Source organism: Schistocerca americana, chromosome 2, assembly GCF_021461395.2.
Source record: "Schistocerca americana isolate TAMUIC-IGC-003095 chromosome 2, iqSchAmer2.1, whole genome shotgun sequence".
NCBI lineage: Eukaryota > Metazoa > Arthropoda > Insecta > Orthoptera > Acrididae > Schistocerca > Schistocerca americana.
The window spans coordinates 537,952,958-538,097,136 of NC_060120.1; the positions used below are offsets into that span (position 1 = coordinate 537,952,958).

Sequence of the window (144,179 nt, forward strand, 5' to 3'; positions counted from 1 at the left end):
CAACTGGAGAGGTCACCGCTCGGCCTCCAGTCCACCGTAGGCGACCAGGACCACCGGGGCACCTACAGATTTGGTATCAGAAGTGTTTGAACCGCCCACTATAGCACTGGCCTACAGATCAGGTATCTGGAGTCGTCGACTCCGCCACTGCAGTACTGACACCACAGAGTTGCGGTCAGAACTGTCGACTCTACGCAGCGTTGTGGTAAGTGCACGAGGCGATTTTTGTTAATAACTATGGATGCACGTTCGTTGTTGGGAGTGCACTTTGTGAGACCTGCGGAAACAGCAGATAGGAGTTTAAGGGAAACAGTTGGGAAACGTACTTGGTACCAGTCAGATGTACTATGTGTAATTTAACGGGGCATGGGGAGCCATGCACGAAGTTTGTACCAGTAGAATGTTCAATTTGTAGACGGTGTGGTCACGCAGCGCACTGTTGTAGAGAGTGTCGCTGTGCAATAACAAGGCGGAAGGATTAATTTTGTTTAGTTGTGCATTGTGAGTCTGGTTTGTCTTCTTGTGTGTAGTGCTCAACTGTGACAACGGAGTTGAGTAGCTAGTGTAGTTATTGTTCTGAGGAGTAAATTCAGTATAGAGTAAGTTGTTAGTAATTTGCACAAATCATGCCGGAAACAAGATCCGTTAGTACTGAAATGAGTATAGCTGCTCTGACGGAGCAAGTCTCAAAATTGTTAGAAGAGAATGTGCAGCATAAGTTACGTCATGTAGAATTAATGACGCAAACGAAGGCCTTGTGTTCGACGCAAGAGTCGCAAACAGGTTCAAGTGAGTGCAAGTCAGTAGCAATGTCCAACCTTGCAATATATCCTTCAGTATCTAACCTGATCATGCCTTTCTCGGGTAAAACAACAGAGGATGTCACAGCGTTCATTAACGATGTTTTGGCAACAGCTGCAATGAGCAATTGGTCCGACATAACTACGTTACGTATGGCAAATTTGAGACTTGCAGGGGAAGCCAAGACGTTCGTGATGTACCTTGAGATGCTTAGTAAGGCGAGCACGTTTGAAGAATTGGCAGATGGGTTCCGACAAAGATATCGTAATCAGAATAGTGCAAGATTTTTTAGGGAGAAATGAGCTAATTTGACACAGAAAGTCAATGAGACAGTGGAGTCTTTTTCAGATAGGATACGGAAAATTAATTCGCAGACCTATGAATTATCGGGTAATCCTGATGCGAATCGTGTATTACTACGAGAGGCAGAAAACAGAGCCCTCGGTGTATTCCTCAGGGGAATTCCTGCAGAATTTTCTCGTAGGGTTAGGATGGAGAATCCTGGGGATTTAGCTGTAGCACTGCGTATTGCAACGTATCTGCAGGAGATAGACATTGCAACAAGGGTTCGCAATGATAAACGCATCTTTGCGTCGGAGAGGAATTGTTACCGTTGTGGGAGGAAAGGTCACGTGAAGGCTCAGTGCAAACAGCCGCAGCGCTATACTTGTAAACGCTACGGTCACAAGGCAGATGAGTGTCGTAGTAAGCAGAATGGAACAGGAATAAACAGGAAAAAGCGTTAAACGGGAACGGGAGTGTTTCGTCCATCAGAAGACATTCCCGGTAAGCAGAAGTATGGTGAAAACTAGCACAGAGACGGATTGTTGCTTGATGGGTGTTGTAAGGAATAACAGATGTAAGTTTTTGATTGATACAGGGGCACATGTATCTGTTGCTAGTCTAGACCTCGTGGGTAGGAGAAGACTAGGTACTCCTAGGTATAGGTTACGTGAAGTAGGAAATAATGAGTTGCAATCATTGGGTACAACACAGCTCGTTTTTAAGATTGGAACTGTAGAGTTCGGAGAGCAATTGGAAGTGTTGCCAACTGTGGGACAAGGGTATTCTGTGATTCTCGGACTGGGCTTCCTCGATAAACACCATGCCAAAATTAGTCTTTGGCAGTGTACAGTTGAACTTAGTGTAAACTTGCTTTCAGTGCGTACAACAGCATTAAATGTTTCTACGTCGTGAGGTGCATCCGTTGCTAAGATGTCACCAATCGAACCGCGTACAAGGGCATTAAAGATGATTACGCATGTCAAAGTGCCTTCGGGTACAGGAAAGTTAGTTTGGTTGTCAGTAGGTACCGATGTACCACAGCAGAGACTATGTGTGGTGGAGCCACTGCACAGCAATGAAGCATTGGATGAAATGCATTGTTTTATTAGGAGGAGCGTTGCGCGCGTAACGGATATAAATGGGGAACTGATGATTCCGGTCAGTGTAGATAATTTTGGGGCAGATGAAGTGGATCTCCCAAAGGGTTTAGTGGTAGCAAGTTTGGAAATAGTCGGCGATGAGGATATAAGTGAATCCCAAGGTGATTATAACATCAAGCAAAACGTCAAGGCATCTGTACTACGTGATAAGATTTGTCATTTGGAGAATGGTGATCGCAAAGCTATGGAAGCTTTGTTATTACAGTATTTAGATTTGTTTAATTCAGAAGGTCCATTACCAGCAACTCCTATTACACAGCACCATATACCGACTGGCGATAGTCTGCTGTCTATAGAAAACCATACAGGAGAGCGAAACACCTTCAACCACTAGTGGAAGAATTTATTAATCAACAGCTAAGGGACGGTATTATAGAGAACAATGAAAGCCCGTGGTCTGCCAACGTAGTGGTAGTTCCTAAGAAGTCACTGGACGGTACTAAAAAGTATAGGTTTTGTTGTGACTATCGTTTTTTGAACGCACGAACTGTAACAGATGCGTATCCAATACCGAACATCACGGAAACATTGGACAATCTAGGTCGGTGTAAATATTTTTCGACACTAGATCTAAAGAGTGGGTACCATCAGATAGAAGTAAGTCCTGAGGATAGATCGAAGACGGCCTTTACAACAAGCCTTGGTCACTTTCAGTACCGCAGAATGCCATTTGGGTTGAAAAACGCTCCTGCTGCTTTCCAGCGTGTGTTAGATGGTGTGCTTCGGGGACTGAAACCGAAGATTGCTATGGTATACCTCGATGATGTTGTTACTTTTTCGCTTAATATAGAAGAGCATGTGGAACGACTGAACGAAGTATTTAGTAGGCTAAGAGCGGCAAATCTTACGCTTAATGTCGAGAAATGTCAGTTTGCTCAGACGCAAGTGACTTATCTTGGGCATATTATCAGTCAGGATGGGGTAAGAACGGATCCTCGTGTAACGTCGGCTGTGCGTGGTTTTCCAGTACCACAGACCACTAAACAAGTTCAGCAATATGTCGGTTTATGTAATTACTACAGACGATATGTAAAGGGGTTCGCGGAAATTGCACATCCATTAACGAGATTGTTAAAGAAAGGTGTAAAGTTTGAATGGACAGCACAGTGTCAGGAGGCAATCGAGAAGCTCAAACAGATACTAACATCAGACCCAGTGTTGATACTTCCTGATTTCGAACAAGAGTTCATACTATCTTGTGATGCTAGTAATATTTCTGTAGGTTGTATGCTTTCTCAGAGAGTTAATGGACAGGAACATCCAGTGGCTTATGCTTCAAGGCAACTGAATAAGGCAGAGAAGAATTATTCAACTACAGAGAAAGAAATGTTAGCAGTGATTTACGGTATCTCGTATTTTCGCTGTTATTTATATGGGCGTAAGTTCAAGGTGATTACAGATCACACAGCATTGAAGTGGTTGTTGGGGTTGAAAGATCCTTCGAGTCGTTTAACGATATGGGCACTGAAACTAAGTGAATTTGACTACGAGGTAATTCACAAACCAGGGGTCAAACATACGAATGCAGATGCGCTTAGTAGAAAAATTGCAGCAGTACAAGTTGTGGGCATAAGTGAGAAGGAGTGGATAAAGGCGCAAGCCACTGACAGAGAGTGTCAATTGTTCCAAACGCAACCGCAGTTTCAAATGCAGGATGAGTTGCTTTGCAAGAAGACGAAGTGCGGACTACGCGTCGTAGGACCGGAGTCGCTGAGGGAAGAAATCTTGAAACAAGCGCGCAACCATGTACTGTCGGGTGATGGTGGTAAAAGAACGACTGATAGACGGGCAGCTGAAAAGTTTTGGTGGAAGACACGTCGCAATGATGTAGAGCAGTATGTGCCAAATTGTATACCGTGTGCGCAGAGAGCAGATTTAAGTCATCAGAAAATTCAGTTACAGAGACTACCTGAAGCGGATCGTCCATTCGCATTCATCGGATTAGACTTAATCGGAGCATTTAACAAGACCCAAGCGGGTAATCGATACGTATTAACAATATTAGATCATTTTTCCTGATACCTAGTAATGGTAGGTATTCCAGATCAGAAGGCAAGCACTGTTGCGCAAGCCTTAGTAAATAACCGGTTTCTGAAGTGTGGTGTGCCTGATACTATAATTACAGATCAGGGTAGGAACTTTATGTCGTAGCTGATGAAGCAGTAATGCCGTTTATTGAAAGTTAAGAAATTGCGGACAAGCCCATTTCATCCTCAGTCGAATGGATGAACAGAACGGGTTCATAGGACGTTAGTTAAGATGATTAGTCATTACGTAAATTCAGAACACACCGATTGGGACGTGTATTTAAATCTGTTGACAAGCAGATATAACGCGAAAGTTCATACAGGAACGGGGCTCTCTCCGTATGAGGTAATTTATGGTCGGAAAATGCCATCACCATTTGATGTGCTCAAATCTCAGGTAGGTTCACAGGATGAGTCAGTGAAGAATTTCGCCAAGAAATTGAGAGAGATTTGGCAGAGTACGGCGTGCTAATACTAAAGCTTTGGAGAAACAGGAGAGTATTGGGCAAAGAACAGGTAAACTGCCGCAATACAGAATTGGTCAATGGGTATTGTTGGCTAATCCTTATGTTCTGAAGTGTAAAAGGAAGAAATTTTTGACGAAATATTCTGGACCGTACCAGGTAAATGAAATAGTGTCTCCAGTGAACGTAAAGTTGCAGTTGCCAACCGAGTCGTCAGTAGTTCATGTGAGTTGGATTTAGCCGTTTAAGGGCGCAGTGGATGCGTTATCGCAGATTCCTCCAGCAGTAACAAACGGTGTGAGGGTACTGAAGCTAAAAGCACAGCAGAGGAACGTTCCTTACGCACTTAGGTCTAGGGATAAGTAGATTAAGTGTCCTCGGGGAGGAACATGTCGTATTTATTGTTGTTAGGTAATAGGGTATGTGTAGTTTTTACTTGTCATTTGTGTGTTTTAGATATGGTAAGGAAGGGAGCGATTGACATGGCTTCCTTCTCCTTCAGGTGCCTTGCCAGGATGTGGGCCGGGAAACTTTTCGTCAGGCTGGTACTGCTACACTGTTGCAGAGGAGAGGTGGTGCAGGTGCAATCACTAGATAAGGGAATTTTGTTTGCAAGACAATTAGATGTGTTATTTTCAAGCCGCAGGTGGACAATTGTGTTCACATATAATATATGGGGAGTGAGGAATGATGTACGGACACTACAGGATAGGTTTACGGCGCTACAGGTGGCCACGGAGAAGGAGGGGTTCTTTCAAGACATACAGAACGAGTATCAGGAATTGAAGCTCTCATACGAAAAGCTGAGAAGGCAGCTGCAACAAGTAACGGAAGTGGTCCCGCAAACGCTCGTTCGCAGGAAATGAGGGTGGTTGGATGCAAGAGGAAAATTGGTGAAAACAGTGTTTGGAACCGCGGATGAGGAAGATATAAGGAGCTTAAATAGTACGGTGGGGGAGGTGCAGGAGTTGGCGGAGGAGACAAAGTCGAAAGTGGATTGGCACACGACACGTATAGGTAACATGGAGCAGGGGATATTGAATGTCACTAGAACAGTGTGGGAGTTGACGTCAGACCTGGAACGGTATGCAGCAAATACCAGAAAAGTGTTGAATGGGGATATAGAGGCTATACAGGCGAGATTGAACCGAATAGACGGGAAAATACAAGTAGCAGCTTTATTGAGGGCATTAGCAGACAGGGTGGATGATGCGCATGTCGAATTGGAAGCGTTATATGAAGCTATGCATCACGCAGTGCATGGACAATTGAGTGCCACTTTGTTAGGTCCAGATCAGATGCTGAAGGCGTTGCTGAAAGCGCAGAAAGAATTTTCGGAAGGAGTGCGTCATGTCATGCCTCTGGCGAAGCGGAATTTACCGTTATTCTATCGCATGTCTAAAGTGAGAGTAATTACGGATCAGGCGAGTATACACGTAGAAGTGCAAACACCAGTGATGGGTATCAATTCGCGGTACCAGTGTTATACAGTACACCTGTATCCAATTAGATGGGGGTGCACTTGGGAAGTGGGTGCAAGTGCAAACTCGGGAAGTGTTGTTAGTGTCAAGACAGAGGAGTACTCATGTGGTAATGTCTACGGAAGATTTGACAGACTGTTTCAGGGGAAGTGTTTTTATTTGTCCAGCAAAGGAGGTGGTAACCCACAATCATTCGTGTGAGATACAGTTGTTCTTGGGGAATATGGGAACCTTAGAATGCGAAAAGAAGGTGTTATTTCTGGGACCGAAATTTCAGAAGTTGGGGAACATTGGATTTACTCTGTGTTCGAACTAGAGACCGTAGTTGCCACTTGTTACAGAAATGGTAGATTGACAGATATATCGAATCTTTAATTCCTGGGCAGTGGGTTATTGATTAATGGCACTGGATGTGAAATAGTGGGGAAGCATTTTCACATACCAGCTACTTTCACGGGTACAACAATGATTAACGTGACACAGCCTATCTTGTGTTATCCAGAGGAACCACCATACATATTGCCTCGCCAGATTCCAACGTTTATTAACGAGTCCTTGGATCCCACATTGCTACAATCCTCAGATAGCCTGATTATCTCAGAAAAAGAGCAGATCTCAGTTAATCAACTACTGCAGCATGTGCAGCAACATCGGGAGTGCACAACGGACGAATTTTCTTAAAGGAGGGGGATGTGTAGTGTTGTGGAATAGTAAAGAGTTGGAAACGTGGAATATTGTCAAAGTTTCGTTGCAGTAGGTTAGCCAAGAGGTAAGAGAATTGCACATGTAACGGAATGTGTCGTCACGCAGGGGCAAACTCGTGCTTCCTTTAAATGCGCCAGCTTTGATAGCAACAAGGCACTCGGAGTTAGACTTGCAGTTAGATGTGTTCTGGGTCGTTGTGTAGTGCTCAGCTTGGTGATCGACATGTTAATATTTATTAAGGAGACGTTGCAGTAAGGGCGGCCCATCCAACAGCAGACCTGAGGGGACAGTACCAGCTCTGTCCCTCTGTGCTGCCACTGTCAATCATCAACCCAGGATTAGCAGACATCACAGCAGACTCGCTCGCCGCCAATGCTGACCACATCAGTGAGCCGTCATCGAGATCGTGTGGGGCCTAGGCCCTGTGCATCCGCCGTCACAACCAGGTGAGCCAACGACGCTGGGGGATTGCAGCCCATTCCACCCGTCCACCGCAGACGAGCCACTAGGAGGAGCAGGGAAGAATACGGGGTGGGATAGAGTACACTCTGCACTACGAGAACGTTTCTCGTGTCGACTGCGCCAAGACTCCAACCCGGAGCCTCCTACGCGCAGCGGCTTGCTGTCTGCCGCCGAGCCGGCCGACCAGCCGGTCGCCGCCAGCCAGGCACGGCCAAAGTAAGGGCATTCCTCCGCTATGTCACAGCACGTGGTGCTGCACTAGCAAGACTGGTGCGTCACGGAGCTGGTGTCATCGCTCTGAGTCGGGGAAGGTCATTGATATCACCAAGCTCAGCCAGCCTGTGTTACGCGGGCCACATTGTACTCGGCAGGAATAAAGGTGTCATGAATTAATAATGTTTCTTTGGCGTTTCTGACGCGTCCACAGTCATTTCCTAGCATCCTGACAACTGGAGAGGTCACCGCTCGGCCTCCAGTCCACCGTAGGCGACCAGGACCACCGGGGCACCTACAGATTTGGTATCAGAAGTGTTTGAACCGCCCACTATAGCACTGGCCTACAGATCAGGTATCTGGAGTCGTCGACTCCGCCACTGCAGTACTGACACCACAGAGTTGCGGTCAGAACTGTCGACTCTACGCAGCGTTGTGGTAAGTGCACGAGGCGATTTTTGTTAATAACTATGGATGCACGTTCGTTGTTGGGAGTGCACTTTGTGAGACCTGCGGAAACAGCAGATAGGAGTTTAAGGGAAACAGTTGGGAAACGTACTTGGTACCAGTCAGATGTACTATGTGTAATTTAACGGGGCATGGGGAGCCATGCACGAAGTTTGTACCAGTAGAATGTTCAATTTGTAGACGGTGTGGTCACGCAGCGCACTGTTGTAGAGAGTGTCGCTGTGCAATAACAAGGCGGAAGGATTAATTTTGTTTAGTTGTGCATTGTGAGTCTGGTTTGTCTTCTTGTGTGTAGTGCTCAACTGTGACAACGGAGTTGAGTAGCTAGTGTAGTTATTGTTCTGAGGAGTAAATTCAGTATAGAGTAAGTTGTTAGTAATTTGCACAAATCATGCCGGAAACAAGATCCGTTAGTACTGAAATGAGTATAGCTGCTCTGACGGAGCAAGTCTCAAAATTGTTAGAAGAGAATGTGCAGCATAAGTTACGTCATGTAGAATTAATGACGCAAACGAAGGCCTTGTGTTCGACGCAAGAGTCGCAAACAGGTTCAAGTGAGTGCAAGTCAGTAGCAATGTCCAACCTTGCAATATATCCTTCAGTATCTAACCTGATCATGCCTTTCTCGGGTAAAACAACAGAGGATGTCACAGCGTTCATTAACGATGTTTTGGCAACAGCTGCAATGAGCAATTGGTCCGACATAACTACGTTACGTATGGCAAATTTGAGACTTGCAGGGGAAGCCAAGACGTTCGTGATGTACCTTGAGATGCTTAGTAAGGCGAGCACGTTTGAAGAATTGGCAGATGGGTTCCGACAAAGATATCGTAATCAGAATAGTGCAAGATTTTTTAGGGAGAAATGAGCTAATTTGACACAGAAAGTCAATGAGACAGTGGAGTCTTTTTCAGATAGGATACGGAAAATTAATTCGCAGACCTATGAATTATCGGGTAATCCTGATGCGAATCGTGTATTACTACGAGAGGCAGAAAACAGAGCCCTCGGTGTATTCCTCAGGGGAATTCCTGCAGAATTTTCTCGTAGGGTTAGGATGGAGAATCCTGGGGATTTAGCTGTAGCACTGCGTATTGCAACGTATCTGCAGGAGATAGACATTGCAACAAGGGTTCGCAATGATAAACGCATCTTTGCGTCGGAGAGGAATTGTTACCGTTGTGGGAGGAAAGGTCACGTGAAGGCTCAGTGCAAACAGCCGCAGCGCTATACTTGTAAACGCTACGGTCACAAGGCAGATGAGTGTCGTAGTAAGCAGAATGGAACAGGAATAAACAGGAAAAAGCGTTAAACGGGAACGGGAGTGTTTCGTCCATCAGAAGACATTCCCGGTAAGCAGAAGTATGGTGAAAACTAGCACAGAGACGGATTGTTGCTTGATGGGTGTTGTAAGGAATAACAGATGTAAGTTTTTGATTGATACAGGGGCACATGTATCTGTTGCTAGTCTAGACCTCGTGGGTAGGAGAAGACTAGGTACTCCTAGGTATAGGTTACGTGAAGTAGGAAATAATGAGTTGCAATCATTGGGTACAACACAGCTCGTTTTTAAGATTGGAACTGTAGAGTTCGGAGAGCAATTGGAAGTGTTGCCAACTGTGGGACAAGGGTATTCTGTGATTCTCGGACTGGGCTTCCTCGATAAACACCATGCCAAAATTAGTCTTTGGCAGTGTACAGTTGAACTTAGTGTAAACTTGCTTTCAGTGCGTACAACAGCATTAAATGTTTCTACGTCGTGAGGTGCATCCGTTGCTAAGATGTCACCAATCGAACCGCGTACAAGGGCATTAAAGATGATTACGCATGTCAAAGTGCCTTCGGGTACAGGAAAGTTAGTTTGGTTGTCAGTAGGTACCGATGTACCACAGCAGAGACTATGTGTGGTGGAGCCACTGCACAGCAATGAAGCATTGGATGAAATGCATTGTTTTATTAGGAGGAGCGTTGCGCGCGTAACGGATATAAATGGGGAACTGATGATTCCGGTCAGTGTAGATAATTTTGGGGCAGATGAAGTGGATCTCCCAAAGGGTTTAGTGGTAGCAAGTTTGGAAATAGTCGGCGATGAGGATATAAGTGAATCCCAAGGTGATTATAACATCAAGCAAAACGTCAAGGCATCTGTACTACGTGATAAGATTTGTCATTTGGAGAATGGTGATCGCAAAGCTATGGAAGCTTTGTTATTACAGTATTTAGATTTGTTTAATTCAGAAGGTCCATTACCAGCAACTCCTATTACACAGCACCATATACCGACTGGCGATAGTCTGCTGTCTATAGAAAACCATACAGGAGAGCGAAACACCTTCAACCACTAGTGGAAGAATTTATTAATCAACAGCTAAGGGACGGTATTATAGAGAACAATGAAAGCCCGTGGTCTGCCAACGTAGTGGTAGTTCCTAAGAAGTCACTGGACGGTACTAAAAAGTATAGGTTTTGTTGTGACTATCGTTTTTTGAACGCACGAACTGTAACAGATGCGTATCCAATACCGAACATCACGGAAACATTGGACAATCTAGGTCGGTGTAAATATTTTTCGACACTAGATCTAAAGAGTGGGTACCATCAGATAGAAGTAAGTCCTGAGGATAGATCGAAGACGGCCTTTACAACAAGCCTTGGTCACTTTCAGTACCGCAGAATGCCATTTGGGTTGAAAAACGCTCCTGCTGCTTTCCAGCGTGTGTTAGATGGTGTGCTTCGGGGACTGAAACCGAAGATTGCTATGGTATACCTCGATGATGTTGTTACTTTTTCGCTTAATATAGAAGAGCATGTGGAACGACTGAACGAAGTATTTAGTAGGCTAAGAGCGGCAAATCTTACGCTTAATGTCGAGAAATGTCAGTTTGCTCAGACGCAAGTGACTTATCTTGGGCATATTATCAGTCAGGATGGGGTAAGAACGGATCCTCGTGTAACGTCGGCTGTGCGTGGTTTTCCAGTACCACAGACCACTAAACAAGTTCAGCAATATGTCGGTTTATGTAATTACTACAGACGATATGTAAAGGGGTTCGCGGAAATTGCACATCCATTAACGAGATTGTTAAAGAAAGGTGTAAAGTTTGAATGGACAGCACAGTGTCAGGAGGCAATCGAGAAGCTCAAACAGATACTAACATCAGACCCAGTGTTGATACTTCCTGATTTCGAACAAGAGTTCATACTATCTTGTGATGCTAGTAATATTTCTGTAGGTTGTATGCTTTCTCAGAGAGTTAATGGACAGGAACATCCAGTGGCTTATGCTTCAAGGCAACTGAATAAGGCAGAGAAGAATTATTCAACTACAGAGAAAGAAATGTTAGCAGTGATTTACGGTATCTCGTATTTTCGCTGTTATTTATATGGGCGTAAGTTCAAGGTGATTACAGATCACACAGCATTGAAGTGGTTGTTGGGGTTGAAAGATCCTTCGAGTCGTTTAACGATATGGGCACTGAAACTAAGTGAATTTGACTACGAGGTAATTCACAAACCAGGGGTCAAACATACGAATGCAGATGCGCTTAGTAGAAAAATTGCAGCAGTACAAGTTGTGGGCATAAGTGAGAAGGAGTGGATAAAGGCGCAAGCCACTGACAGAGAGTGTCAATTGTTCCAAACGCAACCGCAGTTTCAAATGCAGGATGAGTTGCTTTGCAAGAAGACGAAGTGCGGACTACGCGTCGTAGGACCGGAGTCGCTGAGGGAAGAAATCTTGAAACAAGCGCGCAACCATGTACTGTCGGGTGATGGTGGTAAAAGAACGACTGATAGACGGGCAGCTGAAAAGTTTTGGTGGAAGACACGTCGCAATGATGTAGAGCAGTATGTGCCAAATTGTATACCGTGTGCGCAGAGAGCAGATTTAAGTCATCAGAAAATTCAGTTACAGAGACTACCTGAAGCGGATCGTCCATTCGCATTCATCGGATTAGACTTAATCGGAGCATTTAACAAGACCCAAGCGGGTAATCGATACGTATTAACAATATTAGATCATTTTTCCTGATACCTAGTAATGGTAGGTATTCCAGATCAGAAGGCAAGCACTGTTGCGCAAGCCTTAGTAAATAACCGGTTTCTGAAGTGTGGTGTGCCTGATACTATAATTACAGATCAGGGTAGGAACTTTATGTCGTAGCTGATGAAGCAGTAATGCCGTTTATTGAAAGTTAAGAAATTGCGGACAAGCCCATTTCATCCTCAGTCGAATGGATGAACAGAACGGGTTCATAGGACGTTAGTTAAGATGATTAGTCATTACGTAAATTCAGAACACACCGATTGGGACGTGTATTTAAATCTGTTGACAAGCAGATATAACGCGAAAGTTCATACAGGAACGGGGCTCTCTCCGTATGAGGTAATTTATGGTCGGAAAATGCCATCACCATTTGATGTGCTCAAATCTCAGGTAGGTTCACAGGATGAGTCAGTGAAGAATTTCGCCAAGAAATTGAGAGAGATTTGGCAGAGTACGGCGTGCTAATACTAAAGCTTTGGAGAAACAGGAGAGTATTGGGCAAAGAACAGGTAAACTGCCGCAATACAGAATTGGTCAATGGGTATTGTTGGCTAATCCTTATGTTCTGAAGTGTAAAAGGAAGAAATTTTTGACGAAATATTCTGGACCGTACCAGGTAAATGAAATAGTGTCTCCAGTGAACGTAAAGTTGCAGTTGCCAACCGAGTCGTCAGTAGTTCATGTGAGTTGGATTTAGCCGTTTAAGGGCGCAGTGGATGCGTTATCGCAGATTCCTCCAGCAGTAACAAACGGTGTGAGGGTACTGAAGCTAAAAGCACAGCAGAGGAACGTTCCTTACGCACTTAGGTCTAGGGATAAGTAGATTAAGTGTCCTCGGGGAGGAACATGTCGTATTTATTGTTGTTAGGTAATAGGGTATGTGTAGTTTTTACTTGTCATTTGTGTGTTTTAGATATGGTAAGGAAGGGAGCGATTGACATGGCTTCCTTCTCCTTCAGGTGCCTTGCCAGGATGTGGGCCGGGAAACTTTTCGTCAGGCTGGTACTGCTACACTGTTGCAGAGGAGAGGTGGTGCAGGTGCAATCACTAGATAAGGGAATTTTGTTTGCAAGACAATTAGATGTGTTATTTTCAAGCCGCAGGTGGACAATTGTGTTCACATATAATATATGGGGAGTGAGGAATGATGTACGGACACTACAGGATAGGTTTACGGCGCTACAGGTGGCCACGGAGAAGGAGGGGTTCTTTCAAGACATACAGAACGAGTATCAGGAATTGAAGCTCTCATACGAAAAGCTGAGAAGGCAGCTGCAACAAGTAACGGAAGTGGTCCCGCAAACGCTCGTTCGCAGGAAATGAGGGTGGTTGGATGCAAGAGGAAAATTGGTGAAAACAGTGTTTGGAACCGCGGATGAGGAAGATATAAGGAGCTTAAATAGTACGGTGGGGGAGGTGCAGGAGTTGGCGGAGGAGACAAAGTCGAAAGTGGATTGGCACACGACACGTATAGGTAACATGGAGCAGGGGATATTGAATGTCACTAGAACAGTGTGGGAGTTGACGTCAGACCTGGAACGGTATGCAGCAAATACCAGAAAAGTGTTGAATGGGGATATAGAGGCTATACAGGCGAGATTGAACCGAATAGACGGGAAAATACAAGTAGCAGCTTTATTGAGGGCATTAGCAGACAGGGTGGATGATGCGCATGTCGAATTGGAAGCGTTATATGAAGCTATGCATCACGCAGTGCATGGACAATTGAGTGCCACTTTGTTAGGTCCAGATCAGATGCTGAAGGCGTTGCTGAAAGCGCAGAAAGAATTTTCGGAAGGAGTGCGTCATGTCATGCCTCTGGCGAAGCGGAATTTACCGTTATTCTATCGCATGTCTAAAGTGAGAGTAATTACGGATCAGGCAGGTATACACGTAGAAGTGCAAACACCAGTGATGGGTATCAATTCGCGGTACCAGTGTTATACAGTACACCTGTATCCAATTAGATGGGGGTGCACTTGGGAAGTGGGTGCAAGTGCAAACTCGGGAAGTGTTGTTAGTGTCAAGACAGAGGAGTACTCATGTGGTAATGTCTACGGAAGATTTGACAGACTGTTTCAGGGGAAGTGTTTTTATTTGTCCAGCAAAGGAGGTGGTAACCCACAATCATTCGTGTGAGATACAGTTGTTCTTGGGGAATATGGGAACCTTAGAATGCGAAAAGAAGGTGTTATTTCTGGGACCGAAATTTCAGAAGTTGGGGAACATTGGATTTACTCTGTGTTCGAACTAGAGACCGTAGTTGCCACTTGTTACAGAAATGGTAGATTGACAGATATATCGAATCTTTAATTCCTGGGCAGTGGGTTATTGATTAATGGCACTGGATGTGAAATAGTGGGGAAGCATTTTCACATACCAGCTACTTTCACGGGTACAACAATGATTAACGTGACACAGCCTATCTTGTGTTATCCAGAGGAACCACCATACATATTGCCTCGCCAGATTCCAACGTTTATTAACGAGTCCTTGGATCCCACATTGCTACAATCCTCAGATAGCCTGATTATCTCAGAAAAAGAGCAGATCTCAGTTAATCAACTACTGCAGCATGTGCAGCAACATCGGGAGTGCACAACGGACGAATTTTCTTAAAGGAGGGGGATGTGTAGTGTTGTGGAATAGTAAAGAGTTGGAAACGTGGAATATTGTCAAAGTTTCGTTGCAGTAGGTTAGCCAAGAGGTAAGAGAATTGCACATGTAACGGAATGTGTCGTCACGCAGGGGCAAACTCGTGCTTCCTTTAAATGCGCCAGCTTTGATAGCAACAAGGCACTCGGAGTTAGACTTGCAGTTAGATGTGTTCTGGGTCGTTGTGTAGTGCTCAGCTTGGTGATCGACATGTTAATATTTATTAAGGAGACGTTGCAGTAAGGGCGGCCCATCCAACAGCAGACCTGAGGGGACAGTACCAGCTCTGTCCCTCTGTGCTGCCACTGTCAATCATCAACCCAGGATTAGCAGACATCACAGCAGACTCGCTCGCCGCCAATGCTGACCACATCAGTGAGCCGTCATCGAGATCGTGTGGGGCCTAGGCCCTGTGCATCCGCCGTCACAACCAGGTGAGCCAACGACGCTGGGGGATTGCAGCCCATTCCACCCGTCCATCGCAGACGAGCCACCAGGAGGAGCAGGGAAGAAGACGGGGTGGGATAGAGTACACTCTGCACTACGAGAACGTTTCTCGTGTCGACTGCGCCAAGACTCCAACCTGGAGCCTCCTACGCGCAGCGGCTTGCTGTCTGCCGCCGAGCCGGCCGACCAGCCGGTCGCCGCCAGCCAGGCACGGCCAAAGTAAGGGCATTCCTCCGCTATGTCACAGCACGTGGTGCTGCACTAGCAAGACTGGTGCGTCACGGAGCTGGTGTCATCGCTCTGAGTCGGGGAAGGTCATTGATATCACCAAGCTCAGCCAGCCTGTGTTACGCGGGCCACATTGTACTCGGCAGGAATAAAGGTGTCATGAATTAATAATGTTTCTTTGGCGTTTCTGACGCGTCCACAGTCATTTCCTAGCATCCTGACAACTGGAGAGGTCACCACTCGGCCTCCTGTCCACCACAGGCGGCCGGGACCACCGGAGCACCTACAGATTTGGTGTCAGAAGTCGTCGCACCCACCGCCTACGTGTGAAAGAATTAAGGAAGAAATTACGATCATGGCCATATGAGTAGATGATTTTTTATTTTATTTTGACCAATACTGAAAATAAAATAGACCTTTTTAAAAAAGTTATGGTCAGACTTTAATATGCATCACTTAGAGGAAGTTAATCAATACTTAGGCATGAAGATTCGAAGAAGTACCAACAGAGAAGAATTATGGATTGATCAATCTCTGTACATAAGAAAAATCTTAGAAAAGTTCAGTATGGAAAATTGAAGGCCTATTTCTACCCCAATGGAAAATAACTCAAAACTGTTAATAATGAATGGGGACAAAAATGTAAGGAAAGTATGGCCTGCTTGGAAACTGCAGGATGTCTGCTATACTTAGTACAGACTTCCAGACCAGACATTACACTTGCTCAAAAGCTGAAGCAAGTTTTGAAGTGATCTAAGAGAAAAATATTGGATGACATCCAAGAGAATATTCAGATATATAAAGGAAACTACTGGTTATAAGCTCAAGTATTCTAAAACGTGAAATGTAAATTTAGAAAAGTACAGTGATGCAGCCTGGGAAAGGGAGCTGGAAAGCAGACATTCCATCATTGGAAGTCGCTTTAAACTAATGGGCAGAATGATATCATGGTCAGGTAAGTGACAGAGGACAGTTGCTTTGAGCACCATGGAAGCTAAATATATGACCTTATCCTCCACTATCCAAGAAGCTCGGTGGATCAGGACACTGATGGGCGAAATACAATCTTTTACAAAAACTAACTGTGATATTTCATGATAATACCAGAGCTATGAAACTTGTCACAAAAAATGTCACCAGTGTGAAATCTGAGCCTCTCAACAAGAACAAGTCTCAAAAGGTGGCGAAACGTTATGGTCTAACCTGTTATGTGTTCAGTATCTGAAAAACATATGTTCACGTGGGAGTGTTCGAGATACATGAACGAAGTATTTTTCCATTTTAACATAAGGTCCACTGAGTTTCAAAGAAAGGATGTAGCTCGCTGTGTTGTGAAAAATGCATTTGGAATTATGGTTTCCTAATTTTGCTTGCACGATAAGCCAACACTACTAGGACTAGAAATAGTTGACAATGTTGTCAGTGCTACCTGGGCGAGTTCGTTAGAGAAAAATAGCTCCCCAACAGTATGTACAACCACAGCTAAAAACCAGGAGAATGCCTATGGTGGGGTTTACCAGTCAGGAACGAGGAGGAGCATAAATACAAAGCTGCAATATTATTCGAAGCAGGCCACATCAAGGAGAGAATGGTTTGCAAACTACTTTCTTGAAGATGAATCTGTGCTGCAGTAACATGTCGAAGTTCAGTCACATCAGTTTCTGAATAAGAAAGCACTATTGTGACTTTTAAATAAATAAATATTGAATAAAGAATTCAAATTTCCAGATTCAATAGCTTTTCCTCCTGTTAAAAATTTTCGTTAAAAGAGAATTGGTCAACTCAAACCAAGGGGTTTTAGTTTTGTAGAAGCAAACTATTCCATAGCCTAGTATTTTGCATGCCGGTATTTTCCTTAATTCATTTTTATATGTACTCCTAATTGAAAGAATTTTGCGCTACAGCTCAGACAATTTCAACCCATCATGCTCAAATCATGTATGACGGTCTCATGGACAGCAACGCAGCTGCTTGTTATTATAGTCAACAGCATTTAAATCCCGCAAATACCTATACCTAGCACAGATATCCAATAAGCAAACAATTTTCTCCATTTCCCACTTCATACTTCAGTTTGTTTACAACTGTCGACAAACCTAATCTCCAGACTCCTGAAACAAGTGTCACCGAAGTTGGAATAAGCTTAGAATGTTCAGTTTTACCAACGAGTCGCGTAAACGCGCGCCGCACATGCCCAGTGGCTGGTAGTGGAGTTGTGTGCAGACCAGTGGCGCCATGTAAACTAGGCTTTAGGCTACGGTGTCATCGAGATCACGTGCCCCACGGAAGATCGCTCGTGGAAAAACTATTCAAGTGCCGGTAGTCATGAAATATTTGCAGAAAACAACTCAAACGATAAAGTAACGACTAAGAAGACGTACAATCACGATGATAGATGTTCACTTCCCACGTTAGTATACTGTGCCACAGTCCCGCCACCAGCGTCAAAACTCTGTTCCCAAGAAACGTTAACGTCCCGTTACCGTTAACGGCCTTTGTGAATACTGCCAGTTAGTGCATTTTTATGGAATATTTGGACGTTTCGTTCCGTCAGGTATGAATCGACGTTATATTGTCAACATTTACCGATCTTTTTTATTACTTCAGTCGATATTTTATGCCGATTCACGTCGCGTATAATCCGTAATTGAACACTAACTTGAAGAATGAAAATATCAGTATTATAAATATAGTAATGACCAACTTGTTTCGCTGATTATATATAAAAAACGTTTCCTTCATTCTCTCACAAGGTAGTAACTTTGAATTTTGATGCACCAGTAAGGAAATACGTCCCGGTTAAAAACCGAGTACTATCAGCGCCACCTAAATGCTTCCAGCTGGTGTTGGTACTACAGATATAATAAAAAAATATAATGTGCTATAAGACGCAGGTGTAGACACTCTGTTGCTCATATGGTCCAATCTATAATTTACAAGTTCAAACTGAATTAGAATAAGGAGAAAAAGTGTTTCTAGCACAGAAACGCGTAATTAAGATAATAGGTGCTGTCGTTACACCTTAATCCTTAAACGGATGGACTTAACTGACAACAGCCTCACAGAACATTTACATGAAGTTCCTGATCAACAATCACTAACAGTTTGAAAAGAACAATAAAGTTCATAAATATAAAACTATTAGAAAAAAATAATTTAGCTACACTACTTATCACTCAGCCTTAGTGTTGCACAGAGAGGAATGAAGTATTCAGCTACAAAAGTTTTGATCGCCTACCAGACGCTGTAAAGAATTTAATGGATAACAAATTTAAACACAGTCTGAAATTATGTCTGCTTGACAACTCATACTCCACAGAATTTCTGTGTGTGTGTGAGAGAGAGAGAGAAATAGTTAAGTACAAAAGACTGAATGTCTATGCATGAAAAAAATAAACTTACGGAAGCATGTAAATGGTCATCATGTTGCCTTATTTTTCACTGAGAAGATTGGTTAATTGCAAAATTGACTCCTTCCGTATCATAACGCTATGTCGCATTTATGATCCACAGAAGATGGAAACAATTATGGTAACTCATAAGCTCGCTTCACAGGACAAGGATACTTTCGACGCTGTTTCTGCAAAACGAAACTATGTTATTGACCTTTAGAACTTTGTTTCATTGTTCACTCGTCAGGAATCGGTTCAGAGACCTTCGTTATCTAAGGTCTATGGATTGGTCTCACATCTAATGCGTTATCTCTCTGACCATTGGCCGATTATATTTTCTTGCTCGACCTTTGGCTGAAAGGTGACTATCGGGCTACGGGCTTTATTATAGTGGGAGATGGCGACTATGTTACGACAGGGTTGTGCTGTCTTCGAAGCAATTTCTCGTAAAACTGCCCCTAAGGTTCGTTATGCATCGTAAACACTACAGTACGGGATACAGAGTATTTCGCTCTCACCTAGTATGAAAACGAAAAGGAAGTCGATGGTTTTAATTAATGAGTGTTATTTTTTCCTGTGACTGTCCCAGAAAGTGATTTCTTAATTTTCGTTGATTATTAATATGTCATTCGTTATGAATGTTTAATATGCCTCTACGAGCAACTTCATAGTTGTATTATGATTATATATTTATATTTTACAGTTCTTGGGTGGCGCTACACCAGTTCTTCAGAAGCAGCAAAAAAGGAATTTGAATGTACATGAACATATCAGCTACACTCTCCTCAAAGATGCAGGGATACCTGTCCCAAATTTCGGGTTGGCAAAGAATAAGAAAGAAGCGGCTGAGATAGCGAAACGGCTAAACGTGAAGGATATTGTTTTGAAAGCCCAAGTTCTGGCAGGTGGCAGAGGTAAAGGGTCATTCAAAGGCGGCCTTAAAGGAGGTGTCAGAATGGTGTACACGTGAGGACTGAAATTTTAAGTTTCACATTCTTTTGCATCTAAAATCGCCTTACAACTATCACAGGTCGTTAACGTGTGTCCAAAATTGTTACAGACCGGAGGAAGCAGAAGATATTGCTGGGAAGATGATAGGCGATTACCTGGTAACGAAACAGACTGGAGAAAAGGGACGAATATGTAATTCAGTAATGGTTACCGAACGTAAATTTCCAAGAAAAGAATATTATTTTGCCATTATGATGGAGCGAGCATTTTCTGTGAGTGTAACTTTTACCTAAAGTGAATTGTGATACATTTCTAGAGATGATATGGGTACTTTTAAATTATTGCAGGGCCCAGTTTTAATAGCTTCATCCCAGGGTGGAGTCAATATTGAAGAGGTAGCAGCAGAAAATCCCGAAGCTATTTTATATGAGCCAATAAGCATTGTGAAAGGTAAAATGCTTTATTCAAAGACTTTGTTGTATAGGCCTAATGTCTGTGGAAAGTAAGATTGTTCTGAAAAGTAATCTACATTTGTATCTTTGTAATGCAGTATGAATGACAGTACATTGAAATTTGATGTTCTATACTTTGTAAAGTACTTGTATGTGTCAGCACTACCAGAAAATTTTTATCAAAAATTATACATAAATTACCATAATTCTTTCTTCAGTCCACTTTATAAATGATAATATTGATTTGTGGGAATGTTTCCTTGCTAATGGTAGGTTGGTTTCTGTTTGAAAAGCACAGTTCATTGTCCTTTATTTTAAGAGACAAGAGTTGAGTGTGTTTAGTAGTTAAGTTTGCTTCAGTAACACTGATACTAGTAAATAACCTTGATATTTGTTCTTACTCAAGCACCACGTGCTTGCTGTGCTGTCTGTATTGGCAATGCATGCAGAGCCTTGTTTGTGTGGCTGGCTGTACGCCAGAAACACTGTCTCCCCCCTCCTCCTCCAACAACAACAACAACAACAACAACAACAACAACCACCATAGTTATGATACACTACACAATTTCTTTGCCTGTCCTTGTCAGATCTGAACTTCTGCTTCATTTAATTGCTTCAAGATTGGGATAGATTGTCTGTCTTTTCTTTAAGTAAAGTTCACACATGTACTCCTCTCCATAGTGTGATACCCAAGGCTCCTGCTGCACTGTGGTTATAGGTGCTATCCATCCAGCCAACTAGCCATTCATTTGTCATGTAGCTTTTGATCATCATTCAGCATACATAGCACATGCTGTTTACCCAGCATTTTCGCATTTAATTTGTTGTTTTCGCTGCTGCACTTGTCTCCAGCTGCTTTCCACACTTCCATTTGGGACTCATTTAATACTACATTGAATGCATTCTCAATAGCTAAAGTTGTGATTATATTCTTGGGACATTCTTCACATATAAAATTTTTGTCATTAGTACAGCAACATTTAGTTAGACATCGCTTGTTAACAATTTTAACTGGTATTCCTTATAAACCTCTACGATCATTGAGTTTCAATTAGCAACAAATTGAAGAAGAAGGAAAAAAAAGAGGCTGCAGGTTACTCCTGTTTATTCAGTTGAATGAATATGCACACAAACTATAATCATTTGCTGCAAGTCAGACATGTCAAGTGTGCTACTTCATGAACTTGATGCTTCCAGTGTACTTATCACATAGAGTAGATATCTTATTACAGGTTTTCCAGTTACTTGGACTAGAACTGATCCTTCATTCATTTGTGATGCACTTTTATTGGATTACAGTGCACTTATGAAGTTAGCACGTCGTTTGCTGTGTGCTAACTTTGGCAATTCACTTCTGTTGGTCATAGCCAGTCGAGTGATATTCAGCATCCAATAAGAATTGCTAAATCTAATAACTTGCTGTACAGCTGAACACGTGAATCAGTTGCTTTTGTGTTCTACATGGGAAGTGCGATATTGATCACAGACCTGGATATTATGTATTATAAAGTTGGTTACTGGTTTTAGTATGTATTTGTTGTATTCTATGTTTCTCAGAGTATAACAGGATTTCTTCAGACATTTTTTCCGTGTTCCAATGTTATAATTTGGTTTTGAGTTGGCAAAGCCAACAGATGTGCTGGAGGGAAACTGGCTCTGGTGGCAGATGTTTGTGTAGCGTAGCTCAGTTACAGTTTTGAAAACTTTGTGGTATATTTTTGAAATGTTCAGATTTCAAAGGTTGTGATTATGCAGCAACCTAAGAGTACGGAATATGGAATATTCTGTTTTATGACAACACTATCCCTGCCCCCGTGCCATGGTGGGAAGGCTTTCGTGCCTCAATAATAAAGACAGCCAAATCGTAGGTGCAACCACAGAAGTGTGTTTCTGTTGAGAGGCTAGACAAATGTGGTTCTTGATTAGGGGCTGCAGCTTTTTTAGTAGTTGCAGTAGTCTGGATGGTTGATTTGGCTCTGTAACGTAACAAACATGGCCTAACTGTGCTGGTACTGTGGACAGCTGAAAGTGGGGGGAAACCAGAGCTGTTAGTTTTTCTGAGGGCATGCAACTCTATGAAGGGACTAACACAAGAAAGAGCAGTGTGGAGAGCTGCATCAAACCAGTCCTCAGACTGACTGCCGCAACAGCAACAACATTCTGCACAGTATATTCGATTTAGCTGCCATATAATTTCACACACTCCACGTCGTAATTACGTTTATTGAACACAGTTTTCTCATTGTGTCTGCCATCTTGTATAATCAGTCATCTTTCGTCATCTTCACTTCCCATCTTTCATGACACAAATAGCGATCATCTGCCGCATGCTATGCAGAATCTGCACACACTGTAAGTGCACATTTACCATTTTATTGAGTGCACTTATGAAGACTTTTACAGCTATGGTATAAGTCTTTGGAATACTAGCTTAAACGAGATTTTTATTTTTTGTGCATTTGATGCTTGGGATAACAATGAGCAATTATCTGCCTTCACGCCTCCCCCCCCCCCCCCCCCCCCTCAGGGCTCATGGTTTTTTTTGTATGTGTGTGGCACCCACTGTGGGGCCCCCAGCTAATGCAGCCCATTCTTCCTTCTGAGCTGCGTTTCCTTGCCCGTGCCCCTCCCTCCCCATTCTTGCTCCTTCCTGCCTGCTCACTCCTTCCTGCCGCCCCCCCCCTCCCTCCCCTGTTGGTATTCTTACTATGTCAACCTGGCTATCCACCTCCTAGTTTCCTGTATTCCATGTGGTTTTGTTTCCCATGGCTCTTCTCTTGCATCATTTTTGGCACTTTTGGTTCCCCACTTCTAAATTTTCTATCATGTGAACCATTTGGGGGTGATCTCGCTCCCTATTGTCTACGGTGTGGATTCATCTCCTCCCTTCCTTCTGCTCTTCCTTCCCTGCCACTAGACCCCCTCTGCCCCACAAGGTCACCAGCACATGTAGCCAGTCTGTGTAGGAAGACTGTTATGCACATATGTGGCTGAGCCCCTTGACAACACAGGGATCACACTTCTGATACCTGAACTGTTGCCTCACTGTGTATGCCTAGGAGTGGTTGCTTCTCATTCTGGAGCATTGGAACTCCCAGCAACAGCTGCCATGCCAGGCGGCCCTTGCTGTAACTGGGTGGAACCCATGGGGAAAGTCACTGATCAGAGTGGGTGGTATCAGGGTGGATGCTCCGGGCATGAAGCGTATCGTGCTCCAATTCTCTGGCCTTTGCCAGGCTTGCTGGCTGGAAGTGAAACACTTTCCAAGTTACCTGGTCTGTCCTAAGGGTGCCCCCCCCCCCCCCCCCTGCAGGTCCATGGGTTAGAATAGGCCCAAGGTATTCCTGCCTGTTGTAACAGGTGACTAAAAGGAGTCTTAAACTTTTTTGCCCTATGAGCTCAGGTCCGATACTATGGTTTGACCTGCCACTTTCAAAATTCTACAGAAGTGCGGGCCACACAGGGAAGGACGCCTTACGTGTTGAGCGAGTTATCCGTAATGCCCTTACATTCGATCTCCTAAATCTCTTGTCATGGCTTTGCATCTCCACCTGCGATTCAATTATTTGGGTGAAGACACTTTCCGGGGTATGTTATCTTCTTCCGTTGTCTCCTGTCCTCTTTTTGCCCACATGACAATATTGGATTTCTCTGCACCCAATATCCATCATGGTAGCCAGTCCATTGTGGTGGTAGCCCCCAGACAACACAGGGATCGCACTGCTGATGCCTGAGCTATAAATTCTCCAGGTATGCCAAGGAGTAGATGCCTGTCTTCCTGGGGTATCAGGACTCCCGGCAACAGCCATCATGCCAGTTGGCCTTTGCTGTGGCTGGCTGGCACCTGTGGAGAGAGCCCCTGATCAGAGTGGGTGGCATCAGGCTGGATGACCCGCATTGAAGCGGACTAAGTCATCTCTTGCTTGTGACCATATGGCACCAGCGGTCTCTAAGAAGGGCAAGATTGAATACAATGCTGACAGGTATGATCCTAAATAGTTTCCCTCCCTCGCTGCACCATGGGAGGGATGTAGGACTACAGAATGGAGAGAGCCATATTCACCTTGGTTTTTAGTCTGTAGCAGAAGTGATTGGGACTCCTTTCTACCTACGAAGCCTAAGTTTTTTGTTGAACACCTTGAGAAGAAGTTTGGGGAAGTGACAGTGCTGTCCAAGATATGAAACGGCACAGTCTTGATTGAGACAACATCCCCAGCTCAATCCTGAGCATTACTCGCCTGTGACAAGCTGGGTGATATTCCTGTTTCCGTCACTCCCCATAAGTCTCAACATGGTCCAGGGGATCATTTTGCATTGCGATCTCCTCTTGCAGTCTGACGACCAGCTGCACACCAATTTAGAATGGCGGGGTGTTCGTTTCATATGGCGCATTTACAGGAGACCCAAAGACAACAGTGTTGCTGCCGGTGCCTGCATCTTCCATTGCCTGAAAAGTTCAAGGTGATGGTTTACCACTGTGACGTTAAACCATACGTCCCTCCCCCTGTGCGATGCTTTAAGTGCTGGAAGTTCCAGCACATGTCTTCCCGCTGCACTTCCAGCATCATATGTCAAGATGGCAGACGTCCAGATACTCCATGTACACCTCCTTCCACTTGAATCAACTGTGGAGAGCACCACTCCCCTTCTCTCCAGACTGCCCAGTACTCCAAAACAGGCAGAAAATCATGAAGTACAAGACCCTAGACCAGTTGACTTGCACAGGGGCTACACGTAAATGTGAAAGATTACACCCCATTCGGTTGACATTGACATATGCTGCAGCTTCTTCACCATCGCCGTCCCAAGTACCAGTGGTTCCTCACTCTGTGCCACGAACAGTGGGTGCTCAGGGCCACCAGAATAAATCTGCCCTCTTTGTGGTAAGGGGCAATCTTCCTCCACTGCTCCCAAAGCACCTACTTTGGGAGCAAGGCGCCCCCCCCCCCCCCCCCCCCCAAACGTAGGGGACATCGGTCCCCTCCCCCCTGCCGGAGAAGCAACAGCTTCCTCCAGCTCCTCTCATGCAGAAGGGGTCCCTTGGGGCCCTCTCTCCCAAGGTCTCCACTAATGCCACGGCGGAGCTAAAAGCTGCTGGATGAAGAGCTTCACAGTCTTCCCCACTGCTTGAAGCTGCTTTAGAGAAATCTTTCCAGCAAGCCCCTAAAGAGAAGCGAGAGAGCAAGCAAACTAAGTAGTAGTCTGCTAAGAAACAGGACCCTCTGGTGGCCCCAACACCATCATTCCCTATCAATTCTGCATCTGGGGATGTGGTGAAGATCTTGACGTCCCATGCGGACCTGGATCTCTTTGATGCCTCATTCACTGTAGAAACGGCTACAAATACACAATCGGTGGCGCCAGGTGACCCCGAGGCATAACCTGCCTCCTTGTGTGCTTCATGCCCTCCCAGCCTCACGATAACGACATCCTCCAGTGGAATTGTGGCAGTTTTTTCCACCATCTGAGTGAGCTACGGCAACTCTTAAGCTTTACACCTGCTTTCTGCATTGCCCTTCAGGAAACATGGTTCCCGGAAATATGGACCCCTGCCCTCCGTGGCTATAGGGAATATTACAAGAACCGCAGTGACTATAATAATGTGTCAGATGAAGTTTGTCTCTGTCTTGAACTCAATATGCAGTGAACCAGTGCCCCTTCAAACCGCTCTTAAAGCTGTGGCTGTCAGGATAAGGACGACGCAGAAAATAACTGTCTGCAACATGTATCTTCCTCCAGATGGTGCAGTATGCTCTGATCGCATTGGATGCACTGATTGGTCAACTCCCTAAACCTTTCCTACTTGTGGGAGATTTTAACACTCATAACCCCTTGTGGGGTGGCATCGTGAGGCAGAGGCTGAGGCAGATATGTCGAAAATTTACTGTCCAAACTTGACCTCTGTCTCTTAAATAGGTGCCCCCACACATTTCAGTGTGGCCAGTTTCTCTGCCATTGATCTTTCACTCTCTTCCCCTCCCCTTTTTCCTTCCTTACACTGGTTGCCACATGATCACCTCTGTGATAGTGACCACTTCTTATTGATTTTCTTTCCCTTCCCACCTCCCAATGGCCAGATTTCCCCACTGGGCTTTCCATCATTCTGATTGGCCACTATATACCTCCCACGTTATTTTTCCACCTTCTTTGTCAGGTTGTAATGGTGAAATCATGTGTGATCAGTCCTATAAGATAATCTGCACTGTTGTCATTTCTGTTACCTTGACTGGCCCCATTCACAGTTGGTCAGATCTGTGGTGGAGCACCTCGCAGCATCTTAAGCGGCACACATCCTCTGACAGTCTTATTACCTTTAAACATATTTATGCGAAAGCCTGTTACTTAATCGAATGGAGCAAATGGGTGTGATGTGAACTCTTTCTCCACTCTAGGTTGTTCTGTCCCTTTATGACGGGCGAGAGCTACACTCCACACTCTACAAGGTTGTCAGCAGCAGTCTTCCCTTTCGAGTAGTGCCCTTTCAGGTGGCCTTTGTACAGAATCATCAGTTCTTGCGGAATACCACGCGACCCTTTTTGTGTCTGAATCAGTATCAGCCTCCTATTGGGCTGCCTTCACCCTCCAGAAACAGCAGGCGTATGTTTTACCCCTTGTTGGGTGGAATCCTACAATGGGTGACTGCTTATGCGCTATTCAGTTGTTCAGGACAGTTTTTGAACACGAAGTAAAAAGAAAGAAGAAAAAAACTTTTGTTAAGCACATTATTAACATTATTACAGAACGATGTAAGAAGCCAGTAACATTAGTGGAAACAGTCAAGGTCTGACTGGATACAAAGCGAAAGCTCTAAACCAGAAAAAATAATTTAGTATGTTACTTGTGTAAATGCAACCGTCAGTGAAGTGCAGCTTGCAAGCACAAGACACACAATTTCTACCATAGGCTCATCAATAAACAAGTTATTACTCTCTTCCCGGTTATTATTTATGTGTAAGTCAGATTTTAAGAAAACAGCAGTTAATTTGTTCGAGAAAAGCCAGTGCAGTTCTTTTCTCGTCCTGAGAGTCTGACATTCAGATACACTTACAGAAAGACACAGTCATTTTTATATGTGGATATGATGAACTGCACTCACTTTTTACTCCTTTTAGATATCTTGAAAGAGAAGTACAAAACCTAATTTGTGAATACGTGATTGATTATTCACAGGCAATAATAGTAGAACAAAAAACAAACAGAATGACTCAGTAAAACTAACGCTTCACGTATGATCTACAGAGACAAAAACGTAAAGAGGTACTGAGGGAGGTATTGTATAAAATCGCAACATCATCACAAGCCAGTGCACATGCTCTGCTCCAGCACTCGACAGAGATGAATCAAGGTCATGTTTGTTTCTGTTTCTTACTCATAATGGCTGTTTTAGTTTTGAGGTAGGTAGAGGCAATATATTTACTTTCTGCAGATTAAGTAAAGACTTATTAAGTAACTGTTCTGTATACTTTTGAAAACAATTTGATGTTTTAATTGTTCCTATATTTCATTTTTTCTCCTCATTTGCTCAGATTTTTGCTGTTTGTTGAAATTAATTTTTGCAGCCCATAAAATTTTGCTGCCTTGCGCAGCTGCCTGTCTTGTCTAATAGTAGAAATGCCCCTAATCCCTTCTTTTCCCTGCTACAGGTAGGTGTGCTGCTCATATGAAACAAATTATATAGGTCAGTAGAGATTTGGCAGTTTATTGACATAGTACGACACTATTATGTACTTTTGACACACACAGGCTAGCCTAAACAACAAATTAGTATGCATAATGTAAGATTAACATACAATTGTTTGCTTTACATTTTTCTGCGTACTTCACTCAGTAGTTGCAATTCTTCAAAAACACCTGGCTTACAGAAACTTCCTGGCAGATTAAAACTGTGTGCCCGACCGAGACTCGAACTCGGGACCTTTGCAAAGGTCCCGAGTTCGAGTCTCGGTCGGGCACACAGTTTTAATCTGCCAGGAAGTTTCATATCAGCGCACACTCCGCTGCAGAGTGAAAATCTCAACCTGGCTCACAGTTTGTATTTTAAGAGTAAAAATGTTTTTAGAAAAAATTTACGGAGTTTGCAGTATTTCCAGTTTTACATAATTTTTGACAATCATTTTAAGTTCTTTTCAGGCTTGTTAATACCCTTTCTAGCTCATTCTTTTGTCACTGTAGTACCACTTTAGACATATTTGTGTACGTATGATCTGCCCATTGTGCAGAGATAGCGCATCATAAAGTTCTATTGGTGAAAAAATGCTGACTGTAAACATAGTTTGGTAACCTCAGAAACACTACGATTGCCCTAGAACCCTTGCCATGCGTTCACTATATCAATTAGAACTACGTTTACTTCTCGGATTGGGTATTACATGCATAAGTCCGGGAACTCTGAACCACTGGATCTCAGTAACGTGTAATGATATTGAAAAAAGTCTGAAGTTGCCTGAAATTATCATCTTAAGAACATACGGTAAAAATTTCAATGATCTGCTATGATTAGAAACTGGCAATCCCCACACTGGGTACTTTTTGTACCCAAATATCGTGGTTTTTCAGTTTTCTCAGGAACCTTGTTGAACAAATGCAGCTTTTATAAGCTGCTTAAGGTGCACCCCAGACCACACCTAATGTGAAAGAACCAACCTGTGTAATGTTTAAATTTTGATCTTGTGCTGTGAGATAACTACAATATGCCTGTTCTTCAGGTAGGTATACAAATGGTAATTAGATGAAAGGCTATCCAAAATACATGATCCTCTTAACTCTGTGATGAATAGTACCCAAGATACAACCCCCTGAAAAATCGCATTTTTGTATGTGACTCTTTGGAATATAATCAGCCTATGCGCAACAGTGCACAGTACCATTAACAGTGGTGTCCTTCGCAAAAAATTCGTGTCTTCTGGTAAAACAGTAAATTATGTGAATCTGTTGGAAAGTACTGACAACCCCCCCCCCCCCCCCCCCCCCCACACACACACACACACACACACACACACACACACACACACACACACACACACAGGGGGGGGGGGGATTTGGGGCAGCAATCAGTTGTTAGTTCCTTAATATCTCTTGTGTTGCAGCATGAAACTTGTTCACCAGATAACTTCGCCTGTTATAGAAACTTAGAATGGGCCTATAGGATTTGATATTTATCTTGGTTGAGAATATCCAGAAGGCTGTGATCAAGAAATGCAAGATAATTCAAAAAGATAATTTCTCTATGCCATGAAGAATTTGAAAACTCGTTCCATTCAATGTATCAAGTGGTGAATCCTATTCTTGGTAAATGAATTAAAAAATTTTTATACCTTGGATTTTGAGTTGTATTGCGTTAGTCTGACATGGCTCGTACTGTGCAAATTATTATGCAACATGTACTAACATAAAAGTAACATGATTTATTTTAATATAATCCCATTGCTGTATTGTGCCCAGAGAGCAGATGAGGTTACTGGCCCTTCTGCTACACTGTCTCTACATAAAACATGTTAACAGATGGCTGGATAGTATGAAAGCTACAGTGTCACCTCCCAACATCTGATGAAAATGGTACATATTACCTTCTTGAAACACTGTTTTACATGGTTGTGTTTGATGGCACTCAACCAACCTTGCGTAATTGTACCAGGAACGGACCTTAGCTGACAGTGAGTTGTGGTTCTGTTCTTTTGAGTGTTTGTAGGCAGATCACTGTTCACTGAACACTAACGTTTAGGAGGATCTGAGTTCAAATTCCCTATTTGGGGATTCCGTAGTTTATCTAAATTACATAAAGAAAATACTGGAAAATTCCTTTAACAAGGATGCAAGTATTTCTTAATCCAAGCTTATGCTCTGTTATTGCTCTGTTGAAAGAACATTACATCCTAATTTTCCTTTATCGTCCTTCTGTTGTGTGTTACTGTAAATTGGTGACACAAATTCTGTAAGTTGTTAGCTAATGTAAAGCTGTATACACACTGCCACTTAAAGATGTTTTTGTTGTGAACATGTTTCCAGTTTTGTTTCTTGTTTAGGTGTTTATGCTTACTGGCAATAAGCTTTCTCATAGTGTATTCACATTGTCTGCCACATTATGTCTAGTGGCAATGACAGTGTGTTCATATGTGATACAAAACTATTAATGCTCAAAGGTTCAAGCAGCTGAAGAGAACAGTGACAGCTTTGGTGGATGGAAACATACTGTAGAAGTAGCAGAATAACCTGTTACAAGAAGTAAATATGAAAGGCGGCATTGATTTTTGTAACTTTGCAAAAAGTCGTCCTTAAATTGTGAAATTCTGACAAAATGGAGCATAATTTGTTTAAAAGAAAATAAACAAATTTTAGGAAAGAAGTTCGTCATTCCGAGACTTGCTGTCTGTCTCCTTTGTTTTGGGCAATGGGAAATTCATTACACAGCCTTAGATATTTTTCGCATTTTGAAGAAAGCAGTGTCTTGTATAGTACCTGAAGTTTATGGATTAGTTATGGGAGTCCTGAAGGATGATGTAACAGTAACTGAATGTCAAAAAATTTATTTAATGTGAGATGTGAATACTGCCGAATCTCAGTGTAATAAGTAATGGTTGCAGAATATTGACAAGGTTTTTTTGTGCTGAAGAATGGAAAAACTGATAGGTGACCTCAGGGGAAATCAGTTTGGGTTCCAGGTGAGTTTAGGAACATTTGAGCCAATACAAACTCTCAGACAACATTAGTTGATGACAGCAAAACATAGCTTTTGTAAATTTACAGAGAGATTTTGATGGTGTTCCCAGGACTTCAGTCTTCAAAATCTTGAAGGTAGCAGGGAGCAAAAGGTTGTTTACAAACTGTGTAGAAACCATACAGCAGTTAAGAGCGAAGGATATCAAAGTGAAAGCTGTAGTTGAGGAGGGAGTGACGTGGGCTTGTAGCGTATCCCGGAAATTACTCAGTCAGTACATTAAGCAAGCTGTGATGGAACCAAGGAGAAATGTTGAAAGGGAACTGAAGTTCAGAAGAAGATATAAAAACTTAAAGGTTTGCCAGTAACATTGTAATTCCGTCAAACAATTTGGAAGAGCGAATGATTGGAATGGATGTTGTCTTGGAAAGAGATAAGAAGAGGAACAGTGACAAAATTAAAACAAGTATAATGGAATATAATAGAATTGTAGCAAGTAATGCTAAGTGAATTAGGATAGGAAATTACATTAGAGGTAGTAGACTAGTTTTGCTATTTGAGCAGCAAAATAATTGTGATGGCTGAATTAGAGAATATGGAATGCAGACTGACAATAACAAGAAAAGTGTTTCTGGAAAAAGAGGAATTTGTTAATATTGTGTATCAGTTTAAGTATTAGGAAGTTTTTTGTGAAGGTGTCAGGAGTGCAGTGTTACACGAAATTGAAATACGAATGGTGAGCAAATCAGACAAGAAAAGAATAAAAGCTTTTGAGAGGGGATGTTGCACAGAGATTTGCTGATTGGTAGATCGAATAAGTAGTGAGGAGCTATTGACACTAATTTGGTATAAGTCATTTTTGGCTCAGCTTGACTAAAAGAAGGAATTGGTTGATAGGGCACATCCTGAAACATGAAGAAATCAATTTGATAATTGAGGAAAGTCTCTGTCTGTGTGTGTGTGTGTGTGTGTGTGTGTGTGTGTGTGGGGGGGGGGGGGGGGGGGAGACAGAAGGCTTGAATACAGTAAGAAGGTTCAGTTCCACTTGATAGATAAGCATGGAGAGCTGCATCAACGTAGTTTTTGGATGAAGACAACAACAAAACCATAATTGTCTAGGGCTCGAATGGGTGCAGGAAATACATTTAGTGTTATGGCTTTGGTTTTCGGTGTCTTCCAAAAAGCCGTTATTTAAACGTGAGTTGGCAAGAACAATTGCCTGTACAATGGTCTCTTCCTAATTTCTTAGAAGTGCAGAAGCAAGCAGCCAATGTACACCAGAAGGAAGCTTTGATTTATATGAGCTGCTTAAATGTGAGATGATCTGAGGCACATGGAGACAAGATGACAAGGCATCTGTTTTTTACTGTGCCCCAGAAGATGCATGAAAGACAAATTCCAGAATAGTTTGCAAATTACTTTTTGAGCTTGCAAGGAAGTGCACTATAGCAAAATAATTGTGGATGAATGTTTCTGTGAAGTATAAAATAAAAATAAATGCAAACAAATATGAGTTTGTGTACTACTTTGACCAGTGTCTTTTGCTTCATTAGGTTACCCAGAAACCAGGAGCACTGAAAACCAAACCTTGTAAGCTTGTATAGCGACCATGCCATTGCCTGTGCTCTTGCTCCTCCGCAACTTCCTCTTCTCCGTTAGCATTGCACTAAGTGACTGAATCTTCTTTATTCTTTTGCTGTTGGTGCTGGACTCGACAACAGTTTTCTACAAAGTGTCATGTTTTTTGTTATTCTTAGTCCTTTCTTCATACTATCCATTGGCAATTCTCTGCTTTATATAACACAGTCAACTTTACAATCTCCCACATTGTCCACTCCATTATCAGACTGTTTATGAAACAAGCATAATATTTGCAGACAGTATCACAATTCGAAGTATAAACATAAAACAGTGCCATGCAGCAGTGATGTGCAGTATCTAGCCAGGAACATTCAATTTTTTCCCTTGATCTGTACTGCCTGTGCCACAGATAGCACAACTGAAATTTTTAGATACATGTTTGCAACATTTTGTGAGACAGTGACAAATAAGTAGGTGCTGAAACTGTATTGGAGGTGCATTGCAAGTTTAGTGTGTACTGGGCTTAAGAATAAATGATTGTGATAAGCATTCTTCATGGTTTCATTCTTTTTCAGGATTATCGAAGGAACAAGCTGAAAGAATAGCAGAGAGTGTTGGTTTGGGGGATAAGAAAGAAGAAACAGCTGAGATTTTGCTGCGCCTCTACAAGCTATTTATAAGCAAAGATGCCGTACTGATTGAAGTAAATCCTTATGCTGAGGATGCCAGTGGTAATTGTAAGTATTTTAGTTATTACACTCAATGGCAAGTGTCTCCAGCCTATTCCACCAACTGAAATCGTTCATTGATCTTGTAAGTTTGGATAGGTGTTCTTCCAGTTCTTACTTTACTATAATCAGATGCTGCAGTTGCTTCAGAGTATTTTATGTTGTTACATTTCTTTCACTATTAATCCTTTAATTGTGAAAGTAGCAAATTTGCATCATACCAATGCTGTGCTGATGAGAAAGTTAACTGTTTGTTAATGCCAGTGCTGATAGATGCTGCTTCTTCATGAAACTGCAAACATTTCAGACAGGTGCTGCATTTTTCTGAGTGTTTAAAGTACCTCTGAAGCACCACAATTTTTTATTTTTATCTTTCATCTAGAAAGTTATTCAGGCATTAAGGAGTTAATGTGGAAATTACAATAAATGGACAGTTGAGAATGAAGTCATTAGACTATTGAATTAACTATTATTAACAACTGATTAAATACCTTCACAGATCTCCATTGTCAGTTTCATCCCACTGGAAAATGAGGCATGTTCAGAGAATCACTAAACATCTTGGTGAAATTACCCAACTGCATTGTTCTGTAGGTTACTTGCTTTTATCACAAGCTTTGTGTGCAAGAAAATCAACTCTGTGAATAATAGTTTTATATCATTTGTATTGTTTTCCAAATATTGAGCAGTTCTGGTATGCCACCTCTATATTATATTTGTGTTGATTAAAATTAGCAATACAAACAAGGCATTGCCATCTTTTCATCAGTAAAAGTGAGGAGTTGAAATTTGAAAATAAAATAAACTGAATTAAATGAAGCAATAAGTACTATTAACCCTAACACACTTAATGAGGAGAATGTTACATGTTACTAAAACCTCATTTTATTCAAAGAAAGTCATAATTTATAGTTTATGCACTCGTTAATCAAAATTAAAAGGTCGACGATGGTATGTCAAATACAAAACAAGTACAAAATGCCACGTTTCACACCATATACTGATAATATGAGATTGGCAGGAACCACGAGTTGTTACCAGCTGCAAATATAAATTTTATGAGGGTTTAGTAACTGAGGATTAAGTAAACCTGTCACCAGAGCAAGAAACTTCGCATCCATAACAGTGAAAAATAATACATATTTGGGTGACTCAAGAAGCATAGACCAACTGGTGTGCTGTAGTGGTAAGTCACTGGACTTGTAAGCTATGGGGTAGCTGTTCAGTTCCTTGTCTGCTATTCAGATTTAGATTTTTTGCATTATTGTGACTGCCTATAGCAGATGCCAGGATGGTTGCATTGAAAAAGCACAGATGATGTCCTTCCCAAACTAGAGCTTGTGTTCAATCTTTAATGATTTCATCATTAATGCAATGTTGAATCCTAATCTTCCTTCCTTCCTTCCACCCTTTCTTTGATCAGTCAAGGAGCATTGTGACCTGCCTGTGACATTCTGTGATTCGAGATGGGTCTTAGAAGCCGCCATCCTGATTTAATACTCCTGTGTGCAATCTTATTTCCGTAGTGTCCTTGATGATAGTCCCAGAATCCTTTGGTGTGATATCTCCATTTTGTCTTGAAAGGCAGATGTATGGCCATTGATACTGTGATCTGCCACCTCAACTTGTCGATATATTGCAAACACACGCTTGCATTGAGTACTCCATGCGTTGTTGTGCAGAGTTCTGTTGGGTCTATGCTATTTTGTTCAAATTCACAATGATGTACGAGAGTGGTGTGAAAAGTTCTCAGAATCACGTCGGGAGGTCAGTGCTAGCACAACGAGTTGTTCATGTGATATTCATTGTACTGGTGCATGTAGACATGTGCCACGCCAGTGCTCTTGGAAGAGAGCTGTGGCAGTGATGTGGCTCTGTTGTTTCCGTGTAGTGATTTGTGAAGATGGAAAAAATAGAGATTTCGTAAAGAAAGGTATGAAAGCAAAGGACATATATGCAGATTTCCAGAATACACTGTGGGACTCTACTGCTTCAGATTCAACTGTTGCCAAGTGGACAAATTAATTTAAATTTGGTCGGAAGAGCTTAATGATCCGCACTGTGGTCGGCCAAGATGTAGCGCTACTCCAGAAATCATTGCAAAAGTGCACAAAATGATCATGGAGGATTGCCGATTGAAAGTGCGTGAAATTGTTCGCACTTGTCAGATGTCATCTGGAAGGGTATACCACATTTTAACTGAAGCATTAGAAATGAAAAAAAATTATCTGCGAGATGAGTGCTGCAACTCGACACTGGATCAAAACTGCACGAGAATGGACATATTGGAACACTGTTTGTGGCCCATTTTAGGAGAAAAGAACAAGATTTTTTTGTGCTGGTTGGTGCCCACAGATCAAACTTCAATGCACTTCTATACCCCAGAGACAAAACAGTCAAAGCAGTGGAAACATGCTGATTCTCTGCCACCAAGGAAAGCAAAGACAATTCCTTTGGTGGGAAATGTCATGGCACCAGTGATTAGCGTTCTGGGATGCAAAGTGGATTCTGTTTGTAGATTATCTCCCCACTGGGCAAGCAATTGCTGGAGAATACTATGCTAACCTCCTGGACAAATTGCAACAAAAGATATGCGGAAAAAGACAAGGTTTAGCAAGGAAGAGTGTCATCTTTCATCAAGACAGTGCACATATGCACACGTGTTGTTGCCATGGCAAAATTACACTAACTAAGGTATGAATTGTTGCCACACCTGCCTTACTCATCTGATATGGCTCCGTCAGACTTCCATCCCTTCAAAACTGAAAATTTTTCTTTGTGGACGAAGAGTCACTTCAAACGAAGAATTTATAGTCGTAGTTTACAACTATTTTGCAGGCCTGGAGGAAACTCATTTTCGAGATGGGATCAAGGCACTGGAACGTCGTTGGACCAAGAGCATTACTCTGCAAGGAGACTACTTTAAAAAATAAAAAGTTTCGCTGTTGTAAGTACTTTTTTGTATTCTGCACTGAGAACTTTTCGAACCTCCATCGTACACTCAATGTGGTTGATATGTCACTACATACCCTCAAACATCTCCATCCCATATCACCTGGAGCACCACCCTCCTAATGCATGCATTGGCCCACCTCATGTGACTACAGTGGCTGCAGGCCCAGTAACTGGACCATCTGAATATCAGTGTTGTTTAGGTCCCTGAAACATCAGTGTAAAGTGTCTATCTTACAAAGCTGATATCCTGCAAAAAAATAATTGGAGGAATTTTGCCAAGAAACCACCATCATTGGTTCTTATGGTTCTTAACAAGTAAATTGTAATGTCAATTTCTTTCTGATTGAACTGTTTTGCAACACTGTTGCTACTACATTTGTTAAGAACAAAAGCATTTTGAAATTTAACATAAAATTAATTGCACATGAATTAATTTGACATGCTTTTGTTTGCACAAGCTTCATTAAGTATTACAAATTCTCAAAAGAAAACAAAATTAAATAAAATTTATGCTGTTTTTTATTGCTCACTTCCTAGTGGACTGTGTGTGTACTTCAGTTATTGACAAATTCACCTGTTCTGTTTTGAGAAGAATTTAAAGATTTAGTAAAGAAAAATGCTAAAATCTTTAAACATTAGCATAGTGCTGATGAGATGAACTTAGGTTTATAACGTTAACCACAAAAATATTAGTGCTGTGACATGACAGTATCACAGCCACTAGAAATATAAATGAGGGATTGACTATAATGACTTGGGCTAGTGGTAAGGAACCCATTCCTTGCTCCTTAGTCAATTTACAGGTTCCTTTTAGCACACATCTAGTACATGGAATTACGCATAGTGTCTAAACACATTAACCCCCCCACCCTGCTACTTTGTTGCATGGAACTAAAGGTAAGTCTGTATCCATGCATGAAAAGTACATCTGATGTTACATCAATGCTGCCAATAAAACGCGAAGCGTTCATTCACACACATGCCTTCTGGTCTTCAAAACATGTACAGCTTGTCCCTTCACAGCTCATGCAGTGCACAGGCAAAGTGATTTCACTGAGAAAGAACGTAAAATGTAGCAGTTTTATGCAGAGAACATACATTTTAATTGGCAATATGAACTGAAGCTGTGTGTGTTTTTACACCAGAAATAAGGATGACCACAACAGAATAAATGTGATAAGTGGGAAGCTAAATATGCTGTGTGGTGAGAGTTTAGGCTGCATACAATAGTGGAGGAAATCTAAACAGTGTTTGCTGTACTGTTGAGTAACATATGTCACTGAGACCTTGAAAAGAACTGATGCTGGCAATGACTGTCTCTCTCTCTCTCTCTCTGTGTGTGTGTGTGTGTGTGTGTGTGTGTGTGTGTGTGTAATCTTAAGAGTAGTTGGTAACTTTTTGAAAAAAGTAACTGCTTTTCTCTTTTTGGTGTTTTGCTTAATTAATTTCTACTGCACATGGCCTCACACACATTAATAATCAACGATTATGATTGTTCACCCTAACTTAATTTGGAAACTAGTATTCAACTCTGAGGCATTATATTCAAAGGAATATCAAGCTAATTCTCTCCTCACATCAGCTCATTCGTTTTTTTTTCCCCCCACCCACAATGATAATCTTGTTCTGCGCGCGCGTGCGCATTCATACACACAAAGGCGCGCGCGCGCACACCCCTGCGCGCAGTGGACATTACTTATTTCTTTTTAGCATTTCACATCATCATAGTTTGCTGCCTATGTGTGCAGTATGATGTGTGCTTTCTGATACCTAGCCACACCTGATCTCTCAGATGATATATAAAACATTATACAGCTTAATTTTGAGACTTCTGTTGCAGTGTACAGTTTCCTAACAAATAAAGACTAAAGTAATGCTAACCTGTCCCAAAAATAAAATATAGTGAGCTATTGTCACTACTTGCATGTTGAAAATTATGATTACTGTGACGCAGTGACATACATATAATTTCTCACCCCAAAACATAGTATGGAATACAAACAAGCTAATATCTGGTCTGGTTGTGCTCCTGACTCACCATTACATAATCACACAAAACCTAAAAATCGTATAAAATTATCCTTTTCGAAATATTGTACCTAAAGACATCGAACAGCAAAGTGAACAAATCTTGTAAAACACTTTAAATGAGTAAGAGTTCTTTTGGAGGTCTGATCCATAATGCCGATTTACTCGCAATGCAGCACTATCACAGCAATGAAAGGTAGCTGTAAGACAAAATGAACAGAATCTTATTGACTTTTACATTCAAGGTGACTCAATCACATTGCAGTCATATGCTGTCATACTTCATTGGTCATAAATAATTGGAACAAGGCCATCTACGTAACTGTAACGAAAAAAAAGATAATTCTGCTGTAAAAGTTCCCACATGCAATACAATGTGTAATTGTTCTTTATGAAATTTTGAGCCAATAATTATGTAAATGAATTTTTCAAATTGTTGATCGCCAAACCGATGGCTCAGGACTCTAGCTTGTAATTCAAGACAGAGAAAGACTTAAGTTTGGGATAAAATATTTCGCATGGATGTAAACACCTCTAAAATTCATTTGAAACACTATGTTCTCAATTATAATCTGTATGAAGTTACTGAGTGGTCAGTCTACAAAAACTGAGCAGTGCTTAATGGAAGTGTAGCATTTTTCCAGCATGTTACCATAGCTGTTGACTCGCAGAAAGTCCTCCAACTTTGTCATTGAGCAATTTCATACTTCCTTAATCGTGATGCATTCCCGTAAGTAATGGTATGGGGCTATTCTCCACAAGTGTAATCTTCTTGATTTTGTCCATTTACAAATGTTCAGCACTCCGTCTGTCCGCTTGCCTTCCTTGCTAACCACATTCCTACTGCCTTGTGACCATAATGCAACAAAGTTATTTCCAAGTGCTGTAATGCCCTATTGGCCATTCACAAAATAAATATTTACAAAAATTTCCGATATAAAAGCTTTCATTGTTATACACTGAAGAACAAAGAAACTGATACACCTGTCTAATACTGTGTAGGGCCCCCGTGAGTATGTAGAAGTGTTGCAACACGAAGTGGTATGGACTCGACTAATGTTTGAAGTAGGGCTGGAGGGAACTGACACCATGAATCCTGCAGTGCTGTCCATAAATCTCTAAGAATATGAAGGAGTGGAGATCTCTTCTGAACAGCACATTGCAGATATGCTCAATCATGTTCATATCTAGGGAGTTTGGTGGCCAGTAGAAGTGTTCAAACTCAGAATAATATTCCTGGAGCCACTCTGTAGCAGTTCTGGATGTGGTGGGTGTCACATTGTCCTGCTGGAATTGCCCAGGTCTGTCGGAATGTGCAATGGACTTGAATGGATGCAGGTGATCAGACAGGATACTTACGTACGTGTCACCTGGCAGTCATAGCTAGACTTATCTGGAGTCCCATATCACTCCAACTGCACATTCCCCCACACCATTACAGAGCCTCCAACAGTTTGAACAGTCCCTTGCTGACATGGGTCCATGGATTCATGAAGTTGGCTCCATACCTGTGCATGTCCATCCATTTGATACAATTTGAAGTGAGATTTGTCCAACCAGGCAACATGTTTCCAATCATCAACAGTCCAATGTCTGTGTTGACAAGGTTAGGCAAGACATACAGTTTTGTGTCATGTAGTCATCAAGGGTACACGAGTGGGCCTTCGGCTCTGAAAGGCAATACTGGTGATAGTTCATTGAATGGTTCACATGCTGTCACTTGTTGATGGCCCAGCTTTCAAATCTGCAGCAATTTGCAGAAGGGTTGGACTTTTGTCATCTTGAATGAATTTCTTCAGTCATTGTCAGTCCTTTTCTTGCAGGATTTTTTCTAGCCACAGCGATGTCTGAGATTCGATGTTTTACTGTGTTTCTGACATTCACAGTACGCTCATGAAATGGTCGTACGAGAAAATCCCCACTTCATCCTTGCCTCAGAGATGCTGTGTACCATTTCTTGTGCATTGACTTTAACTCCACATTCATACTCCCATCAATCTTGATAACCTGCCATTACAGCAGCAGTAACCAATCTAACAACCAGACACTTGTTGTCTTATATAGACGTTGCTGACCACAGCGCTGTATTCTGACTGTTTACATATCTTTGTATTTGAATACACATGCCTATTCCAGTTTCTTTGGTGCTTCAGTGTATTTCTGACACAAATGACTCTGCGAGTATAAACATTAAACGAAATCTGAATTTGTTACTTAAACTTATGTATTTCAAATGTTTATGTATATGGCCAACAGTTGACACCACAGAGTTCTCAACTTGTATATATGCACTGCCAATAAAGCAACTATAGTTTATAAAAAATAAAATATCTATGTGTATAGTCTTAGTATTACAGACTTTACCCTTTTGTTTTAGTTAGACTATGTTGAGTGCTTTAAAGAACTTGTAAATGGGCACTTATTGTCATTGGTAAATATTCCCAACAAATGCCATGGAAAAAATTGCCCTGGGAATCCTAACTGGCTTTTACAAAAATCATTGAAAATATCTCTTGATTGGTTTCATGATTAATTTGTACTAAAAGTCAAAGAAAATACCTCACATATATACTGATTCAGTTAAGCTCTGTTGTTGGACAACACTGCATCTCACCCCATGGAAGTTTGGTTAAAAAGGAAGAAAAGTTGAGATAATTCTCCCACCTATCATTAGCTTAATTAAGTCCATTAACAAAAGATGTTTTGAACACTTGATATGAAGCTGTCTGCATCTATTTCTTCAGTAAATGTTCCTAAAAAGCAGTGACACCTGACCTTTGCAAGAACATATAAATGCTGAAAGCATCAAGCTTGTTATATATTGAGCAACTGAGTTTTCAAAAACAGTTAAAGCAACCACCCTAAAATCTTTGTGGGATTTTGATGACCTCTGGAGAAATGGAACTCTAAACTTGACAGTGACCAATAACTCTTTCGAATTTAGCAAACAGTGTGTCTGAACTTAGATGATTTGTAATGTTTGTTTGCATTAAATCGTAACACTGTAATGTGTTGAGATTTATCAAAAACATTCTGTTAGTGAAGAGTTGGGTGTGTGAATTTCAATGTCATGGAGAAGGCTCAGTGCTTTGAGAACATAAAAAGACAGCAGGGTGAGAGAGACAGACCACCATACATTTAGAGACCATGTCCAATAATTATGTAACTTTTGTTTCAGAATTTGCTACTTGACTCCCTTAGGTAAAGACATGCTCAAAACGAAAGGTTGTTTTTAACAGCTCAACACTTTATTGAGCTTGGTTCCATTGGAGGTGGTATGTTCTTGCCAATCCACAGGTCTTAGATGAATTATTCCATCCAGTCATTTACAAAGGGATCTACAGTTTTATGTGTATTTGGAACCATGTTGCAACTAGACATGTACCACACATAGAAATCATTATGGGAGGAAAAATAAATGATAGCACAGTAAATATCTCCTAGGACTAAAGGGAGGTTGAAATCTCAACCCTTGCATTTTTTGTGTGCCTCTTTACATCCGAATAATTCTGAGACATGAGAGACCTATAAACGGTAGCTCTCTGTGATTTTTATATTTTGTATCCTTGACCTTTGTTAAAGTCTTGGTAAAAGGTGTAAAACTTTGCTTCTGCCGTTTACCGATAGGTGGCAACAACGGTAAGTAGCGGTCGAAAGAAACAGATTACAGACGTCAGGCAGTTAGCTTGGACCTCGGTCAATATAACCTCATTCAAGCGTTAGTCGATTTTTGTCTGCATCATAAAGTTGTTCTTGATTGAAAATGTCAGTTTACGAGCCTAATTCTTGTCATTTGTGGGAGGTGTTATTGTTTTGTTTCAGCATGAAGAAACCAGTGGCTGAGTCTCATCGAATGCTTTCAAGTAGGCATGTTAAGGGCACTAATAGTGAAAGAACGTGTTGCGAGTGGTTTAAACACTTCAAGAACGGTGATTTTAATATCGTAGACCAGCATTGTGGTGGAATAGAGAATGTTTCTCATTGCAGAATTGGAGACATTGCTGAGTAAAGACTCGCATCGAACTCAAGAGGAATTGGCACGATTAGTGGGTGTGTGACAGCAAGCCATTTCAAAATGTCTTAAGGCTATGGGCATGATTCAGAAAGAAGGAACTTGGGGTCCCATGTGAGCTGAAACCGAGAGTCATTGAACGGTGTTTGTGTGTGTATATGAACAGTTGCTTCAGAGGCAAAAATTGAAGGGATTTCTGCATCGCATTGTGACTGGGAACGAAAAATGGGTTCATTATAATCCTAAACGCAAAAGATCATGGGGATATCCTGGCCATGCTTCCACGTCGACAGCCAAACCCAATATTCACGGCTCCAAGATCATACTCTGCAGTTGGTGGGACCACCTTGGCGTCATGTAGTATGAGGTGTTAAAACCAAGTGAAACAATCACATCACAGGTGCTCATTATCGAACGCAATTAATGCATTTCAGCAGAGCATTAAAAGACAAGTGGCCGCAATACAGTGAGAGGCACGATAAAGTGATTTTGCAGCACAACGCTTGGCCCCATGTTGCAAAAGAGCTAAAAATGTATTTGGAAACATTAAAATGGGAAATCCTACCCCACCCACCGTATTCTCCAGACATTGCTCCCTCTATCACCTGTTTAGAGCACTGGCGCATGGCCTGGCTGATCTTCAGTTCAGATCTCATGAAGAAGTCACAAATTTGATCGATTTGTGGATCGCTTCAAAAGATGAACAATTTTTTTGGCGTGGGATTCGTACACTGCCCGAAAGAGGGAGAAAGTAGTGGCCAGCAATGGAAAATACTTTGAATGCTACGTGTGTAACAATTTTGTTTCATTAAATCCTCAAATGTTGGGGGAAAACGGTGGAAGCAAAGTTGTACTCCTTGTACTTAGGTACACTTTATCATCCATTCTTTGTTCCTTAATATTTCTTTAATCCCTTCTCCTTTACAGTACCTGCCTTCAAAACACACACCAGCCACACGCAGTTTGAGCACCTACTGTTGTAATGGCCCTCCACATTAAATCGAGCTGTGCCACAACTCCCTGCTCATGAGGGAACACCTCATTTTCAAACATTGAATTTCAGTGTGGTTTTCAATGCATTCTCCTTAAACAACAAATGTTGCCCAACTTGTTTGGTAGAACATTGTGTGAATTTAGCTTTTATTTATAATCTCATTGTACAATCTGGCATTTTTTACAGTCATGTTTATCAATTTGCAGTCAAATTTATTTATTTAGCAGTTTTCACAACTGCTTCCTGCACTTTTTACAAACTTTATGAACTTCCTCCATAGCTCTGTAAATAATACCTACCGCTTATTTCTGTTAAAACACTGACTGAATTTTCACAATCTTATTTTCCACCTTTTTTTAAAGATGTTTTTTGCCCTTGCAAAATTCCAGTCACACATTCTCTTTCTAACAGCTTGCCTGGCACATGGTACCCACATAATGGCCTTGCCATTAAAGTTGGCATCTCTGTCACCTATGTTATGGAAGAACCTTCATCTTTTCCAGTTCCATCAGTCCCTCGCACTAACCCTCGCCAATCTCATCCTTCATAATCATACTACCATACTTGACAGCCTCTACTCCTTTCACAAAACCATTTTGTGACACCAGTTTCCTGATTGCCATCACTGTAACAGAAACCCTTGCCCTTCAGCATTTGGAACACCATTCCCAGCTACTCCTGTCTTGTGCCCACATTAGGCTAACTTCAGCCAAGAAAAAGGCTACCACTCTGATCCAGTCTCCTCCCTCCCCCGCAACCCTCATAGATCCCTGACCATGCCTTGCTGACTACTCTGCCTTCCACATGCCCAAAAACTTCCTCCACCATCCTTGAAACACACTTCTCCTGAAGACCCATCCTATAACACTGTTATCAATCTTTCTGCCTAAGTACGACTCCTGCAGAAGTCTCAGTACTTTCTGAAGGCCTCACCTTTAACCTCAAACATAATTTCAATCTTTTTGGACTTTTAAAGGAACTTCTTTCCTTTACTCATTCGTGGCTATGGAAACTTTTCTTTGCCACTCACTCCACGGGCAACAGCCAGCCTAAACCCCATATAGAACCTCGTTCACAGCAGTTCCAGCTTCCCTCTAACCGTGATCCTCCTCCCCTTCCACAGGGTCATGCCCTGGTAATCTTCTAGGAATTTCTCACTTCTAACATGCCTTCACCTCCCGTTTATATGTCCGTCTCTGGTGAGTACATCATCACTTCTATGGAACTTACTGCTATCAATAACCTGAAAAACAATCCAGATTTTATCATTCTTCCTGCAGGCAAGGGCTCTGCCACAGTGGTTATGAATTGTAGTGAATCTGTGGCTGAGGGTCTCCATCAACCCTGCAACACCGGAATGTGCAAACCTTACGACCATGAGCCCATCCCGGCAGTCCAGCATGACCTCTGGCAGCTTTTCAAGGCTTTAGGTCCATCCAAAAACCTGATCTTTGACTCGATCTCACTCCTCATACCAGCAATCCCCCCACACACACTTTTACTTCTTCCCCAACCTCCACAAACCCAACCCCACAGATCTCCCTACTAGTTGTCCTACTGTGGCTGGGTACAATGCTCCCACAGGACAAATATCTGCTTTATTGACCAACACATCCAGACTATTGTCGGTAACCTTCTATCCTAATTTCAAGATGCTGCTCAACGATTTCAGCACCTCTCCACAGTTTCTATCCTGTTACCACCAGACTTCGTATAGGCCATTGTGGATGTGACATCCTTCTGCAGCAGTGTTCCCCATGCCCATACCCTTTTAGCTGAGGACCAGTACCTATCCCAACATCATCCTGATACCAAACCTGTTTCCTAATCCCCTTAGCCAGCCACATTCTGATCCACAATTATTTCACTTTTGAAGGGCAAATCTACAGACAGATCTGTGGTACTGCCGAGAATACTCACATGGCACCATTCTATGTCAACTTATTTATGGGCAATTTGGAGAAATCCTTCCTATTTGGTCCACAGCAAAAAATCTGTAGTCACATTCAGATTAATTGATGACATGTTTATGATCTGGACTCACAGCAAGGACAACCTTTGCTCTTCCCTCCATAACCTAAACAACTGTTCCCAAGTCAGCTTCACCTTGTCCTCCTCAACTCATCAAGCTACATTCCTGGATGTGATTGTCCACCTCCATAGATAGCTCCATAAATATGTCTATCCTTGTCAAGTGCACCCACCACCAACAGTACTTTGCTATGTTGACAGCTGTCACCCACCCCATGTCACCAAAACAGACTGGGCGCTCTTCTCTTCCAGGGCGACCTTCCAGGATCAAACCTTCGCAAGCTGCGATAGTCAGGTCGCACATCTCACGGAAGTCATTCTCACTGCTGCTGAATGTTCCATCCCTCACACTACTTCTCCACGTCGCGTACCGGTCCTCTGGTGGACCGCAGCATGTAGAGACGCTTTACATGCTCGTCAATGTGCTTTACGCACCTTTAAACGCCACCCTACGGTGGCGAATTGTATCAATTATAAACGATTACGTGCGCAGTGTCGTCGTGTTATTAACGAAAGCAAGAAAGCCAGCTGGGCTGCTTTCACAAGCACCTTAAACAGTTTTACTCCTTCTTCTGTTGTCTGGGGTAGCCTGCGCCAGCTATCTGGCACTAAGGTCCACTCACCAGTTTCTGGCTTGACGGTCGCGAATGACATCCTTGTGGCCCCTGAGGATGTCTCCAATGCCTTCGGCCGCTTTTTCGCAGAGGTTTCGAGCTCCGCTCATTATCACCCTGCCTTCCTCCCCCGGAAACAGGCAGAGGAGGCTAGGCCACCTAACTTCCACTCCTCGAATCGTGAAAGTTATAATGCCCCATTCACCATGCGGGAACTCGAAAAGGCACTTGCCCGGTCACGGTCCTCCGCTCCAGGGCCTGATTCTATTCATATGCTGAAGAACCTTTCTCCTGCAGGTAAAGGTTTTCTTCTTCGTACTTATAATTGCGTCTGGATTGAGGGTCATGTTCCCACATGCTGGCGCGAGTCTATTGTTGTCCCGATTCCTAAGCCGGAGAGGGACAAGCACTTGCCTTCCAGTTATCGACCCATCTCGCTTACCAGCTGTGTCTGTAAGGTGATGGAGCAAATGGTTAACTCTCGTTTGGTTTGGCTGCTCGAATCTCGACGCCTACTTACCAATGTACAATGTGGATTTCGTAGGCGCCCCTTGTCGACATTCATTGTGAATAACTTCTTGCGAAAGCGCCCGACTGCGGCTGTGTTCTTTGATTTGGAGAAGGCTTACTACACCTGTTGGAGGGCAGGCATTCTCCGCACTATACATACATGGGGCCTTCGCGGTCGCCTCCCTCTTTTTATTCATGCCTTTTTAATGGATCGACAGTTCAGGGTACGTGTGGGTTCTGTCCTGTCCGATGCCTTTCGCCAGGAGAATGGGGTGCCACAGGGCTCAGTTTTGAGCGTTGCTCTCTTCGCCATAGCGAACAAACCCAGAATGGATTGCCTCCCAGCTGATGTATCAGGCTCCCTTTTCGTGGACGATTTTACCATCTATTGCAGCGCGCAGTGTACATGTTTCCTGGAGCCCTGTCTTCAGCGTTGTCTTGACCGTCTTTACTCCTGGAGTGTCGCCAGTGGCTTCCGTTTTTCTGCCGAGAAGACGGTCTGTATTAACTTCTGGCGCTACAAAGAGTTTTTTCACCGCCCTTACGACTCAGTCCCGTTGCTCTCCCATTCGTCGAGACAACAAAATTTTTAGGTCTTACATTTGACAGGAAACTTAGCTGCTCTCCACATGTCATATTTGGCTGCCCGTTGTACCTGTTCTCTAAATGTCCTCCGTGTTCTCAGTGGTATGTCGTGGGGAGCGGATCGAACCATCCTACTTCGCCTATATCGGTCGATTGTCCGCTCCAAGCTGGATTATGGGAGCTTCGTATACTCCTCTGTACGGCCGTCCATCTTACGCCGCCTCAACTCCATAAAACATTGGGGTTTACGTCTTGCGATCGGAGCGTTCTATACTAGTCCCGTCGAGAGTCTTCATGCTGAAGCCGGTGAATTGCCACTAACCTACCGGCACGATATACTGCTTTGTCGGTATGCCTGTCAGCTATTGTCAATGCCCGACCACCCGTCTTATGGTTCCTTTTTTGATGACTCTCTCGACCGTCAATACGGGTTGTATGTCTCTGCCCTGCTACCCCCTGGAGTTCGCTTTCGTCGCCTCCTTCAGCACCTTGATTTTTCACTCCCTGCAACCTTTCGAGTGGGTGAGAGCCAAACGCCACCTTGGCTCCAGGCTCAGGTTCGCGTTCACCTTGACCTCAGCTCGCTCCCAATGGAGGTTACCCCTGGTTCGGTTACGGTTCCCGTTTTGTCGAACTTCGTTCGAAGTTCATTAATATGATCTTCATTTATACAGATGGCTCTAAGACCAATGACGGTGTTGGGTGTTCTTTTATTGTCGGGGCACACAGTTTCAAATACCGGCTCTATGGCCATTGTTCGGTCTTCACAGCTGAGCTATTTGCCCTCTATCAGGCTGTTCTTTACATCTGCTGCCACCGACATTCTGCTTATGTCATCTGCTCCAATTCCCTGAGCGCCATCCAGAGCCTCAGTGATCTGTATCCGGTTCACCCTTTCGTGCACCGGATCCAACACTCTCTTCAGCATCTGGTGGACGACGGTTCTCCGATTACCTTTATGTGGGTTCCTGGCCATGTCGGTATCCCTGGGAACGAAGCTGCAGATGCTGCGGCCAAGGCTGCGGTCCTCCAGCCTCGGACAGCTTCTTGTTGTGTCCCTTCATCAGATTGTAGCAGTCATTTGTCAGCGCATTTTATCGCTGTGGCATGCCGATTGGGCTGCACTTACGGACAACAAGCTTTGAGCCTTGAAACCTCTTCCCGCGGCTTGGACGTCCTCCTCACGCCCTTCTCGGCGGGAGGAGGTCGTTTTGGCCCGGTTACGAATTGGACACTGCCGGTGCAGCCATCGCCATCTGCTGACGGCTGCGCTGGCGCCGTTCTGCCCATGTGGGCAATTGCTGACGGTATGCCACATTTTAATGTCCTGTCCGAATTTTAATACACTGTGCACTGATCTTGGCCTGCCATATACTCTGGATGCCATTTTAGCGGATGACCCAGGAGCAGCTGCTCGCGTTCTTCGTTTTATCAACTTGACAAACCTGTCTAAGGACATTTGATTATGCTGTTTTTTAATCCTATGCCTGTCTATGTCTTTTATAGTATTGTCCCTTTTAGTTGCTGTTTAACCTTGTGCCTCGTGGTGCATTCCTAATTTAGTCTGGGCGCTAATGACCATTGTAGTTGTGCGCCCTAAAACCACAAAAGAAAAAAACCACCCCATGTCAGAAAGTCTCTTCCCTACAGCCTCACCATTCGTGGATGCAGTATCTGTTGTGGAAAGTGGGAGTTGTCGAAAAATAATGATAATTTTACCAGTGAATTTACTGATAGATATGTCCTATCCAACTCCCACATAGACAAGTCTCTTGTGCCATCTGCTCCTCTGACACTAGTAAAGCTGTTAAACAGTCACCAACCAGCACTCCTCTGATCACCCAGGATCACCGTGCTCTTGAAAAGCTCAACCATATCCACCAACAGGGCTTCAATTACCTCTTGTCATGTCCTGAGATCAGTGACAACCTACTGACTTCCCACATAGTAGTGTTCTGCTGCCCACTCAACCTACAGAAGATCCTACTCCATCCTTATTTCAATCCTACACCCAATCCTCCATTCCATGGGTCGTTCCTTGTGGTTGGCCCAGTTGTAAAACTGTCCCACCCACCTACCCGCCCACCCATCCACCACCTCCTACTGCGTGTCCTACCGTATAAAAGGCAGGGCCATGTGTGAAAGCAGCCATGTTATGTCAGCTATGCTGCAATTACTTTGCAGCATTCTGTGTGGACGTGACAAGTAAGCTAACTGTCCACTTGTCAAATGGCCACCACCAAACTGTGGCTGACCGCAAACTTGACCATCAAGTTGCTAAACCACCACACCACACCACACCACACCACACCACGCCACGCCACGCCACGCCACAACACAATCGACTGAAATAGCTGCTACACTATGCAAGCCATAACCTCCAGTCACCTGTTCCCACTGCCTCGCCTTGTCTTTTCCCTTCTCTCTTCTGTCCATACCATTCCTTCTCAGTTTAGATCGTACTGTCTTCTCCCAACACTCTTCCTCCCCCACCCCTCCCCATGCAGACATTCTCCTATCGCTCATCCTCTTCCACCTTCTCAGCCCCTTGCCCTTCTCTCCCCCTTCCCTTTCTCGCTCTTCATCTTCACCTTTCTTTCCTTTTGCCCCCCTCCCATGTTTCGTCCCTCAGTTCCCCCCTCCCCTTTTCCCATCATTCTTCTGAGCGGGTTGATACAGTCTGCCATGACTTCCTCTCCTGTGCCAACATCTTCATTTGAGTCTCGGAGTAGCACATGCACCTAGTTTCCTTGATTCTTTGTTGAGTATATACCTGTCTTTCCCTGCAGTTTCTGCACTCGGTGGCTCCTAGTACACATTATCCCAGCTCGAGTGCCGGGTGGCATGCAGCTGTGCCCACAGGCACAAATGGACAAAGGTGTTCTAACAGCTAAGTTTTGGGAATTCAAATGTCAGGGCTAAAGTCTTATGATCGCACCACCCAGGCCAAGTGTCTCTGGGCAGGGGTAGCCAAGTGGTTTACACACGTGTAGAATGCGTGCAGTAAGTCAGACTGGTGCATTGTCTATACTAGTTGCATCTGCACCAAGCAACCTGAGGGGTGCCCTTCCCTGATGGTGCAGTAGTGGAACAGCATGTCCTAGTAAAAATCAGTCATTATATTATTGCGCGTGGCTGTTATTAAAAAAAAAGCAATGACATCAACAGTAAACAAGTCTGACTAAGGAAAACACATCACACTGTCAGTGCTTTCACATCGGTTATGCATATACTGTTGTTGTTGTGGTCTTCAGTCCTGAGACTGGCTTGATGCAGCTCTCCATGCTACTCTATCCTGTGCAAGCTTCATCATCTCTCAGTACTTACTGCAACCTAAATCCTTCTGAATCTGCTTAGTGTATTCATCTCTTGGTCTCCCTCTACGATTTTTACCCTCCATGCTGCCCTCCAATGCTAAATTTGTGATCCCTTGATGCCTCAGAACATGTCCTACTAACCGGTCCCTTCTTTTTGTCAAGTTGTGCCACAAACTCCTCTTCTCCCCAATTCTATTCAGTACTTCATCATTAGTTATGTGACATAACCAATCTAATCTTCAGCATTCTTCTGTAGCACCACATTTCGAAAGCTTCTATTCTCTTCTTGTCCAAACTAGTTACCGTCCATGTTTCACTTCCATACATGGCTACACTCCATACAAATACTTTCAAAAACGACTTCCTGACACTTCAATCTATACTCGATGTTAACAAATTTCTCTTCTTCAGAAACGCTTTCCTTGCCATTGCCAGTCTACATTTTATATCTTCTCTACTTCGACCTTCATCAATTATTTTGCTCCCCAAATAGCAAAACTCCTTTACTACTTTAAGTGTCTCATTTCCTAATCTAATTCCTCAGCATCACCTGACTTCGACTACATTCCATTATCCTCGTTTTGCTTTTGTTGATGTTCATCTTATATCCTCCTTTCAAGACACTGTCCATTCCGTTCAACTGCTCTTCCAAGTCCTTTGCTGTCTCTGACAGAATTACAATGTCATCGGCAAACCTCAAAGTTTTTATTTCTTCTCCATGGATTTTAATACCTACTCCAAATTTTTCTTTTGTTTCCTTTACTGCTTGCTCAATATACAGATTGAATAACATTGGGGAGAGGCTACAACCCTGTGTCACTCCCTTCCCAACCACTGCTTCCCTTTCATGCCCCTTGACTCTTATAACTGCCATCTGGTTTCTGTACAAATTGTAAATAGCTTTTCGCTCCCTGTATTTTACCCCTGCCACCTTCAGAATTTGAAAGAGAGTATTCCAGTCAACATTGTCAAAAGCTTTCTCCAAGTCCACAAATGCTAGAAGCGTAGGTTTGCCTTTCCTTAATCTTTCTTCTAAGATAAGTAGTAGGGTCAGTATTGCCTCATGTGTTCCAACATTTCTATGGAATCCAAACTGATCTTCCCCGAGGTCGGCTTCTACCAGTTTTTCCATTCGTCTCTAAAGAATTCGCGTTAGTAGTTTGCAGCTGTGACTTATTAAACTGATAGTTCGGTAATTTTCACATCTGCCAAACACCTGCTTTCTTTGGTATTGGAATTATTATATTCTTCTTGACATCTGAGGGTATTTCGCCTGTCTCATACATCTTGCTCACCAGATAGTAGAGTTTTGTCAGGACTGGCTCTCCCAAGGCCATCAGTAGTTCCAATGGAATGTTGTCTACTCCCGGGGCCTTGTTTCGACTCAGGTCCTTCAGTGCTCTGTCAAATTCTTCACGCAGTATGGTATCTCCCATTTCATCTTCATCTACATCCTCTTCCATTTCCATAATATTGTCCTCAAGTACATCGCCCTTGTATAGAACCTCTATATACTCCCTCCACCTTTCTGCTTTCCCTTCTTTGCTTAGAACTGGGTTTCCATCAAAGCTCGTGATATTCATGCAAGTGGTTTTCCTGTAGGCAGTACCTATCTTACCCCTAGTGAGATAAGCCTCTACATCCTTACATTTGTCCTCTAGCCATTCCTGCTTAGCCATTTTGCACTTCCTGTCAATCTCATTTTTTAGTCGTTTGTATTCGTTTTTGCCTGCTTCATTTACTACATTTTTATATTTCCTCCTTTCATCAATTAAATTCAATATTTCTTCTGTTACCAAAGGATTTCTACCAGCCCTTGTCTTTTTACCTATTTGATCCTCTGCTGCCTTCACTGCTTCAACCCTCAGAGCTACCCATTCTTCTTCTACTGCATTTCTTTCCCCCATTCCTGTCAATTGTTCCCTTAGGCTCTCCCTGAAACTCTGTACAACCTCTGATTTAGTCCGTTTATCCAGGTTCCATCTCCTTAAATTCCCACCTTTTTGCAATTTCTTCAGTTTTAATCTACAGTTCATAACCAATAGATTGTGGTCAGAGTCCACATCTGCCCCTGGAAATGTCTTACAATTTAAAACCTGGTTCCTAAATCTCTGTCTCACCATTATATAATCTATCTGATACCTTCTAATATCTCCAGGATTCTTCCATGTATGCAACCTTCTTTCATGATTCTTGAACCAAGTGTTAGCTATGATTAAGTTATGTTCTGTGAAAAATTCTACCAGGCAGCTTCTTCTTTCATTTCTTACCCCAAATCCATATTCACCTACTATGTTTCCTTCCCTCCCTTTTCCTACTCTCGAATTCCAGTCACTTATGACTATTAAATTTTTATCTCCCTTCACTACCTGAATAATTTCTTTTATCTCAGCATACATTTCATCAATTTCTTCATCATCTGCAGAGCTAGTTGGCATATAAACTTGTACTACTGTAGTAGGCGTGGGCTTCGTATCTATCTTGGCCACAATAATGCGTTCACTATGCTGTTTGTAGTAGCTTACCCGCACTCCTATTTTTTTATTCATTATTAAACCTACTCCTTCATTACCCCTATTTGATTTTGTATTTATAACCCTGTATTCTCCTGGCCAAAAGTCTTGTTCCTCCTGCCACCGAACTTCACTAATTCCCACTATATCTAACTTTAACCTATCCATTTCTCTTTTTAAATTTTCTAACCTACCTGCCCGATTAAAGGATCTGACATTCCACACTCCAATCCATAGAATGCCAGTTTTCTTTCTCCTGCATATACTATCAACTTCAATTATGCGCTGACTCACATTATTCTAACCACAAGTGCCCTCACTCCTAGGTGGAATGATATTGTGGTCAACTTATACCTTGCAGATTACTTCCTGTCATCTTATTCTTCCTTCTAGTTGGGGTTTTCCATTTATTCCTTTCCTCACAGATTCCGTGTGGGACTACCTCATTTCTTATTGGTACACTTAATTTTCATCCTTCCTTCAGTAACACCACATCTCAGTAATTTGATTCTCTTCTTTTCTGGTTTCCCCATACTTCATTATTTATTTTCAAACAATACTGTGCTCCAAATGTATGTTCTTAGAGAAAATTTTTCCCCTAATCAAGGCCTTTGTTCCATAGTAGTAGATTTCTTTCAATGACGAATGCTCTCTTTGCCTTGCAGGTGTGCTCTTTATGTACTCTTTGCTCCATCTGTCATGTATTGTTTTGTTTCCAAGGTATCAAAATTCCTTTGCATCACCTGCTTCATGGTCCCCAGTTATGATGGTGACTTTATCACTACCCTCATTTGTAATAGTCTTCATTACTTTTTCTTGGCTTGCTCTTGATCCATATTCTTTGCTCATTAAGCTGTCCACTCCATGCAACAGGTCATGTAATTATTTCTCACTTTAACTGAGGATAGCAATGTCAGCAGCAATTTGTGTTGTAGATTCATATCACTTCACTTTGAATTTTAATTCCAATCTTGAACCTTCCTTTTGTTTCCGTCATTGTTTCTTTGATGTACAGATTGAACAGTAGGGCAAAAAGACTGCATCTCTGCCTTATGCACTTTCTAAACTATTTTCACATATCCACTCTCTCCTGTGCATTTAACAATGGAACTCCTTTTTCATTTCTAATGTTGGTGCCCATGTTTGTAATGTAATTGAAGTTGTTTGGACTTTCTTCTGTATTCTGAATCTGTCCTTTAGACAGCCATTTCCTTTTCAATTTCTCGACATTTTTTGTGCACCCATTTTGCTTTAGCTTCTTTGCACTTCTTATTGATTTCATTCCCAAGTGACTTCTTTTGTTATATTCCTTTATTTTTCTTAACGTTTTTGTATTTCTTTCACTGTCAGTTAAATGAAGTATTGTTCCATAAAATTTCGGACGAACTCCTGGATGCCTGCAACTTGCTGCCACAGTATTTCAGCACAGTGTTGTGGCCATCTACATGTGAATACTGACAAAAATGCACTAAGCTAACATACTTTAAAACCCATGACCACATGCTTCTGCTGCAAGCCTGAGTGCTGTGCCCTGTGCCTTCCATAGTGAAAGCTCACCTCATAGATACCAAAGTGATTGTCGTCATATGGCAAAATTGCAGGATGACACTGGCTTCACAAAGTACGAAATTTTTCTAAGACAGGATTCCATGCGGAATTTAATTGGACACTGTCTTCTCAGTAACGGGAGTTTGACAGTCTGATTTGCCATAATTTTTGTTTGTTGTATTTCATTAACTGGTCACTGGAAGTCCAGTATTTGGCAATAGTGGACTTACGAGCTTGGACAAAACAATTATGCTGCTGCTGTTCTGTAGTGTTCATCATATGCCTTATACAAGATTTGCCACAGTTGTATGGAATCCTGGTAACACTTGCCCTGTGCAACTTTGTCGTCATTAACTGATTCCAGTTCTGAGATTTTTAAAGGACAATGAAAGCTTACTTTAACTTTATGGCTTTGTAATATTCCCCCTATTTTTGCTGAAAATTTTGGATATAAGATAGATAGTCAGTTGTTTTGTGGGCCTCATCCTCTTCCTTATTCCGTCATTTGTCTGTCTAGTGCTCTCTGGTACTTGCTGAGACAAATATCCGTTGTTAGGAACACAGGTTGTAGGTGTTCCATTTCCATTTGCAGGTTATCGGCATCTGAGATGAAATGGGCTCACTGCATTAAGTTCTTTAGAATGTGCACAATTTGTGCCAGATGGTGGCAGCCAGTAGATTATAAATGATGGTCTATATGATTGGACTGTTGAAACACAATGCTCAAGTGTTCATCACTTGTATGTTGTACAAATGTTTGTAAAAATAGCAAGCAATCACCTTTCTCCATGTCCATAGTAGTTCCAACCCTCATGATTATTAGATTTTCATCTGCCTTCATGTACTGAGTTACCTACTCAGTGCCCCCTCATAGTTTCTCTGGCTCTTGTACTTTCTATGTCATTGGCATGTGGACCTGAACTATTGTCGTTGGCTACTGTTGTTTTGCTGTTGATTCTAATGAGAATAACTCTAAAACTGAACTGTTCATAGTAGCTCATTCTGTGCCCTTCCTTCATATTCATAATGAATCCTTCACCTGTCATACCATTTTATGCTTTTGATACTATCCTATATTTGTCTCATCAGAAATCCTTTTCTTTCCTTTTCACTTCACTGACTCCTGTTATATGTGTATCAGTATCAACTATGTTAAGAAAAGGATAGATTGCTTCTCACTATAAAGATGACATGTTGAAATGCAGACAGGCACAACAATAACTGTTACACATTTAGCTTTTGACCAGAGCTTCGTGAAAAAAAGAAAATGTACACACATTCACACAAAAAAGAACACCTCACACACACATGACCCCAATCTCCTCCAGCATCTTGGACCGGGGTACTGCTGTCGCATTGAATGAAAGCAGCCCATCTGCAGGAGGGTGGGGAAGGGGCAAGAGAGAGCAGTGTGTGTGTGTGTGTGGGGGGGGGGGGGGGGGGGGAAGAGTGCTGTGTGGTGGAGTGTGCAGGGTTAAATGGAGACACGATGAGACTGCTAGGTGCAACATTGGGAGACGTGTCTGTATGTATTTTTACATGCGTTTTCTGTTATCCAGCTCCTCTCACAGCCACCTAACACCTCCATTTGCCCATTTCCATGCATTTCTGTTTCCCCAACACCATCCCTGACACAATGTATCCATGTTACATCTTTCTGCACCAACTCAGAAAAGTATTCCTGCCCCTGCCTAAAACCCAGTCTCACATCTTGTTTCTTAAATGCTGCTTTAAACCATGTAATCCCCCCGCACAACAGTCTATCCATAAAAATTCTTTTCCCTGTATCCCACCCCTCCTTTCATAATGACCTTCAATTTTTCATATTCTACCAGTCCCTGGCCCTCACAAACCTAGTACTGCAGAAACACAACTTCATGGCACAGGCATCCCAGAACCACGTTTGCTCCCTCAGCAAGCTATTGCTACTGTGCAATCCCTATTACATGCAGCACATCGCTGAGATTGAATCCTTGCTCTTCAGTACCTAAAGGAGCATTCCAGGCACCACCTCCGTAAGTTATCCAATCCACTCATGTCGTACTGCCCTCTTGGGGTACCACTATCCAACCCATATTCTACCAACAGGATTCCTGCTTGTCAACCCCTCATAGCACCTGAACCCTACCTAGTTAACCTTTTCAACTTCCCACATCCCCCAAAACTCCCAAACAACACTCAGCAAAATCCCAAACTGAGGCATACACAAAACACTGTTGTTAACCTTTCCACCAATACCCCCAGCCCTAGGTAAATTTCAGTCCTACCTAATGGTCTCATTTTTAGTTCTACACCCACATTTAACGATGCCAGACATGTCAAAGACCTATATTATTGTTCTTCTTCTTCTGATCCTTTCAACGGAAACACTTCTTTGCTACCAATCCCTCCAGCCAAAGTCAACCTAATCTGAATTCCCTGCCTGTTCCAGTTTGTACCACAATCCCACTATGATCCTCCCTCCTCCCCCCCCCTTCCCCCCCCCCCTCTCCCCCCATGCCACCTAACCACCCGCTGATTACCTTCCAGGAATTATTCAGCTCCAACTTAGCTTCAGCATCCTTCCTCAGAACACCAACCTTTCAGTAGAAGAAAGAATAATCATATACAACCTTGAAACAAATCCTGACTTAATCATCCTAACTGCAGACAAGGGCTCCACCACTGTTGTTATGCATTGCTGTGACTACCTGGCGGAAGGTGTCTGCAAATTATCTGACTCCTCCATGTGTTAACTCTGCTAGAGTGATACTAGCCCAGAAGTGCCATATATACCACCAGTCCCTGCTTAAAGCCTTAGGCCCTCCCCAAAACCTATCCCCTAAATCCATTTCCCTCCTCACCTCTGACACCCCGCACATCGACCTTCTACATACTCCCCAAAATCCACAAACCCAACACTCCTGAATGCCTCATTGTAGATTATTATTGTGCTCCCACAAAGAATTATGGCCCTCATTGACCAATCCCTCAAACCAATTGCCCAAAATCTGTTTCTCCTGCATCAAAGATACCAACCACTTCCTTCACTGACTCTCCACCATCCCCAACCGTTTACCTCCTGGATCACTATTTGTCACTTTTGATGACACTTCACTCTGCACCAACATGTCTCGTGCCTATGGTCTTGCCACTGTTGAACACCGTTTCTCAACATCCTTCAGACTCCAAACCCACTATCTGATTCCTCATATGCCATACTAACTTTATTCTGACATAAAACTATTCCTCTTTTGAAGGGAAGGCATCCGAACAAATCCTTGGCACAGTCACGGAGTCCTGCATGGCACCCTCCTACAACAACCTGTATGCGGGCCATCTGGAGGAAACCTACCTAGCTTCTCAAACCCCTGGTCTAGTTCAAATTCATTGATGATATCTTCACAATTTGGACTCGTGGCCAAGACACCCTATCCTCATTCCTTCTCAACTTCACCTTCTCACCCATCCGCTTCAACTGGTCCTTCTCAATGCAGCATGGCACCTTCCTGGATGTCACCTCATCTGTTATGGACCTATACACGCCTTGTGATGAAGCAGGTTTGGCCTCCACCATCCTATTTTGTCCTTTATACTGCTGATTACAATAGCTACGATATATACTAGTTTTTCCCTCTTCGTGCTGTTATTTTTCCTAAAAATTTTAATGATAGAATCAGTTATCTGACCACACATTACATGAATTTACAAACTAACATAAATTAATTTACCCTCTGAAATCTATTTATTCATATACAATTCACTATTCTGAACGTTTTGTGTTAATTACTTTTCCTGGAAATGATGTATTTCAAAAGTAGTTGTATTTCAAAGTTTTTGATCTAGAAGACAGTCATAAAAATCTCGTGACTAATAAATAGATTCAGAAAAGTAGATTATCTCTAAACTGTAGGCCAATTTTTTCTCGTTTCAAAGACATTTTTATTTTGGCTCAGACATAATTAACTCAGGAGATATAATTAATTAAAGATTTCAACCAGCCCAAACTTTCAGCTCATATTGTGATAAAACTGCACAAATTTCCAGAATACGTTAACATACTACTGATGGGATAAATTTTCTGAACCCAGTGACAACAATAACAAATATGTAATTGCCATAATTAAGAGTTGTGTAATTTTTAACCAAATTTTGATAACCAATATGGATGCCATACCTAAAAGTCCAGAATTCCCATAGTGTAAGCATAACTTGGTTCTGTATATTTTAATAGCTATTGCTCAAATTGGTAATTTGATAAATGAAGTCTGACTATAATTACTACATCTATTTAAAAATGTATAATTTGACCTAGGGAAATTTCTAATAATAATCAAATAACCAAAATCACGAAATGCGCTCAATTCTGTCATTAAGCTTCCAGTTTTTCTTGGAGTTAAGTTGTAGTCAATATGTAACTTTCCCTGCAATTTCTGTATTCTGTACAGTGTGTACTCGTGTCGTCGTTTGAACTATCCTCGGGATTATTTGAGAATATGAATAGTGATTATTACAGTCAGTGAGAGACTTAACAAGTAACATTCATAAACGTGCCACTATACCTTAATGAACTATCATCATTTCACATACCTTGTAAACAGTTTGTTGGTCTGCTATAGGAAAATTTCTTTGCATGCCAATTAATTCATTATTCACATCCTTTTGACAAAGTGTAATTTAAATTTATCCATCAAATGTGAGTACAAGGAGACCTGGGTAAACATTTTTGGTCTGTAATGAGGCCTGGTCTTTAGTAATGTGAATCAGAGTTTGTACATATATATGTGAAGTGATTTTGTGTGCACATTTGAAAAGAGAACTACTGGACTTCTCTCTCTCTCTCTCTCTCTCTCTCTCTCTCTCTCTCTCTCTCTTCCCCCCCCCCCCCTCTTTTTTTTTAGAGGTACAATTCTATCATGAACATTTTCAGCTAATGTATCAGTGGTGCATCTACTGAGGGAGCAACATTAATCTACAATCAGGTCCCCTTGTTATCATTACAGACTCTCTCTACATTAAACCCACCAATCACCAACAGAACCTGCATTTTGACAGCTGCCATCTCTTCAATACTAAAACATTCTTCCCATTCAGCCTGGCTACCTGGGGATGGTGTACGAGTATCTACAGTGACAAGAACTCCCTTACCCAGTATGCTGAAGGCCTCACCAAGGCCTTCACGGACAGTCACTATCCCCCAGACATAGTCTGCAAACAGATGCAACAAAACCTCCTAAAGTGGTGTTCCATCGCCCACCCAGCCTCAGCAACATCCTAATCTGTCCCTGTGCCCCAGGGATCATATCCTTCTGGAAGACCCAGATGCAAGACATGCCCAGTCCGTCCACCAAGCACTTCTTATTCCAGTCATCACAGGCCAGGCTCCCTGTGAAGGCAGCCTTGTCATATACCAGCTTTGCTGCAACCACTGCATAGCATTTTATATTGATACGACTACCAACCAGCTGTCAACCATGATTAATGGCGACCACAACTGTCACCGATGTAGACCATCCTGTGGCATGAATTACAGTAGAACACAACCTGCATGATTTCAGTCACTGTTCCCCAGCCCAGGCCATCTGGATCCTCCACCACCATCTTGTCTGAACTGCAGAGATGGGAGCTATCCGTATAACACATTCTCCACTCGTGAAATTGTCTCTGCCTCAGCCTATGGCAGCCTACCATCGACCTAACAGTAACCACCCCTCTGTCGTATCACCTCCTCCATATTCACATCCCCTCACCCTCATTATGTGCCGCTCTCTGCCAATGCACCCACCTGTCTTTCACCTTCCCTTGTCCTTTCCTTTTCCACTTCCCATTCCCCTCTCCCTTACCCCCCCCCCCCCCCCAAAAAAAAAAAAACCCCCAACTATCCTGCCCCACTAGTCCCTGCACACTCTGCCAGTAAGTGCTCCTCTCTCCCCCCCCCCCCCCCCCACCCCACCTGTAACCTGCTATCCCTACCCCACTCTAGATTGCTGCTTTCATTCCATGTGACAGTTGCATTCTAGTCGTAGCTGCTGGAGATGGTGGTTGTGTGTGTGAATGTGTCTGTGTTTCCTTTTCTGAAAAGGTCTTTAGCCAAAAGCTATATATATATGGAACAGTGTTTTAATTTTGCCTGTCCACAACTAAACATGTCGTCTTTAGAATGAGTAGTAATCTATCCTTTTCCTAAGATTGTAGAGTTTGCTCTTATCATGAACTAAGGAGCAGTTTCATTTCACATGCTCTGGATTTCCTTCCTTGTTGGATCTGTTGCACAAAATTGCTCTCGCAAGATGAAAATCAATTTGTAATGATAGTTAGTTCATGTTACATATAGTAAACTTTTATTTCCACAACTGTTGTGCTTATCAGACTAACTCATTTTATGCTGTGTGCAAATACTTTGCTTAGTAATGATAAATGTAAACAAGCATTCATTGAATCTTCACAATTTGTTGTAAGTGTCTTCCTCACTTAATCACCAGGTTACACACTGGACTCCCTATACCATTGATTTCACTATTTTGTGGTTAATTTAGCCACATTTTATTAATCAGTAAGAACTTCATATTTTGTCACAATCCATTTACATATCTTTACTGCTGAAATTTGTGTTATTGATTTGATGTCATCATGACAGTAGTAACTAAATTATTTTTTTAAAAAAGAATTGCTTTGTCTCTGCAATAAAATAAGTCTCACTTATTTAATGAAAGTAATGTGCTTTAGCAGAAACTAAACACACTATTAATACTGTGTGTTAAAGTCAGAAAGAAGGTTAGACACTGTTGACCTTTCATGCTCTTTGATTTCTATTTTATCTTTGTTGTTCTTACTTAAAACTAATTGAAATTGTGTAATGCATCACAACCTGGAAGAAAGTGTTTCTGTGGTATTTTCAGGTATTCATGTTGCTTAATGTTATTTGATCCACCATTGTCTACAGGACACTGATACACCTTGAAACACCTCTTTGTTTCAGTTTATTGCCTGGATGCAAAAATGAGGTTTGATGACAATGCCGATTTCAGGCAGAAAGAATTGTTCGCTCTTAGAGACTGGACACAAGAGGATGAAAAGGAAGTAGAAGCTGCAAAGCATTCCTTAAACTACATAGCACTTGATGGTAAAAACCGACTTCCCTTAAAGCTCAACCTTACAAAATTTTTGTATTCAGTGTCATAAACACGTGATTTCTGTTTGAATTCACAGATTTGATAGTTCTATTGTTTAGTGTAGTCATTCTACATTGTTACAATTTGCTCATTCATTGTAGTTTCCTGTTATCACATAAGGGTCAATCCATACCAAGTGGTCCAGCACTGGTTGCTTGACAATCTCAGAAAAATTTTATATTTGCTTGGTGAAGTCCCCAATGTTTAGTTTTCACAAAAATATTTTTTTAAAAAATTATTATTTATTATTTTGAAATGGTGGCCATATTTGTTCCAGGTCACTTGTGTTTTTCGTATTTGCAAGCATCTTCATTTTTCACAATTATTCAGTAGTGGATTGTCCTAAGCCATTTAGATAAAATGCATTTAGTTCAGCACACTCTGGGCTACAAATTAACATCATTATCACTTAGCTGAATGTATTCTTTAATATATATTTAATAGTTCAGGTATCAGCCACAAATTAAGAAAACTCAATTTTGAACAGTAGTTTTCCAAAGAAAGATTAATTTCTCAGCTTAATAGTTTTTCTGCTATTACACTGTATAGTATAGCTACTTTTTAGAGAGTATCAATGGTGGGCAGCTTACACTTAAAAAATATACTATTTAAAAAAAATGGATTTTTTAATTTTTCCATTTTGTGGCCTGCAATATCTTTGTTGGGGGACCAAATAAAAATCTGAAAATTTCACAGTTAATAGACCTTTACGATACCAAACTTAAGTATAAATTTCAACTTTGAGATTCAATTGGAAGTTATGGGAAAAAAATTACAAACACGAGTCAAAAATACATTTTTTAACATACGCGATATCTGGTAGGCTAATCAAATAAAGTATACCAATTGCATAATGTAACACACCACATTACACTAGCTAATGATTATTTGTTGAAGCAATGCTGTGGTAATTCTTTCAGCAGGCTAACAATTGCATCTGCAAGCATATAAAAGTCTGATTGTTGTCTTCCCCCTTACACCAACAGTTGTCTACTCACACTTAGTTAGAAGTTCTTGAAGTGTCAGTTGAAAAATGGTGTCTCAGTGTTCCATTGGTGTTATTATTAATGAAGCATGTCATAAAAGTGTGTATGGAGTGTATTCTAAAGATATTACTTTAATCGACAATTACAGTGAAGAAGGAAAAGTGTTGTTTTACTTAAGAGTCCGCACAGAGGTCAAAATCAACATGCAAGTACCATGAAATGAAATACTTAAAAAAAATTTCATCACCTTTTTGGTTGGTCTTGCATGGACCCTTTTGAGAAACTTAAGAAACTTATAACAAAAGGTCTGCGAGAAATAACATTTGATTATTATTCTAAAAGTAAAAGCCGTTTTGTCACTCATACCAGGAAAATCATTGTGTCCAACATGTTAGTCTAAGATACTTGTAATTCACAACAGAAAGGATAGTGAAACCTCAGATACAGAATTTTGTGACTTACCAGTAACCATTAAAAAAGTAGATACAGCTTGTGAAATCCTGGGTATATCGCCTGCTAGTAAAATTAGAAAACCAAGTCAAGATAAAATACTAAGTGCCTTGAATACAAAAATTGAGAAAGTGGCAGCTACAGTCAAAAGTAATTTGAAAGTTTCATTTCAAAATACAATTTGTGCTAAAACAAATGGAAGTTCTAAAACTTCACCAACCGAGTATGATGATTTGATAGAAAAACTAAGTGAAGTACTTCAAACAAAGAGGATAAAATTATCAGTTTACTGCCAAATTCTTGGAGTCGAGCAAAAGTTAGTGATGAATTTAATGTGCCAGAATGTCTTGTTAAGTTAACAAGGCAATTAGCAAAAGAACAGGTAATTTTACCAACATTACAAAAGAAAAGTGCATCTAATTTGGTAGATGAAAACACAGTCAATAAAGTTATTAAGTATTATGATGATAATAACAGCCGTTTGATCTCTGCAAAAAAGACTGTGTTTCTGTGAAAAAAAATGTTTCTAAGATTCAAAGACAACAAGGGTTAATATTGTGTAATTTAAATGAACTATTCACTGAATTTCAAAAAGAAAATCCTGACATTAAAATTGGAAGATCAAAGTTTTGTGAGTTGAGACCAAGATGGTGTATTGTTGTAGGGGCATCTGGCACCCAAAATGTTTTTGTTTGTATCATCAGAACGTAAAGTTGATGATAGATGGGGCCAATCTTACAGTTGATTATAAAGACCTTTTGGAAGTTATGGTATGCAAATGTTGGTGGTTAACCTTAAAAATCTTAAAATGCATCATTTTATTGCAATAGCTCAAAGTAAATTTTTGAAAGACAAAAAGCAAACCTTGGCAGCTGATGAATGCTTAGTTCTTGCTGACTTTTTGGAAAATTATTCCTTTATTGTTAAAGATGAAGCACAAGGGCACCACTGGGTAAACAAACAGGCCACAGTTCATTCATTTGTATTCTATTACGAAGATGAAGATAAACTAATGAGCCACAGCTTTTGTGTCATAAGTGACTACCTTGAACACAACCCTACAGCAGTGCACATTTTTCAACTAAAATTAACAAACTACATTTAACAGCACCACCCTTCCATAAAAAATCTGATTTACTTTTCGTATGGGGCAGCAAGTATATATAAAACAAAAAAAATTATTAACGTATTTCATAAAGAAGTTTTTGGGTTTGATGTAGAATGGCACTTTTTCACTTCGTGACAGGGGAAGAATGCTTTTGGGGGTACAACAAAACAAGCTGTCGCAAAAGCAAGTCTGCAACAGTGTCTTGAAGGAAAGATACAACACTTGTCAGAAGATTAAAGGCACGCGATCTTTTCATTGTTTTGTACTGCATTCACACAACTTACTGAAGTGTAAGATCGCATCAACTTCACCTGATAGTGAACTTCATCAGTGTGGAATACTTTTACAACTGATTCTTCAAAATGAAGACATAGTGGCTTGGGTTTACAATGATCGGTGGTGGATTGGCGAAGTTGATAATATTGACTGTCAAAACCAAGATGTTCATGTTGTATTTTATCACCCTCCAGGACCAAGGACATCTTTTAAAAAAATAGAGAAGGATCAAGTTTGGATGTCACTTAAAAATATACTAAGGAAGCTGTCTCCCATGGAATTTACAACTGTGACTGGGCAAACTTATAATCTAACACCCAAACTGAGTGAACAAATTTCTCAAATGTCCAATGAGCGATTTACTATAAACAAATAAAGAGAGATCAATATAATGTAATTAGTAGCCTTATTTTCAATAAAAAAAGTAAGTAATCATAGATATTAAATTATATACTGTTACTGACATATTTTATTCCATAAGCCTAGATATCGCATATATTAAAAAATGTATTTTTGACTCGTGTTTGTAATTTTTTTCCCATAACTTCCAATTGAATCACAAAGTTGAAATTTATGCATAAGTTTGATATCATAAAGGTCTATTAATTGTGAAATTTTCAGAGTTTTATCTGGTCCCCTAACAAAGATAATTGCTGGCCACAAAATGGAAAAATTAAAAAAAATCCATTTTTAAAAATAGTGTATTCTTTTAAGTGTAAGCTGCTCACCATTGATATTTTATAAAAAGTAACTATACTATACAGTGTAATAGCAGAAAAAATATTAAAGTTGAGAATTAATCTTTCTTTGGAAAACTACTGTTCAAAAATTGAGTTTTTTAATTTGTGGCTGATAACTTTGAACTATTAAAAATATATTAAAGAATACATTCAGCTAAGTGATAATGATGTTAATTTGTAGCCCAGAGTGTGTTGAACTAAATACATTTTGTCTGAAAGGATTAAGACAATCCACTACTGAGTAATTGTAAAAAATGTAGATGCTCGCAAATACGAAAAAACGCATGTGGCCTGGAACAGATATGGCCGCCATTTCAAAATAATAAACAATAAATTTTTTTTAAATATTTTTGTGACTGCTAAACATTGATGAATTTACCCAGCAAATTTTTCTGAGATGGTTAAGCAACCAATTTTTTTTTTTTTTTTCTCAGACTACTTTGTATGGATTGACCCATAACTGGTATTTTAATAGAGAAAGAGTTAACCACCCCTGCCAGTCAACCATATCATACACATGATCAGAATGTTGAATGAACTGCTTATCTTGATTTCCAAATGTGCTCTCTGTACTTAAATGACATTTATGATAGAGGACAGTCATTGCAAAATGAGTTAAAATAAAAGTTCTTACGGCTGGCCGTGGAAACTTCGTTCAGGAAAAGTGCACTCACTCTATATTTTGCAAATGATGTAGTTTCATTGCTAAGTGTCCAAAAGCTCTGCATTGAAAAGTTCTTTAATTTGTTTAAATTTTTGGTGGATAGTGCTCAGATCCTAGTATTTGCTTTTGCGATGTGGGACAAACTGTTAAGGGCTGTTCACTTTGCCACGTTGTTGTTTAAGATGTTTGTAAATGGATGATAGAGAGTAAAAGTACATCAACACACAAATTCTCACACCTTTAGAGAGTAATAAAATTGTTAAGCAAAAAAATCATCATGGATTTTTTGCCAAATAAGTTCATAGTACGAGTGCAACTTTCTGGAAAGGCTACTCTCCCTTTTCCATCTTCTGGAGAGGTATTGACCTGTCACAGACTGTCTCATTGAATAGGTACCAATGACAAGCATTTAAAATTTGCAAACATGACTTCACAGAATTTTAATAATGACCCAATAGATTATGTAGTTGGCATGTGATGTCTACCATCCAGCATTACCCTAAATAATGCCGACTGCAGCCCGTTCCATCATCTTGCTGAGCTGTACTGAGGGCAAAGCCTTCATCTCGATTAGTGAGGTTCATCATCACTTTTATCTCAGTTGATTTCTTCATAATGCTGGCCCAGAAACCATAAGCTGAGGAGATGACAGTTGTCTCTTCAAAATCAAGCACGTACTTTTTCATTAAGCTATGCTCGGCCACTGTAGATTTATTTTTCTGTCTTAGCCTTACATTGTCAATATGTTCTGTGCAACATAGGCAAACAGAGCACTGTGTTTGTCCCATGTAAGATATTCAACATTCAGTTGGAGTGTGATTGTCTCCAGATGGATAGTCAGAGGGCACCTTTCACACTGCTCAGCAGTTGTGTGGCTTAAAATCCCAATGCTGTTATCTGCATAAGGAGATGGATAGTGACCAGAGTGATGACTGCAGACTGCTATCCTGTTATGGAGGGCTGGTCTGTTACAACAGAGTGGACTGTCCACTCCACAAATAAAGAGCCCCGGCCAGGCCAAGGGTACAACACTCACTCTATTAGCTGCATCTCATCCATATGTTGAAGGCTCATAAAGTTTCAGTTAATCTACCAAAGTGTGTAGCATGAGCTAAAGCTTAGAGGTGTTTCACCACAGCATAAGCAGTCACATGTACTTCTATATACCCACACAAGAGATTTAACTAAATATAATTAAAAAATATGCCCACTATAAATTTAGCTGCCATAAAAACTTCATCTAGGCAACAACTCAATAAGTAGACAGCATTTTTTTCTTGTAAACTTTCTGCATCACATAAAACTTGAAAATAAAAATAAATGTTAAAATAAAAAAAATATCCATCCTGTGTTTACATGAAAGGGCATTGCAATTTTACAGTAAAAATTTTGGTGATAGCCTCAACAAGTAATTGTAGAAAAATAGAATGCCTTTCACATTTTGAAAACTTATTTTACTGCTTTTGCCTGATATGATAAGTCCTGTGTGGCTGAAATTACATTCTGCCAAGGTGTTAAATCTGCACCTACACTATTACTCTGCAGTTACCACTTGCGTGTTTCACAGAAGGTTCATAGAACAACACTGACTATTTCTTGACCTTCTCTACTCTTGACCAGCACTTGGGAAAACAGAACACCTAAATCTTTTTCTGAGACCTCTGACATCTCTTACTGCTGTGGTCATTTCTTCCTGTGTGGTTGGGAGTCAACAAAACATTTTGCCATTCTGAAGAAAAAGGGAAGGATTGGAATTTTGTGAAAAGATTAAGTCACAACAAGAAAAGACTTTGTTTTAATGATTGCCACCTCACCTTGCTTATCATATCCGTGATAGTTTCTTCCTTACTTCATGATCACACAAAATGAGCTGCCCCATTTTGATCCCCTCTGTCTTATCAGAGTGGGTAAGGATCCCATACTGCACAGTATTACTCCAGAAGAGGATGGTCAAGCATAGTGTTGGTGGTCTCTCTAGTAATTTTCTTACACCTTATCAGTGTTCTGTCAATAAGTCTTTGGTTCACTTTCCCCACGATATTTTTTTGCAATGATTACAATTTATGGCATTTGTGGCTGTAATCCCTTAGAGTTCAGTGAATCTACAGCCTATCAGTTACTGTGTAATGTGACTATTGTGACAGGAAAACACAAATCCAAATGTATTACTGAGATGATGATTGAGATACGAAGTTTGATTGAAGCCACTTGTGAAGAAATGCCTTCTGGAAATCTAGAAATGTGGAATCACCTTGAGATCTCTTGTCCATAGCATCATTACTTCGCATGAGTGAAGAGACATGCTGGTTGTGTGCCAGCATTGCATTTTCTGAAAGATGTTTCATTAAATTGGACAGAGCATGTGTTCCAAAATCCTGCTACAAATCAGCGTCAATGAGAGGGGTCTGTAATTCAATGGATTACTTCTATTTCCTTTCTTGCGTGTTGGTAGCATCCCTGTAACATTCCAGTCCTTAAATGTGGCTTTTTCATCGAGTGGCGGGTTGTGTATGAGTGCTAAAAATGCAGGTATTTCATCTGTAGACTCTGAACGTAACCTAACTGCTTCATAATCTGTTGCAAGAAACTTGTGTTTATTGCGTGACTGAAGTTGCTTCATTACATAAAGGGTATCTACTTATAAATTACTCATGTTGGCAGCTGTTGTTGGAATTTTGAGGTACTTGTGCATCGTCTTTCGTGATCGCATTTTGGAAAACTGTGTTTAGTAACCCTGCTTTACTTGCACTTATGTCAGTTACAGCACTTCTACTATCACACAGTGAAGGCATTGATTGTGCCTTGCCACTGCTACACTTTGCGTACGACCAGAATCTTTCTGGATTTTCTGCCAGATTTAAAGACAATTTTATTGTGGATTCTATTAAAAACATCTCCCACTGAAGTCCGCACAAAGTTTAGAGCACCCAGAAACTGTTGCCTATCTTCCAGATTTTACATTCTTCCAAATCTAACATGCTTTTTTGCTGCTTCTGCAACAGTGTTCTGATGTACACACATCAAAAAGAGTTTTGCATCAACTTGGTTCCGAGAGTTTCGGAACCTGTACAGAAAATTGGAAAAGAGGTAAACATAAACGTCATTTCCGCCCTTTTTATTGCTCATGAAAACCACACATTGCATGTTGTACCATCATACAGTGAGACCTTCAGAGGTGGTGGTCCAGATTGCTGTACACACCGGTACCTCTAATTCCCAGTAGCATGTCCTCTTGCATTGATGCATGCCTGTATTCATCGTGGCACACTATTCACAAGTTCAGCAAGGCACTGTTGGTCCAGATTGTCCCACTCCTCAATGGCGATTCGGCGCATAGATCCCTCAGAGTGGTTGGTGGGTCACATCGTCCGTAAGCAGCTCTTTTCAATCCATCCCAGACATATTCGATAGGGTTCATGTCTGGAGAACATGCTAGCCCCTCTAATCGAGCGATGGTGTTATCCTGAAGGAAGTCATTCATACGATGTGCATGATGGGGGCACGAACTGTCATCCATGAAGACAAAAGCCTTGCCAAAATGCTGCCAATATTGTTGCACTATCAGTCAGAGGGTGGCATTCACGTTTCGTATAGCCGTTATGGCACTTTACATGATCACCAGTGGCGTACGTCGGCCCCACATAATGCCACCCAAAAACGGCAGGGAACCTCCACCTTGCTGCACTCGCTGGACAGTGTGTCTACAGCGTTCAGCCTGACCAGGTTGCTTCCAAACACGTCTCCGACGATTGCCTGGTTGAAGGCATATGTGACACTCATCAGTGAAGGGAACGTGATGCCAATCCTGAACGGTCCATTCGGCATGTTGGTGGGCCCATCTGTACCGCGCTGCATGGTGTCGTGGTTGCAGAGATGGACCTCGCCATGGACATCGGGAGTGAAGTTGCGCATCATGCAGCTTATTGCGCACATTTTGAGTTGTAACACGACGTCCTGTGGCTACACAAAAAGCATTATTCAACATTGTGGTGGTGTTGTCAGGGTTCCTCAGAGCCATAATCGTTAGGTAGAGGTCATCCACTGCAGTAGCAGCCCTTTGGCAGCCTGAGCGAGGCATATTCGGACATCATCACTTTGGTTCACTCAGAGACGCATGGACACTTCTCTTGTTGAGAGGTCTTCCTGCCACAAAGTAACAATGCGGACGCTATCGAACTGCGGTATTGAACATCTAGGCGTGGTTGAAATATAGACAACACGAGCTGTGTATCTCCATCCTGATGGAATGACTGGAACTGATCAGCTGTCGGACCCAGTTTGTCTAATAGGTGCTGCTTATGCATGGTTGTTTACATCTTTAGGCGGGTTTAGTGATATCTCTGACCAGTCAAAGGGACTGTGTCTGTGATACAATATCCACTGTCATCGTCTATCTTCAGGAGTTCTGGGAACTGGGGTGATGCAAAAAAAATTTTTTTTTTTTTATGTGAGTATTTTGTGTACTGTGGGGATTTGATGCGTATGTGTATTTACTTCGTATAAAACACTGTTACCACCAGTACTTCTTTGAATTAACTAGTTGACACTTGCATAATTAATATGGAAGGACTGGAGACTTCGTCTTAGGATGCTCCAAGACAATTTTTGTCTGCTGTTTTAAATATACGTTTTCCATTTGTTTCTTGTGAATTTGGATGGAATATATCAGTCTCGCTACAAGCATCTTTTGGTTACCGATTCCTATATCCATCAAGATGCTCTCCATTTGCTCAGGATTGTTTGTCACTAAGAGGTATAGTATGTTTTCGTCATCATTTACACTTGGTGTGGGCTACTTAACTAATTTCTCAAAATAAACTAGCAGCAGGAATGGCATAAATTTTACATGCCAGCATACAAAAGTTTGGAAGTAGTTATGCCACAATTTCCAGTAGTAAGGCAAGTTATTTGGGTCATTGTTGTCGTTCTGGCCTGTTGTTAGATAGTATCATCTTATCTTCAAAACACACACAAATATTTTCAAGTGTTTAATTCTCAGAAGCCCAAATTTAACAAAGGACAAACATTTCATTCAAAAATCTTTTCTTTTGTGTGTTTCCTCAGAGTCCTTCTCCCTTTCCAGATTAGAGATGTTCACATGTTGACTTATTAAGATAGATGCAGTAGCTTTCTGTTATTCTGAGATAGAAGCATTTTCAGAGTTCGCTCATTACCAGTTGGTGATTGCAGTAGCTCTTGCCAGATAACATCCACATTAAACCACACGTGCTTAAATTGTAAAAATTAAAAGAATGCAGTGGACATCGGTTCCCCTTGTTCAGTGGCACTTCATAAAATTGTAATGATAGTTCTCATATTGTTTGTCAGCTAGATTCTTCATCTGAGACAGGTAAAACCTCTGTGGATGTACTGTACCTCAAAGCAAACCATTTTCACAACTTCCTGGCTGATCATTGAAGGACTTTACTGCCATCCTCGACCATGTAGTAGTTTCATATCAGAAACCCAAGGTGTTCTCCTTGTCTTGTGTGCCACCCAAAATTGGTCACTTGCCAAGCAAAAATGTTAACAACAATTATTACTTTATTTTTCAAACAATTACATATTGTTAACAACCATATGTGCCTGATAATCACACATTGTGCAAGGTGCAAATGCTAGACTTAAGAGAGAAAATGATTTACTCTTTGGATCACAACAAACTCTTTCTGATACAGAACTGCAGAAAAGTATATGACAACAGTTTATTATAAGAAAACCTCAGAAAACACTGGATTTCCAATGATTAACGATTTGTATTCCTTCTCATTGTTTTCAGAGTCAGTGACACTGCTAGCCAGTGTAAATTTTAGGGATGATATGTTGAGTGGCACTGTAGCTTATCCGCTTGCTTCGTGAGTTCAGCCTGCACTGAAGTGTGCGAGCTGTGCCAGGATGGTGGGAGCAGAGCCTAGCTGGCTTGCCAGAGTACATTGGGGCCCTGCGATCCGTGCCAGACTGATGCCCTTCATGTTACACAACCCAGCTTGACTGACACCTTTAATGCAGGGCAGGAGGGTTTGCATTACCTCAGTGATGCTGAGGGCTATGGTCGTGATAGTATAGCTGCTGGCATGGTCAACCAGGTCTGACAGACCTCAGTGGAGGGGTCTGACAAAGAGTATCCAGGGAAGGAGGATCTGTGGTTGCCCCCCCCCCCCCCATCCCCCCTCCCATCTGCAGGGAGCTCCGCCAGCAGTGGTTGCGTACAGATATTGCGACCTGGGTTTCTCTGCTGGGGCTGGCCAGTACCACAAGACCTCTTTTACAGTAAACTCTGGGCATTCTTCAAAGACCATTGTTGGGTGTGGCAGTGGAATTATCTGTGTTTTGGGGATGGAGCCTTTTATTTCACAACCTGTACTGCGAAGAAGGTACACTCCTAAAAAAGGGGGGGGGGGGGCAGCTTCCTCAACCTTTGAGATGTGCTATGTGCTGATGAGGGAAATGGTTGTTAGAAGTGAAACCTCTGGGGCACCAGCTGCCCTCCTGTTGTATAAGGCTTGCCCAGGTGCACAGAGCTTTGTCTGGGTTGACATTTGTTTCCATAATGGCTTGTGGGATCCCTATGGAATTACTTAAATTCATGTCTACTCCTGATGGGATGGGTGTACTGTCAGGTAGTACTTATAACCACCCAACAGAGCGAGCTCGGTTGGCCAGTCTGCCTGAGAAGTAGTCTCAGAATTATAGTACTGCCTTCATAATTAAGAGAGTAGATGGTAACTCCCCCCCCCCCCCCCCCCCCCCCCCCCCCCCCCCCCCCCATGAACCATGGACCTTGCCGTTGGTGGGGAGGCTTGCGTGCCTCAGCGATACAGATAGCCGTACCGTAGGTACAACCACAACGGAGGGGTATCTGTTGAGAGGCCAGACAAACGTGTGGTTCCTGAAGAGGGGCAGCAGCCTTTTCAGTAGTTGCAAGGGCAACAGTCTGGATGATTGACTGATCTGGCCTTGTAACAATAACCAAAACGGCCTTGCTGTGCTGGTACTGCGAACGGCTGAAAGCAAGGGGAAACTACGGCCGTAATTTTTCCCGAGGGCATGCATCTTTACTGTATGATTAAATGATGATGGCGTCCTCTTGGGTAAAATATTCCGGAGGTAAAATAGTCCCCCATTCGGATCTCCGGGCGGGGACTACTCAAGAGGATGTCGTTATCAAGAGAAAGAAAACTGGTGTTCTACGGATCGGAGCGTGGAATGTCAGATCCCTTAATCGGGCAGGTAGGTTAGAAAATTTAAAAAGGGAAATGGATAGGTTAAAGTTAGATATAGTGGGAATTAGTGAAGTTCGGTGGCAGGAGGAACAAGACTTCTGGTCAGGTGACTACAGGGTTATAAACACAAAATCAAATAGGGGTAATGCAGGAGTAGGTTTAATAATGAATAGGAAAATAGGAATGCGGGTAAGCTACTACAAACAGCATAGTGAACGCATTATTGTGGCCAAGATATACGAAGCCCACACCTACTACAGTAGTACAAGTTTATATGCCAACTAGCTCTGCAGATGACGAAGAAATTGAAGAAATGTATGATGAAATAAAAGAAATTATTCAGATAGTGAAGGGAGACGAAAATTTAATAGTCATGGGTGACTGGAATTCGAGTGTAGGAAAAGGGAGAGAAGGAAACGTAGTAGGTGAATATGGATTGGGGCTAAGAAATGAAAGAGGAAGCCGCCTGGTAGAGTTTTGCACAGAGCACAACTTAATCATAACTAACACTTGGTTTAAGAATCATGATAGAAGGTTGTATACATGGAAGAACCCTGGAGATACTAAAAGGTATCAGATAGATTATATAATGGTAAGACAGAGATTTAGGAACCAGGTTTTAAATTGTAAGACATTTCCAGGGGCAGATGTGGACTCTGACCACAATCTGTTGGTTATGACCTGTAGATTAAAACTGAAGAAACCGCAAAAAGGTGGGAATTTAAGGAGATGGGACCTGGATAAACTGAAAGAACCAGAGGTTGTACAGAGTTTCAGGGAGAGCATAAGGGAACAATTGAAAGGAATGGGGGAAAGAAATACAGTAGAAGAAAAATGGGTAGCTCTGAGGGATGAAGTAGTGAAGGCAGCAGACGATCAAGTAGGTAAAAAGAAGAGGGTTAGTAGAAATCCTTGGGTAACAGAAGAAATATTGAATTTAATTGATGAAAGGAGAAAATATAAAAATGCAGTAAATGAAGCAGGCAAAAAGGAATACAAACGTCTCAAAAATGAGATCGACAGGAAGTGCAAAATGGCTAAGCAGGGATGGTTAGAGAACAAATGTATGGATGTAGAGGCTTATCTCACTAGGGGTAAGATAGATACTGCCTACAGGAAAATTAAAGAGACCTTTGGAGAAAAGAGAACCACTTGTATGAATATCAAGAGCTTTGATGGAAACCCAGTTCTAAGCAAAGATGGGAAAGCAGAAAGGTGGAAGGAGTATATAGAGGGTCTATACAAGGGCGATGCACTTCAGGACAATATTATGGAAATGGAAGAGGATGTAGGTGAAGATGAAATGGGAGATACGATACTGCGTGAAGAGTTTGACAGAGCACTGAAGGACCTGAGTCGAAACAAGGCCCCCGGAGTAGACAAAATTCCATTGGAACTACTGACGGCCTTGGGAGAGCCAGTCCTGACAAAACTCTACCATCTGGTGAGCAAGATGTACGAAACAGGCAAAATACCCTCAGACTTCAAGAAGAATATAATAATTCCAATCCTAAAGAAAGCAGGTGTTGACAGATGTGAAAATTACCGAACCATCAGTTTAATAAGCCACAGCTGCAAAGTACTAACACGAATTCTTTACAGACGAATGGATAAACTAGTAGAAGCCGACCTCGGGGAATATCAGTTTGGATTCCGTAGAAATACTGGAACATGTGAGGCAATACTGACCTTACGACTTATCTTAGAAGAAAGATTAAGGAAAGGCAAACCTACGTTTCTAGCATTTGTAGACTTAGAGAAAGCTTTTGACAATGTTGACTGGAATACTCTCTTTCAAATTCTAAAGGTGGCAGGGGTAAAATATGGGGAGCGAAAGGCTATTTACAACTTGTACAGAAACCAGATGGCAGTTATAAGAGTCGAGGGGCATGAAAGGGAAGCAGTGGTTGGGAAGGGAGTGAGACAGGGTTGTAGCCTCTCCCCGATGTTATTCAATCTCTATATTGAGCAAGCAGTAAAGGAAACAAAAGAAAAATTTGGAGTAGGTATTAAAATCCATGGAGAAGAAATAAAAACTTTGAGGTTCGCCGATGACATTGTAATTCTGTCAGAGACAGCAAAGGACTTGGAAGAGCAGTTGAACGGAATGGGTGGTGTCTTGAAGGGAGGATATAAGATGAACATCAACAAAAGCAAAACGAGGATAATGGAATGTAGTCGAGTTAAGTCGGGTGATGCTGAGGGTATTAGATTAGGAAATGAGACACTTAAAGTAGTAAAGGAGTTTTGCTATTTGGGGAGCAAAATAACTGATGATGGACGAAGTAGAGAGGATATAAAATGTAGACTGGCAATGGCAAGGAAAGCGTTTCTGAAGAAGAGAAATTTGTTAACATCGAGTATAGATTTAAGTGTCGGGAAGTTATTTCTGAAAGTATTTATATGGAGTGTAGCCATGTATGGAAGTGAAACATGGACGGTAAATAGTTTGGACAAGAAGAGAATAGAAGCTTTTGAAATGTGGTGCTACAGAAGAATACTGAAGATTAGATGGGTAGATCACATAACTAATGATGAAGTATTGAATAGGATTGGGGAGAAAAGAAGTTTGTGGCACAACTTGACCAGAAGAAGGGATCGGTTGGTAGGACATGTTCTGAGGCATCAAGGGATCACCAATTTAGTATTGGAGGGCAGCGTGGAGGGTAAAAATCATAGGGGGAGACCAAGAGATGAATACACTAAGCAGATTCAGAAGGATGTAGGTTGCAGTAGGTACTGGGAGATGAAGAAGCTTGCACAGGATAGAGTAGCATGGAGAGCTGCATCAAACCAGTCTCAGGACTGAAGACCACAACAACAACAACACATGGTAACTTTGGGAAGGTTTTACCTTTTCATATTCACAAGGCATTAGAGCTTATTGCTGGGTCCTTAAAAAGATTTAAATGACTTCATAGTGCAACATTTCTAGTTGAACCTCCCTCATCAAATTGTGGATCTAAGCTTATGGAATGCTAGACCTTAGATGACTACCCTGTTGTGGCTGAGTTGCAGAATACCCTTAACTTCTGTAGAGGCATGTTTACCTGCCCCGATATAATGTGGGTGAAACCTGAGGATTTGCCTGAAGAATGGAAAAGTATGGGTGTCATGGAAGTGTAGAAATGTGGGAGGAGAATCCGTGGCACATTTGAAAAAATTACAACATTATTTATAATGTTCAACACTCCAGAATTACCTGAACCTATTCTTGCAGCCTGTATCCATCATAAGGTTAGACTGTTTGTTCCCCACAGAATGTGATGCTTCAGGTGTCAGATTTGGTCGTACCACTATGGTTTGTAATGGGACAGAAAACTATAAGGCGTTGAAAGTCACAAGACGCATACCCTGTGATGAAGCTAAAAAAGCTTTGGCAATTTCCAGTGTTCGCTACTTCTTTTGTGTTGGCCCTTAAGAAGCCAGTCAACTAATTGTGATGTCTCCACACAACTCCAGGCCGCGGATTAAAGCACGAGTATGTACACTAGTCAATGTACCAGTGGGGGGTAAAGCTATACTTGAACCCAAAATCATTTGGAAGCCATCAGCAAAAGTCTTGGAACCTCAGTCACATATCAGTGTACACCATCAGAAGCCCACGAAGCTGTCCTCTTTACCTTTGCAAGCAACTCCTCCCATAAGTTAGGAAAATGTGACCCGAACATTGTTTGAAATCAAAGAAAGTGGCAGTTAAATCTTTGCTGATGGTGATTTTACTGTCGAGGATATCACCCACCATGGAGGAACCAGATAGATGCGCACCGTCTAATATTTCCATTGACCTCTCAGCTAAACCACCGCAAAGGGATTTTGACAAGGACAACCTTCGCTAATCAAGGGCTCCCACAGGGACTTCTTTGTTGTAGTGGAACTTGAATAGGTGCTGATCTGATTGGAAGAATTACGGCTCTTGGCTCAGGAGATATTGTTCTGCATCTTTTTACAAGAAACTCAGTGCTTATAGCACTTTTCATAATAGTGATATTGATTGTTTATTTCAGTGTGATCGTAGTGTTAAAAGTTCAACATCCAGTTGATCTAATACTCTGGAAAAGTTTGTGTGCATGTTTGGATAACTAATGCAGGCAGGTTTGGTGAACTGCTTGTTCTAGATTTACTCTGCAGTGGTGAAAGGGAAAAAGAGGAATATTTACTGGCTTTTATATTCCTTAGCAATATTGATCAAGAATGAAGTGTCTTTAACTACAGCTTAAAAGTACTGCATATTTACAGCCGTCGCGGGTCTTATTTAAATGTGTTATTCAGCTATGATTAGAGTTTTGAAGGCACACTGAAGAATTTAGGTGTATGGTAAAAGTGTAGACTCCAGACTAATGTTGTGGAAGTTGAAATTGGATAGCAAGAGCCAGATAGACAGGAGTTCTATAAATTCTCTTCTGGCCTCTGCTCTACCATTTAAAACATCCTTTTTTTATACCTAATGCAGTTTTGCTAACATTTTCTGACTTCTTAAACAATACATCGTAGTTATAAGTGTTTAAGTAAATACTACATTCTTCATAAAATTATTACGGGAAATATAAAATGATGTGCAATGTAAAGTATGAATGTGTGATTACACATGTGAAAAGCCAGACTCAGCAAAGAAGATGAAACATACAGCTATGAGGTTTTTAAAAAGTCTCTGATAGATAACTGTTTCCCTCCCTTAGCCCCCTACCATGCTGCAATATTCCCCCACTTATGCAAATAAATGGCATCAGCTTGCATTACTTCCTCCTGCTCACTAATGTACTACAGTACTGCCTCGGTCATCTTGAACCATTCCGTAGGGGGGATGAGATTTCTCCTGCTATCTAAGTTTGCCACTCCCTCTTGTGTTACTTCCCCCTGCCAAACCATTTCCACAGTATTGTTGTCAGTTAGTTCAACAACTTCATCATTTGCCATCCATTCTGTGATGCACAGTGCATTGACATCCTCATGTCCCAGTACATTTTTGAGCAATGAAACAGTATTATCCTTTCCATCTATGACATCAGTTTCACACACAGCTTCAAAGTCAAAATGCCCACCTTCATGGTGTAAAAGAATTTTCAGAACCCTTCAAAATTATATGTTCAGAATCTCTTTAGATGCTTCGGAATGGTTAGACAGTCTCCATTATTATGAATTGGCGATATCAACACACTGAGAAGATGGCAGTGATACTTCTTCTTTAGCTTTTCAAGGATGCCCTGGTCTATCAGCTGACACAGCAGTCGGTTTGATGGTAAAAATAATGATTTTATCTGTGAGGTTGTCACTGGCGGGATGTGAAGACACATTGTCAAGAAGTGGCTGAGCTTTCCTCAGTAAATTGTCTTTCAAATATTTCTCTACAGCTGATACAAATTCATTTTGGATCCACACATTAAAGATTTCTGAATTTCTGTGTTTTCTTTTGGTGAGTGTAGTGTATGGGAGGCCTAAACTTGTGATTGCCAGTTGCATTGTTGCAAGGCAATATGGTAACTCATTCCTTGCTTTTCTTGTACCTGTGTGCAGCAGCTCCCCCTCCCCCCTTTTTTTAAGCACACATTTTCATAGGGAGCATGTTGTAATTTAAACCACTCTCATTGCAGTTGTGTAACTGTTCACCAGAAATTCTGTTCTCATCAATTAACTTTGAAAGGTAGTGTTCAAACAATAGCACAGACTGTTTGTCAACAAATGAAGCCTCTCCACTATTGATAATCTGGCAAATACCAAATAGTTTTTTCCACCATAAATCACTCCAGTAAATTATTAATTTTCTCTACCCATTTGCCACTGAAATTGCAATACTTTTCCTGCAGTATCAGCCTAGTAGTGGGCAAACCTTTTTCTCTTAAAATGTTCATGATTGTATACATATAAAGCTTCAACGACGTATTTATGCTTACCTTTCAGCATCGTCTTCCTTCCTTTCATTCCATTTCCACTAGCTTGGGTGGCACTCCACTTTTCAATTTCTGTTTGATTTTTCTTCCAGTCTCCTACAGTACTTTTCCTACCCCATTAATCAAGCACAGTACTTTGACCGCTACCACTGTATCCAGATGCACATAGTTTCTGGATCCATAGTCAGAACAGGTATTTTTTTCTTTCTTTTATCATTCATTTTGGACTATTTAATTAAAGCACAAAGGATCACACAAGACAACAATTGAACAACGTACCCACTTTGGATGTCTGGCATTGCAACTGAAGACAGTGCCATGTTGCTAAAGCTTTGGTAAAGTACGGTACGTACAATAAATGAATTTTCACAGAGAAGTATTATGATATTAAGGAGGCCAGATAGTTTGGAGTCTAATCTGTATGCAGTACAGTACATACAGAGTAACATTCCATATGAAGTGGAAGAAAATGTTAATGCTTAATTTAGTAAGGACCAATATGATCATCCTGTCCATTGCATAGATCTTATTGTGTTTGTTATTTCTTTGAATTTAGCCACGTAACTCAAAACATGGTCTTCTGGGTTAGCACTTTCTTCTGTTGAGCCTTTCAAATAAAGGGCAAAGTTTGGGACAGAGTTGTTGCCATACACGTATGATAGAATAAGCTATCTAAATAAAAGTAAAATTAAACAGGCTCCAAATAAGTAGGGAGAAAGTCAAAGATGCTGTTTTCCATTACACAACTAAGGTAATTTTGTTTTCAGTCAGTAAAAATAGAAATTTCAGAGCAATAGAAGGAAAGAGCAATAAAAATTAGTTATATACCAAATTAACTAACGAGAAGAAATGTTGTTGCAATAAGTAAGGCTTGAAAAAATATGGTGCTGAAGTTGTTTAAGGACGATACAAATCATGATACTCTTTGCTAATGATTATACAGGAGACATGTAATGCCGCTGTTCTGCCAGAGTTGCTTAGATTTTGTTATCAAACTAGATTCTTGGCATTTCTTTGCATCAGTTTCCACTTGCTGACAATATAACAAGGTTTATTTTCTTCTTCTTCTTCTTCTTCTTCTTCTTCTTCTTCTTTTTACCCACTTATGGAGTGAGGATAAACTTGGTAGTAAGTTTTATGATACCTTTCTTCTTATCCTCACAAAATCTCTTTGAAATCGCTGCTTTTTCATATGTGGTTTAGAATATCTCTTGTCAGTTTTCTATTTAGGCTTCCTCGTGCATCTCTGTTTAGTTTGTAGTATTGTAAAGGCTAGACAATTTATTATGTTTTCTTCTGTGATATCTGCATCTTCAAATTACTCTAGGTTCTTTTAACCAGCAGATTTGAATTAAAGACTATTTTATTTTTATCACTTCATTTTGTAATTTAACATCAAGCATAATATTCAGTCAACTAGCTCTCTGAAGGGACCAGATACTATTGACAGCCTTGTTGTCTTGTAAATAAAATTAAATCCATGAAAGTTACCAGTAATAAAGTGTGTAGTTCATTTTGCAAATTACTTGTCAAATTATGTTTCTAGTCACTTTTTGTTACATACTAGATTGTTTCAAAGTGAGTAAAGCTGTATCATATAACTAAAGTACACCTCTGCAAGAAGCTGTGTATTAAAATACTGTAAATTAACCTTTCACAATGAATCAGAGGTAGAAAAATTTGGTGTTGATTTTTTAAGAGCAGTATTGTAAGTTCAAAAACATTTTGATAAATTGTACGATGTATGACATATATAATTTTAATCTTATTTTACAGGGGATATTGGTTGTTTGGTGAATGGTGCTGGATTAGCTATGGCTACAATGGATATCATTAAACTACATGGTGGTGAACCAGCAAATTTTCTAGATGTTGGAGGGGGGGCAACATCACAGCAAGTCATGGAAGCATTCAAAATCATCACTGCAGATCCAAAGGTCGGTAGTTCTCTTCTGTTTGGATATGAAAGTCCTCTTCAAATGGCAATAACTCTTCTAGACATAAGAATATCTAATGGAAATTTATACACAGTTCAAAAAAATCTTATGTTCACTGGTCAAACTACATCCATTGACAATTTCAGACACACAGTTAATTTTTTCTTAACTTTTCTTGTTTATACTGATTTATTGTGTAACACAAATTTTGCTGCTGAGAGATAAGCTATTCTACATTCTCTAGGTAGCCTCACTTTATAGCAACATTCAGCATGGTGTAAAATAAAAGTCTGCATTCGGGGGACTATGCTCATCATAGCTGTAAAGTTCCATAAGTTAACACAAGCCTCTTGGGTTGTGCATGAAGGTAAGCAGCACAGGAATCTGAAAGTTGTGGCCGATGTAGATATATCAAACATGAGGTTTCTAAGGTTATAAGCAAGTAATGGCTTGTGGCCACTGTTCACTGAGAGGGCACAGCAGCTTCTTGTGATGTCCAAGATATTGGGCACCTCTCTGTCACAGGCACCCATTGATGTTTCTCATCCTATAAAGGCATGCAAGTACTCTCATAACAAACAGTTTCATATTGGTTTCACGTAAAGCACCTTGTGAAACTAGATGTGTTCCAAATATGATATCTTACCTTTTTAAAATACTTTCTATATTTGGCTCCCAGCATGTGGTAGGAAAGCAGCTGATTTTCTCACATCTTCTTCTTATTTCAGCAAAGGTCCAAACTACAAGGCACAATGGATTCATTTCTCATTTTAGCCATTCTGTTTGAATACAAACTTACAGTATTCTAGCTCCTGTGACCTCCCCCTCCCCCGGGGCACGCAACACTGGCGGGTTCGTGCTTGGCTACCACGGGGCCCCAGCCTTTGCAGCATTTTTTTCGCTCCCATGCTGCATGTCTATCCTCTTTTTTTCCCCTCCTTTGGGGAACATGCCTAGGATGTTATTGGGAATGTTCGCATTGTCTGTCGCAGATGTAAGAACAGCCCCGTCTCCTCATGTTCCTCTGCTTCAGTGTTTGAGGTTCCTCTTTTTCTTCTTTCTCCCTATGCACTCCTGAAGGCTGACCCACGCATATGATGCATAACAGGTGACTGGGTAATGCTCAATTCCCAGCTCCAGGTCAACAGGTAGGATTCACACATACGCCCTGGTACAGGCCAGGCCTAGGGAGGGGTGATTGCGTGAGCTGTAACCTTCCCAAATTGCCGATAGGTCCCTCCGTCAGGTGTTTGGGAGGTGTGAACAATCACCTAAGGCAGATGTGCCTCCTTGTGAAGGGAGCCCCCAGTTGGAAGGATCGTGCCATCAGAGATGCTTGCAATCGTGTGGGATTTTCTCACAATGAGTCACTCATCTTCCCAATCCATGTCTGTGAACCGTAAACGTAATGAGGCTAATGATCAAAGACCCTTCCCGCTCCACCCTGGTTCCTCATGGTCTCATGTACTGAAGACTGGTAGTCCTTTGCCGCACTCAGTCCATTTATTATTCAAAACGGTATTGATGCAATTGCCGGCCCTGTGAAATCCTGCTCTCGTTTATGGAATGGCACTTTGCTTTTGGAGACTGCTTGCTGTCTCACTTCTCCATGGCTACCCTGTTCGTGTCAAGGCCCATAGAACTTTGAATTCTTCCTGTGGCGTAATTTACACCAGGCTGCTAGATGGTCTAACTGAGGCCGAAATCCAGTCTTACCTCTCTGAACAGGGTGTCATTGCCGTCCATCGTGTAATGAAAAAGGTAGATTTCTTCTTAGTGCCCACTGACACTCTTTTCCTCACCTTTGAAAGAGAGGTGCTTCCATCCAAGATCAAAGCAGGCTATGAAATTATCACCGTCCGGCCGTACATTCCGAACCCGATGCGCTGCTACCAGTGTCATTGTTTCAACCACACTAGAACATCTTGTCGGCACCCACCCAAATGTGTATCCCCCCTCAGGGGGGCTCACGGTCCTTTTGTGAGTCCGTGCGTGGTCAGGATGGGGCCCCGAGCTATTGCAGCCTTCCTTCTTTCTCAGGCTGCATTTCCTGTCCCTTCCCCTCCCCTCCTTTCCTTTCCTTTCCTTTCCTTTCCTTTCCTTTCCTTTCCTTTCCTTTCTCCTTCCCCTCCACCCTCTCCTCTCCCTCTCTTGGTGTCCTTGTTTATGTTGGCCCTGCTATCCTCCTGGTTATGTTGGCTTTGCAATTTGGTTTTGTTGCATAATTACCTCATCCTTTTAGCATTCTCTGGTCCCCCTCTGAGGTTTGACATACTTTACTAAATTTCTATTACATAGTGCGAGCCATTTGGGGAAGAGCACCTTACGTAGTGTGTCCGGCGTGTGCCCTCCTCTTTCCTTCCATCTTTTCCTTCATGTCGTTGTCTGATGCTAGGGTCCAGAGCCAGCACGGTAGCCAGCCCATGTGGTGGGGTCGCTATGTACGCTTTTGGTTGAGCTCCCTGAACACACAGGGATCACACTTCTGATACCTGAGCTGTGACCACCTCATGTAAGCCTAGGAGTGGTTGCTTGTCATCCAGGAGCATCGGAACTCTCGGCACTGGCCATCATGCCAAATGGCCCTTGCTGTGGCTGGGTGGCATCCGTGAGGAGAGCCCCAGATTGGAGGGGGTGGTATCAGGGCGGACGTTATGCAGATGAAACGCACACGGGTCCAGAACTGTGGCTGTTCTCCTACAGCCATCTCTTTGAATGAAAAGGATTCTTTTCATGCTGCTGCTTCTGCCCCTTCGGTGTTCCCTTCCATGGCTACCCCCTTGGGAGGAGGGTCAGGCTCGTTGGCTGGGGGCGAAACCTTTCCCCCGCTATCTGGTTTGCACCAGGACTGATGGGAGATATTTTCACCAATACCAAACCTTTATTTTTTGTGGAACACATTGAGGACAAGTTTGGCGAAGTGGACTCTCTGAGCAAGATGTGGCCGGATTTGTTGTTGATGAAAAGTGCTTCAGCTGCCCAGTCTGCGGCCCTCCATGCCTGTGACCATCTTGGCACATTTCCTGTGTCCATTACCCCCCACCAATTTTTGAATATGGTTCAAGGTGTAATTTTTCACAGGGACCTCATCCTTCAAACTGATCAGGAACTAAGGGACAATCTAGGACGGTGGGGTATTCACTTTGTTCAGCGTGTTCAGAAGGGCCCAGAGGACAATCGCATTGATACTGCTGCCTTTATCCTGGCCTTTGAAGGGGATACCCTCCCTGAGGTGGTCAAGATTATGGTTTATCGATGTGATGTGAAGCCGTACAGCCCACCACCTATGAGATGGTTTAAGTGCCTGCGTTTTGGATACATGTCTTCCCGTTGTTCGCAGACCTCTCTCTGTGGTGACTTTGGACGTCCCCTCCATGAGGGGAGTTCCTGTGTTCCCCTTGTTGTGTGTGTTAATTGTCATGGCAATCATTCTCCACATTCACCGGATTGCCCGGCTTATAAGAAGGAAAAGATGATACAGGAGTATAAGTCCCTCGATCGTCTAACCTACACTGAGGCTTGTAAGAAGTATGCACATCTTCATCCTGTGTCAATGATGTCTAGCTATGCTTTAGTTACATCTTCACCCCTTCCTTACCCCAGTCCGGAACCCCTCCCCTCTTCTCTCCCCCGCAGTTCCCACACCCTTCCCTCCAGGTGCCGCTCCCCCTCCCCAGCTGGAGAAGTGTCCCTCTTCTTCCGTGTCTGTCTGTCAAGGGTGCTCCTGCCGGGACCCCCCTTCCCAGCACCTTTCAGGCCAAAGGTCTGCTGCCACAAGGCGACCGTGAGAACCACGGTCTGTGGGCCCCTAGATCACCCGCTCTCTTTCCATTCCAGATCTGCAGCTGGCTCCTTATTGCAGCACAGCCCTCCTCGATCTCAAACAAAAAAGAAGAAGAAACGTAAGTCCAAGGACAAGGAGCCTCTGGTGTCACCATAGGTCCCGTCCCCACCTTCGCAACCTGGCTTTGACCTGCTGTTCATGGATGTCGCCCTATCCTTGGCAGTGACAGATGGTGACCCGGCGGCATGACTGGCTTTAGCCTGTTCACCCCCAATTTGAATCATAGTTCTATGGTTATCCAATGGAATTGTAATGGATATTACTGTCACCTTCAAGATTTGACACCCCTTATTTTGTTTTACTCTGCAGCTTGTGTGGTTCTGCAGGAATCTCATTTTACTGATGATCACTCACCAACTCTACGTGGGTTCCGTGCTTTCTGTTGAAATCGGATTGGCCCCCTGCGGGCCTCTGGTGGAGTTTGTACATTGGTCCGTACAGACGTTGCTAGTACGTGGATTCCTCTTCAAACTACATTGGAAGCGGTTGATGTTAGGGTCCACCTGGACTCTGGGGTCACAATATGCAATATTTATCTCCCTCCTGACAGGACTCTTACACCTGCTGCCTTAACTGCCCTTCTTCAGCAACTTCCCCCTTCCTTCCTCCTCCTCGGGGATTTTAATGCTCATTTTCCCTTGTGGGGCAGTGCATTTCGATCTAGTCGGATCTTCTCATAGACTAGTTTCTTGCAGACCATGATGTGTGCCTTCTTAATGATGGCTCCCCCATTCATGTCATTGCCGGTCATGGTACCTTTTCTGCCATTGATCTTTTTCTTTCTTCTCCTTCCCTTCATTACACCGGTCGCCACACAACGATCTTTGCGATGGTGACCATTTCCCATTGATTCTCTCGCTCCCTGATGGACAGGTTACCTCGTTGGTCTTTCAAATGCATTGATTGGCCTCCATATACTGCACAGGTTGGTTTTTCTCCCTTTTTGTCGGGTTGTATTGATGATGACCTATGTGGTGTGTCTTATGCGATTCTTCACGCTGCTAGCCTTGCTACCCCGCGATCATCTGGACCATTTTGCTGCTGGCAAGTCCCGTGGTGGAGTACGGCCATTGCCATTGCCCTCCGTGATTGCCGTTGAGCTTTGCAACACCTTAAGAGGCACCCATCCGTTGCCAACTTTATTACCTTTAAATGCCTTCGCGCTAAAGCCCTTTACTTAATCAACTGGAGCAAACAGATGTGTTGGGAATGCTTTGGTTATACTGTCCCTATGTCACGGGTATGGGCTACACTTCGTTCTCTCCAAGGTTGCTATCAGGAGTCTACCCTTCTGGGCCTTCACCTCCCGGATGGCCTTTGCAAAGACTCGTTGATTCTTGCGGAACATCTTGCGACCCATTTTGCAACAGCATCACCCTCCTATCCGGCTGCTTTCCTTCACCAAAAACAGCGGGCTAAAGCTTCCACCTTATGTTTTACCCCTTGTCAGTCAGAATCTTATAACAAACCTTTTACTGAATGGGAACTTCTTTCCGCACTATCTTCTTCTCATGATACGGCCCCTGGCCCAGACTCCATTCATAACCAACTGCTTCAACATCTCAGTGCTCCACAACAGCAACATCTTCTCCGGCTGTTTAACCGTATTTGGCTCCAGGGTGACTTCCCTTCTCAATGGAGGGGTAGCGTTGTGGTTCCTGTCCTTAAGCCTGGTAAGAACCCCCTGTTTGTTGAAAGCTATCGGCCAATTAGTCTGACAAACATTAGCAAATTACTTGAACGAATGGTAGCCTGTTGGCTCAGTTGGGTCCTCGGATCTCGTGATGTATTGTCCCCTTCCCAGTGTGGCTTCCGAGAGGGTCTGTCTCCGATCGATCGCTTACTTTGCTTGGAATCTGCAGTTCGGCAGGCTTTTTCCCAGCGCTGCCATTTGGTTGCAGTATTTTTCGACCTTCGCAAGGCCTAAGACACAGCTTGGTGCCATCATATCTTACTTACACTTAATGAGAGGGGTCTTCGGGGCCCACTCCCAGTTTTTATGTGCCAGTTCTTGTTTCATCGGTTGTTCAGGGTTCGGGTTGGTACGCTTTTTAGTTCCCCATGGACTCAGGAGAATGGAATCCCACAGGGTTCTGTCTTGAGTGTGCTTCTTTTCCTCATTGCTATAAATGGACTTGTGGCCTCCGTCGGTCCTTTGGTCAACCCTGCTCTGTATGTGGATGATTTCTGCATTTGGTTTATTCTCTCTTCGATGGCGGGAGCGCCAGGGTGCTATACGACATTCCTCTGCGTGGACTCTCACACGGATTTCAGTTCTCTCCTTTCAAATCGTGGGTGGTCCACTTCTGTCGCTGTACTACGGTCCACCCCGATCCGGAGCTCTGTCTCAATGCATAACATTTACCTGTTGTCCACAGTTTCATGTCCTAGGTCTTTTCGACAACAAGCTCACTTGGCTGCCCCATATCAGACTCCTGAAGGTAGGATGTTTCCGTAAACTCAATGTCCTTCGCTTCCTTGCCCACTCCTCTTGGGGTGCGGACCGTTCCCTCCTCCTCCGCCTTTATCGGGCTTTAGTGCTGTCTTGCTTGGACTATGGTTGTCAAGTTTATGGTTCGGCTGCTCCTTTTATACTGCACCTCCTGGATCGGGTCCACATTCGTGGTATCTGTTTGGCCACCAGTGCCTCCCCTACTAACCCTGTTGATAGTCTCCTGGTTGAGGCTGGGAACCCCCCCACCCCCCTTTCTGTTCAGCGGTCCCAGCTTCTGGTTTCTTATGCAATCTCTGTCCATTCCTCTCCCACTCATCCTTCCTATTCTATCCTGTTCCCAGACCAACGACGTTGCCCACCTTATTCCCGCCCTTGGGCGGCTGGGCTCCGCCTTGTGTCTCTTCGCAGTGATTTTTAGCTTCCTTTCTGGATCTCCGCCGAGGTCCGAAAGGTTCCGTCCCCCCCCCGACGGTGTTCCGTTGTTTTTCCCGCCGCATTTTATTGGTGTTTTGGGATGCTATTGTGTTTTACACCGAAGGCTCTAAATCTGCTGATCGCATGGGGTATGCCTTCACATCCTCTGTTGACATGGAAAATCATCTCCTGCCAACTGCATGTGGGGTGTTTACTGTGGAATTGGTGGCAATTTCCCAGGCCCTTACCTTTATTTAGCAGTCCCAACTCAACCGTGTTTTGTCATGTACAGACTCAGTGAGCGGCCTTCAAGCTCTCGACTGGTGTTTTTTCCGCTATCCCTTGTTCTCGGCCATCCATGACCATCTCGCTGATCTTCATGCTGCTTGTTCTGTTGACTTCCTTTGGGTCCCTGGCCATGTGGGTATCCCAGGTAATGAGCATGCTGATCATTTGGTTGGGGGAGCAGTCACTTACCCCACACTCCCACCCTCCTTCCCTGTAAACCTTCCTGCGGCTGATTTATGACTTCGTATCAAATCCTACTTCACACAGTCAATTTTGGTGGAATGCTCCCTTCTTTTGGCTGTACTTTCTGAGTGCAGAATTCGCTGCACTTTACCTTCAATATTGGTGGATGATTCCCGGATGGTGAAACTGGTTCTCAGTTTCCTCCGTGAAAGTGGTTTTTATTTTCAGTTGTAAAGTTTTTTATCTCCATCTGGAGTAGGGGCAGGTTTGGGGTGTCTCACACTGTAAGCTGTGTTTGGTGATTCCTGACTCCCCTCCCTGGCCAAGATCCTCTTGTTCTCCCTTGTACTCTGTTTTTATCACTTTTTAGATTTGATTAGTATCCTTTCACAATACGCCTTTTTACACTCTAGCGGTTGAACGCTTTTGAATAGCTGGTGGTCTTGCCTGTACTGCATCAGAGGTGGGATATTTCCCACCTTGGGGTTGCCCACTTACTGACTTCCCTCCTTTTGTTTTTACCATTGACAACACGAGTGCACTTTTAGGGTTTTTAGCCTTTTACCTTTTATCATTATGACTCTTCTGAGATATACATCTGTCCGAATGGACCACCTTTGAAACAAGGGACTAATGATGTTGCTGTTTGGTCCCTTCAACCCCAATCAGCCAACCAACCAAATGTGTAACCTGTGGTAGGGAAGCACATGAAGGTGATTGTTTACCTCCTTCTGCCTGCTGTATCAACTGCAATGGCGGCCATGCCAGCTCCTTTCGACATTGTCCCATGTATCGAGATGAGCGGGCTGTCAAAGAGATCCGGATAAAGGAAAATGTGCTTTACCCAGTAGCTCTCAAGTTAATGGCTAGTCGCAAACCCTGTGTTCTCCCATCTGGCACCTATAGTTCTGTTCTTGTTACCCTTCGCTCAATGAAGGACACGGCCACGCAGACACACAACCTCAAATTAAGTTCTGAGGTTGTGAAATCACCCACTGTCAAGATAGCACGCCATACCATACCCCCACCCCACCCCACCCCACCCCACCTCACCCCGCCCCCGCCCCCTGTCCAGCTACGCAACAGACTGTCAAACTCTCGCCTCAAGGGGCAAAGTCACCAGCTACACTACCGGTGGGCCGGAAGGGACAGAAGGAGTACTCCCATGCAGACTTCCTCCGTTCTTCCAGCCAAACAACACCAGAGTCTTCCTCTAACCAGAAAGGCTCAGAGTAGTCCACCAAAGGCAAACGGTCGTTTCCCTCGCCAACTCAAAGATCCTCTTCGACAGTGTCGCCATGTGGTACTTCAGCCCATCCGGCCTCTGTATAGCTGATGTGCACCACCCACTGTTTTTGAGCTTTGGACTCCACAGACAGACTGCACAAGCAAGCTGATGCTTCTGTGGACCCCATGGAGCAGGATCCTCCTGCTTCTGTGTCTAGCAGTTGCAACTTTCCACCGGCTGTCACTCAGCAGCCGCTGAGTTAACAACCCTACATCTCTTCTTCACCATGACTGTCCTCTAATGTAACGTTCGCGGCCTTCGGTCCCACAAAGAGGCTTTATGGCTGCTTTTAGCATCACAGCATCCCCTTCTACTCTGCCTTCAGGAAATGAAATTGCACCCTCACAACTGCTTTGAGCTTCCACATTACTTATCGATTTTCCCCCTTCCCCTTCCCCTTTCCCCTGAGGTCGGCATTACATCTCTTGGGGGCGTGATGCTGCTCATATGAGATGACATTCATAGTCAACCCATCTCCTTGACTACCCATCTTAGAGCTGTTTATTTATGTATTTATTTATTGTTCCGTGGGACCAAATTAAGGAGAAGTCTCCATGGTCATGGAACGAGTCAATACATGAAATTATAACACAATATTAGAAACAGATAAAATGAAATATAAAAAACATATTCAGGTGACAAGTCGTAAGTTTAAATAAAGAAAATCAACAATGTAACTCTGGAATTTGCTTAATTTTTTAGCTCTTCCAGGAGTTCCTCGACAGAATAGGAGGAGTGAGCCATGAGGAAACTCTTCAGTTTAGACTTAAAAGCGTTTGGGCTACTGCTAAGATTTTCGAGTTCTTGTGGTAGCTTATTGAAAATGGATGCAGCAGAATACTGCACTCCTTTCTGCACAAGAGTCAAGGAAGTGCATTCCACATGCAGATTGGATTTCTGCCTAGTATTAACTGAGTGAAAGCTGCTAACTCTTGGGAATAGGCTAATATTGCTAACAACAAACGACATTAAAGAAAATATATACTGTGAGGACAATGTCATAATTCCCAGACTATTGAATAGGGGTCGACAAGAGGTTCTCGAACTTACACCACATATAGCTCGAACAGCCCGTTTTTGAGCCAAAAATACCCTTTTTGAATCAGAATAATTACCCCAAAAAATAATACCATACAACATAAGCGTATGAAAATACGCGAAGTACACTACTTTTCGTGTTGAAGTGTCACTTATTTCAGATACTGTTCTAATGGTAAATAAAGCAGCATTTAGTTTCTGAACAAGATCCTGGACATGGGCTTTCCACAACTGCTTGCTATCTATCCGAACGCCTAGGAACTTGAACTGTTCCGTCTCGCTTATAATATGCCCATTCTGTCTGATCAAAATATTGGTTCTTGTTGAATTGTGTGTCAGAAAATGTAAAAACTGAGTCTTACTGTGATTTAGCATCAAATTATTTTCCACAAGCCACGAACTTATTTCATGAACTACATTATTTGATACTGTTTCAATATTACACACAAGATCCTTCACTACCAAGCTGGTGTCAACAGCAAACAGAAATATTTTTGAATCACCTGTAATACTAGAAGGCATATCATTTATATAAATAAGAAACAGCAGTGGCCCCAGCACCGACCCTTGGGGAATGCCCCACTTAACAGTGCCCCATTGGGACTGAACATCACTACCACTCTCAATATTGCGGAGAATTACCTTCTGCTTTCTGTTCTTAAAGTAAGAGGCGAACCAATTGTAAGCTACTCCCCTTACTCCATAATGTCCAACTTCTGCAGTAATATTTTGTGGTCAACACGTCAAAAGCCTTCGTTAAATCAAAGAAAACACCTAGCGTTCGCAACCTTTTATTTAATCCGTCCAAAACCTCACAGAGAAAAGAGAATATAGCATTTTCAGTTGTTAAACCAAACTGAACATTTGACAGCAAATTATGTGAATTTAAGTGCTCCAGTAACCTTGTAGATACAACCTTCTCGATAACTTTAGCAAACACCGATGGCATAGAAATAGGTCTATAATTGTCAATATTATCCCTGTCCCCCTTTTTATAAAGTGGCTTCACTACCGAGTACTTTAATCGGTCAGGAAACCGACCACTCCTAAAGGAAAAATTACAGATATGGCTAAGTACTGGGCTAACATACATAGAACAATACTTCAGTATTCTGCTAGATACCCCGTCATATCCATGAGAGTTCTTGGTCTTTAGTGATTTAATTATTAACTCAATCTCCCTCTTGTCAGTATCATGGAGGAGCATTTCAGGTAACAGTCTCGGAACACTTTTTTCTAAGAGCGCTATATGATTCCCTGTTGGGACTAGGTTTCTATTTAGTTCACCTGCTATATTCAGAAAGTGATATTAAATACTGTACATATATGCGACTTATGAGTAACACGGACATTCCCACTACGCACTGATTCTATATCCTCGACCTGTCTCTGCAGACCAGCCACTTCCTTTACGACTGACCTTGTGGTTTTAATTTTATCCTGAGACTTAGCTATTCTATCTGCATACCACATACTTTTTGCCTTTCTAATAACTTTTTTAAGCAGCTTACAATACTGTTTGTAATGGGCTGCTGCATTTAGATTCTGACTGTTTCTAACGTTTTGATATAATTGCCACTTTGTTCTACAAGATATTCTTATCCCTCTAGTCAGCCACCCAGGCTGCCTGTTTGTGCTAGTACCCTGTTTTGAACGTTCTAACGGAAAGCAACTTTCAAAGAGCACGAGAAAAGTCTTGAGAAAAGCATTATATTTATTGTCTACTGTATCAGCGCTGTTGCAGTTTGCCTTTTCCTTCCCCACCTCACTTTTTTCCTCTGTACGATTTATGTCCCTCTGTCATTCAGTGTCACCAGGGCAGACTTCCTTCAGCTTATTGGACTGCTACCTCCCCCATTTTTGCTACTCGGTGATGTTAATGCACATCATTGCCTTTTGGGGTTCTCCCTGTCAGAGAGGAGCCCTCTTGGCTGACCTTAACCAACACTGAAGCACCCACTTTCCTTTCTGACTCCTCGCACACCTATTCCCATTTGGACCTATCCTTCTGCACTGCCCAGCTTTCCCATTGTCTTGAGTGGTCCATTCTTTCTGACGCCTACTCAAGCAACCATTTCCCGTGTTTTATCCATTTGCTGACTCCTACCCCATCCACATGAACGCCAAAATGGCAGCTTACTAAGGCTGACTGGCGGCTTTACTCCTCCCTGGTGGCCTTTGAAGAACAAGATTTCCCCAGTTGTCATGCCCAGGTGGAATATCTAAAAAACATTATCCTTACTGCTGCAGAGCGTTCCAATCTTTGCATTTACCTCTTTACCACATCATGTCCCAGTCTTTTGGTGGACTGGGGCATGCTGCAAAGCAATTCGCGCACAGAGACGTTATCTCCGCATTTTCAATGTCATCCTGTGGTGGTGGTGAACTGCATTCATTATAAACAGATGTGTGCAGTGTGTCGTCATGTTCTTCGTAATAGCAAGAGTGTTAGCTGGATTTCATTCACTAGTCCTTTTAACAGTTACACCCCTTCCTCTGTTGTGTGGGTCAACCTCAGATGGCTCTCTAGGACCAAGTTCCATTCCCCAATCTCTGGCCTGGCAGTAGCAGATGGTGTCATTGCAGGCCCTATTGCTATCTCCAACACCTTGGGCCACCATTTTACGGAAGTTTCAAGCTCTTCCCACTATCACTCTGCATTCCTCCATTGGAAACGAGCGGAGGAGGCTCGGGTGATACCCTTCTCTTCTCCAAATCGTGAGTGCTACAATGCTGCCATTACTGTGAGTGAGCTAGATCATGCTCTCAGTTCATCCTGATCCTCCACCCCAGGGCCAGACGCCATCCACATTCAGATGTTGCAGCACCTTTCTCTTGCGGGCAAGCACTTTCTGCTTAACACGTACAACTACGTCTGAGCAGAGGGCACATTTCCTGAGTGCTGGCATAGGCCACAGTCATCCCCATACCTAAGCCCGGTAAGGACAAAAGCCTTCCTTCCAGCTACTGCCCCATCTCGTACCAGCTAAATTTGCAAGGTGATGGAATGTTTGATTCATTCACTTCCTAAGGACAGTCCTCCAGCCCAGCTCTATTGCCTTCAGTTTCACGACCTTCGCATGGAACTTCGCGATGTTGCCTTCTTATACACTGATGGCTCTCGGGCAAACCATGAGATCGGGTGTGCCTTCATCATTGGCACCCATGTCGTTTGCTGTCAGCTTCCGGTACAATACTCGGTATTTACAGCCGAGCTCTTCGCCTTGTAACAGGCTACGGAGCAGATCCGGTGACACAGCCTTTTCAATTGCGTCCTCTGCTCAGACTCACTCAGCGCCCTTCAAAGTCTGTGTGTGCTGTACACCACCCATCCCTTAGTGCAGCAGGTCCAGGAAAACTGTCACTTGCTCACTCTTGGTGGAGCCAGTGTGATGCTTCTATGGGTTCCTGGTCATGTCTGTCTGCCAGAAAACAAGACTGCTGAACTGCTGACACTACTGTCAAGGCTGCTGTCCTCATACCTGAGCCCACGAGTACCTATATTCCCTCCAATGATCTCTGTGTCGCTGTCTGTCAGGATATGGTGTCTCTTTGGCATCGTCAATGGTCCTCCCTTCACTGGAATAAGCTCCGGCTTATTAAGCCTCTCCCAGCAGCTTGGACGACCTCCTCTCGGCCTTGCCGCCAGGAGGTCATTTTGATTAGGCTGCATATTGGGCACTGCCTTTTTAGTCATTGTCACCTTTGATAAGTGGTGCTTCCCCACCACTTTTTACACATTGCACTCAAGGTTTAACTGTCTGCCACTTCATGATGGAATTCCCATTTTCTAACCGTTTACGTTCCCACTTGGGTTTGCCATCTTTATTTATCGCCGTTTTAGCAAATGACGCGCAAGCCATCGACTGTGTTTTACTTTTTTATCCACCAAAGCAATATGGCAAAGGCCATTTAATTTTTAGTTTTGGACCTCCGTTCCTGTTTGGTGTCTTTTTTAGCCCTGTTCTTAGCTGCCTTCTATTATGTCAATTGGGACTAATGTAGAGTCGTTTTTAACTCCGCTCTCTCTTCGTGTTCTCTAGTTTTGACTTGGGCGTGTATGACCCCAGTTGTTTTTTGTGGTCTGAAGCAAAACAAAACCAAAACCTAGCTTCCTTGCCAAGCTTTCTGCATATGAGATGGCAATAGCTCTCCTTACAGACATCCTCAGGTCATTGCACATAGATACCATTCTGAATACATTGGTATAATTAATAGTGCAGCATACCTGAAGAGTCACTTCTATTTAAAATTAGTGACATAAAAACAACTGGCTGAGTGAGATGACTAATTGGCTGACAGTGTGCTGTTCAAATAAAATTGTGGAGAAGCCACAGGTCGCATACACTTTCCATTTATGACCAGAGACCCTCATCAGATAAGAATGTATTCAGAACTGTGGCAAATTACAGTGTGTTAAAACAGCGTAAAATACAATAAAGATTTAACTTACAACACATTAACCCTCACTCGTAATAGCCACTGCCCTCACATTAAATGTAAATGTGTCTGTACAGCTCCAATGTCACACATCAAATGGAGTAAGCTGACTGTGTTAAAAGTTACAGTTAACTCAATGGCCAAGTACATTCAAAGATAAACCAGGACGGCAAGAGCATTATTGATGCACACATTGTTTGGAAACTACAGAGTTGAGATTGATGCAATACAAAAAAGTTGCGTAATTAAACTGTGGGAAACAACTGCCACTTTTATGCGTGTTAATACACATACTGTATGGCTGAAATTCTTAACTAGGTACTAAAATATGTTTAACCCTTGAGCAGGTGCACCTATGTGTAAAGTGCGGCAATGCAAATAATTTTGGTACTGTTCCATTGTTGTTTCACAATTGCGAGCCCATACCTATTCTTCATTATTGCTTTGCTTTAGCCAAAACATTGATAAATTGTGTTGTCATACATCCAAGTGAGCAGCAGTAATATAAAATAAACAGTAACGTAGGTGAGAAAAATTTTATGATCCATGCAAGAAAATGACCTAGATTACGAGCTAGCACCACAGTCCCACAATGAGGCAGTTGCCTAAGAGGTAATTAGTAATTGAATGATTGGTTGGCTTGGATCTGATGCAACTGCACTGTTTAATGCTTTGACCGGGTCACTGCTGTGGAGTAACACCTGTCTGTGGCAACAGAGTGATATAATGAAAGTTTATTTTATCGTTGTTTAGTTAAAGTTAAATTGAACTGTGATTTTGCATGTACCTGTTTACCTTGGTAATATATAGACAGCTATTCTTTACACGTTTACGAAGCGTGCCACGTGCCTGCTCCTGTTGTAAAAAATTACTCACCTGCTACATTAATTTACATATGTTGTGCTAATAACATATTATTAATCCCATTTGACTTATATTGTTAATACCATTTGACTTAATGTATAATCAATCCACTTGGCATAGTTAAACGTGCCAATCATAGGTAGTGACTTGATTCCTCTTGATTTTATGGCTCATTAGGGTATAATATATACAAATGTAGGTAGCTACACATATATTTGGTAATGATTGTGCTTAGGTTCTAAATTTGAACATACTGTAAAATGATTTTAAATAACTTACACAATGTCTGTTTTGATGTAAGAGTATTATTGTGTGCTCGTGGCTGTATTAAAACAGAAATTGGATAAAACTGGAATGACCTCAAGTGACAACATCGTATGGTACTGTGTTTGTGGGTCATCTAGTTGCAATGTATCTGCTGACTTCCATATTATGGGTATAAAAATGCACCAAATTATTCATATTTAAGCAAGAGTGCAAGTACTAAGAACAGTCATAATGGCACTGACAGTATCATAAACATCTCTCTTCCTCATTGGTTTATTAAATAACTGGTTGGGTATTTCAGATGTGTTAATGTTCGTAAAAGTACTGTTTGTTCCCCACCTTTCTATGCTGAAATGGTTGTTTTTCATTGCAACAATCTGTGAGGTATCTTCCCACCAATATGTGTGTTTATTAGGGCTCTTATGCTCATCCAATAAGAAATGATGTCTTCCTGGTTTATCTTTGAATGTACTTGACCATAGAGGTTATGCTAACTGTCACACAGCCAACTTGCTCCATTTTATATTGGATGTTGGTGTTGTACATATGTAATATGTGTCCAGTGGCCACCAAAAGTGTGACTTACTGTGTTGTAAATTGAATCTGTGCTTTTATTTCATTTGATGTTGCTGTAACATATTGTTATTTCCCACAGTTCGGATCATTCTTGCACCCAACTATTGAAACTGGCAAGAAAAGGAAATTATGTGCTATGTGCTTAAGATTGTTCTTCCCCTACAGGCAATGCCTGTTCTAACCAAACCGTAAAAGAGCATTGTTTATTGGAAGAATAGGTTTCATATCCATACCTAGCAAAGATGTTTTAATGTTATCTTTGGTTTCATGTGTCTCTCCTGGTAACTCTCTAGTTGGTTTCTTTTGTTTAACCCAGTATCTTCCAACTTAGCATGTGTTCCACCTTTAAAGCCTTGATATTGACAAAGTTCAAGTAAACTGCAGGTGTGACAAAAATTTAAATGCTTATTTCATCTCTAGCTTCAAAAAGTTTTAAATAGTGCTACTTGAGGTTTCTTTCCTGTACATGGTTTATCACCTGTCTATTGTGTGGGTTTGCAGTTCCTCGCAGTTTCCTATATTTATCTTTCCCTTGAAATTGCAATGATTTAAATTTATGAAAACTTAAGATCAAACAATTGTAATTTGATTCCCACTTGTCATCATTGAACCAATCATTGTCTCAGCGATTGGTAAGAAGATGCCGCCCCCCCCCCCCCTCTTTCTTTAACTCGAGAAGTATGATAGATCTTTTTACTTTTTATGTATTCTGTTAGTGCAAAATTATGTGAGGTGTGATGGATTAAATTTTTAATTCTAGGTTCATGCCATCTTGGTCAACATCTTCGGTGGAATAATGAGGTGCGATGTCATAGCAGAAGGTATTATAGCTGCTGCTAAAGAGCTTAATCTTCGACTTCCTATCATCTGCAGGCTACAGGTATGGAACAAGTTGATCTACACACACTATTTGTCAAGATTACACTGAAACAAGAGAGCAAAGAAGGGAAAAAAAGGTTACAAAATGTGAGAGACTAATAGAGATACAAATTAACAAAGAAATGCTAAGAAAAGGAGAGAGAATTGCAACTAACACTCTCTCTCTCTCTCTCTCTCTCTCTCTCTCTCTCTCTCTCTCTCTCTCTCTCTCTCTCTCTCCCTCTCCCTCTCTCCCTCCCTCCCCCCCCCCCCATCCCTCCCCCTCCCTCTCCCTCTCCCTCTCTCTCTTTCTGTGTGTGTGTGGGGGGGGGGGAGGGGGGGGGGGTGTAATTCCTGTCTGAGGAGGCCGTAGTAAAACCTTCAGCATACTAGGCAAGTGATTGTTCATTGCTGCATGTGCATTGCCCATGGGATGGCCAGACTGTGGGAGAGACTTCAGAGGGCAAAGAGGATGGCAGCTCTTCAAATGCAAGTACTGTGGATCATTGGTGAACATGACGTGGACAGAGGTGTGCATAAAAGAGGCTGAGGAGAACAAGCTGAAGTGGATGAGAGAGCAAGTATTTGTGTTCTGGAGAAATGAGGATACGGTATCTTGGCTCTGCTTCCGTATCATGAAGATATAATCAGTGAACTTGAACTGAAAAAAGTTGGGCATTTTGTATGGTTAGAATGGTTTCTTGTAGATGGTCCAAAAGCAAGTGGACCTGGATGGGTAATATAAGTGTGTCTATGGCCAAACCATGGGTTTGTGTTGAGTATCCTCACCTCTAAAGGAAAAATAATTGTGCAAAAAGATGTAGCATGTGAGGTGTAAGTTTTTCTATGCAGTAATGTGATGAGGATGGTTGTGAGGCAGTGAAAGAAGTGGTGTTCAAGTCTTTGATATGCAAAGCTAGGCCATGGGCTTGAAGGTATTGGTCAACAAGAACCAAGAGCTTTCTGTGGGAATACAAGAATCAGCTTCAGTGGGGTGTCCAGGATCGTTAAGTTTCTATATACAGGGAAGCATTTAGTCGATGGATATGTAGTGTTATAACTGGGGGGGGGGGGGGGGGGGGGGAGGGAGTTTCCAGCTCAGAAAAAGGATGTGTTGAAAATGTAGTGCTACATTTTCAGACTTGTTTATGGGCTATCTATGGCTCAACACTTCAACTGTATGATGAATTGTTACTTCTACATCTTCCTCCATTTATATTGCACCACCAGCTTTTTGTTGCCTTATTTATTTACCAAAATGGCTTCTTTCTATTGTATCCTGGTGATGTCCATTCATCGTGTTGCACATCATTCCCCTTATTATACATCTGCATCTTTCCTTATGTTTCCTTTCCCTTAATATTACTGCTCCCTCTAGCGTTTACCACCTTGTTTTACCTCCAGTATTTCACTACAGTGTATACAAATACTTATCTCTCCCCAATGTAATTTACATTCCACTTTATCCCCCTGTATTGATATATCATCCGAAATTGATCCCTGTTCCATCTGTCTTATCAGTCTAAAATATTATTCTTCTATCCCTGGTTGAATCCCAGTCCCACATCCTGTTTGTTCCTTAAACACTGTATAACCCATTGAGTTCCTCTCCTACTATCCACCCCCAAGACCTGAACCATAATAATTCCTCATCTGTTGATGTCAACATTCCTTTCACAATGAACTTTAAATTGCCAGCATTCCACCAATTCATGTCCCTCAGTAACTTAATACTAGAGAAACAAATCTCCATTCTTCCTCCTCCTCCTCCTCCTCCTCCACCACCACCACCACCACCACCACCACCACCACCACCACCACCCCTCTGCATGATATTGCCTATACCCTATTTCCCAAATTGAAACACTTACCCTCCATCATTTGGAAGAGCACTACATGCACACCCCACAAAATTTCATCAACTTTCTGACATCCTGCCCCTGCCTTGGAGTACTACTGCCCACCAGTACATATCCTATCCCCAATCACTCCCCTCGTGAAGATCAAGGGCTTCCAGTTCCCTGCTTCCTGACCTTTTGCATCCACCACTGTGATGGCTACCCATTTTGACTCCCACATAGAATTTCAGCTCTTTTTGACAGACACCTGCCACCCATTCACTGCAGCCCATTTTCCCAAATTATATACGCAGATAATTTGTTTTCAGTCTCTCGTCTCCACCCTGCTACCACCTGAATCCTGACTTATCACTGTTCATGCCAGTTCTCTGTATACCATACTCTCCAGGTTTGTGGGTTTGCCACTAACAAATATTACCTCTCCCAGTGTCCTGCTGACTCCAGAACCACATTCTCATTCCTTATAAGCCTGACAAACTATTTCCTTACAATAAATTTGTTTCCATGTGGGATCCACCTTGAGTGTACAGAATTTTGTCTTCTTTTACCCAGACACATTTCACTGAAGTTACAGTATCATCAGTGTTTCTTATTTTTTTTCTATTAAACAACAAGAGAAATTTCCTTCACTGTATATATAATCTGCAAACAATTTCCCATGCCATATGCACACGTCCCTAATTGTCTGATCACACCCATGAACCACTTACAGAGGAGCACCCTCTTATCAACGAGTATCAACCCAGACTGGAGCAACTTGTCCATATTCTTCACCCGGTTATTAATTGCTACACTATGTGATCAAAAGTATCCAGACACCTGGCTGAACTCGGCTGGGTTGGGGATTATCTCTGCCCAGGGACTTGGTGTTTGTATTGTCCATATCATTTCATCATCATCATCATCATCATCATTCATGACAGTGGCTCTATTGGACTGTGTAAAGAATTGGACTGTGTAAAAATTGGGACTGTGTAAAAATTGGGACTGTGTAAAAATTGGGACTTTGTAAAAATTGGGACTTTGTAAAAATTGGGACTTTGTAAAAATTGGGACTTTGTAAAAATTGGGACTTTGTAAAAATTGGGACTTTGTAAAAATTGGGACTTTGTACGGGTGCTGGACTTTGTACAGGCGCTGAAGACCACACAATTGAGTGCCCCACAAACCGATCGTCGTCATCACCTGGCTGAAAATGACTTAAAAGTCTGTGGCGCCCTCCATTGGTAATGCTGGAATTCAATATGGTGTTGGCCCACCCTTAGCCTTGATAACAGCTTCCACTCTCACAGGCATACGTTCAATCAGGTGCGGGAAGGTTTCTTGGGGAATGGCAGCCCATTCTTCACGGAGTGCTGCACTGAGGAGAGGTATCAATGTCGGTCGGTGAGGGCTGGCATGAAGTCAGCGTTCCAAACCATCCCAAAGATGTTCTATAAGATTCAAGCCAGGACTCTGTGCAGGCCAGTCCATTACAGAAATGTTATTGTCATGTAAACACTCCGCCACGGGCCGTGCCTTATGAACAGGTGCTCGATTGTGCTGAAAGATACAGTCATCCCCAAATTGCTCTTCAGCAGTGGGAAGCAAGAAGGTGTTTCAAACATAAGTGTAGGCCTGTGCTGTGACAGTGCCACACAACAGCAATGGGTGCAAGCCCCCTCCACAAAAAACATGACCACAATATAACATCACTGCCCCTATATTTTACTGTTGGCACTACATGCGCTGACAGATGAAATTCCTGGGCATTCGCCATACCCACACCCTACCATCGTATCACCACATTGTGTACCGCGATTCATCACTCCACACAACGTTTTCCCACTTTTCAATCGTCCAATGCTTGTGCTCCTTACACGAACTGAGGCGTCATTTGGCATTTACTGGCGTGATGTGTGGCTTATAAGCAGCCACTCAACCACGAAGTCCGTTTTCTCACCTCCCACCTGTCTGTCATAGTACTTGCAGTGGATCCTGTTGCAGTTTTGAATTCTTGTGTTGACATAAGGGATGTGTCTAAAAAACTAAATTTATATATAAAAACAAAGATGAGGTGACTTACCGAACGAAAGCGCTGGCAGGTCGATAGACATATGTCTGCTTGTGGCTGTATGTGTGGATGGATATGTGCGTGTGTGCGAGTGTATACCTGTCCTTTTTTCCCCCAAAGGTAAGTCTTTCCACTCCCGGGATTGGAATGACTCCTTACCCTCTCCCTTAAAACCCACTTCCTTTCGTCTTCCCCTCTCCTTCCCTCTTTCCTGATGAGGCAACAGTTTGTTGCGAAAGCTTGAATTTTGTGTGTTTGTTTGTGTGTCTATCGACCTGCCAGCGCTTTCGTTCGGTAAGTCACCTCATCTTTGTTTTTATATATAATTTTTCCCACGTGGAATGTTTCCTTCTATTATATTAAACTAAATTTGCGCGTATTCTAAACTTATGTCATTTATTGATTGTCTGTATTTTGATAATACAAGGAGAAATAAACAAAAAGAAACAGTTTACATTAATTTTTATCTTCATTACCTTTCTTTGTTAGGTTAGCCTGTTAACTGTGGTACCACTATTTATAATCATCATCATCCTAACGTGGGGGCTGTGAAACTTATATCTTCATTGTTACAATTATTTGGCTGTTTCATTTGAATATGTTGTGATTTGTGAGGTTGTCGTTACGGTGGGACCTGGGAACACAACTCCCCACCCCCCCACCTTCTGATTAAATAGCGGATTTTGTTTCGATACTGACATGAGAATGTTATTATGTCTCTTGCTTCCAAACTTATTGTCTGTCTGCCGCTCTGTCATTGGCCGTGTAGAACCAGCAGCTGACACACACCCCTATTTTTCCTATTGAACCTCACAGTAAGCATTGACAACATCGCTGCACAAAACACACAAGTACGTCACTAGCTCCAATTCAGACTTTCACCATCTCCTGCAGAAATGTATGATATTGTTGAGTATTTGTCCAATTTTAAAGTCAGTTTGACTCTGAGTACAAATGGCTGCAGGCAAACTGTAGTTGAAATTTGTTAATGTTCATAAAAAGCCAAAGTACACAGGGCAGATTCCCAGGGTTGACGGCATGATGAAATTTGGTGCTTGCTCAAACACACACACACACACACACACACACACACACACACACACACACACACAAAATCATTGTAGTTCTCTCTTCCAGCAAAGCTCGTGTCACTGTTCCCCCTCAATGTTCCGTAGTGCTATGCTAGAGCAGCAGTGAAAGACAGACAGCAACATCTTCTAGGGTGCAGATCACATGCAACAGCAGCACTCCGGACAGCGGTAGGATACCAACCTGATTGTTGCCCGCCAAACCGCTCGACAACCAGGAGTGATGGATGGTGTTGGGTTTCTTTCCATAGCATGACCTCTTTGTCACCTGCAGCACCCTTACAGCACAGCAGTATGTTGATGATATTCTAACCCGTTTTGTAGCCCTTTATGGCAAGCTATGGTGGGCTTACATTTCAGCAAAGTAATGCCCACGCCCACATGAGGAGAGTACCTACTGCTAGTCTTCATGCTTGCCAAACACTGCCTTGGCCGACAAGGTTGCCGGATTTCTCCCCAAATGAGAACGTTTGGAGCATTATGAGCAGGACCCTCCAACCAACTCACGATTTTGACAATCTAATGTGTCAGTTTGACAGAATTTAACACAATATCCCTCAGTAGTACATCCAACAAAGGTTATCAGTGTTAAACCGAATAACAGCTTACATAAGGGTGTTTGGTGGACCAGTGCTTTATTGACTTGTTTAGTCTGTGAAGCTCTTTCTCTTAAATAAACTGTCCAGTTTTTCAGAAATTGTAAAAAAAAAAATTCGTCACATGTACCAATTTCTGTCCTGTTTGCGTAATTCCTTTGTGGTTTCTTTTATATCACTCTCCAACAGTTGTAATAGTCAATTCAACATTAGCAGTGTTAACTTTAGACAAATTGCTGATCTTCAACATTTCGTTTAAGATACTGGGTATTACACTTTTAAGACAAAATAAATTTGCCAGTAAGCACCTAAGAAGCAAAAGCAATGATACACACTTTTTAATATGAAAGTGAATTTTAATGAACATTTGTTAACTCAAAATTAATATCTACAAGATACGCACACACTAACTCGGGAACTTCGCGTTTTGTGGGCAAGTGTTCTACCATCTGAGCTACCCAAGCATGACTCGCGCCCTGTCCTCACAGCTTTAGTCCTGCCAGTACCTCGTTTCCTACCTTCCAAACTTCACAGAAGCTCTTCCGCGAACCTTGCAGAACTATCACTCGTGGAAGAAAGGATATTGCGAAAACATGGCTTAGCCACAGCTGGGGGATGTTTCCAGAATGAGATTTTTCACTCTGCAGCGGAGTGTGCGCTGACATGAAACTTCCTGGCAGATTAAAACTGTGTGCCAGACTGAGACTCAAACTCGGGGACCTTTGCCTTTTGCGGGCAAGTGCTCTACCATCTGAGATACCCAAGAACAACTCACGCCCCGTCCTCACAGCTTTAGTTCTCCCAGTACCTTGTCTCCTAGCTTCCAAACTTCACAGAAGCTCTCCTGCAAGGACGGGGCGTGAGTCGTGCTTGGGTAGCTCAGACCGTAGAGCACTTGCACGAGTCTCGATTTGGCACACAGTTTTAATCTGCCAGGAAGTTTCATGTCAGTGCACACTCTGCTACAGAGTGAAAATCTCGTGAAGTTTGGAAGATAGGATAGAGGTACTGGTGGACGGGTCATGAGTCATCCTCAGGTAGCTCAGTTGGAGGAGAACTTTCCTGCGAAACACAAAGGTCCCAGGATTGAGTTCTGGTCCAGTATGCAGTTTTGATCTGCCATGAAGTTTCATATTGAGTGACAAATCACTGAGTAGCTCAGTGTTCCCATAGTGGCACTTATTTGCAGGAAGAAAGACAGTGATAATCACCTTTTGTACTTGGATGGCTATTGCCACATGGTGAATTGTGAAAATTTATTATTATTTGATAAGTGATTAATTTTGAAATGGAATACAAAATTCACTTGCTGTTAGTATTCTCTGATATTGTTACATCAGGAATTTTTAATTATTCCAAGAGCTCTGTAACTGTTTGTTAAAATCATTGTAAATGAAACCACAAGAGAAGTTAACTGCCAGTAACAGGAAAACTGCTTCAATAAATGGAATAGAGAAAGCTCTGCTTTGCGTTTTTAGTAATCTTTTTTGATTAACACTGCCCTATTTACACTAAGTACTTGCCTCTGGACTCCTTTAATTATGGGTTGCTGTTAAATGGCATTGCAAAATGTAGAAATTGCACCATTGAAAAGGGAAAAATAATGCATTAAAAGAATATACCTTCATATAAGTAGATACGGTTCAAATATTTACCATAATTGCATAAAATGACATGAAAATGGTAAAGAAAAGAATTTTAAGTGCCCTAGCAGTTGAGTTGTATAGTTACTTGTCGTCTGCATTTCACAGAAAACAGTAAGGGAATGATGAAAAGAAGGCACATGAAATTTAGAATGTTTTCTATGATATGATTCTAATTAATTTTGATATAGTTTACCTCAGAACACTCTGTGTACCAGAGATCAACATTGCAGTCCTTGCACCATCATCTGTTCTCCCTCCTGATGGACTTACCATTTATTTTTCCCCCTCTGTCTGAAGGAACTTTGCAAAAGCAGGTTGTGTTGATATTGTTTACAGTAGGTGGAACTCTCTCTGGAGAGTGATGTAGAAATGCCTTGTCAATTTGTATGGATGAAGAAGCTTGTTGTAGAAAAAAACCTTCTCCCTTTTCAGCCAGTTTCTTGTCAACTGTGTAACCTACCAGAGATACATTTCTTGAATGGAGACTGCAAACCTTTCTTGTTTTCTCGTTACTGTTCCCACCTCACATGTAGCTTAAATGCCTCAACATGTCCAAAAGAGTTTGGTTGAAGTTAGTACTTACATAAATAAAACGCTTTGCAAAACTTTTCTGTACAAGGTACTGAACACTATATTTCAACATCCCCTGCAGAACTGTGTACACTCCACATTTTTAGCATGCTTCTTGTTGCTGAATTGCCGATAGGATAACAATTGCTGTAATATTCACTAAATTTGTTTCTCATACACACACTAAACCAAACCCTACCACATCAGACACATTGCTTATATGTTGTAATGTTAATCTCTCAATGAAAACTGCTTTGACATTTATTGGCAAAGAAGTCAGGTAATGGGTGCATTTTATGGATCAGGTCATGCTTTTCTTTTTGACATCATTTGTAGCAGTCGTTCAGATGTAACAGTGTCATCAAAATGTAACATGGACAATGTGGCACAAAATCGGTCATGACTCAAAAATTCACACAAAAACCTTGCATGTAAAAACAGACCTCTTGATAAATAAACAGTTTTCACAGTTGGAGGACATATACATGAAAAAAATTGAAAAAGAAGCCATTTTTTTTTAACTTCTCTGCAGACCACTTACTTGACAGAGCTCATTGTAGTGTGTCATAATATTTAGTTAATGCAGTTGTATTACAAGTGTACCAGTGACTTTCACTTTTAATGTCTTGGATTGTACAGTCATAAAAGAAATGAGTAAAATAACAAACTGCTCTCTGCCATTGGGGAAATTTGTGAATATGCCCATTTGTTCCTGGAACATTGGCATGTGTGACTGATCTTACTCTTGATTATCACACTTCCGTTAGAAGTAGTAGGATTATTAGGTGCTGCAGATACTGACTAAAGGTCTGTACCATCATCTGCATAGAGAAGGTTTGCTTGTGTCACTAGTAGGAAGACAAAAACAGATACACTGTGGTGAGCATTGTTCACAATATACGATGTGGCACTAAACTACACTCATGCTCATAAATTAAGGATAATTGCAGAACGTGGTGCCACACAACGTGGCACTACACAAAACTGGGAACACACGACACAGATCTGCAAGTCGACGCAATTGGTGATAAGTTGGGAAAACCATCCCGAAACACATATGCTGCAAAACGCCACTGTTTTCTGCGCATGTGCCCCGACATCAATATGGCATACGATCACCAAGCACATGTACACAGGCTGCACAACGGGTTGGCATACTCTGGATCAGGTGGTTGAGCAGCTGCTGCGGTATAGCCTCCCATTCTTGCACCAGTGCCTGTCGGAGCTCCTGAAGTGAAGTGTCCTAGGGGTTTGAAGACAGGTAGCGATATGTCGACCGAGAGCTTCCCAGATGTGCTCGATGGGGTTTAGGTCTGGAGAACAGGCAGGCCACTCCATTCGCCTGATAACTTCTGTTTCAAGGTACTCCTCCACGATGGCAGCTTGGTGGGGCCGTGCATTATCATCCGTCAGTAGGAAGGTGGGACTCACTGTACCCCTGAAAAGGTGGACATACTGGTGCAAAATGATGTCCCAGTACACCTGACCTGTTTCAGTTCCTCTGTCAGACATGCAGGGGTGTAGATGCACCAGTCATAATCCCACCCCACAGCATCAAATCACGACCTCCATACAGTTCCCTTTCAAGGACATTAAGGGGTTAGTACTGGGTTCCTGGTTCACGCCAGATGAAAACCCGGTGAAAATCACTGTTCAGACTACACCTGGACTCGTCCGTGAACATAACCTGGGACTACTGTTCCAATGACGATGTACTGTGTTCCTGACACCATGCCTTATGCGCTCTCCTGTGACCAGGAGTCAGAGGAATGCACCATGCAGGTCTCCAGGCGAATAAACCATGTCTGTTCAATCATCTGTAGATTGTGTGTCTGGAGACAACTGTTCCAGAGGCTGTGGTAAGGTCTCGAGCAAGGCTACCTGTAGTACTCCATGGCTGTCTGTGGGCACTGATGGTGAGATATCGGTCTTCTTGTGGTGTTGTACACTGTGGACGTCCCATTCTGTAGCGCCTGGACATTTTGCGCTGGAATCGTTGCCATAATCTTGAGATTGTGGTACAGAGTGCCCGTGATATGACCTGCTATGTTTGACCAGCCTCCAGTTGCCCTAGTATTCTATGCCTCATAATGTTATCCATGTGTGTTCTCTGGGCCATTTTCAACAAACAGTCACCAATAGCATGTTTGAAAACGTCTGCACATTTACTCACTACACCGTACTCTGACATGCACCGACACACCTCTGTGTATGTGGACTGCTGCCAGAGCCACCGTGTGACGACCGCAGGTGAAATGCACTGCATGGTCATACCCCAAGGTGATTTAAACCCGCAAACCACCCACCAGAGCATTGTTTCACTTGTTTCGCCATGTTTCAGCATTATCCTTAATTTATAAACATGAGTGTACTAGCTTGACAGACATCTGAATACAGCACACACCTCACTTATCAGTCATATTTTCTTCTGTTTTTGATCATCTGCATATAAACTATCATTTATCTTTAACTCTGCCAACGCGCTGCAAATCATACTTATTTTTGTACATCCTTGCATGTGAACTACAGTGGACTTGCTCTTTGCAGCTCTAAATCACTATTGGAGAGATATACTCAGCAGGTGGAATCCTCTGGGAACATAACAAGAAACTGTTTCTCTATTACAAGACAAAGTGGATTTTGTAACACATTAAACATAAACAAAATAGCAGGAACACTTTCAACTCGAGAAGATAAAAGCCAGTTTGGAGTGCAATAATGCATACATCTGTGTGGTGTCTTGGCATTGTCAAGAATTTTAAAAAAAACTAGCATCCAGTTAATAATATCAATATTTTCGTCACAGCCTTCTTAATATTTGTTTGCTGTGTAGCAATGTTCTGATTAAGTTGTTAGTATCACTGCAAGAGTAAAAGTACTCTAACCATTGAAGATAATTTTGGCTGAGTCCATAAATGGAAGCAGTTAACTTAATAATATGTTCTTATATTTGTTAGTATTCCAGTATCGGTATTTTATGCTGCGTAATTTTTTCAGGGTACAAATGTGGATGATGCAAAAGTTCTGATAGCAGCATCGGGATTGAAGATCTTGGCTTGTGATAATTTAGAGGAAGCTGCAAGACTTGCTGTGAAACTGTCCAACATTGTCAGCCTTGCGAGATCGGCAAAACTAGATGTCAATTTTGAGATTCCCCTGTAATAAGTTTAGCTACTTAAGTTTTTCTTTTTTATTTTGTTTTTACTTTATGAATAAATGTAGACCACATTTAATTTAGGTAGCTCTTAATATATGCAGTGTGGCTTTTATAGCTGATAGAAGGCTGTAGTAACATTTGTAGAATTGATTTGTTATTTTATGTATTGTACTTTGTTACTTATTTAAAAGTATTTTATCTGAGCTTACAGATCATAGTAAATACTCTGCATGCTTGGTTTAAGCTTTGCTTTGCTTCGCTTCAGATTATGACTGGACTTTTAAGAAATAAGCAGCTGTGTGTCTTGAAATACTATTTGAATTGCTTATAAACTGATGTACCCAGGATAATATGTCATTCACAGCAGGCAAGAACTAGGGAAGCTGGTGCAGTTTTTAGTGCAGAGATTTTTATTTGTCTATTGTTTTGACTGATGGCACACCAAAATGGAATCTCAACTCTGATATTCAGAATTAAGGTTCCATTTTCAGAAAAGTATGAGAAAACATGATAATTGTAACATTCAACTACTAGTAAATCACATTTTCCCTTAGTTGATGTCGTGGACAGTACACTTTTGCCATGGAGGGTTTAACACAATAAATTGTATATGAAATGCTTTTGGTCGGAACTTTGTTTGCTTCGTAAGTTAGTGTATCCTTTATTTTGATAATGTTGTGCTTTTAATTTATTTGTTTGCAAATATTTATTTATTTAATGTAAATAGTGTTGAGATATTGAACATTACAGACACTCATTGACACATTTGCTATATCTGATTTTGCCGTATCAGAGGTATTTAGTTTTTATGTTTAATTAATTTTACTTAATTTTTACTTATTTGAATGACAATTATATATCAAAGTTTTGAGCTTGAAATCTTTTAGCAGAGAATAATTTCAGCAGAAATGTGCTAGATGCTGTGCTTTTCTTTGGTTTGTTCTTCAGTGGAGAGACCATTGCAGCATAAATGGCTGGAAAAAAAAACTGTGTTTAGTGTTTGCTATATTTATTTGCAGTGATAGTGACAATTCAAAAATTGTGACTTACAAGACACTTTGAGCTGTTTAATTACAACAATAATTTATGGTAAAACAGAACAGAGATAAATTTTAGCTGGTGCATAATATGAAAATGGGCATATATGCAATAAGTGGCAAATGTATTAGGTCCCGAATAAGCCAAGTTTGCACTTCAAAAGAAATTACCACCATCCACTCACAGAATACACTTTTCTGCGTCTCACTGGAATTACAGTGACTACATCTAAAGACTTCTTGAGTGGTTTAGTATTGTGTACTAGATGTCAGATACACTTACTAACATAAACAGTTGATGAATCTTACTTTCAGAAGAGCCTGAAACATGAACATATTTTCAAGGAGTTTTTGTGAATTAGTGGCACAGATGTATAACAGGAAAGATTTTATGGTCAAACATAGTTCCTATGGTTCGGGTAATGCTTATTATAAGTCATCCGATCAGTTACTGAGAAGTCAGTGAATGAATGCTTTAAGTTTAGAAACTGTGTTAATCACATGCTCTTCAGGGACAGGATTCTAAACTTCCTAAGAAAGCAGTAATGCTTCTAAATGTGTTTCATGACAGCTACAAAAGTGAGAGCTCCCTGCAGTTAACAAAAATAACTTACGGAAAGATTGTTATTTGATATTATATCTTTTTCAGTTGCAACATTTTACTAGGCCAATTAAATTTGAAAAATGAACTGTATGAAATTTATACTCTTGTGTTTTAATAAATGCAACAATTTTCTGGTAACACCTTAAATGTTCATGTTTGATGAAATGGATTTGAGTTTATTAAATGTTTGATGATTTCTTTATAAATAATACTGGTAAAAAAAAAATTTAAAAAAAATGACATTTTAAATAATTTCCAAAATATAATTTTGATTAGTTTCGTTCACCATTGTAACAATGGAAATTTGGCAAAATGATGTTGCCATCAGGCTATCACTGAAGTTAAATAATCTTTAAGTTTCTGTAAGTGGCTATTCATAATCATGCAAGTTTAAAATTTTTGTTCATTCTCCTTTTTTCTTCTCTGAAATGTATTGATTGTCTTGTTTAAGAGGGAGGAGTTTGTATAAAAAGGAGAGAGTATTCACGGGTGGAAACTTAAAACTTAATAGAAATGTTTTTTAATTACATTTCAGAAGCATGATTGGTTTATATTGTAGATTCTGGAAATGCTAATGATTTCTCATATATCCTTTGATATCTGTAAAAGTTGTAAGCAAGTTTGTGTACAAGCTTCTCTTTATGTTGGTGATAGAAGTATTTTACTTATGTCTCCAGATATGTGAGGTTGACATAATGGAAGTGGGTGGCACTGACACAGTGGGTATAGCACTACAGCTTCAGGAAGAGGCGCTCAGTTCACTGTCAGGATATTTTGTTTAAGTTGTGTTTGCTTACTAATTGCTTCAGGTGAATACTGAGTTGATTCAATAAAACTTTCCTTGCCTGATAAAGTTTATTCTTAATCTACAATGATTGTGACATGATATGGACTTAGTCATTAGCTGCCAAATCCAATGTTTCTTACTGATTCTGCAGTATTAATGGCTGGCTAAAATGAACCTCATTCGCCAAATCAGCCTGATTATAAATCACCATAAAAGTTTGTTGTCTGTTGTAACACTTGGTTTTTGATGTTCGTGCTCCCAGATTACTCTCTTCCTCACTCCCTCCCTCCCCAGAAATATTGCCATGTGGCAGGTTGCTTGTTATTATGGATCCTCATACCAAAGAAAAAAGCTTTCAAATTTTTTTGCATTATATTGTATAAATAGCTTTATATACAGTGTTACTTTTAGTGTCTTCATAACCCATACATCAGTAGTTGCATTATCTGAAAATCCGTTGTGTAAGCTGCAGGAGTGAGGGAGACGCTCTCTCACTACACAAAAGGTAGTCCATCTGTATTGTGAAAGAACTTAACGGAGCATGAGAGTTTTATAATCAAATTTTCACATTTTTTATAGTATACTGTGCATCCCAAACATCTTTTCTGTACTGCCAGTGTTGTCTTACAGATGATTATATGTAGTTCAGGATTTTGATAACAAGTGGTCACAGGTTTTTGTGGTGTATGTGCAATTCTGTTTTACACTTTGGTAAGCTGTTCTTTGTTTTCTTATCATCATGTTGTTTGTCTTCAAAAGGACTGTTCATTTTTATAACATAAATGTGTAGTTGGTTACTGAGACTCCCATGAGAAGAGCAATGTTTTATTATTAGACTATAACCGCGCAAAAAATACATCTTAGTCTAGCACAGGGTTTCCCAAACAGTGTGCCATGGGAAAACTATTAATAATATGACATTTTTCCCAACATTTGGGGGGGGGGGGGGGGGGGGGGGGAGGAACTGGATGTTCCATCAAAGTACTAGGATTCTCAAAGTGTCCAGTCAGAGGAAAATTTTGGGAATCTCTGGTCTAGCAACATTTCTTACAGCTCTAATAACAGTACGTAACTCTTCTCATGGCGCCCACGTTATAGATCTGATTATGATGAGCAGTGCTTAGTAACTATAAGTTTTCTTAGTTATATTTCATTTTTATTATTTGTTTGTATTTTTCCCTTTCTCATATTTTGCACCATGATTGATGTTTGCTAACATATAGTGGTGAACCACCCTTAGTTAACTTGATGGAAGTAACAACACAGATAATATTGTGTAAGACATTCCCCTGTAAGTAGTATCAGCTGTGTAGCACTAATATTATTTTCAAGAATTTAATAATTGTTTTGTGTCATTATTTTCTTGACTTCTTGCAGCAATGGGCTACCGTATTGTGACAAATGAAAAATTGGTTAAGAAGACAGTTTAATTCACGAATTCATTCATTCAATATTGTTGTGAAAGAGACTGTGATCAATTTTATCCTTTTTCCTTCCTTGAAATATTTCCTTTGTGAAGACCATAATTTGTTAAATCTGTGTAATTATTATGACTGTTGTGTGAATGAATATTATTGTTTGATGCCATTAACATATGTTAAAAAATGAAAATTTTCCCATGTAAATGTTAAATAAAAGACAACCATTTTGTTACTGTTTAAAAGAGTTATTTTTTTGGTATTAAAACATTGTGATGTAGTAGATGACTCCACACTTGGATATAAATAGTACAGATTGCATTACCTATTTATGTGTATACGATCTGTCTCTGAATTTAAGGGCAAGCAAATTTGTGGTGGAGAAAAGGGTCTTTTCCAGAGGAATGTTAAAACTGCCATTCAGGGTGACTGAAAAACAATTTTCCTTTTAGTGGTACAGTACAGTACAGTACAGTGCAGTGTGCTGTGGTATCCTTAGATTCTTTGTGTGTGTGTGTGTGTGTGTGTGTGTGTGTGTGTTAGTTAATAACTTCTGTATTCTGTATAATATTAACATATATTTATTGCAAAAGAAACATTCTCCATGCGAGTGTGTGCTACATTCCTTTGTGATTCATAAGAAACTCTGGGGAAAAGTTGGTATAATGTTAAAAAAAGACTTAAGTTGCTCCTTCTGACATAGTTCAGTTGATGGAGTGAAGACTTGCCTTATCTTTCATCAGTTTGCAGACTTAACTATAGTTGGTACATATTGTTCTCATGATAATGAAATCCATCATAGGAGCTGAATTTCGTTTTGTATGCAGCAATGTTCTCTCTACATTAATACCAGGTGTGACTTCTAATACTAACATAGCATATTGTATCTAATAAATTAGGTAGCTGTGGAAGAAGCATGACGGGAAAAAAAGGAGGAGAAGAAGTAGGCACACCAAAATTGTTGAAAATTGTGTGTTTGGTTGAATTCAGTATTGGGAGTCCCAAATCCTTACGGACAAGATTACACGGGTCGCAGTTGACAGCAAACTAGATACTTGAGATTTGGAATTAACAATCAGAAATGGGTATTTAGAATTTTGACACAACCTGTAGCAACAACTTGAGCTCATGATAACCATTGAAGGTGACATTAGCCAGACTTGCGGAACACTTGACAGTGCATAAAAATTTTTTTGTCGTCTCACAAATATACATTGTTTTTCTAACAATAACAAAGGCAACTGGGACCCTAACAACTAGTTCCTTTTCAATCCCTAATAGGTTTTCATTCACTGATTTCTTGGAACGCCCTCCGGAAAATCCACAGAGTGAGATTCAGAGATTAAGCTTGCCAAGGGACAACCAAACTGTGACATGTGACAGAAGAATTACACTTATGGAGAATGTTATGAAGGAATGGGAGTATTTGGGCTAATAAATTGAGCGGATCTTTTAGTCAGAATCGACAACTAATGAAGATAATCTTGAGACAGACAGATAAAAGGAAGTAGTGAATCACTTATCCGCTTTATGTAGGCCGTGTCACCTGAAATACCAGGTGATTCATACAGAAAGACACTATCCTGGCTATTTTGCTCTCATTGAAAAAAGGTAAAATTTCTCCTTTGTAATTGTCTGTTGATCTAGGTTTTTGAAAGCTGGATGTGTACTGCACTACACACAAAATGTGGCATGTTGTGTGGGGCAGACTATTGCGACAGTTTAGTAGATACGCAAGAAACATCAACACACCCTATTGAAACAACCAAACAAATTAGCTATTATTAAGCCCGACTTGGAATATAATCATGAAATAAAATGTGATGAGAGCAGTAATGTGGTGCAAATACAAAGTATTTGCAATAGTGTAATTAAAGTATCTGTCAAAATAAAGATGTCGGTAAAACATAGTAAACCGTGACAGAAATTCAGCTTAAAACAATGCTTGGATCCAGCATTCAGTTACTAAGATCCCATCTGCCCTCTCATCCTCCACAGCTGGAAAATACTGAAAATATGTGCATTTCACAGAATAATAGTGTGGATTCTGAGAAATAGTTGAGCATCAAAGTGTAGTTGGTGTTGATAGTCATTCTGTACTATAAATAACAGAGCAACACTAATACAATGTGGTTGAAGTGCAGGCAGCAAGTAAATTCAGCTTGCTGTGCATGAAGAAGGTGATTAGGTCACTTGACAAAATGTTCTTATAATGGAATCCACAACTTGTTTGTACACCCAAAAGTACACCATTAAATATTTTGATTATTAATTTTGCTGTTTTTCAGATTGCATATGACAGTACTTTTTTTTTTTTTAAATTGATTTCATAAAGTCCTGGTTTACTAGTTCATTTTGGTCATATCTCTTTTTGAATTATGTAATTACTCTGAGGAATTTCATCATGCATATGCCTTTTAACACCAGCCCAATGCGGATTCCGAAAGCATCGTTCTGCCGTTGACCATCTTGTTGCTCTCTCCACTTATATCATGAACAATTTTCTCCGGAAACGCCAAACGGTAGCAATATTTTTTGATCTGGAGAGAGCATACGATACCTGTTGGAGGACAGGCATCCTCCGCACACTGTTCTCTTGGGGCTTTCGAGGCCGGCTGCCCCTTTTTCTTCGCGAATTTATGGCAGAGCGCACATTTAGGGTGCGGGTGAACACTACTCTCTCCCGTACTTTCTCCCAAGAAAACGGGGTATCCCAGGGCTCCGTGCTGAGTGTTGTACTGTTTGCCATCGCCATTAATCCAATTATGGATTGTCTCCTTCCTGATGTCTCGGGCTCCCTCTTTGTGGACGATTTTGCGATCTACTACAGCTCTCAACGGACCAGCCTGCTTGAAAGACGTCTTCAAGCATGTCTCGATCGCCTCCACTCGTGGAGCATCGAAACCGGCTTCCGTTTCTCACCCAGTAAGACCGTTTGTGTTAATTTTTGGCGACGTAAGGAGTTTCTTCCGCCCTCCTTACATCTAGGTCCTGTCAACCTTCCGTTTTCCGACGTCGCTAAATTCTTGGGTCTTATGTTTGACAGAAAACTGTGCTGGTCCTCCCACGTTTCCTATCTTTCGGCTCGCTGTCTGCGTTCCCTTAACACCCTCCGTGTCCTGAATGGTACCTCCTGGGGAGCGGACCGAGTGGTCCTTCTCCGCCTCTATCGCGCCTTAGTGCGCTCGAAATTGGATTATGGAAGCATAGTCTACTCCTCTGCTCGGCCGTCTATTCTTCGGCGTCTCGACTCTATCCACCACCGTGGATTACGTTTAGTGTCTGGAGCTTTTTACACCAGCCCTGTGGAAAGCCTTTATGCTGAGACTGCTGAACCTCCGCTGTCCAATCGGCGGGCAGTCCTTCTGAGTCGTTATGCTAGCCATCTGTCTTCCATGCCTGCTAATCCAGCCCATGACCTTTTTTTCGACACCTCCTTTGATGTCGGGTATGCAGGCCGCTCCTCCTCCCTACTACCCCCGGGAGTCCGCTTCCGTCAACTGCTCCATTCTCTCTCCTTCCGCTTTCCTAAAACCTTCTTGACAACTTGGGGTACAGCACCGCCTTGGCTCCGTCCCCGGATCGACTTGCTCAGAGACCTATGTCAATTTCCCAAGGATGGTACCCCTACACTTGTCTATCGTCGGGTATTTGCTGCTCTATGTGCACAAATGACGGAAGCCACATTTATTTACACCGACGGCTCGAAAACATCGTTAGGTGTAGGGAGTGCCTATATTGTTGGCGACACCCCAAATCACTTTCGGCTTCCCGACCAGTGTTCGGTTTATACTGCGGAGCTTTACACTGTTCTCCAGGCTGTCCACTACATCCGCCACCATCAGCGGATACAGTATGTAATCTGCTCAGATTCTCTCAGCTCTCTCCTAAGTCTCCAAGCTCTTTACCCTGTGCACCCTCTGGTCCACCGGATTCAGGACTGTCTGCGCTTGCTCCACCTGGGGGGCGTCTCAGTGGCGTTCCTCTGGCTCCCGGGACACGCTGGTATCTGTGGGAATGAGGCGGCCGATACAGCGGCCAAGGCTGCAGTCTCTCTTCCTCGGCCAGCTATTCAGTCTCTTCCGTTTACCGATCTACGGAGCGGTTTATGTCGCCAAGTTGCTCATTTATGGCATGCGCATTGGTCAACACTTCCCAATAATAAATTGCGGGAAGTGAAAGCCCTTCCTTGCGCTTGGACCTCTTCCTCCCGAACGCGTCGTCGGGAGGAGGTAATTTTAGCTAGACTCCGGATAGGGCACTGTCTTTTTAGCCATCGACATCTTTTAAGCGGTGATCCTCCCCCACTCTGTCCCCACTGCTCTCAGCTGTGGACGGTCAGACGCCTTTTAATTGAATGTTCCTATTTTAATCCGTTACGCTCCCGTCTACAGCTATCGCCTGATCTATCGTTGATTTTAGCAGATGACACGCGCTCAGCTGACCGCGTTCTACAGTTTATTAGGGACAGTGAAATGACGTCAGTCATTTGATTTTTTTTTTGGGGGACAACCAACCCCTTTCTATAGTGGATTTTTAAGCATTCCTTCTGCCTTTAGTTTCTCAAATTTTATGACTTTGTTCCCCTTGCTGCTGATTTTAAATTTCGTTTTTTTCCTGTTTCCTACGTCACGGGCTGGGCGCTAATGACCATAGAAGTTTTGCGCCCTAAAACCACAAACAAAAAAAAAAAAAACAAAAAAAATCATGCATATGAATCTTAAGAGTTCCTACCTGCTTTCTAATTGTCTGTATGTCCCTTTTCATTTAGGCTTTGTCACTGTTCCAAAAAATATAAAGCTCTAAAGAGAATTCATATTGGTGGGCCGCACATTTGGATTGTTCAGTTGCAAATTCTTATTACTGTGTCAGTGTGAACACTCCACTTTTTGATGTAAAATTTTATTATTGTCTCCTAAGGATTTTTGTAAATTTTTATTGTTGTCTTTTACGGATTGCACAAAAGTTTTAGGCATGTTTTTTAAACTTAAAACTTAAGTACGCATCTTCCTGGTAACATTTATCCATTATGATTAACTCTGTGTCAGAAAATGTGGCATAGAACCAGGACCAGACAACAGCTGCAACCAGGGCTGCTGCTATAAAGTTGTGTTGCATCTGGCTGGGGTTTGTCATAATCTCCAGCTACTTACTTTGACATGGTTGGACAAACCCTGCTCTGAAGTATGTCCAAAGGAAATACACAGCATAAAATATATCTCAGGACCCTCTGTCGCTGAGCTCAGGTAGACCCCCTTAATTTAACTGTCTTTTTCAATCCAGGGGTATTACATTGTCAGAAGCAGCACGTCATCTTGTTCTCTGAAGATGTATTTTTATTTTGCTATGACCATACTCAGAGTATTAGCTTCCTTCAGAATCTAAGCTATAATATTTTTTCAACTTATATTCTCAATAGCAACGTGTTTTAATATTTGGTTTGAATAACAACTTCATAGATTGTTTTGCAAGTTTGTTGTAAATCTTAATAATAATGAAGAATTATTTATTGTAATTCTGTCACAATCTAGTTGAATTGCACTTCATGAATATGCCTATATTGTGAAATTGGTCTGGCTTCCATTTGACTGCTTGTTGTGTATGTTACCTGTGTGTGAGCTGCTGCCTAACCAAGCACTGTTAGTGTAGCTTCAATAAGCCTGGCTTGAAAATGAACTTGATAGTTCGAAACTGTTTAATGAAATGATACAGAATTTATCAAAGTTGCTGGTCCTGCCCCAACTTTATGATCAAAATACGGAATAATGATTTGTTTCTCTATCGTATATGTGGAGCCAACAGTCTACTTTTACTCTGTGATAATTTGTTATTAAAATAATTTAGATGCAGGATGTACATGAAGTTCGGGAACACTTCCAATTATTTATTGCACAAGAACCAAACATACATTTATTTATTTATCATGTCAAAAGTATAGAAATATAAGTGTTGACATAATTTTACACAAAAGAAGACCAAACATTGTACAGACATCATATTTGTCATTTTGAAAAGAAACCCTGAAAGGCTTTCTTTTCCCCCTCCTCCTCCTCCTCCTCTCTCCCTCCCTCTCTCTCTCTCTCTCTCTCCATGTATACCGCCACAGCATGGTTTGGTAATTTGCCGATAGACTCCTGTCAGGGAGTTGCCCCCCCCCCCTTCCCTCCCTCCCCCCCTCCTCCTTCTTCGGCATCTGCCAGGCATCGGGCTTCCTCCTAGGAACCAACTCCCCAGCGTCTCTCAGGCCAGAAGACTCTCACCACCACGAGGCGCACCATCTGTGCACCTCAAGGACGTCCGCTCTCGGTCCCTGATCTTAGACGCCTGTACTGCCCGTGTCCTGCCCTCCTCCACCTCAGAAAGAGAAGAGGAAGAAACATAAATCTCACGACAAGGCGCCCCCGGAGGTGCCAACTCCCCTCTCGCAACCTGAGTCTGACATCTTATTCATGGATGTCACTCCATCCTTGTCAGTGACAGCTACTGACAAAGTGACCTAACATCCTCCATGTCTACCTTGGACTCACACCACACGATCATCCAGTGTAACTGCAGCGGATACTATCGTCACCTACTGGAACTGCAATGTCTTGTCTCCTCTTATTCTGCAATCTGTCTTGTTCTCCAACAAACTCCTTTCCGTGATGACCACTCTCCAACTTTCCATTGTTATCGGGCATTCTGTCGGAACCGTCCTGGCCCTGGGATAGCATCTGGTGAGGTCTGCACTTTGGTTTGCTCCGATGTCCTTAGTGATTGGTACCCCTACGTACCACTTTGGAAGTGATAGCAGTTAGTGCAAATGACTCTGGCAATCGCCCTTTGCAATGTTTACCTCCGTCCAGGTTGGCCACTTGCTTACGTTGCACTATCTACTTTAATACAGCAACTCCCGCCCCCGCTTCTCCTCGAGGTTTCAGTGCCCACCATCCACTGTGGGGGAGTGTCATTTCAACGGGTGGGGGTATCTTAATCAATCAACTTATCACGGACTTCGATTTGTCTCTCCTCAATGATGGTTCCCCTACTCACTTCAGTGCCGCTCATGGCACCTTCTCTGCTATCGATCTCATGATCTCCTCCCCTGCCCTCGTGGCTTCCCTATGTTGGCCATCCCATGATGACCTTTGTGACAGTGACCATTTTCCAATGACACTTGCGTTCCCCTGCCACCACCAGACAGACAGGCCCCCACATTGGGCGTTCCACAGAGCCAGTTGGCCATTATCCATGTCTGCTGTCCGCTTTGACACCTCCTTCTCGAATTACATTGATGTAGTTGTGCAAGGCATCTCTGCCGCTCTTCTGCATGCTGCTGGCACTGCTGTCCCCCTATCCACAGGGCGCCCTCATCATCGGCCGTTGCCGTGGTGGACCAAGGACGTTGCAGTCGCTGTCCAGGACTGCCAACGTGCGCTGCAGCGATTTAAGTGACACCCCTCCCAGACCAACCTCCTCACTTTCAAGCATCTCTGAGCTAAGGCGCATTACCTTATTAAGCGGAGTAAAAAGGAATGCTGGGAGTGCTATGCTTCCTCCCAGGGGATGCATGCCTCTTTCTCACAGGTTTGGTCAAAGCTCCGTAGCGTTCTGGGCCACCAGCAACAGCCAACTGTCCAGGGTCTGAACCTATAAGGAGCTCTGTGCACTGATCCATTGGTCCTTGCGGAGCACCTTGCGATACACTTTGTGATGACATCGTCATCCGCATCCTACCCTCCTACCTTTCTCCAGTAGAAATGCCACCGTTGACCAGACCGCCCCTTCATTTCATCCCGCACCACATTGAGCCCTATAATGCACCTTTCGCTGAATGGGAATTGGTGCAGGCTCTTAGCTCTTCACGAGACACAGCCACAGGGCCAGACTCCAATCACAATCAGATGGTTCAACACTTGGACATTCCCAGAGGCAACAGCTTCTCAGGGTCTTCAATCACATCTGCCTCATGGGTGCTTTCCCTTTACAATGGTGAGACGGTATAGTTATCCTTGTCCTTAAGCCTGAAGAAAGAAAAAAAAAAAAAAAAAAAAAAAAAAAAAAAAAAGCACTACACAGCTACTGCCCCATTAGCCTTACAAATGTGCTTTGTAAACTGCTCGAAAGGATGGTCAACTCCAGATTAGGTTGGGTACTCAAATCTCGGGGCCTTTTGTCACCGGATCAGTGTGGCTTCCGGACAGGACGATCTCCAACTGACCATTTACTCCAATTGGAATTCACCATCCGACAGGCTTTTACACACCGCCGTCACCTTGTTGCAGTTTTCTTTGACCTACATAAGGCGTATGACATGGCTTGGGGCCATCACATTTTAGTTATCCTCCATGATTTGGGCTTCCGTGGTCCCCTTCAGATTTTTATCTGCGAGTTTTTATCTTAGCAGCTCTTCCGGGTTCGAGTTGACACTTCACTCAGCATCCCCCAGATTCAGGAGAATGGTATCTCACAGGGTTCTGTGCTAAGTGTCACACTCTTCCTCATTGCCATAAATGGGCTTGTGACCTCTGTTGGGCCTCTGGTTACCCCGGCATTGTACGTTGATGTTTTTTGCATCTGGTGCAGCTCCCGTTCGATGACGTCTGCTGAGCGCCAGCTCCAAGGCGTCATGCAACGGGCCTCTGCGTGGACCACCGCCCATGGCTTCCAGTTTTCCTCCTACAAAATGTGGGTTATGCATTTTTGTTATCGAGCCACAGTACACCCTGATACAGAACTTTATTTAGGCAACTAGTTCCTTGATGTAGTAGCAAAGTCCCGTTTCTTGGGCATTATTTTTGATAATAAGCTGACATGGTTGCCTCACATTCGTCACCTAAAGACTACATACATGCAGAAGCTTAATGCTCTCCACCTCCTGGCCCACACATCTTGGGGTGCAGACCATTCCACTCTTCTCCATCTTTACCGTGCTCTGGTCTTGTCCAGACTCAGTTTTGGTAATTAGGTTTATGGCTCAGCAGCTCTTTCCTCTTTGAAACTCCTTGACCCTGTCAATCATTGTGGGGTTCGTCTGGCTATTGGTGCCTTTCGCACTAGTCCGGTTGATAGTCTCCTCACAGAAGCAGGAATTCCCCCTCTACACATCTGATGGAGTCAACTCCTTGTTTCTTACGCAGTCGCCATTCGCCAATTCCATGACCATCTTGTGTACCCTGTGCTCTTCGCCAATGAGGGATGTCTCCCTCCTAACATACGCCCACAGGTGGGATTTTTGGTTGGCATGCGTCTCACTACCCTCTGCCAGGATCTCCATCTGCACTCACTGGACTGCACCCTGTGTCTTTCCTCCCATACCCCCTGTTGGACAGCACCTAGACCACGGATTAGGACCGATCTCTTCTAGGGTCCTAAGGTCTCTGTTGCTCCTATTGTTTACTGCCATCTTGTAGTGTCTTTCTTGCTGAGTTCCAGGGTGCCACCATCTTTTACACTGATGGTTCGAAGACTACTGATGAGGTGAGATATGCTTTCACATCTCCTACCAGCTTTGACCACCGTTTGTTGCCAGGATCATGTAGTGTACTTACAGCAGAGTTTCTAGCCATTCACAGGGCCCTCCTTTTTGTTTCTCAGGCCTCCCCCCATAGTGTTTTAATTTGTTCTGACTTCATGAGCAGCCTGCAGGCTATCGATCAATGCTACTCTTGTCACCCCTTTGCCTCTGCCATCCATGACCTTCACTCTGCTCTTGAGCGTGCCGCCTGTTCACTTGTCTTTCTCTGAGTCCCAAGTCGTGTGGGAATCCCAGGAAATGAATTGGCTAGAGAAGCAAATACTTACCCCTTTTTCTTTCAATATTCCACTTGTGGATATGCAGATCTACATCAGATCTCTCTTTGCCCAACAGTGGAATGCCATCTGGAGCACTACTGCGCACAGTAATAAACTCCGCACAATCAAGGAGTCTACTGCAGGTTTGGGGCACTTCTTTCTGCCCCTCTGGGAAGGAGTCCACTGTTTTATGCTGTGTATGCATTGACCATACCCAGCTCACCCATTGTTTTCTCTTATGTAATGACCCGCCCCCACAATGTGGTTGTGGTGCCAGACTGACAATATCTCACATATTGGTGGCATGTCCTCTTCTTTCGACCCTTCATGCTAAATATAGTCTTCCTGCTTCCTTAAATTTAGTGTTAGCAGACGATCCATGGATGGTTGACCTGGTCCTTGGTTTCCTCCGTGAAAGTGGTTTTTGTTTCCAGATATAAGATTCTCCTTTAGTCTTGGAGCAGGGGCGGGTTGGGACTCCTTTTGCAGTCTTCATGGTGTCAGACCCCATGACAGCCCCCCAGCCCCCCCCCCCCCCCCCCCCCATTTTTTTCCAGTTTTTAGATTTGGTCTAACCTTTCATGCTTTTACTGTGTGTGTTTAATGTTCATTCTTTTATAATTTGACTCCTCTGACTGAATCTGTCCACTTTTAGCAGACCCTCTTTCTTATGTAACCCACTTTGAAACTGCAGGACTGATGAGCTCACCATTTGGTCCCATACTCTCTCAATTATTCAGTCAATCATCAGGTGCAGAGCAAGCTTTGTGTGTGTTGGAGTTCGACAAAAACAAGTGTGCTACAGCTGTGCAACAGAATTTCAGAACCAAGAATGGTAATAAGCCACCAGCAAGGAAGGCCAAGACAGGTTGCTTGTGCCCTGCACAGAGAAGCAGACATCCCAATGTGAGTCAAGTGAATGTGGAGCACATACGAAGAGGTTCATAAGGAGTCCAGAGAAATAGGTGCGTCGGGTATCCCCTCCAATGACAGGGTGGAAAGTCGTGCAACAGAAGCTGTCTATGAAACCATTCGAATTGGAGATAGTGCAGAAGCTTGGTGGCGACGACAAAGACAAGCATTTAGAGTTTTGTTCGCAGTTGCAACAACAAAATGAGGATGGGGATGGCATTGTTGATCGCTTAATTTTTAGCGGCACTAATGGGAAAGTGAACAGGCATAATTGTCGAATCTGGGGTACAAAGCATCCACATGAATGCATTGAATTTGAGCATGATTCCCCAAAGGTAAATGTTTTTTGTGCCTTGTCACGTCGAAAACTGTACAGGCCATTCTTCCTCACCGAGAGCACTGTCACTGGATATTCTTACTTGGACATGTTGCAACAATGGCTGATCCCTCAAATGCAGTAGGACTCACCGTTCATCTTTCAGCAGGATGGGGCTTCACCCCATTTTCATTGTGAAGCTCGTGGGTACCTGAACACAGAGCTGCTGCATTGATGGATCGGCCTTGCTACAGAAGGGGATAGCTGTTTCATGAAATGACCTCCCCATCACCAGATCTCACTCCTTGTGACTTTTTTCTGTGGAGACATGTTAAAGATCTGGTGTATGTACCGCCTCTACCATGTGACGTAACAGAGCTCGAGGAGAGAATACGGGAAGTGACTGCCACAGTCGACGATGCAATGCTGGGACGGGTATGGCAAGAATTCGATTATCGTATTGATGTCTGCCGCATCACTCATGGTTCGCATATTGAATGTTTGTAAAAAAAAAACTTTCAGCATTTCTCTTCAAAATGCAATATGTGTGACATCTGTACAGTGTTTAGTTCTTGTGCAATAAATAATTTCAAGTGTTCCTGGAATTTATGTACACCCTGTATTTTGTCGTTCTTGCATTTCTTTCAAATAAAATTTTATTTACCATAAATTTCGTTAATACTGTCTTTCCCACATTAATTTTTTTTTCTAGTTACAGTTATTTAGCGTACAACACACAAATACAAGGAAAGTAAATAATTACAGTGATAACTTCAGTACCGCTACCTCCAGTCTGTAATGTGGTTAGTATTAGTAATTTGTTTCTTCAATGAAAATCAGTATAAATCTTCAAATATGATGTAAAGCCATTCATATGCAAATATTCTTAATGCAACATCATTTACTAATTTCAAATCAATTCAATGTGTCTGGTCTCAATTAAGATTCAAAGTGTAGTGAATCACTTGAACATAACATACAACATGATCATATATTAGCCTTTCATGAATGCAATAAAGTCAAAATGCTGCAACACTGACCAACAGGATCTTGGGATTGCTGGCCTTCATGTAAGACGTTGCGATGACTGGGTCAGCTGCTGGTATGAAGATACTGTTGTCATATCTTTGCAAGGTTGATGCTCTCAACACGAAAAGGTAACAAAGAACTTTATTTAGTATGTTGTGGGTTTAAATAAATTTACTTTATTCGCAAAATTAAACACCCTAACAGTGACTTGACATTTTTCATTCCAAGCAACCAGATATGAACAACAAAAGAATACTAATGAAAAGCAAAGAATATATGTATGTCAGGATCGTATGATGCAGAGTACAGACTTTCTGCTGGGCTCACATTTGTCATTATTTTGCATGATCACTTCACCAGTCCCCCCTTAGTGCTAACAGCATCTTTTGTTAAAATGGGCATGGTGTCGGGATGGTGTAACAACAGGCACTGTGCAAGCTGTTGTTGAGTCACCAGTGTGTGCATCCGATGCCCATTGTGGTTGGTCTGTGCCAGATGGCAGATGAGTCAGTCCAGTGTGAGAAAATTCTATCTGGTGATGTCTTTGTGCCAATGTACGAGGTGCTTTACGTGGGTCTGAGTCCGTCAACAGAGATGGGTGTTTGCTGTTACCATATATCAACCCCACAAAACTTACGCTCCTCGATAACTGGATACCGCCTATCTTATGGTGGCTAGAGTGACTTGCCTACTGCATTGTGCCATTCAGAGACTTCATTAAACTTCCACAGGTCATTAAAAATGAAGGGACGGGCACATGTTGATCCCTTGGGGCAGCGGGACATAGCTGCCTTTTTGAAAAAACAGCTTGTGGACGAAGTCTGATGCCTTGATGAGGTTGATCGGCATGTTGCTAAGGAACTCACTGGGCAGCCAGATTGGTTGGCCATAGAAGAGCTCTGCAGTCGTGGCTTTTGTCTTCCTTGACACACACACACACACACACACACACACACACACACACACACACAGAGGACCCAGGAGTATGAATTATAGCAATTTCGTCCACCATTGTTAGTCATGATACTGAAGGGATACTTTTAATTGTCATTGCTTGTGTTATTCTCACTTAGTTGCTGCCATATGGTAAGCTGTTGACAAAAGTCACCAGTCACAAACACTCATGTTTTGCTGTAGCTATATCACAGTATAACAGTGTGCTCAACGACGGTACTTGGATGGGATGGAGCTGCAGGTCGGTGTTGGATAGCTGTGCCAAAGCGAATGCTGCAAAATATATTGTGTCTGTGATTAATTGTATTCTAGAGAGAGAGAGAGAGAGAGAGAGAGAGTGCATCTGCTGTTACATTCAGTTCTCCCTCAATGTGGATAATGCAAGTATAGAACTATCCTATGTAATGAAGGTGGCACAGTTGGTGTGGTGGCGCTTTTGTTACTTACAGAAAGCATACGTCACAAACAAACGTGCTGGAATTTCTTCATAGCGGCGTTCGCTACATACAATTCATAATTGTAGGTTGCCCAGGTGTGTTGTGATGGCAATAACTTGTGGCTAAAAAATGCCATGGGTTGACGGTGTTTGTCTATTCATTGGTGCAGTAAGGTACCAATTCCAGTGATAGTTGCATCAACCATTCAAGTAAAAGGCTCATGCAGAACTGCTTGCACTAACAGAATATTCTGCAATGGAAGTCTTCACTTTGGTAAATGTCAGCTTGAACTTGTGATGGAGACCTAGATTCAGTATCAGTGTGACACAACCATACATCAGAAGGGTGGAGTGTTAGTGGCAAAAAGGAAGCAGCCATTGCTGTTGTGGTGGGGTAGCCAGGTAGATGGATATTCTGACACATCAACACCAGAGTCCACTAAGAATTGAAACTTTGTATAATGTTCCATGACGAACAGACTATGGCTGCCATCTGGGGAGCAAGCTGTCATCATTACTGACTTCTGGATTCATTTCCCACCTCACATGGGGGAATGCATTTCTGCACCTCTGAACTGAACCATCTGTGGTACCAATAAACTTGCAGTGGAAGATGAGTGATTGCACTTCCTTGGTGAGTGGTGGTGATGTGACTGGTGACTGTAATGCTGTTTGCCAGGCAGTGACTTGTACAGTAAATTTGGTAATGTCTGCTTTGCAATGCAGCAAGAGTATTATTTGCTCGAGGCTGTGAAGAAACACTTTGATATACGTGGATGGGTACATTTCTGCAATGTGATCTGTAGTTTCTGCAAGTGCATCGAGATTGCCAATGCATATTGCCAGTATCTTGTGCACATCGGGTGGAAGGTGTGGCAACCAGATATTCGTCAATATGTCCTCGTTACTGACATTACTAGAGTCCACAGGCTGCGCAGTAACTGCAGAAGAGAGTGATCGCTTAGTTCCTCAGTATGGAGTAACCTCTCCTGCTACTTTGTCTCAGACTGCAATAGGCTGCTGATCAAGGCGTTCTTGATGTTTGCGCAACGATTGGTGCTCGTTGGTATTACAATGTGCTGATTTAATGCAGTACAGTGTAGCTGTATGGTGTTTCGTCATCAGTGAGCAAACACAAACTGATGCTCCAGTTTTGCATACAATGAAACTTTGTTTTGTTGCCAGAATGGCGGTGGCTTAGCCATGATGCAGTTGATAACTGTACTTGCAGGCAGGTCAGCAGTTGACAACAGGTCTTGGTTCACGAAGTTATGGTGGTGAAATACATGGAAGATGCGTGGTGTGGTTGACGCAGATGTTCCATATTTAATGCATGATGTGGTACAGTACAAGGCATCAGCTAATGTCTGGCGTTGTGTTGGGTCGCCAAAAATGTTGCGGGCTTAAACAGATTTTCTTTATGCACAACAGTAAACACCATGACTGCAACTTTACATTTTTAAGTCCCAGCGGCTGAATATGAACAACAGAATACTAATGAAAGGCAAAGAATAAATGAATATCAGAGATTATATGATGTATCATATACACTTATGTTCCGCTCACATTTTTCGCCATGTTGCACAATTACTTTTAATTATCTTACACACACTCAAGATTATTAACTACACTTTAAATTACTTTAACTTATAGTATTAGTAAATTTCCTCACCTGTAATCACTTTTAATATTGAAGTGAGATGGAAAACCATTGTTTGGAAACTACAGCGTCCTGTGGACATGAAGAAATACAGTCTCCACGAACTGCTGTACACCTGTAATGAACACTCCAGGCAACGTACCTCACTGAACAGGGGGGATCAAATAAAGTATTACTAGTTGATCTTGTATCATTACAGCACACAAGTTGATAGGGAATAATTGCTGGTGATCTGAGGTGAGTGTAGTGTTAGAAGTTTTTGTACATCAGGGATAGCTGTTGTGGTAATTATAATACATCTCATTTGGGGCCCCATCTGTGAGCAATACAAACCACAAGAAGTTCAACATGACATTTCTGTACTGTTTAATTCAGTGACACAACACAATTCTGGATTCAAAATAATTTGGCCCCATTGTGCGCACATTTTGTTACAAACAGGGGTACAGTTGCTCTTCCACTAGTACTGTCCACATAATATTCTTCAAAACTTGCATTAAAAGAGGAAATAGCATTTACTGTTGATTCTTATGCTACAAAATCAAAACAGTTGCACTGTGTGAATAATTCTTTGTCAAGAACCTTAGCCAACTTTCATAGAAAGCGAATTGCCCAGTTTCTCATAAGTTTCTCTCAATTACTATAGCACCTATTGTGAAGCTTTATTCTGTATGTTTGTTCAGCTTTCTGAGCACTGTATCCTGCTGTGTCATACATTAAATGTGTATATTAGTTCCTACAGTGAATAATGCTTCAATTTTGTCAACCAGTCATGAACTGCAAACAGCAGTAAATGCGGCAGTAGACACAGTGCAGTTGACTCTGCATAATTTTTCAAAGTAGCACCACCAATTTCAGTGTGACAGGCAGCAATTTGCATCAAAACATACACAGTTTATTAACATGTGGCTCACATGTTTTGCTTATTAAAGGCTTTTGACCACCCAAAATATTAGTTTCCATCTGTTGCTCCCACCTTAAAATATTCCATTTACCGTCTTTTTTACTGTCCCTATAATGTGGCCATAAAGGTTTGGGGCACACTGTATTCAGATATCTTATTTGATAATCTGCAAGAGACACTATCCACGAATCGTGCCTACCTCTGAGGAAAACATCTTCAAATTCAGTTCAGTTTACTGGTTCTGCTACCTGACCAGTGAATGCCTTAACATTTGTGATGTCAGGAAGAAAATAAAAATATCCAATTTTCAGTTGGTGAAATGATGATGTCATTTTGAAATGTTCTAGTTAGAAAAGTAAAGGCAATCATTTTTGTCGATTTAAAATGCCTTGCGTATAGGGAACGCGATAATTTTAAATGATTTCCTGATTGTGTGCCATATTTGGAAAGTAGTAATTCTCCTCACTACACAGATGTTTAGTAATTTTGTGCTTACATTACAGAACCATGCTTAAATATATTTGCAGTTAAATCAGTGAATTCAAGCAAGCAGTGTGTAGAGAAAGTGATAAACAACTCTGATGATGCCTTCAGAAAGCAAATTAAATGTAAAAAGACCAACAAAAATCTCTTGTTGGCTTCACCTGCAATGCCTTTTTTATGTACAAAACACAGTTTTGCTGAGGTGCTGTAGTACATCCTAGCCATGTCGTAATTTTACTTCTGTAGAAGAAAATAGTTTACATCTCGTAACAAAATAACGCTGCACACAGGATTATGAAACATCAAATATGATATCCACACAACTTTGGTGACAGGTCTGCTTCTGTTGTTTTGGAAATGTCAGACATGAGATAAATGTATTAATGAGATTTGGGGGGGGGGGGGGGGGATAAATAAATTTTGTCACTCACTGAAAAAGAGTAAAAGTTTTGATGTCAGATTATAATTCATTAACTCTCCACAAGCTGTTTCTTTTAACTGCTGCCTAGCTTGTCTTCTAACAACTTTTAAGTGCACTGATTGACACTAATGCTGGAGAGTTTTTCTATTTTTATTTGAATAGGGTGGAAATTCACATCACCACCAGGTATATTATCTGAGTATCAGTACCTTTCAATGAACTATTATAGATTTCATTTAAAATTATTTTTCTATTAATCAGAATCAACTCCTTGAAATTACATTCTTCAATTTATTGACAGTATGGAATAAAAATTTCTTTCACTGAGCTGTTGGACCACCTGGATGCACATCCTGCTACCACCCCGTTACTCCCCCACCTTTCCCTCAGGATAGAATTTGCATACCTCCACCGTCTTGAGCAGTGTTATTTATGTGAAAGTGAACAAAAGTTTGCTAAATGTTTGTGAACTGTATAACTGAGGTAGGATTTGAGTATCAGCCTGGTATTCACCAAGCAGGATGTGGGGAAAATCCATAAAAATCACTTCCAGACTGGCCACCCCATCGTCTCAAGTATGGACTAAACTCCACCTCATTTGTAACCACCCAGCATCCACAGTAGTTCCTGCTATCTCCCTCTGGAAAAATGTCTAGAGATCTCATATTCATTGTTGAGTGTTTTGCAGCACACTTTGACGAAGTGTCCACGTGCTGTAACTACCATCCTAATTTTTTGACTAAGAAATACCTGGCACAGTGGAACTCCACATCCTTTCTTTCACATTTTGAATCATACAGTGTTCCATTTAATGAATAGTAGTTTCACAATACTTTAGCAACTATCTAGAGACACCCCCTGGACCTGACAAAATCTGTAATCAAATGCTTAAACACCTTAGCAAACTCAGCATAAAACAGATCCTTGGATTTCCAATAATATTTGGTGGGAAGGTGAGTTTCCCCTCCCAGTGGTGGAAGGATATTATCATTCATCCCCTGAAACTGGGAAAAGGCCCTAAAATTCTGACTGGTTATCAGACAACTTCTCTAATGAATGGGCTGTGCCTCTTATTTGAAAGAATGGTCAAGTGTCACTGTCTTGGTTCCTGGGAGCTAGAAAGCACATATGAAGTTTTATAGTGACTTTTGGGCATTCCCCTCCACAGTATGCATTGCTTTTCTGCATTTCCAACACCTAATTGCTGTGTTCTTCGACCTGCACAAGATATACCTACACTACCAGCTGCCTTGCAAAATCACATCCTGCCTATACTGTGTTAATGGGACTTACAGGGGCTATTTTACCCATTTTTATACAGAATTTCCTATCCTTCGAATGATTCTGAGTCTTGATAGGTCTGACCTACAGCAACAAATATCTTCAGGAAACTGAGGTCCCTCAGGAATCAGTTCCCAATGCAACTCTCTCTGGCAGTGCAATCATTAGTATTGTGACTGCTGTGGGACCCACGGTCACCTCCACACTATATGTGGATGACCAGTGCCTGTATTACTGTGTTCTACAGTGGTGCATGGCTGAGTGCCAATTTCAGGGGGCTTTAAAGAAAGTACCGGGTGATCAAAAAGTCAGTATAAATTTGAGAACTGAATAAATCATGGAATAATGTAGATAGAGAGGTACAAATTCACACACATGCTTGGAATGACATGGGGTTTTATTAGAATCAAAAAAATACAGAAGTTCAAAAAATGTTCGACAGATGGCGCTTCATCTGATCAGAATAGCAATAATTAGCATAACAAAGTAAGACTAAGCAAAGATGATGTTCTTTACATGAAATGCTCAATATGTCCACCATCATTCCTCAACAATAGCTGCAGTCGTGGAATAATGTTGTGAACAGCACTGTCAAGCATGTCCGGAGTTATGGTGAGGCGTTGGCGTCGGATGTTGTCTTTCAGCATCCCTAGAGATGTCGGTCGATCATGATACACTTGCGACTTCAGGTAACCCCAAAGCCAACAATCGCACGGACTGAGTTCTGGGGACCTAGGAGGCCAAGCATGACGAAAGCGGCGGCTGAGCACACGATCATCACCAAACGACGCACGCAAGAGATCTTTCACGTGTCTAACAATATGGGGTGCTTTTTTTTTTTTCTTTCTAATAAAACCCCATGTCATTCCAAGCATGTGTGTCAATTTTTACCTCTCTATCTACATTATTCTGTGGTTTATTAAGTTTTCAAATTTATGCTGGCTTTTTGATCACCTGGTACATAACTGGAGCCTGAATGATGCATATCAATTTTCTCCTGAGAAAACATCACATATGCTTTTGATCACTGAGCACATATGCTTTTGATCACTGAGGATTGGAGTGAGGACTATTTTACCTCATAATACTTTACGCAAGAGGATGCCATCATTGTTAACCATATGGTAAAGCTGTATGCCCTTGGGAAAAATAATGGCTGTAGTTTTCCCTTTCTTTTAGTTGTATACCCCTCCATTGAGAGAGCTAACAATCTCATGTAACTGAAAGTGGATTTAACCACAAAAAAACACAGAATTTTGATTTCTAAAATGAATGTATGTGACTTTGTTAGGAACAGTTAGCTGGTGTTATCCAATAAATTCAACAGTATAATGAAACTTAACTCTGAAACAGTTTGAATTTCAAATTTTTCTCTCGCTAATACTATATAATTTGAAAACTTAACTGTGGTTGAATTTGTTATGGCACATGTTCATTGCCAGGATACCATCATTCAACCATTGCACAGACTCCCGTGTGGAGGGAGTAGTGATAGACTTTCCTGCAGTAGAAGAAGCGTATGGAAGAGTTGCAAACAAAGAAGTTGTCAGGTCCAGATGAAAACCCAGTTTGGTTTTACAAAGAGTACTCTGCAGCACTGGGCCCTTGGCTTGCATTTATTGTGAATCTCTTCACCCAGTGCGAAGTCCCAAGGGACTTGAAAAATGCAGGTGATTCCAGTATGTAAGATTAACACAAGGGACCCACAAGATAAAAATCGGTTTACTGCAGAATTATTGAATATATTCTCAGTTTGAATACAAGAAACATCCTTGAGATGAGGAAGATTTTGTCAACAAATCTGCATGGATATAGAAAGCAGCACTTGTGCAAAACTCACAGTTTGCTTTTCTCACTTGACATCCTGCGAACAGGCAGATTCTATATTCCCAGTTTCTGGAAAGCATTAGACATGGTGCCTGACTGCAGACTGTGAACAAAAGTACAATCATGTGGAACAGGTTCCCAGATATGAGAGTGTCCCAAAGACTTCTTCAGTAATATAACCCATATGTTGTCCTTGATGGTGAATGTTCTTCAGAGACAAGGGTATTGTCAGGAGTGCCCCAGGGAAGTGTGATAGGACTGCTCTTATTCTCTGTATAAATAAATGATTTGGTGGAAAAGCTGAGCAGCAATCTGCAATTGTTTGCTAATGGTGCTGGGATGTTAAGGAGGTTGTCGTCATTGATTGACTGTTGGAGAATACTAGATGACTTAGACAAAATTTCTAGTAGGTGCGATGATTGGCAGCTTGTTCTAAGTGTGAAAAAGGAAGGTAATGCAGATAAGTAGGAAAAGCAATCCAGTAATGTTTGAATAGCAGTTTTAGTGTTGTGCTGGTTCAAGAGTCACATCGATTAAATATCCAGGTGTGATGTTGCACAGCAATAGGATATGGAACGAGCACGTTAGGACAGTGGTAGGGAAGGCAAGTGGTTGACTTTGGTTTACTGGGAGATTTTTAGGAAAGTATTTAACACTACTGCTATACAATTCAGTAGAATGGTGAGCCAGTCTTAAAATTTTTTTTGACCTTGTGTCATGATGGTTACTGTCCAGTTGCTCATGTGATCTATTGATATTTGGTTAACTAAATTGGATAAGTTTAAATATATATTTGATAGAGGGAGGCAGTATGTTTAATTTTTAAAGAGTGGTACATGTTTCTCTTTACTTTTTGTACGGGATTATTCTAATTACTTTTTTTGCGGTATAAATAATTTCCTTGATTCGGCACTATGACCCCAAAAAATAATTCCATAACATAGTACTGAATGGAGAGCAGAATAATACATGCATGTCAAATTGCTGGCATTTAGCTCATCCCTCACTGAGTGCAGCATAAAACAAACTTTGCTTAGTGTGGAACTAATCATGTCAAAGTGGTTTTTCCATGTGAATGTATCAGTGATGAAGTATCTAAGAATTTTGATTCATTGACAAATTCGACATTGCTACCACTTAGTGTTACTGTTGTAATATGGGGAGTTCTGTTCTGAATGGTGTGGAAAGTTAGGCATACTGGCTTTTTTGCATTTAGGAGTAGTCTATTTGATGCAAGCCATGGGTCTAGCTGGGTTGTATTTCTATTAACTGCTGACTGAAGAGATTCGTCTGTATTTGATATAAGGATGTTAATACCATCGGCAAAGAGAAATGTCTTGCTAGTGGGTAGGGTGGCAGAGAGGTCATTTATATAAAGTATAAATAATGCGGGACCTAGGGCAGAGCCCTGTGTCACACCATGTTTTATGACTTGTGCAGATGAGTGCACCCCATTTAGGATCCCTGATTGATTGACTTTATTTATATCGATTTACTGTGCTTGGTCTTTGATATAGCTGCTGAGCCAGCCATGGGTAGTTCCCCTTATCCCATAAGAACCCACCTTATGCAAAAGTCTGTTGTGATTTACCATGTCAAAAGCCTTTGTGAGGTTCTATAGCTGGGTATTTCTTAACAAGATGTAGAGTAGTATTTCATCAGTAGTGGTTTCATTTTCTTGGAAACCATGCTGAACAGAAGAAAGAATTTTAGTTTTTCTAATAATGATTTCAGTCTGGCAGCCATTGCATAGTCAAATACACTCCTGGAAATGGAAAAAAGAACACATTGACACCGGTGTGTCAGACCCACCATACTTGCTCCGGACACTGCGAGAGGGCTGTACAAGCAATGATCACACGCACGGCACAGCGGACACACCAGGAACTGCGGTGTTGGCCGTCGAATGGCGCTAGCTGCGCAGCATTTGTGCACCGCCGCCGTCAGTGTCAGCCAGTTTGCCGTGGCATACGGAGCTCCATCGCAGTCTTTAACACTGGTAGCATGCCGCGACAGCGTGGACGTGAACCGTATGTGCAGTTGACGGACTTTGAGTGAGGGCGTATAGTGGGCATGCGGGAGGCCGGGTGGACGTACCGCCGAATTGCTCAACACGTGGGGCGTGAGGCCTCCACAGTACATCGATGTTGTCGCCAGTGGTCGGCGGAAGGTGCACGTGCCCGTCGACCTGGGACCGGACCGCAGCGACGCACGGATGCACGCCAAGACCGTAGGATCCTACGCAGTGCCGTAGGGGACCGCACCGCCACTTCCCAGCAAATTAGGGACACTGTTGCTCCGTCATCGAACCCATCGTTCTACCATTCCTAGACCGGCAAGGGAACTTGCTGTTCCAACAGGACAATGCACGTCCGCATGTATCCCGTGCCACCCAACGTGCTCTAGAAGGTGTAAGTCAACTACCCTGGCCAGCAAGATCTCCGGATCTGTCCCCCATTGAGCATGTTTGGGACTGGATGAAGCGTCGTCTCATGCGGTCTGCACGTCCAGCACGAACGCTGGTCCAACTGAGGCGCCAGGTGGAAATGGCATGGCAAGCCGTTCCACAGGACTACATCCAGCATCTCTACGATCGTCTCGATGGGAGAATAGCAGCCTGCATTGCTGCGAAAGGTGGATATACACTGTACTAGTGCCGACATTGTGCATGCTCTGTTGCCTGTGTCTATGTGCCTGTGGTTCTGTCAGTGTGATCATGTGATTTATCTGACCCCAGGAATGTGTCAATAAAGTTTCCCCTTCCTGGGATAATGAATTCACGGTGTTCTTATTTCAATTTCCAGGAGTGTATTTTGCTAAATAAAGACAGCACTGCAACTGGATGGTAGTTGCTAGGATCTTCTTTAGATCCCTTTTTATATATGGGCATGGCTTTTGCTATTTTAAGTTTTCCTAGGAATACTGCATCTGAAAATGAAGCATTTATTACATGAGACAGTGGCTTACTAGTAAGTTTGCTGCAACGATGGAGAAGGGAGCAAGGGATCATGTCTTCTCCTGCTGATGGTCTTTTTTTTCTTTATTTTACTATGAATTAACTTTTCTATATCTGTTCCCAATTTTGGTGATAAAAACATTGTGTTGATGAAGGTATTAAGAACTGGTTGAGGGGGCAATTACTTTTTAAATGTTCTGTTAGTTTTTCTACAGTTTCAACAAAGTATGGGTTAAGTTCCTGAGCTACTTCCTTTTGCATTGCATTTACTTTAAGTTTAATGTTACTAACACTATCTTATCTGTTTTTGCATTAATTATTTGTCACATGCATTTGCTTTTATTATATGAAGACTTCAGAAGGGTATCATTTTTTTCAGCATTCACCACATCTCCGTTCTTTTATATGCAGTGAAATACTTCTTAAATTGTTCATTTTTGCCAAGTTTAATCTTATTGAAGGAGAGAAGCTCTCTCTTCCTCTTTGCTGAGGTTATAATATCTGTTGTTTTACAGTTGGAGGAGACTCTATTGTTACATATATTTTTGTTTTTAAAGGGAAATGTCAATTGAAATAGTAACAGAAAATGTTTAAAAAGGTTTCAGATTTTTCATCTACTGTTTGAGAGTCATATACAGTCTCCCTTTTCTCTCTGCATATGGTACAAAAAATTACGGACATTGCTTTGACAAAGATTTCTGCTTTGTATTGTAATTTTTCTGGATCGAGGTTTACTTCCCAGAAAGATTGGCTGTATAATCAGTGCATTATGGTCAGAAAATCCTAGATTTACATACCTAATGGAACAATCCATGCACTAACTACTTGGTCAACAGCACTTACACTTTGGTTGCTTACCCTAGGTGGGGATGTACACTTCATATGAAGGTTGTAATAGTCCATGAAATGATAAAATTACACTGATCACCACCTTCTGTAAGGAAACTGATATTAAAAGTCACCATAGATTATGATCGTTAAAAGTTTCCTTTTTACTACTTTCTCTAATACTTGTGTCAAATTCCTATAAAAGGAGCACAAGCTGCCCTAAGGAGAGCTATAAACTGATATTACACACATGCTGATATCTTTGATTTCAACACCTGACGATTCTATGTCCTTCTCTATAGAGTGAGAGTTCCATATGTCTAGTGGTGAAGCTGCAACACTGTCTTTTACAAATATGCAGCTTCCTTGACCTCTAAAGACTTTCCTTGAGAAATGATGCACTCATTTGAATTGTGGTAATGCAATTGATTCTATTTCGAGAGACTTCAGGTAGTGTTCAGTCATACACCATATTTGGGCATTCGACAGTTCGCTGTTGGTACTCATTAAAAGTTCTAGCTCATTCAGCTTACTCTTAAATCCCTGTACATTATGGATTTTTGGGACTGAGTCATGTTTCACACCAATCAATGCATTTCTATGAGAAAATTCTGGAACTGTTTCATTAATTAGAACTGATGTTTGGATTTATTTATAACACTACTGTATAAGAATAATGGATAATAATAATAGCTTTATTCAACATCGAATGGTACACTGCACATGTACAAAGAAACAGTGATGATTAAAGTTATTTGTACAATACACAAGACACACTCTTCTGAATACGTCATTAATTTACAACAAAATTACAATAAGGTGTTTACTTATTTCTGTTCACATAATTTCACAAAGCATTTGTTGTTCTTCATATAAGTATGGTACTCTTCTAATGTGTAGAAAGGGTGTTTTACTAAAAATTTCTTAAGCTGATGTTTCAGTTTAATTGTAGGACGAGCCATGACTGCTCTAGGCAGTGAATTAGCTAATTTTATACCTGCATACTGAGGCCCCTTTTCGTAAAGTGCTGTTCTGTGGCTGCCAATGTAAAATCTTTCTTTATTTCTAGTATTGTGCTGGTGAAAATCTGAATAAGTGTTTGGGTGCAGTCTTTTCATTATCAATATGGCTTTTAGAACGTATGTGTTTATATCTGCATCTACATTTATACTCCGCAAGCCACCCAACGGTGTGTGGCGGAGGGCACTTTACGTGCCACTGTCATTACCTCCCTTTCCTGTTTCAGACGCCTATGGTTCACGGGAAGAACGACTGTCTGAAAGCTTCTGTGCGCGCTCTAATCTCTCTAATTTTACATTTGTGATCTCCTCAGGAGGTATAAGTAGGGGGAGGCAATATATTCGATACCTCATCCAGAAACGCACCCTCTCGAAACCTGGCGAGCAAGCTACACCACGATGCAGAGCGCCTCTCTTGCAGAGTCTGCCACTTGAGTTTGTTAAACATCTCCATAACGCTATCACGGTTACCAAATAACCCTGTGACGAAACGCGCCGCTCTTCTTTGGATCTTCTCTATCTCCTCCGTCAACCCGATCTGGTACGGATCCCACACTGATGAGCAATACTCAAGTATAGGTCGAACGAGTGTTTTGTAAGCCACCTCCTTTGTTGATGGACTACATTTTCTAAGGACTCTCCCAATGAATCTCAACCTGGTACCCGCCTTACCAACAATTAATTTTATATGATCATTCCACTTCAAATTGTTCCGTACGCATTTGACAGAAGTAACTGCTACCAGTGTTTGTTCCGCTATCATATAATCATACAATAAAGGATCCTTCTTTCTATGTATTCGCAATACATTACATTTGTCTATGTTAAGGGTCAATTGCCACTCCCTGCACCAAGTGCCTATCCGCTGCAGATCTTCCTGCATTTCGCTACAATTTTCTAATGCTGCAACTTCTCTGTATACTACAGCATCATCCACGAAAAGCCACATGGGACTTCCGACACTATCTACTAGGTCATTTATATATATTGTGAAAAGCAATGGTCCCATAACACTCCCCTGTGGCACGCCAGAGGTTACTTTAACATCTGTAGATGTCTCTCCATTGATAACAACATGCTGTGTTCTGTTTGCTAAAAACTCTTCAATCCAGCCACACAGCTGGTCTGATATTCCGTAGGCTCTTACTTTGTGTATCAGGCGACAGTGCGGAACTGTATCGAACGCCTTCCGGAAGTCAAGAAAAATAGCATCTACCTGGGAGCCTGTATCTAATATTTTCTGGGTCTCATGAACAAATAAAGCGAGTTGGGTCTCACACAATCGCTGTTTCCGGAATCCATGTTGATTCCTACATAGTAGATTCTGGGTTTTCAAAAACGACATGATACTCGAGCAAAAAACATGTTCTAAAATTCTGCAACAGATCGACGTCAGAGATATAGGTCTATAGTTTTGCGCATCTGCTCGACGACCCTTCTTGAAGACTGGGACTACCTGTGCTCTTTTCCAATCATTTGGAACCTTCCGTTCCTCTAGAGACTTGCGGTACACGGCTGTTAGAAGGGGGGCAAGTTCTTTCGCGTACTCTGTGTAGAATCGAATTGGTATCCCATCAGGTCCAGTGGACTTTCCTCTGTTGAGTGATTCCAGTTGCTTTTCTATTCCTTGGACACTTATTTCGATGTCAGCCATTTTTTCGTTTGTGCGAGGATTTAGAGAAGGAACTGCAGTGCGGTCTTCCTCTGTGAAACAGCTTTGGAAAAAGGTGTTTAGTATTTCAGCTTTATGCGTGTCATCCTCTGTTTCAATGCCATCATCATCCCGGAGTGTCTGGATATGCTGTTTCGAGCCACTTACTGATTTAACGTAAGACCAGAACTTCCTAGGATTTTCTGTCAAGTCGGTACATAGAATTTTACTTTCGAATTCACTGAACGCTTCATGCATAGCCCTCCTTACGCTAACTTTGACATCGTTTCGCTTCTGTTTGTCTGAGAGGTTTTGGCTGCGTTTAAACTTGGAGTGAAGCTCTCTTTGCTTTCGCAGTAGTTTCCTAACTTTGTTGTTGTACCACGGTGGGTTTTTCCCGTCCCTCACAGTTTTACTCGGCACGTACCTGTCTAAAACGCATTTTACGATTGCCTTGAACTTTTTCCATAAACACTCAACATTGTCAGTGTCGGAACAGAAATTTTCGCTTTGATCTGTGAGGTAGTCTGAAATCTGCCTTCTATTACTCTTGCTAAACAGATAAACCTTCCTCCCTTTTTTTATATTCCTATTAACTTCCATATTCAGGGATGCTGCAACGGCCTTATGATCACTGATTCCCTGTTCTATACGTACAGAGTCAAAAAGTTCGGGTCTGTTTGTTATCAGTAGGTCCAAGATGTTATCTCCACGAGTCGGTTCTCTGTTTAATTGCTCGAGGTAGTTTTCGGATAGTGCACTCAGTATAATGTCACTCGATGCTCTGTCCCTACCACCCGTCCTAAACATCTGAGCGTCCCAGTCTATATCTGGTAAATTGAAATCTCCACCTAAGACTATAACATGCTGAGAAAATTTATGTGAGATGTATTCCAAATTTTCTCTCAGTTGTTCTGCCACTAATGCTGCTGAGTCGGGAGGTCAGTAAAAGGAGCCAATTATTAACCTAGCTCGGTTGTTGAGTGTAACCTCCACCCATAATAATTCACAGGAACTACCCACTTCTATTTCACTACAGGATAAACTACTACTAATAGCGACGAACACTCCACCACCGGTTGCATGCAATCTATCCTTTCTAAACACCGTCTGTACCTTTGTAAAAATTTCGGCAGAATTTATCTCTGGCTTCAACCAGCTTTCTGTACCTATAACGATTTCGGCTTCGGTGCTTTCTATCAGCACTTGAAGTTCCGGTACTTTACCAACGCAGCTTCGAAAATTTAGCAGTAAATGTATTCGAACTCGCGACATCTTATCTATGGTGCACGACACTTACCATTATGCTACTAGCTGACAGTTAACACCTCTGTTTTTGGAAACAACTTGCGACAAGATTCCCTATATTTTGCTCCACAGATTATTCTCACACCCCTTTTTTGAAGAATGAGTAGCTTATCTAGATTAGCTTTGGTTGTTGCCCCCCAAATTTCAATACCATAGTTCAAGTGAGAGGAGAAAAGAGCATGGTATGCAGTCTTTAGGACTACGGTGTCTCTACAGAACTTGCTAATAGTACTGATTGCAAATATATTTTTTGACAACTTAGTTGCTAGAGAGTCAATATGTGTGTACCATTTCAGGTTGCTTTAGATTGTTACGCCAAGGAATTTTACACTAGACTCTTTCTTTACCCATTCGTTGCCCATGTATAATTTAATTTAATTATTCAAACTACTTTTGTTAAACTCCATCAAACATGTTTTACTGGTGCTTACATTTAAGTGGCTTTCATTAAAAAACTGAACAATTTCTTTTGTCACATTATTACACTCGGCCTCTAGTTCATTACATGATTCCTTTTTACATACAACGGATGTGTCATCGGCATACAGAACAATTTCGGAATTTATAGTACAGTATTTAATATCATTTACATAGATCAAGAACAGAAGGGGGCCCAATACCGAGCCCTGGGGCACCCCATATTTTACGCAAGTGATCTCTGATTTGTAGACACCACTTTCCGTTTTAAGTACAACAAACTGCTTTCTATTGCTCATATAACACTTTTATTAGGTCATAAGCAGCACCTCTAATGCCCATGTTCCATAGCTTGTCTAATAGGATGTCAACGTTCACACAATCAAAGGCTTTTTCCAGGTCTAGGTATACACCTGCCACATGTTCCTTGCTTTCGGTACCCCCTAACACCCCTTCAATTAGTTGAGCAGCTGCAGTGCTAGTTGATTTACCTTTTACGAATCACATTATGATTTTCGAACATCAGGTTGTGTTTGTTAAGAAAGTTTATAATCCTGTTGTATATAACTTTCTCAACTATTTTGGAAAAGACAGGAAGGATTGAGACTGGTCTATAGTTTTCTATTTTGTTGTTGTCACCTTTCTTAAAAATGGGTGTTACCTGTGCTATTTTGAGTCTGTCTGGAGAAGTGCCTGATTCTATTATATTGCTGACTGCTGCAGACAGAGGTAGAGAGACATTTTGGCTACAGGCTTTTAAAACATTAGTATTTAGGCCATAATGCCCAGCTGAATTAGAGGATTTTAGAGAGCTAATGATGCCCATTATTTCTGCACAGTTTGTGGGGGGTAGATGTATACTATGGTCACATGTATTACCTTTAAAACTGTAGTGCACGTTTTTATGTTTGTCATTTATGGCTTCCCCTACGGAAGAAAAATATTCATTAAAAATATTTGCAATTTCCAGTTGGTCTTTTATGAGCATGCCATTGTGGTTAATAGTAAAGTCCATACAGGATTTGTCATTGCCGGTTCTAAAACTGTTTATGACTGCCCAGATGTCAGTAGTTATGTTGTGTGAGTTTTGAAGCTTATTTGCAACATAGTTGCTCCTGGTCTGTGTAAGTAAGTCCTTATAGTGTGCTTGATATATTTTGAAGGCTTCCTTTAGCTCAGGAATCTCTCTATTATTCAGCATTGCACTGTGGAGTAGTTTTAATTTTTCCCTCGCTTCAGTGACATTACTATTTACCCAAATATTTTTGTTTATATTTTTTGTTTGTTTCATTTTTGTGATTACAACTGGGCATGTGGTATCAAAGCAGTAATAGAAGTCAGCAGCAAAGTTATCATATGAGAAGCTATTATTTTCAAACCATTTTATTTGTGCTAGCATCCAGTTTAGTCTATTTATGTTGTCATTATACACTATTCTTTTAGTTACAAACTGTTGCTTTGTGGTGACAGTGGGGGCCTCATGGCGTTCCAATTTAAGCTGTACTGCATGGTGATCTGAGATGGCTAGTTTTAAAACCGATGCACTGTGGGATAGGTGGGTCATGTTTGTTATTATGTTGTCAAGACATGTTTTACTATTGCCAATTTCTCTAGTGGGTTCCCGAATGAGTGGGGTCAGGTTAAATTCATCACACAGACGATGTAACTTTTTGGTGCTGACATCATTTGTTAATAAATCTATATTTATATCCCCTGTAACTATAATATTTACATGTCCATTTGGCCCAGAAAATGTTGTGTCTACACATACAAGCAAGTCAGAAAGATTTACAAAAAAGGTATCTGTATTTGCTGCAGGTGGCCTGTAAACACCGATAACTGTTATGTTATCTCTACCCCATTTCAGGTTTATTGCAGCAAATTCTGAGACTCCTTCCAAGCAGAAGGCACTCACATCAATAACATTAAAATTACTTTCATTTACAGTGAAAATTGCTACACCTCCCCCAGTCTTGTCTTTTCTACTGAAGGCTGTGCAGAATTTCATACACAGTGGTTAACTAATGCTAATCAGAGCTTCATTGTACCAATGTTCACTTACAACTAATATATCAGGTTTGTCAATCCGTGAAATTACATCTAGATCATTATGCTTATTTCTAAGACTACCAAGATTCTGGTGTATGATTTTAAGGCTGAGTTTTACCTGCTGGACCTTAGAGGATAATATTGGACTAGCAATGAGGCCAGCAGGCTTCACAAGTTTCCCTGGCTTGCCAGCGGTGGCTGGTGTTGTGGCAGATTTTGTTGAGATGGGTTGTACCACCCCATGGCAATGGACTTCTTTTCATCACTTTGTGAACAATGTCGCCTGACTTCCTCAATAATTTTGCTACTAATGATCTTTTTGCCTCTTTTGTTCATGTGCAGACCATGAGATGTGTGCAGCTCCCTTTCTAGATAGGTGACATCTACTAGAGACACATTCTGAAATTTACTACATACATCTTTAATCCTGTCATTTGTTTTATGAACTTCCCAGTTCACAATAGACTGTTTCATAAGATCATACCTCTGTGGAATGTTGACAACAACTGTTTTAGTGTGATTTAACTTACCCAGTACCATTTTCATATGTCTAATTGCATCATTTGCTTGATTTCTTGCTACATCAAATGAACCTCCCATAATACGACACAATCATTGGATGAGAAGGAGTCACACTCCTGCATGCACGGCTTCACCACAGCAGAAACAGGGGCTCCAGGCTGGATGTGGCCTACAGCTGCAAAGTTGTCTTGCATGTTTGCGCTATTTCACGTCAATGGCTGTCTCCATATAATAGAATCCGGCCCTGCTTGTGTTTCTGATTGTCGTCGTTTCTTCTGTTTTTCTCTAGGGACGATTTCTTGCATGTAATTTCACAGATTCCACTTCCTTGGGCGGTTTGTTTACGTTCAGTTTCACGTTTTGCACACGAGTTTGGGACTTCGTGTTTTCTTAACTTACCACTGACAGTTTTTTTGCTGCTTGAAGGATTACTTCTAGTTTGCACGGACTGAACTTGTTCTTGTTCCACTATTTCTTCGAGAATTTGAAACCTGTTTTGAGTATTGCCGGCAGGAAAGCTTTCCTTGGTTTTTAGTTTTGGCCTGCAGTTGTTCATCAGGCGCTGTTGTTCAAATTCACTCACCTTCTTATTTAAGAGAGTAACTTCAGCCTTTAGGCTCTGGATTTCACTTACCATATCGCCGACTAGAACAGATAATTCACACCTACAGTCACAAATTTTTGCTTTATGATAATTATCTGAGTTCTGAACGCAGCACTGACTACAGTTCCAGCATGTTATAAATTCATTATTCTCTTTCACAGATGAGTCCACTTTTGCACATCGAAAATGATACGAGTTATTACATTCCTTGCACGTGATTCCGGTTTTCAGTACTTTTCCGCATTTTTTACACTTTGTCGCGTCAAAACACGAGTTTTTACGTAAGCTAATAACTTTACCATTACTATTCGCCGCCATCTTTGTTGGAAGGGTAGATAATCACAAATCACGTAGACCATTGTTTCAAAAAAGGATGATCCTGCCTCTTCCTTACTTAAAAATATAATGTTCTTATTTAGAACCGAATTTGCACACAAAAAGACCACTCATCATTCAAAAATCAAACAATACACAGCTATGATACAAGACAAAAATTGGATGTACATGCTCAAAGTTATTTCAAAATAGTCTTATCCATTGTAGAATCAAACTGTACAATGCCTTACCAGATACTATTAAACATGTACAGAACATTGGTCACTTCAAATCTAAATTGAAGTTGTACTTGGCTGATCACTGCTTTTACACATTACATGGATATCTACAAAAATAAATTTTTCTATGTTAACCCAATGTAGTCTCATACAGAAGAACATTCACATATTATCTCCCTGTATATAGCGTAACAACATTTATTTAAGTATTCATC

At 41.7% G+C, this 144,179-nt stretch overlaps 1 protein-coding gene across 1 annotated transcript; it reads left to right on the forward strand.

The window, feature by feature from the left end:
- The first annotated feature begins 19,151 nt into the window (after window positions 1-19,151).
- Window positions 19,152-110,707, forward strand: LOC124596213 (succinate--CoA ligase [ADP-forming] subunit beta, mitochondrial). Its single transcript, XM_047135268.1, has 9 exons — window positions 19,152-19,296; window positions 19,537-19,799; window positions 19,894-20,056; window positions 20,132-20,234; window positions 33,047-33,208; window positions 61,265-61,408; window positions 80,569-80,729; window positions 97,147-97,266; window positions 108,054-110,707. Exons 1-9 carry the CDS (start codon window positions 19,231-19,233, stop codon window positions 108,216-108,218), a joined length of 1,347 nt encoding a protein of 448 aa, XP_046991224.1. The 5' UTR covers window positions 19,152-19,230; the 3' UTR covers window positions 108,219-110,707.
- The last annotated feature ends 33,472 nt before the right edge of the window (window positions 110,708-144,179 follow it).

Excerpts from the sequence above, each read along its gene's own strand:
- LOC124596213 (XM_047135268.1), top strand. The coding sequence starts at position 19,231 with ATGGCGACTATGTTACGACAGGGTTGTGCTGTCTTCGAAGCAATTTCT. Across the intron at positions 33,209-61,264 it reads TGAGGATGCCAGTGGTAATT|TTTATTGCCTGGATGCAAAA; the intron begins GTAAGTATTTTA and ends TCTTTGTTTCAG. Across the intron at positions 97,267-108,053 it reads CTATCATCTGCAGGCTACAG|GGTACAAATGTGGATGATGC; the intron begins GTATGGAACAAG and ends TAATTTTTTCAG.